Source organism: Lampetra fluviatilis, chromosome 40 (genome assembly GCF_964198595.1).
Source record: "Lampetra fluviatilis chromosome 40, kcLamFluv1.1, whole genome shotgun sequence".
NCBI lineage: Eukaryota > Metazoa > Chordata > Hyperoartia > Petromyzontiformes > Petromyzontidae > Lampetra > Lampetra fluviatilis.
The window spans coordinates 5,662,381-5,806,559 of record NC_136314.1 but is presented as its reverse complement, the minus strand read 5'-3'; the positions used below and the strand labels follow the sequence as shown (position 1 = coordinate 5,806,559).

The 144,179-nt window shown below is 46.3% G+C and overlaps 4 protein-coding genes and 1 long non-coding RNA gene across 6 annotated transcripts; 3 read left to right on the top strand and 2 right to left on the bottom strand.

The window, feature by feature from the left end:
- Positions 1-3,234: 3,234 nt before the first annotated feature.
- On the bottom strand, positions 3,235-47,961 carry LOC144946255 (protein bicaudal D homolog 2-like). Its single transcript, XM_078875148.1, has 7 exons — positions 47,635-47,961; positions 14,126-14,338; positions 11,671-11,823; positions 9,988-10,428; positions 6,793-7,680; positions 5,503-5,654; positions 3,235-3,475 (listed from the first exon to the last, which is right to left on the bottom strand). The coding sequence occupies exons 1-7, from the start codon at positions 47,959-47,961 to the stop codon at positions 3,235-3,237; spliced, it is 2,415 nt and encodes an 804-aa protein (XP_078731274.1).
- Positions 47,962-74,194: 26,233 nt separating this feature from the next.
- Positions 74,195-80,378, top strand: LOC144946287 (uncharacterized). The gene is made up of 3 exons (XR_013639797.1): positions 74,195-74,303; positions 77,250-77,348; positions 80,248-80,378. It is a non-coding gene; the product is annotated as an uncharacterized LOC144946287 (long non-coding RNA).
- A 4,682-nt stretch (positions 80,379-85,060) lies between these two features.
- LOC144946254 (uncharacterized) lies at positions 85,061-91,029 on the top strand. Its single transcript, XM_078875147.1, has 3 exons — positions 85,061-85,177; positions 88,168-88,533; positions 90,274-91,029. Exons 1-3 carry the CDS (start codon positions 85,061-85,063, stop codon positions 90,583-90,585), a joined length of 795 nt encoding a protein of 264 aa, XP_078731273.1. The 3' UTR covers positions 90,586-91,029.
- Positions 91,030-95,074: 4,045 nt separating this feature from the next.
- Positions 95,075-111,845, bottom strand: LOC144946175 (phosphoglycolate phosphatase-like). Of its 2 annotated transcripts, none has more exons than XM_078874986.1 (5): positions 111,652-111,845; positions 111,412-111,471; positions 103,146-103,434; positions 100,421-100,706; positions 95,075-99,311 (listed from the first exon to the last, which is right to left on the bottom strand). In XM_078874986.1, exons 1-5 carry the CDS (start codon positions 111,653-111,655, stop codon positions 98,859-98,861), a joined length of 1,092 nt encoding a protein of 363 aa, XP_078731112.1. In that variant the 5' UTR covers positions 111,656-111,845; the 3' UTR covers positions 95,075-98,858. The 2 variants fall into 2 exon arrangements, with proteins under 2 accessions (XP_078731112.1, XP_078731115.1); XM_078874989.1 differs by having other exon boundaries at positions 111,412-111,468.
- A 6,036-nt stretch (positions 111,846-117,881) lies between these two features.
- LOC144946253 (interleukin-17 receptor A-like) lies at positions 117,882-139,444 on the top strand. Its single transcript, XM_078875146.1, is given in 13 exon segments — positions 117,882-117,971; positions 118,650-118,670; positions 118,672-118,818; positions 119,298-119,319; positions 122,025-122,189; positions 123,474-123,574; positions 124,727-124,856; positions 130,561-130,608; positions 131,600-131,739; positions 134,334-134,408; positions 135,352-135,418; positions 136,830-136,949; positions 137,997-139,444. Coding segments are annotated over 13 exon segments (2,574 nt in total).
- The last annotated feature ends 4,735 nt before the right edge of the window (positions 139,445-144,179 follow it).

Here is a 144,179-nt window from a genome sequence, read left to right as displayed (position 1 = left end):
AAACTCAGTCATATTGCTGGGTTTAACGAAGCATAACGAACGCGCAACCGCGCCACCTGATTCAAACATACTCTGTGGGAGGCACGTTGTACAGGGCGGCTCAAATGTCTGGTGACCCCCCATGTAATTCTCTTAATAAGTAAGGTTTGTTTAAAACAGACATGACTATTCAAAAGGGGGGGGGGAAATGATAGGGGTCAGTTAATTGGTGGGGGGGGGGGCGGTCACAAGACATGTGGACCATCCTGTTGACGTAACTTTACTGTAGAATAGTTGTACATGCCGTGGGCAATTTCACCAACTCACCTGCCAACTGGCATGCATGCACTCACATCTAAAGTACAAAACAACACGCAACCTTCTTTAAGCCGAGAGAGCAGCAGGTAAATCCATCGCACGGAATTCCACGCGAAAAACAACAACAGTAGTTGTTGTTGAGCCACTTGAGGTTTCTCAGATTTCTTTGGCCCTGGAAGTGTCACGGCTTTTCGCGGTCCCGAAGTCACGCGGTCGATCCCTGTTTTGTGCAAATCCATCGCCTCTTGAGCGGTGAGTTTGGGCTTTTCAGTGTTGTCGATTTAAAACAATCACAACCCTTCTTCTTGGTTCTTTCGGTAAAGTCACGTAGAAGGGAAATAATAATAAAATTATAAAAATAAAACATAATAAAATACAATTCTCACGACGTTTCGGCCACAACGCAAGCAGCCGTCCTCAGGTGAAGAACAGGTCTGTCGGAAAGACAGCGTCTGAATCCGACAGACCTGTTCTTCACCTGAGGACGGCTGCTTGCGTTGTGGCCGAAACGTCGTGAGAATTATTTTACTATGTTTTATTTTTATTATTTTATTATTTCCCTTCTACGTGACTTTACCGAAATAACCAAGAAGATGAATCCCTGCAGTCACGGAAGCTTTAAATCGAAAAATCACAACCCCTGCAAATTCGCTGGGTTGCGTTGCGAGGTCCCTGATCGCCGCCTCGTGGTTAACACCGGAGTTGGTTCGCACGTTTAGATTCCAATGAGGGCACCCCCCCCCCCCCCCCCACGTATGTTGAACTTCTTTCACGCCGTACGTAGCCATCAGAGGTGCGGTTGAACGACGACATGCTAAACGCATAAAAATCAGTTCTAAATAAATGAGTTTTCAGTCCAGATTTAAAATCGTATGGCTCCAGTGGCTTCCTTATATCGGAAGGAAGAGCGTTCCTGCGGCCACCGTCTTTGATCGATGGCCAACCAAGAGCCGCTACCGCCGCCGCTGCTGCTGTTGCGAGGAGGCCCCGAGTTGGCATGGTGGTTTACGCTCCTCGGTGAGGTCGGGGAGGCGTTGCGCTCCATCTGTAGCGAGCACTTTGTGTGCAAAAATGTAGGGCCAAGGCAGCTAAGACCCCCCAAACCATCAGTTCAGTCCATTTATTAGGTGTAGCCCTGTGAGCCATTCGGCTCTTGAATCAGGGTGCAACCGCAACAAAAAAAACACGAGCAAGACACATCTTAAAGTGACTACGCGCAACAGAAAAATCCAGGGAAAAACAGCAAAGTCTTCCAGAAAAAGCACCGCGTATCAATGCTGAGCTCAAACACCTGTTGCCCCGTATTCTTTGGTTCTTTCGGTAAAGTCACTTAGAAAAAATGATAAAAGTAATAAAACAGTGAGCGTATTGGCAGTCTATAATATGGACTGTAGCCTGGTAGGCTGTAGCTTGGTTTTTAAGCTGGTGAGCGTACTGGCAGTCTATAATGTAGACTGTAGCAATGGTTATTAAACTGAACCCGAGTGAGCGTACTTGCAGTCTATAATGTAGACTGTAACAATGGTTATTAAACTGAACCTGAGTGAGCGTACTGGCAGTCTATAATGTAGACTATAATGTAGACTCCTTATGTGGGGGGGGGCGGGGGGTGAGGAGGGGGAGCGGGGTGGAGGGGGGGGGGCGGGGGTGGGGGGGAGGGCGGCGGAGGGGGCGGGTGGGGAGGGGGGCGGGGCGTTGAATATTTTGTGTATCTCACCACGTGACAGTCAGCTCAGGTCGAAATTTAGCCCTGGGAAAGACTCAGCACTTTGGATTACATTTCGGGTCGTTAAATAGTTAAAATCATAATTGCCGTACAATATTGGAACAAGTGTGCAAAATTTACTTTCAAATGTGCTTTGAAGTCACGAAATTAATTTCAATAAATACCACACAATCGTTAATGCTAACTTGTGGATGTATACATTAATGCCTTTTAATTTTAACATACACATATACTCTAGGAGTACCTTCAATGGCTTTATAAAAATGTGGGGTTTGATTAGCGGGTGTCAACAATTGTTTTATATATATCTTAAACGTATTCAAAACAATATCGAGATCTATGCAGGAAAAGCAGTAGCCCTTCGTCTTTGGTATATTCTGATAATTGTTCGTGATTAATTTTGCACGAATAATGACACACTTAGTCAACTCTGGGATGCTTCATCGAGTCTCAACACTCTTCAGCGTCCCCGGTGGGTGGGGGGGCAGCGTCACTGCTGCCGTGTCTCCCGACGGAGTCATTTGCGGGTAATTCTTCTCATTTGGCTAATTTGGGCCGTGACGCCGGCACTAGAGGCCCGCCCTTTGTAAAATAATCTCACGGGGGGGGGGGGGCGGCGGTCTTTCAACGTCCTCTGCAACCGAGGCAACGAACCGGCGGAGCAAGAAGGTCGTGACCTGAGCACAAAGGTCGTGACCTTTGTGTTGTTAAGTCTGAGAGCCCTCGCACCTCGTCCAAAGCGCGGAGGTCAAACGCGATCGATGGCAAGCTGGCCGTCAGTAGGAGGCCACTCAGCACTGTCGAAGACACAAGCAACAGTTAGTTGTCTGCGTTCATTTCTCTCACCTCGTGAAAAAAAAACGATTGACATGACTCTGCTGTATATACACTGTGCATATTCTTGCTATATAACTATATGTATTCTAGAACAAATGTTGGTTAAAACATTTTATCGTGCAAACAACAACTAAAAACGTGGTCACTTTTTTTTCGTAGGCCCTTGAGTTTTCGTAGGCGCGAGGCACAAGAAATTTATAGCAGACAAATACTCGAAACGCATGTCGACTTGAAACGTGCAGGGATAAACCGGAGGACCCGGAGAAAAAATCCACGTGACCACGGGGAGAGAGAGAGAGAGTGCAATCTCCAAATATACAGCAAAGCGTCAGGGTTGGGATGAAATCAATCACCGAGGAGGAGGATGAGGATGATCACCAATGCTCGGGTGGGAGAGGGGAGGAAGGCGGCCCGGGGCGCACCTTGGTGTGGCCGGGGTGGTGAGCGTGCCGGACGTGCTCCGGCCGTCCCATCTCCAGGTCCTCGAGACGCTGCGTCAGCGCCAGCTTCTGCTGGATCGCCATGCGCAGCAGCGAGTTGAGCGTCTTCTTCTCGTCCTCCGCCGCCAGCAGCTGGCGCTGCATGTCGTCCAGCTGCGACGCGTACTCGTCGCACCTGGAGGGGGGATGGGGGGCGGGTGTGCCAGGTGGGGGGCACACAGGAGCGCGGCCGGCCCTGTAGCGAACGCCACCTCGTTTAACGCGGGTGTGCGGGCCGGGTGGTGACTCACGGCGACGCACGTGTCACGGTTGACGACGAGAGATGGTGAACGCTGAACGGGACGAGTGACGGTGAGATGCACGTTTGCCTGTCGTGCGCTCTGCTCTGGCTCTGCGTGTACGTACATTGAACTTTTTTTTCACACCGTGCGGAGGCAACCGCGCTAATCGGAGGTGCCGGGGGAAGGACAATACACTAAACACAAAAAGCAGTTCTAAAGGAACGAGTTTTAGCTCCAGTGGCTTCCTAATATCGGAAGGAGGAACGCTCCAGAAGGCCGTCACAAGGGGCTGTCACGTGACCCCTTTGTGCGTTTGAAGAAAGGCTTTGAGTCAAACCCCCTTATTTCATTACCGCCTTCGTTATCATCACGATCATCACTATCATTATTAACGCCGTTATTACCGTCCTCATCATCATCACTACCATCATGATTACCATCATTACCACTGTCATCATCATCACCATTATCACTATCATTATTACCGCCGTTATTACCGTCCTCATCATCATCACTACTATCATGATTACCATCATTACCGCCATCATCATCATCACCATTATCACTATCATTATTCCCACCACGATCGTCATCACTAATACTATTTTGTGACTTGACTTGAAGACTTTAGTCGATGACATTGATGACTATTAATCGTGTTTAGTCAGGAAAGCCTCACCGAATCTCATTGGTCACGTGGGCACCTTGCAAATTATATTCCTGGGTTTTTCGGTAAAGTCACGTCGATGGGTAAAAAAATATATAACAAAAAATAACAAAACCAAATAAGTTATTTTTTTTTATTTTCTTTGAACCAATCTACGTGACTTTACCGAAAAACCCAATAATATGAATTCCTGCAGTCACGAAAGCTTTAAGTCAAGATTTAACCTTCCAAGTTAGTTTAACACGTAGGCTTTCACGACCAATATCATCCATAATAGAGGTTTTTTGGGATAGATCGCATAAATATATAAATGTGTCGTTAAAACCCTCCACCACCCGACACAGCCAACTAGTAAGGGTTGTCACGTAAACATAACATGCCAACCGGTGTGTTGGAGAACCAAGCCACGACATTTACGAACTGAATACGACGTTTCACCAATAATTACAACTAGCTTCATCAGGCGACAGCCAGATTTGTGACGAAGTCCAACTGTGCCTTATACACATCTACGCCTCTATATAAGGAACGAAACAGTTAGACTTCTCCACAAATCTGTCTGTCGCCTGATGAAGCTAGTTGTTGGGCGGTGGCGGGTTTAACGACACATTTATATATTTAAGCGATCTAACCCAAAAAAACCTCTATTATGAATCTTCCAAGTTGTTGCAGGAGGGGGCGACAGCTGCTCTGTTTATTATTAAAATTGAGCGATTGAATAAATGGATGATCAAGGGGTTAAACGAATTAATGTTGCGCCGTGGTGGCGAGATGTTAACTGCTTCGCCTGGTATACAGGAGGTCGTGGGTTTCATCCCAACCCTGACGCTTGCTGTATATTTGGAGATTGCACTCTCTCTCTCTCCCCGTGGTCACGTGGATTTTTCTCCGGGTCCTCCGGTTTATCCCTGCACGTTTCAAGTCGACACGCATTTCGAGTATTTGTCTGCTATAAATTTCCACGTGCAAAGCCACTTTGCTGGGCTATCATTTGTGGCTGGGTCGCTTCTGACAAAGACCTACGCAGCTTTCATTGTAGCTTAAAAACTCATTCCTTTAGAACAGCCTTCCGTGTTTTTAGTTTGTTCTCCTTTCCCCGCACCTCTGACGAGCTCGGTTGGCTACGTGCGGTGCGAAAGACGTTCAACGTACGTACACACGTGCCTGGCTTTACGTACGTTCCATCGTTTAGTTTCTAATGAACGAACGGACGAGTGGACGGACGAGCGAGAGGTGCCATCGTGCTTTCCTCACCGGGTGGTGAACATGTTGCGCAGCGAGGAGAAGGTGATCGCGTCCTCCTTGAGGGCCTTCAGCTCGTTACGCATCTTGAGCACCGTCTCCATCACGAGGCACTTCTCGTTCTCGTATCGGCTCTTCAGGTTGGAGAGCGCAACCTCCGCGGTCTGCGGCGACGGACAACGACACATCCGTTCGCTTCGCCGGCTCGTCGGACGCGTGCCGCCCCGCTGATGGATAACGGCGGCCTCCCCCGAAGCCGTCGCCGTAGCTCACGATCTCGCGACGTGTGACAATCCGCACGAAAGTCGGTTTTCATCGCAACGTCTCCCCCCCCCCCCCCTCCTCCGATGGGCTTCCTCGCGGACGCGTTTCCATTTCTCGGCTGCCAGCCGGTAAACATTCTCGCCCGTTCACCTCTGACCCTTCCGGCGACGCGTCCTGCGCAAGCCCACCTACTGACCGCGAAGCTAGGGGAAGTCTGTTCATCTTTTGATTTAAAGCTTTCGTGACTGCAGGGATTCATATTCTTGATTCTTTCGGTAAAGTCACGTAGAAGGGAAATAATAAAATAATAAAAATATTAAACAATTAAAATTCTCACGAAGTTTCGACTGCAACACAAGCAATCATCATCAGGTATCAAATCTTGCTGTGGATTTCACACCTGATGATGATTGCTTGTGTTGCAGTCGAAACGTCGTGAGAATTTTTATTGTTTTATATTTTTATTATTTTATTATTTCCCTTCTACGTGACTTTACCGAAAAAAACAAGAATATATATCTGTTCATCTTGTTTTATCAAGTTAGGGTTAACAGTAAAGCACTTATTCAAGGCAGCACCGACGACCCCTGCATTGTCCACACCGCACCCGCCAAGGTTTGCGTACGATTGCCCCACCCCCTCCTCCCCCCCCCCCGCCCAGCTGCATTAGTTTAATTTAATTGAACAAGTTTTCGAGGAAACTGGCCAGCATTGAGCAAAACGCCGATCGCTTTTTTGCCCAGGCAACTGGAGAGCCCAGACGAAGTGAGTGTTTCTGACCTCACGTTAAAACGAACAATAACGTGTTTAAGAAATGCAGTTAAGAGACAAACAACATATACGCTACTTAAAGGGAGAATTACAATAAAATTTTTATGTTTTACTTAAACTCTCACCAATGGTCCCCAAACTATCCACAGCACCGTTTTGCTGCCCAACCAGGCTGCTCCCATTATTGAATTCAAAACACCACGTGACACCAACGGGCGAGGGGTGGGGGCGGTAGGCGCTAGGGGGGTAGGCGGGACATGAACCGACCTGCTTGTTGGCCTTGAGCACGATGCGCAGCGTCTGAATCTGCTCGCGCTTGGTGTTGAGCAGCGACTTGAGCTTGAGCACCTCCTGCGCCAGCGTCCCATTGTCCTTGCCGGCGGAGAGCGCCTCCTCGTCACGCGCCGCCGACCGCTGGCACGACACCTCGAGGGCGCGCTCCACGGCGCCCTGCAGGCGGCTCACCTGCGAGCGGACGACGGCCGTCAGGCTGCCGACGCCCATGGGCTCAGCCCGGACCGACGACAGCGGAGACGGCGGCACCGAGTCGGGGACGCCGGGAGGATCGGCGATCGCGGCCGGGCGGCGAGGACCGGGCGGCCCGTCGTCCGACGAGTGGAGGGCGACGCCGCCGGCGTCGGGGGCTTCTCCGCTGCCGTTCTTGTAGTAGTCCAGCATGATGCGCTCGGGCATTTCATTGTTGTGCATGCACACGCGGTTGTAGATGTTGGCAAGCTCCTCGCTGAACAGCACCAATTCCTCTTGGGCCGCGTTGAGCTCCTGCCGCGTCACCTCCACCAGATCCCGCAGTTTCCTCTCCCGCTCTTCCATCGATGACAGCTTCTCCACGACGTTGCCCTCTCGCGACTCAAAGTCCAGGAGCTTTTCTTGCAGAGAAGCGATCTCCTCGTCGGAGCAGTCTCTCCGCGCCGCGTTGCCTTTAACGCCGTCCGTCCCGTGGTTTCCCACGGAATGTTCCGTCGTGGCCGGGTAAATTCCATGGTTTCCGTTCTCCACGTTTCCATTGCTGTCACCCTTGAAATCAGTCGCTTGGTTGAGAAGTTCTCGCTGATTGCTGAGAGTCTCTTCCGTCTGTGCAAGGGCCTTCTGACATTCCTGCAGTTTTGCTTGAAGACCGTTGTTTTCCTTTTCAACCTGTGAAGGAGCAAAGGCAGAACATCACCCACTGCGATGCGTCGAAGGCAACCAAAAAAAAAGAGAAGCCATTTTTTTCGATTATGGTAAGAAACTCAGTATTTCAATGCATGTGAATACATTACGTCATGAAGCAGTCTGTATAGAGCCGCATTCCGCTACGGAGCCGCAGGTTGTCAACCCCTAGTCTAAGCCAGCGGTCCCCAACCTTTTTGGCACCAGGGACCGGTTTCGTGGAAGACAATTTGTTCACGGACTGGGAGGGGGGGGTCATCATTGGGTCTTTCCCCCTCTTTAAAGAAGCTCGCTAGCGACGTTTGTTTTTTACTCATTTTGGCTACTAGGGGTTAGAGCTTGTGGGCTTAGCAAAACTGTGACTGAGACAAGTGCGCAGTGCGGGAAAGAGGCTCGGACGGAAGTGGTAAATAAAATAATGGGCGGGCCACGCGCGGACTAAAATAAGTGTCGGATTCTGACTTCTCATAAGGAGCGCGCAACCTGGATCCATCGCGTGCGCAGTTTACAGTCAGGTTCGCGCGCCTATGAGAATCTAATGCCGCCGCTGATCTGACAGGAGGCGGAGCTCAGACGGCAAGGCGAGCGATGGGGAGCGGCTGTCAATACAGATGATGAAGCTTCACTCGCTCGCCCACCGCTCACCTCCTCCTGCTGTGCGGCCCGGTTCCTAACAGGCCATGGACCGGTCCGTGGCCCGGGGGTTGGGGACCCCTGGTCTATGTGATCACAGAGTTAAATTCTACTTTTCATATAAAACTATTAACTATTTTTATTTAACCAGGTAAGAACCACTGTGCTATATAGCTCTTTTTCAGAAGCTACCTGGCCACAAATCATAGCTCAATGAATTGGCTTATCATGTGAAAATTTATAGCAGCCAAATACTCTAAACGAGGGTTTCTAAATGTGGAGGGAAAAACCGGAGGACCAGGAGACAAATCCACGCGACCACGGGGAAAAAACGCACACTCCAAATATACAGCAGGCGTCAGGGTCGGGATCGGACCCACGACCTCCTGTACACCAGGCGAGGGAGTTAACATCTCGTCACCGTGACGCCCCTGTACGCCGGTTTCTACCCATTCGTCGATGGAATTTGCCACGCAACCCCCAAATGCAGGAACCTCCTGAAAAGGAGGCTTGAGACTCCATGCAGCTTTCTTAGAAAAAATAAACGACAACGTTACGAATTGTTTCATCAAGATGCGCTAATTTATGATGAAACTGAATTTGGCCAAATGTTTATAGTTTAATTGAGAATAAACGTGATTAGGTTAATGGAGGTTTTGATTTGTTTTATGTTGTCTTACGTAGGGCACACGACTCACTTACAAGTCAGTAAGTGTCGCTGCTCCCACGGGACCATCTGTTTAGGCAATACTTACTCAGTGCTGGTTGCTAACAGATATTTTCATCAGGGGCGGTTTCTTCATTAGGGCGATTGGGCGACGCACCACCAATGTCATTCAACCACAGAGTCACGCTAGCCGTCACTGTGCCTCTGGATATAGTCCAATCAGCGTCATGCTACGTTCTGTGGAGTACCGCCTCTTTTTGGGCGATTTCCCTCCAGCTGAGAATCGCCCCGAGTGGTCCCATAGACTTACATTCAAAGATGTTTTTTTTCGAACGGGGCGCTGCAATGCATTCTCTATGGCTTCCGGGAGGGCTCGCCCTAACGTGCTTACGTCATCATACGTGCTTATGTCATCATACATAAGCACGTTTCATCCAACAATATAATTTGTCGCCACCTAGTGCAATCTTTAATAAAATAAACTTGAGTGGTTTGTTTTAATAGTGAGTATAGAAACAAACAAGATGTATTGTAAGAGTCACTTTATTTTTCATTAATATTAAAAAAGTGAAGTTGCCTTTGCATGCTTAAGCTGTTAATTTATCCATTGCATGGGTGGACCTTATCCTTATCAATCATCCAGACATTTGCCCCCCCTGAGAGATTTTGCAGGAGCCGCCACTGATTTTCATCACAGATTCCGAATTATGTTTATTCTCAGAAACACAACGCAAAAAAAGTATCTTTGTTCCCCACTCAACTGACCATGGGGGCGGTGATTATCTCACCGATTACAGCTCTGTGCCAGTGCTACACATTCTGCATTCTTATGGCAGGGACGAGCTCATCCGTGGGACAACCGCTACCCTCGACGTCCGCACAACACGGCACCCGTGCTATCGACCGTCAAAGCAACGGCGTGCCCAGGCGACGCCCGACCAGGATAACATTCCTTGAATCTGGCGACGGAATTGGGACGCGGGAGCTCTCACCTGCGCGAGCTGCTGCTGCAGCTTCTGGATCTCGGTGAATCGCAGCTCGCTCAGCAGATCCGAGACGACCCCGGGAGCCGGCGACCTGCCGTCCCAACTCCTGCGATCGCCGGGCGAGCAACGCCCCTTCGTCCGGCTCGCCGCCGGGCCGTGGCCGTTCGCGGTCGTCGCGTCGTCGTCGAGCTCCGCCCGCTCCGGCGAGGAGGAGTCGGCCAGGGTGACGCCGTGGGTGATCGCCCCGTCCCCGAAACCGGAGTAGTGGGCAAACTCCTTGCGCAGGAGGCTCTTCTGCTCGCGCTCAGCGGCGAGCACCTCGAGGCTCTCCTCTAGCTGCTTCTCGGCCATGGACTTGAGGCGGAGGGCCTCCTCCTGCTGGCTGTTGATGAACTCCACCTCCTGCTCCAGCTGACGGATTTTCAGCTTGAGGCCTTCGTACTCCACCTGTCGCCGCAGCCACGCGCGCGGGCGGTGCGCGTGCACGCACGGCGGTCAGAGGGCTCGTTCACACGGCAGCGCGCTCTCAAAAGTGGGGTCCTGGGTTCGACCGGGTGTTGAGCATTTATTGCGGAAGAAAATTATTCCGGGTGAGGCCCACTGAGCTACGTATGTCTTTTTTTAGAAGCGACCTGGCCACAAGTGATAGCTCGACGAAGTGGCTTATCGCGTGGACATTTAAATCGGCCAAATACTTTAAATTAACGTTTCTGAGGGTGAGTTAAGTCTGAACCAGTCCTGCAACCACCATTCCCCCCTCCTCTCTCCTTCATCCCTCCTTTGTTAGCGCACGTTTACCAGCATGGTGAAGTATGGTCAAACATACCCCAAGACCAAAAGGCATAGGGAGGCCTTCATACAGCCATGGATTCACAAAAGCATGAAAAGTATAAATATTGTTTATATTTTACATGAAAATTGTATCTCTCTTTTGTCCACTAAATCACAAAAAAGGTTCTTCCTATGAAATTACTGTAAATCTTTTTTGTTTGTTTTATTTTACACAGTTTTGTTATTTTTACGACCAAATGCTACCTGCATCTGGTGAAATGCACCGAGTGTGCGCATATCGTTACGCCCTAAAACAACTCTTGTTGACATTAAATGCTGCAGTGGAATGAACTTCACATAAACAAGCACCGCCCTATCAAACGCTCGCAAAGAGTTTCACAAACTGTACATTTTACTTGAAAATTCAATTCGCTCGGGACGCTGGGTTGTCAACATATTTATCGAGACCAGAATGAGACTTAGGAAGAAAACAAATAAATTTCACAAATGTAAAAGTCCAATATTTTTCGTAATGCACACATGGTACAGTCTAGAACAGCGTTCTTCGTCGCAAGGCCCACCAGGGGCTACTGGCAGGCCCCTGGTGGCCTTCAATGCGGCCCTGATGTGCGGCCCCCCACAATACACAAAGAGTGGAAACACCCCCCACCATCATCATCATCATCGTGCCAAACCCCCAATGGTTTCAAATGTGCGGCGGCCTTCCTCACACTGATGATTAATTATCTTCGAAAGTGGCCCCCATCTGAAAATTTGTGAAGAACACTGTGATTAGCAGGTCTGGGGGGTGGGGGGTGGGGGATGAGGGGTCAGGGGTCAGGGGGGTTAGAGGTGTGGGGCCCCCATTGCTTAGGGGTCTGGTGTGCGGATGCTTGTGGCTGGGTGCGTTTCTCCCACCTGGTTCTGCTTGAGAATGGAGACCTGCTTCTGCAGGGAGATGTTCTCCTCTTCCAGCTCGCTGAAGTCCTGCAGCAGTCTGGCCTCCTGGAGCTTGTACTGCTTCAGCTCCTCCCGCAGGAGACCCCTCTCCGACTGCAGTTCCTGGACGCTCTGAACCGAGCAGCCGAGCGACGAGAGCCATGTCGCGTGGCGTGTCAAAGTGACGGAGCGCACCAGCGGACGCGCGGGCGGGCGAGCGAGCGAGAGGGTGAATGAGTTGCTCAGTAAGCGAGTAAAGTTAGTGAGTGGGTGGGTGAGCGAATTAACGCGTGGGTGGGTGGGTGGATGAGAGAGAGAAATCTTATTGGAGCTTCAGACGCTGTCTCCCCGACAGACCTGGTATTCACCTGAGGACGGCTGCTTGCATTGTGGCCGAAACGTCGTGAGAATTATTTTATTATGTGTTATTTTTATTATTTTATTACTTCCCTTCTACGTGACTTTACCGAAATAACCAAAAAGATGAATCCCTGCAGTCACGAAAGCTTTAAATCGAAATTTAAGAGAGAGAAAATCAAGCAGCGAGTGTGTTATTAGATTCGTGGGTGGGTGGGTGAATGGGTGGGTGGGTGGGTGCGTAGGTGGGTGCGTGGGTGGGTGCGTGGGTGGGTGCGTGGGTGGGTGCGTGGGTGGGTGCGTGGGTGGGTGCGTGGGTGGGTGCGTGGGTGGGTGCGTGGGTGGGTGCGTGGGTGGGTGCGTGGGTGGGTGCGTGGGTGAGCTAGCAAGGGAGTATTGGGGAAGTCAAAAATGGACATTTACTTATTACTTGATGAAAGCCTCACTGAGCTGCAGAAATCTGCTTCAGGAGGATACATCATTGTGGATTTTATTTTAAGAAAGTTTTCAGCCAATTCATGAGTTATTGTACAAGTAGGGATGAAACAGCAGCACCCAAGAGGAGGCAACGCTCTATCCTCCTTACAGATGGAAACGGATGGCGATCAGACCACTCGCTGCAATGCCTTCTCCTTGCGAGCCAGGGTATGGCACCTCCTAGACACACCATGGGAAAGGAGCTTCACGACATTTGTGTGGTGATCTACCAATTCTGGCTGCCTTCACAGTGCTGGATCACACGCGTGCGCACACGCCAAAGCCTGGGCGAGTGTATTGTTGGCATCTTGCCAGTACCCCTTGAGAATGTAATGGGAATCTGCAGTGTTTACCCTCGGTTATATAATACACATTATTGCGAGTAAAGCGAGCGAGTGGCCGCCGTCAACAGCATTTCCGAGTGTTCCTTCGAAAGCAGTTCCACTGTGAGCTGAGCATGCCTTTTTTTTCGTACTAAAAGTTTTTTTTACTGAATAAACAAACGCTTTAGGTCCACACAGAGGAAATCTCTGCACGCCCGAGCATTGCATCTGTTTCCAATAACCCAACCCGTTCCACGGCTTAAATCGTACCACTCCAAATTCGACAATTTTTCTATATTTGCACAACACTGTTTAGCATATCTGTATATGTTTTTTTGTTTCTAATTGTCAGTAACCGTTGTATTTAAAATTATGAAGATTTATATTTCTTTACACGTGCATTTATGTTCGAGAATCCCACCGTGAAAATAATTGTGTTCTGCCCTGGAGCTTGTTAATTAGCGGTAATTTGTACCAAGCATTTTTTTTATATATATAATTGAAAATGTTGCAAAGCCCACCGCAAGGGAGTCATTCAAATTTGCATCTGCTCATGCTGGCGTGGGACGCAGGCCAAAGGCGATTTAATAATGTATCCCACACCCCAAGAACGTGGAAAGAGAATCTCTCACCGGCCCCGTGTGTGTGTGTGTGTTCAGTCAACTTCCCTCGCTAATTGCAGTCAATTAATTTGTACACACGCACACACGAGCCATTCATTTTCTGGAGAGAGCTAAACTTAATTAATTGATATAGCAGCCCCTAAAAACACCAGCCTCAAAAATCTGACTCTTGCGCTGCGCAACTGCCTGAATGTACGCAACTTTGGTGGCATAGACATACAGGCGTGTGTGGTGTGTATATGGAATGTGATAGTGACCTCTTTATAATATTTTTTACGTAATGATATACATATTTTGGGGTTCCAGTTTTTGTTGATTCAGAGAGGTTCTGAAATAGTTTATTTCGAATGAGAAGACGGCAAAGACATGTGGTAAGAATGATGGGCAGAATAATATAGGCCAGAGAGGGGTTGGCGGTCAAGATGATGTTTAGTAAAAGTGTGATCGAAGACGCATCAGAGAGAGAGAGAGAGAGGCAGAGAGCCATCGGAAGAGAGATGAGGAAAGTCTTCAGCCTGGACTCGAACACGAATGCAGAGAATTCCAAACAATGGGGGGAAGCAGCAGCAGAGAAGGAGCGACGACTCGCACGCACGGCCTCCCCCCCCCCCCCCCCAATGCGATATCCACTTCCAACAAAAAAACGTCGCTCACCTCGCTGAGGCCCAGGGTGAGGCAGTCGAGCCGCTGGGCTTCGGCCTGCGCGTTGCTGAGTGTCGTGCGCGAGTGGCGAACTTCACCCTCCAGGCGCAGGAACTCGGAGAGGTAGAACGCGTCCTTCCCCGCCGACTCGTCCAGGAGGATTTCCTCGCGCGTCGCCCCTTCCACCACCGTCTGCCGCTGACTGCAGTACATCTGGCCCAGGGCCTGCGCGGAGAGCGACGACAGGGGAGAGAGAGGGTCGGTAAAACTAGGGCCACGTTCGTGGAAGGTCAGCGGATGCAGGAGGTCGTGGGTTCGATCCTGACCCTGACCCCTGTCTCTCTCGCCCGTGGTCGCGTGGATTTTTCTCCGCGTCCTCCAGTTTTTCCCCTTCACATTTAGAATCAACGTGCGTTTGGAGTATTTGGCCGCTGTGCATTTCCACGTGATCATAAGCCGCCACTTGGTTGAGCTTTTGTTTGTGGCCAGGTCACTGCTGAAAAAAGGGCGATACAGCTCAGTGGACCTTAACTGGTAAAATCAAAAAGTGTTCAATTTTTTTTTTTATATACTCACCCCCTGCAATCGTAACGAGGAATTTCTACAAATGGCTCGTAGATGGGCACTGCCCCCTCACCTCCTTGGCATCCTTCTGGACCTGCAGCTGAGCTTCCTCCACCCATGTCAGCTCAGTGACCAAAGCCTGTCGCCTTTCTCCACCATGGCTACTATGATGGTGACGGTGCGATTTATCACAAAGGTTGACTGACGGTGGTGATTTTTTTGTGTATTACAGAATTAAGGTCAAGTTCATGGTGTCAGCCCCGTCACCGATATTAGTGGCTGGTGACCGATGATTATGACCTTAATCTATCTGCACTCCCACAGCAACAAGCTTGGTGTCTCTGCATATACCCAAGACGGAGCAGTACAGACCCAGATGGAGATCGGCATACCGTATCTGGCAGTGGCTATGGGGGGCAAGCTTGCCAAGGCTCGTGTCTTAACTTGTTTGGAAAATCAAAATACCTGAAACAAAGATCCCATCATGGAGTCTCGACTTTGTCGTATAGGTTATGCACGTTGCATGCTGCAGTTTATGACCAAGTCTCCCGGATTGCACGCAATGTCGTCATATCTCGGAAACTATCCTGGATTACACTTGGATGGGAGACCACCTTGCATGACAGGTGTTATAGGCTGTGGGGCTACGTAAGCGTGACGCAGCAAATGCCACTCTTGTGCGTTCTATACTCGTACACTCCCAAGTCTAAAAGTGACCAGCACGGTGAAGTATGGTAAAATAATTCTAGATTTGAAGCTTTCGTGACTGCAAGGATTCATACTCTTAGTTTTTTCGGTAAAGTCACGTAGGTAAAAAATAAAATTAAAATGTATTTAATTATTTTACCATACTCTTAGTTCTTTCGGTAAAGTCACGTAGGTAAAAAATGAAATTAAAATTAATTTAAATTTTAATTAATTTTAATTTAATTTTTTACCTACGTGACTTTACCGAAAGAACTAAGAGTATGGTAAAATAAGCCCAATCACCAATTGAGTGCGGGGAGGAACTCATCCAGCAGTGGATTGAGCAAAGACGTTGTACGCGTTCATGTTAATCCGGTGCGAGGATTGGTTGAAAACTGGTGTGATCGAAACCAAGGTTAGTTCCAGTAATGTGTAAAAAGTTTAAAATTGGATCAATCGTGCCGTATCAAACTGAAAAGCACCTGTCTTGACCAACCCGCAATGACCAGCGTGGTGAAGTATGGTCGAGAAGCCCCCCGTGACCCGCACGTCGTGGGGAGCTCCTCACTCGGCAGCGGATTGACAAACGTCGCGCGCATGAGGACGCATTAGCTCCGGCGCGTTCGTGAAACTTCTGAGTGTATTTTTGTCGTTTTTCGGTTGTTGTTCGCACCGATCTTTGCCGATGGCTTTCTCGCAGTCGCACAGAGCGGGCCGCGGCCCTGATAATGCACCGTCTGTCAGGAATGCGGTGGGACCTGTTTCCGACTGATTACAGCAGCAGGCAGTCATAACCGTGCCCTCTGGAAGGAGTTTCCTTCTTGCTTCAACGCATTGCAGTGCCGTTCTCTAGCCTGCATTTAGCGGCGCAAAGCCGAGCACTGTGGCCCATGTCAAACTCCGTTTATCCGCAAACCAATTATCCGGGAATTTCTTGATCCGAGGTCGGCAAAAAGAAACGGTTCCTGGCTTCCAAAATATGTGGGAGGCACGGCCATCCAAATATCTTGGGGCCCAGACCACGGTGTTGAACAGAGTTATTCAGAAACTTCTTCCAATTATCTGGAGTTATCGGTGATCATGCCCCGTGGAGAATTTGACTGTAACCGTTTTTCGATTGAAAGCTTTCGTGACTGCAGGGATTCATCTTCTTGGTTCTTTCGGTAAAGTCACGTAGAAGGGAAGTAATAAAATAATAAAAATAAAACATAATAAAATGAAATAATTCTCACGACGTTTCGGCTACAACGCAAGCAGCCGTCTTCAGCTCATTCTTCACCTGAAGACGGCTGCTTGCGTTGTAGCCGAAACGTCGTGAGAATTATTTCATTTTATTATGTTTTATTTTTATTATTTTATTACTTCCCTTCTACGTGACTTTACCGAAAGAACCAAGAAGATGTAACCGTTTTGTTTATTTATTTATTTATTTCCAGACCTCCAACACAAACCATGAAAGACGACAACAGCTTGGGCAAGCCATGGCTACTAATGATGATGATGGACGCTAATTATCACAAAGCCAACATTGACGAGGACGACAATGTTGCTTTATATTTAAGAGAATTGTGAAATTGATGGTGTCAGTCCCGTCACCGATGACTGCCAACCAACCCGATCCTCAGTGGCCGATGCCCGATGATTTTGACCTGAGTCGATTTGCACTCCCACACGCACAAGCTTGGTGTCACTGCATACCCATGACGGATCAGTACAGACCCAGATGGAGATCGGTATTCTGTATCTGGCAGTGGCTATGAGAGGCAAGTTTTGCCAAATAGTGTAGTCTTAACTTGTTTGTAAAATCAAAATACCTGAAATATAGATTCCATCACGGAGTCTCAATTTTGTTGTGTCGGTCATACGGCCTCAAAATGTGTACCTGGTGCGATGTGTAAACATCCCCACTAGGGAGACAAGGGTGTGGTGGTGCTGGCCACCCACACCTTCATAGGTGCTCGCTAACAACACTTGCCCCAAGTCTGCTAAGGCTATACGCAGGATCTTTGTCTTTGTATTCTGAAATGCCATGTTATTTTCGAAAAAATATAAAATAAATATCTGGTGTCGTCAAGAAACTTTTAACCGAGGTGGACTATCTTCTTTCTTTGCATTATTAAAAGGACATATGACGTTTGCCTGGGGTTGCCAACTGTCCCAGTTTTCGCTCGAATGACCTCTTTTTATGATGGCTGTTCTGGAGAGATTGTACAAAATTACGGGATGGTCCCAGTGTCTTGTGACCCCCAATTATTATTTTTACAGAAATGAATATGCTAAAATGTATATAGGGGTCAGTTAATTGGGGGTCACAAGAGATCTGGACCAACCTCTACACCACTTACGACCATGTAGAAACTTAAATGTAATAATTGTTTTTTTACCCTTCTATCTGGCAACAAAACTGACACCTTTTTACAAGGAGTCATGTTTGCATAGACCGCAATACCTGCAGTCATAATACAAACAAAAGAACATAACTCTGATAATGTGCACTGTCCTTGAAGTTGATTGGTCCACACCCGAGACAGCTTTCCTTAGAGCCTAGTCTCCAATCAACTTCAAGGATAGTGCACATTATCAGAGTTATGTTCTTTTGTTTGTATTATGACTGCAGGTATTGTGGTCTATGCAAACATGACTCCAGATAGAAGGGTAAAAAAACAATTATCATATTTTTACTGGCAAATGAGGTTCCCATAACTTAAATGTAGTTCTGGTGTCGTGGGATATTTATGCTCCCATGATACGTCCGAGTTTTCTTTGTACCTCAGAAGGTAGCAAAGCAGCCTATTGTTTGTGTTTTTACCTGCATAGTATTGTAATTGTGATATGGGCCGTCCATAAATGACGTCACGCTATTTTGGACGATTTTTTACCCACCCCCCCTTCGTCACATGAAGTTACAAAGCTCTGCCCCCCCCCCCAAAATAAAACATGCTTCAAATCGCTTTAAACTATTGTCATTGTAGTGCGTATTTAATGTGGCGCTGCACTCTGATGTTGTAGGAGAGAACATGTATTAAAAAAGTCTATTTAATTAAGTAGAACGTGTTGTCTATATTTATTTAAAGTTGCGCATTTTGATGTGACGTCACATTTCTCAACCCCCCCCCCCCCCTCGTCACACATCGTCACAAATGTCTGACCCCCCCCCCCCCCAGGTGCGTGACGTCATTTATGGACGGCCCCATATCCACGGCGTACAATATATTTTAACCTCCCACCCCCCACCGCACCGCGAAGCTACGCAGGTCACGTCCCAAACTCCGTGTTGTGCCCCACACTGTACGCCGTGGTATTTAAACAACAAAACATTTTGCCCAGGTGAGCGCGGGGGGGAGGGGAGGGGTGGGGTGTTTCCAGGCACCAATGGCAACGCAATAACATCTGAGCTCGAGAAGAAAAAAACTATTTCAAACAAAATCGCGCGTGTGGTCCCTGCGAGAAAAAATTCTGTAACCCGTTGCGGGCTCCTGGTGGGTCGTGACACCGCAGGGTCCGTAAGAGGGGGCAGCAGCGGTCATCCAGCAGTGGATTGATCATGGCGGCCGTCTGGAACGTTCTTCCGTCCGATATTAGGCAGCCACTGGACGCTGTGCACTTTTAAGTGTAGATTGAAAAAGCTCACTTCTTTAGAACTGGGTTGTTGTTGTGTTTGGTTTGTTGTTGTGTTTGGTTTGTTGTTGTTGTGTTTGGGTTGTTGTTGTTGTGTTTGGGTTGTTGTTGTTGTGTTTGGGTTGTTGTTGTCGTGTTTGGTTTGTTGTTGTGTTTGTTTTGATGACGATGAGAACAATGAATTCGACTTCACTTGTTCAAAAGCTCCACTGACCGCTACTCACAGCTTGCCTAAGCTGCTGCTGCTAAATGGCAATATGCTTTGCGCACCATTGTATGATGGACACACTCGTACAGTCGCCTGCAACACAGAGCAACAGAAAATACATTAGACACCGCTTGGGCGTGACTCTACTCACTACGGAGGTCTGAGTGACTGGCAAATGCCAGACCGCCACTGAAACCGGTCAGGATGATGTGATCAGGACACATAAGAGGACTACAGAGCGCTTTTAGGGGGGAAATGTAAGGGGAGCCACAGTGGCGAGATGTTAACTACTTCGCCTGGTATACAGGAGGTCGTAGGTTCGATCCCGAGCCTGACGCCTGCTGTATATTTGGAGCTTGCCTCTCTCTCTCCCCGTGGTCGCGTAGATTTTTCTCCAGGTCCTCTGGTTTTCCCCTCCACATTTAGAATCAATCGTGCGTTCAGAGTATTTGGCTGCGAATAAATGTCCACGTGATAAGCCACTTCGTTGAGCTATCATTTGTGGCCAGGTCGCATCTGAACAAGAGCTGTATTGCTCAGCCGGCCTCACCCATTGGGCTATTTAGCATGCTATTGCGGCTAAACAGGAAAGTTTTGAATCCATTCACATGAGCGAGGGTTGCCACCTTTTCTCACCAAGCACAAACACAGGCGTAGATCTCAATCAGCACCGGGGTCTTTCGAAATTGTGCAGCGCGCTGCAATGACGCACAACGCAACGCCGGTGCCAGATCTTGGTACAAATCAATTCCTCTCGATTCGAAGCTTTCGTGACTGCAGGAATCCATGCCGTGGCCGATCATTGCTACAACTCGGTGGGCTCTCATGAAATTGTCTTTTCCGAGACCAAGGTTCTCTGCAAACCTCCCGGCTACCATCAAAGGTTTGTACACGAAGCCATACAAATATACAAACACAGACATAATTTCAACCGTGATGATGGGTACAAACTTAGTAATCATTGGAAAGATGTTATCAACCACGCAAAAAAGACTTAATCACAAATTTTTTGGACCATCTTATCTGACAGGCACTATTTTACTGCACTTTACCGAGTGTTAACATCCCCAGTTATTTTAACAGTACTCTCTTCATTGTTCAGCCAGCATTGGTATAAACATGGGCATTTTCGTTCTTTTGTCTATCATGTGTATCAGACCCCCCCTCCCCCTCTCTCTCCATTGTGTTGGCGTGTGCAGTAATTGGCCGCTTGCGCACAAGCGCTTCCACGTCCACCCTTTTGGCCTCGCCCCCCCCCCGCCCCCCCCTCCCTCCCGATACGTTCCATTCATTGGCTACCATAGTCTGATGAGCTCCCCCTAAGTTTGTACCCATCATCATTTTCGTTCTTTTGTCTATCATGTGTATTAGACCTCCCCTCCTCCTCTCTGCCCATTGTGTTGGCGGGTGCAGTGGCTGGCCGCTTGCGCACAATCGCTCCATTGTGTTGGCGTGTGCAGTAATTGGCCGCTTGCGCACAAGCGCTTCCACGTCCATCGCCCACCCTTTTGGCCTCGCCCCCCCTCCCTCCCGATACGTTCCTTTCATTGGCTACCATAGTCTGATGAGCTCCCCCCTCCCTCTCCCTCAACTCGCTTTTAAGGGATTACATCTTGAATCATTGCCTCACTTGATACAGCTAATCTGGCTGTGACGGTCCCACCTGATGACGGAGACTTGTGTTGCCTCCGAAACGTCGTGATTTTTGTTTTTATTTTATTTTACTTTCTACGTGACTTTACCGAAAAAACCTAAGAAGATGATTCCTTGCAGTCACGAAAGCTTCAAATCTAGAATCTGTCGGTAAAGTCACGTAGATAGAAAAAATAATAAATCAATTCCTGCCACCCGAACGCAGACAGGTGGGAACCTGAATAATGCCCGTCACGACATATGCGGTGGCGTGGTTGGCATGGACCCTGGCGCGAGGGATAAAAGCCCCCCCCCCCGTGCCGGATTATCCTAGTAGCAAAAGTAGCTACTACATAAGTAGTAGCTACGGGCCCCGCACTTTCAAGGGCCCTGCGCTAATTGCTTTCAAGCTATCAATTCCGGTTAAGTGATTCTGCACTTGCTCTATTATTGTAGGACTATACCGCCTTCAACTTTTATGAACGACTGGGTGTATAAGGTTAGCGATTTGTTGTATTATCTGGCTCTATAGCAAATGAAAAAATACAATAAACTTTACTACGCAAGTTAAAAATGTGTGTTTTAATATTTACGCGTTTTTTTTTTATTTAGGGCCCCTTTGTACCGTACGCTACAGGCCACGGCACTAGCTTCATCCGGCACTGGGACCCCCATTTCCAATGTAGTCCCGTGCCTGGTTACCCTCCACTCCACGGGTACCGGTGCAGCCGCAACGCCCGCACACTCGACAGCTCCACCACTGGCTACATGGCACTGCCCACAAACCGTTCGTGACCAGAAGTAAAATTTCCAGGACTACTCGTAAATGTGTAATCGTAACGATCGGTGGCGCACTTCCACAGTCACCAACACTTTTTTGTTTGTTCCTGTGTACAGTACAGCCATCTGATTTTTGCTGAAACCAAATTAATGTAATTTCCTACTCAGGTCTGCGTTATTTGTCCTCTGAGGGGGCTTAGCGTCTGCCAGATCATCCCCGCCCTGAACAGGTGTGGCTCTCATTTTAATCGTTAAATCGCAGCACCTGGGGTGGATTTTTGCTCCACCTTGCCCAAGAGCGTAGGGCAATACCTGGCATCGCATGAATCGTATGCGTGGAAGAGAATCACGTCAACATGACTGCAGACACGCTGCGTAACCTCGAACATGATTTGGATCGGATAAACAAATTAGTTATTTATTTATTCGAAATTGTATTTCAACTTTGCTGTCGGTATCGTGGCATGAGACAAAGTGCCTATCCATGCAGCACATTGCCCCATCCCTATTTAGGGAATTGCCCACGCAAGCAGATTCCACAGAACTACTTCTGAGATCTCTTCGAGTGACTTTTTTTCTCCACACACTAGAGATGCAGATTTGGTTTCACGCATCATTAATGCACTCATCGGTGACCGGGCTAAGATGATCAACTCGCCTGCACCTGAGAAGCCGATTCAATCACGAGGCAGTGAATGAAACCCGGAGTGAAACCCACAGTGATCTCAGCGGTCGGTGCTGGCTCAGCTGTCCTGACGCTTGAGCCACGGGGTCACCACTTCGGGCACACGCGTTTTAGTAAATGAAGCTGCTGCATCTCCATGCGATGCGAAAAAGTTCCGCACAAGCCAAAGATCCCCCGTATAGCCTTAACAGACTGTTGGGGCAAGTGCTGTTCGCGAGCAACTGTGAAGGTCGGCACGGCACACGAGGGAGTGGGTGGCCAGCACCACGCTCGGCCGACTTTGTCTCCCCAGTGGTGATGTTTACACACCGCACCAGGTATTGTACTAATTTGAGGCTGAGTCAACCTAGGGCAGGCCCAGGACCGGTTCAGATAATCGTCACTGGTGTTGGCCATGAGCGGGAGTCGAACTCGGGTCGCCAGGTTCGTAGCGTCGCGCGCTAACCGCTACACAACCGCTTAAACGCACACACAAAGCATAAACTCGAATGGTGGCACGTATTTGAGCAAAATAAAATGTACAGCCATTGTATTACTCAGGGGAGACATGTTGTAAAGTCTAAAAAAAACACTGCTTATACAGAAGAAAACAACAACGCTGCCTCGAGCAATGGTTGAGTTGAGTACGTGTATTTGAGTTAATTGATGTTATGTTTATTCAGTGAGTGGAACTTGTTTTACTCTGCAGGTGCTTGTTATTGTGCTCTATATATGCAGATAATCTTACATGGGAAACCGCTGTATTTACCGAAAAGCCAGCGAGCACAGCTGTTGAAATTAAATTATCTGGACATTTTATTAGGCCCTGTTTTGTAGAATTTTGGAAAATTTATTGAAAAACATATCACCATCGCAACAACTGCTTAGAAACAAATGCAAGTGCTGAAGTGATAGAAAATAGCCACGTTAGAGGCCTAATATTTAGCAGTTGCACCTAAACCGTGCACAGCATTTGCGCTGCATTAACGCACTCTATCGTGGAGCAAATATTAGAATGCGCAGTCGCAAATCCAGCAAAGACGTTGTAGTAGATGGTTACAGTTAATGGCTTGCAATTAAGTGGGGGTTTTAAGCCATCCATAATTAAAGTTGTGACATCATGCAGATTAGGGCCGCGTTCAGGGAAAGGCTTTGCGCATGAAATATAAATGCGCCCTCTTGGCGAGCAATATTCACCCCTCGGATGGACGCCAGAACGTGGCGAATGTTCCTGCAGGGACGCGTGTGAGACTGAAGCCAAACCCATTAAAAAGAGGGCTTCACTTTCCTTGGCCACCACGATGAATGTTTTTCGGGATGGGTTGTCAGATATTTTCTAGGATTTTTTTTTAGATCTCCATTTCATTTACATGAGATTCAAACAACGCCCAAGCACGTGGAATTATAACAGAGCCTCTCTGCTCATGCGAAAACCACCAGCAGTTGCTGGAAGAAGTGCCTGCCGGTGTTGTTCTGCTGCGATGGGTTCATCTAGTCACTTACAGATTTGATCGTTACGTTGCGTAATAATTGAACGCGTACAATATGCCCCTACGCCACCTTTGGTGGAAAATCACCGAAATGACGCCACTACACGTAATGCAATTTAACGTGATGTCATCCTTTTGGATGAGGCCAACAATTCCAATAAAATTAAGATTATCCGAAATGTTGTTTATAGGCCCAAATTTTTTTTTGTGTGTTTAAGATGAATCCTTCAATTGGGAAATTTATTCAAGGGGGCACCGCCTTCACGTGGCGAGGAAGCTTCAGAGACTGACGAACCTGAGACCTGAGGAGTGCCCGTGCTTGATAGGGGCACCAACACTAGTCAGGCACTCGGTAGGAGGCTGAACAACACAATGTTTGCTTCACCAACCAGCACTAATCTGCAATGATCAGCGTGGTGAAGTATGGTCAAGAAAGCCTCCCCCCCCCCACGTGACCTAGTGAGAAGTAACATAGCAATGTGCCTAAAGAAAAACATTTTTAAAAAATGTAATTAGTTCATGTTTTGCCAGAAATCAGGTGTCCTATTGAGCTACTTGGTTTGCTGATGCCGAGCGCCACCACTGCTTTGTGTGCACGCAGCCACCGCATCGGATCTAAACGGTACGCGTGCGGTATTTTCCATTTGCCCGTGCGCCGCTTTTGATCACCGCCCGTTCCGATCACATGAGCAAACTCCGATGAACAGCACCGAGGCTTTTGGGCATGAACATTCTCTTTAATTTTATTTATTTACGGCACAGCAGGCCGCGTGTCCATAGCTATTGACATCAGGACCTACAGACTTTCAGCCTACAGCAATGTGAGAAAATAAACTGTAACAAAAAAAATCCCAAAGAAATTCCAAAAAAGGCATTTGCCTGAAATAATTGTGAGGGGATCGCTTGCTTGATGCTGCAGAGGACATTATTACGTAATGTTGGTTACAACTTTAATTCGTGCTGTTTGTTGCTAACCGCTTAGCGTTTCGGGCCTTTGGGCCACTGCTTTGCAACCGTGAATTTTTTTTCTGGAGTAATTTCACGACGAATGTATTTATCGCTACATTCGGCGTACGTGATACAGTACCGCGTGCGTGCCAGATACGGTACGTGCGGACACAGGCAGGGACAGAGAAACACGTGGATCGATGCGAACAGAGACATCGCGCTGAACGTTAAGGAAATTAAGTGGGCTTGAGCAGCGCACGTCATTGGAAGGGATGACTGCCAATGGTCGAGACTGGGGATGGAATTGCAGCCTAAGGTCGACTGCCACTGAGATGGAACGATGGGACCAGCTCATGTGCAAGAGCGAGATTTGTTTTTTTTATCACGTGAACCGTACGAGATGTTGATCACATGGGCACGCCTTCATCCAGCAGTGCACAGAACATGGCTTAACATGATGATGCGAGATATAACTGCAATACAGGGTAAACTTTTTTAGGCCTCATTGAAAATATCCACACTATTTTTATAGGCACGATATATAACATAGAGCTATTTAACTGTAGAGTACAGTAAGATGCCATAAATGAAAAGATACAATGTTTACATCCTCCCATGGTGCCTCACGCCTGTGATTGAGCACGTTGGCTTGGTGGATCGCGTGAAGATTTCTGAGATTCCCAAACTGACCGGGCAGTGACGTGGCCAGAAGATGGCAGTGCAACCGGTGGATTGAATCCATCCGTGTGGAGCTCTTTGTGCGAACCCTTATTTGTTTTTGTCTCCCGGTCACGCGGTTTCACCCCAGAGGAAGCCAGAAACTCGACAGGAGAAATTGGCCAAAAACATCCCAATTGCAAGACTCTCATAATACTCTCCAACACACCGATGGGGCTGAAGTAGTAACTAATTGTCGTTTTGTTTACGTGACAAATCCCGTACTAATTGGCTGTGGAGGGTGGTGGAGGGTTACGACGCATTTATACTTATGCGATCGAACCCAAAAAACCTTTATTATGAATAATATTGGTCGCGAAAGCCTGCGTGTTAACGTGTTAAACTGCAAGAGAGAAATATATTGAAATGTAAACTCCTTTGTCAAGGCACTCTGCTCCTCCCACCCAGCTTCAAAATATGCTGCCAAGCTTAGCAGTGTTCATTAGGACGCTGTCTTTCCGACAGCTCTGTTCTTCACCTGAGGACGGCTGCTTGTGTTGTGGCCGAAACGTCGTGAGAATTATATTATGTTTTATTTTTATTATTTCATTATTTCCCTTCTACGTGACTTTACCGAAAGATCCAAGAATATGAAACTCTTTTTCACAGATTTCCAGTCGAGGCACGGGATCAGAAAGTTACAACAACAAACAGTGCAAAAACACGATAAGAGTGCAAAGTATAGAAAAAGAAAGCAAATCACTCAAAATAAAAACGTAAAATAATTTAACATTGCGTAAGTAGACCAATTCCCAAGCTTCGGCAAGGCAGCAAAACAACAGCAAGAACAGTAGCAGACCACACCAAGACAACAGAGTCCCTCAATGCTATTAGTGTGCCCGATGTCTTTACACAGAAGCCTCTAAATCAAAGAGTTGAATGGCCGGAGGTGCTGGTGACGGCTGCTTTGAATGCCTAAACAGGTTCAGTGTTTAATGCACTCAGGGTTTAATATGTGAACGTTACTTAGGTGCAGGCTCGCTCAACATTATTACAGGAAATGCGCGCGCGTGCAGACCAGTATTGCATTACAAATTCTAACTCGAAATAAAGGCGGTCTAAAAGTCCCTTTTAAATATAATCATAAAGAACAGGCTCATAATAATCTCATATATTAAAGGAAATAATACTCATGACAGGAATGTAATTGAATTCTGTACGCGCGTAGGAGCATTTTAAAATTGCTTTTCAGATTTATATTTTTTTAAATCCAACATGATGTTGGTCAAATGTTTCCTCGTGGAAGCTATCAATGTCAGCACGTAAAAAATAAATATCCACAAACATTAGAATGGAGAGTGGCTTGATAACATGTAACGTGGAAGCTGTAATCGTTTAATAAATGTCAGAGCTTTCGTCTCTTACAAGTAAGTTGAAAAGCCATGACAAAATGACTGTCATAAAATTACCTTCTGAATGTACTTCAATACGTCAACGTTTTTTTCTGAAATCCTTAATTTCTGCAGCCAAGAAAATCAAATTGAAGGTAATGATTCACGAAGCATAATGATCCACGATGCCTCATTTGTCCCAACCCCAGCCACATTTGCGGTTTGGGGCTTACTCGCCAGATCCGTGACTTCACTCAAAAAGCATCTCACCACTAACCACAATGTGAAGTACGCACATGCAAAGGGATGAAGCAGTCCGCCCCATTCCTCGTGTCACGAAAAACACAAGTCCCTAATCGTTCAGGAGAAAGCGCAGTTGCTGTAATAGTTTAAGAACAAAAAACGCCCAGCCAGGATATCTTAACTGAGTCTCAACACTCGTTTTCAGGAGGGTATTGCCACATTGGGATGTTTGGCCAATTCCACTCATGAGGAAATCAAAGTTACTGTAACCAGAGAAAACCCACATTTCCACGAGGGGGTAATACACGATGCTCTGCACGGATGGATTCTATCTGGAGCTGTATTGCCGTATGCTGGGCACCTCGCAGTCCAAACCCAAAACTCTTGGTATCCCAGATGGTCTCCCATCAAAGTAATAACCAGGCTCACACCTGGTGAGCTTCTGAGACATGAAGATACACATTTTGGTTGATTTGGTCATAATTATGGGTATTCCATCTTATTGAATGCTTTATATTTAATTAAGTTTCTTTTTTTTCTTAACTGAAATATTTAAAAGAAAATGAAAACATTCAGGATTATGTTGACACTTTTTGAAAAGTAACATTGAATTTTAACACGACACTTATGAGATAGAGTAATGCTTGTTTGCTTGAGCAATGAGAGAGGGCCGTGTTTTGAAAGGCCTAGATAAGCCTTGTGATATGAACCAGCAGTTGAGTATTCCAAGCATTTCACTTCAAGAATGTTCTTACAGAATTCTAAATGTCTGGCCGTGACACCCTTTAAAAAAACACACGCTCACGAATGGCTACAGCACACAAAATGTTCTGCCGATGTAATGCTCAACCCAAGGTACTGGCATGCCACGTTCGATGGGCTGATAACGCCTTCCTGAGCGGTGACGCGGCCCAGCCGTGGTCGCGTTTTGCCGCTCGTTGCAGAGGTTCACGGTTCGAATCCAGGGGCTGCCCCGGTTACCACTACAGGTGTAATAATAAACCATGACAATACTGTGCGCTGTGTCTGCTTCACAGTGGCAGTTGAAGATTCCCTGATGCCTTTTGCGACAGTGGGACGTTGGGTGCCGGCGTTATGTTCCAAAGTCTCCCAAAACAAAATATCTGAAAAAAATACTGAATTGGGCTTCTTGGTTCTTTCGGTAAAGTCACGTAGAAGGGAAGTAATAAAATAATAAAAATAAAACATAATAAAACAATTTTCACGACGTTTCGGCCACAACGCAAGCAGCCGTCCTCAGGCGAAGAATGAAACACCCCAAGCTTGGAGCGTATATTTAAGCTGGGTTAGAGGGGGGGGGAGAGGTGGGAAGAAGAGCGCCTAAACAAAATAATTTGCATATCAAGAGGAATTCAGCATATGGAAAATGCGTAGGAGGTGGGCGGGGGGGGTTCCAAATCAATACTATGCCCGTGCATTATGCAGGATTAGCAGCATCAAAGGGGGGGGGGGGGAGGGGGGGAGCATTAACAAAGGAAAGGAATGTTAATAGTATGTAGCTGTAGTTACTAAACAACCACGTAAAAAACTACAGTATAAACTGCATGACAAACTAAAGTATAAACTACATAGCATCATCAGTAAAATTTACTATACTCTACAATAAGCTGAGTTACTAACAGTAAGTAATACATGAAACATTCTACGTTGTAAAAAATTATATAATATGCTTCCATCTAAACTTTATTCTCTTACATCACACGCGTCTATACCGTACTATATACTTCCATAGGCAAAACCAACATTAAATTACATACTGTATTGCTATAAACCACCCTATACCTTATACATTTTTAATATAACACTATGTATAAGGTATAGGGTGGTTTATAGCAATACAGTATGTAATTTAATGTTGGTTTTGCCTATGGAAGTATATAGTACGGTATAGACGCGTGTGATGTAAGAGAATAAAGTTTAGATGGAAGCATATTATATAATTTTTTACAACGTAGAATTTTTCATGTATTACTTACTGTTAGTAACTCAGCTTATTGTAGAGTATAGTAAATTTTACTGATGATGCTATGTAGTTTATACTTTAGTTTGTCATGCAGTTTATACTGTAGTTTTTTACGTGGTTGTTTAGTAACTACAGCTACATACTATTAACATTCCTTTCCTTTGTTAATGCTCCCCCCCCTCCCCCCCCCCCCCTTTGATGCTGCTAATCCTGCATAATGCACGGGCATAGTATTGATTTGGAACCCCCCCCGCCCACCTCCTACGCATTTTCCATATGCTGAATTCCTCTTGATATGCAAATTATTTTGTTTAGGCGCTCTTCTTCCCACCTCTCCCCCCCCCTCTAACCCAGCTTAAATATACGCTCCAAGCTTGGGGTGTTTCATTCTTCGCCTGAGGACGGCTGCTTGCGTTGTGGCCGAAACGTCGTGAAAATTGTTTTATTATGTTTTATTTTTATTATTTTATTACTTCCCTTCTACGTGACTTTACCGAAAGAACCAAGAAGATGAATCCCTGCAGTCACGAAAGCTTTAAATCGAAATTTATACTGAATTGGGATTATACCCAGCAACCAATGCCCCCTACTGGCAGACTGATGCTCCGGTTCACTCTCGCAAATGAGGCCACCCTGGTTTCTTGATGTATCACCTGGGTTAAACAAGATTAACTTAAAGCTTGATGTGTGCTGCTTTGAGGGTGAGACACATTACTGAACATCCCACGCAGCTGAATCAGGTTGCATCGCATGTTCACACCATGTCAAAAGATCGACATTGTGCGGAAAACGCTGCCTTAATTAAAGGCGCACCGATTAAAACAATAATTACGATAGAAACGGCCAGGTGGCTCACGATGGCTCATGTAATTTTCTAGAAGAATGACCAAGCTATGCTGAGATTCCGGGCTTGCATCCAGACAAGGGACATGTAAATAAACCGGCTTATCAAGTTGATGGTCTCAGCCCAGACACTAATGACTGCACACGAAAACTAATATTAAAATCATCTCACATTTGCTTCTTAGAACTCAGAGAATTAAAAATGTTCAGTTTGATTGACATTTGATGAAGGCTCTTTGAAGGCGACTTCAGAAGAACGCCCTGCAGGGTGGATGAAGAGCCCCAAACTAGTTGTGTGACATCATCTTCCGGTGCTGTTCACTGGACACAAGGTGATGCACTGCTAGCTGCAACAGTTCAGTTTGGAAATGCATTTCCACGAGTGATTGATGCCAATAGCACGATTGGAAAGTTAATGCGTAAAAGAGGGAAATAATTAAAAACAACACAATTCAGTAGTAATGTTCAGAGAAACCTGTATTAAGAAAAGTAAATATTGAACATTGTTTAACATGCTTTAAACAATGTTTTACTCCTGACACGAATTACTTAAATGTGTTTCATCACACCACGGTAGAAAGAAGTTAACTACCTTGCCTGGTATTCAGGAGGTCGTGAGTTCGATTACGAGCCTGATGCCTACTGCTGTATATTTGGAGTTTGCGTGTCTCTCTCTCTCTCTCCCCGTGATCACATGGACTTTTCTCCGGGTCCTCCAGTTTTTCCCTCCACATTTAGAAACATGCGTTCAGAGTATTTGGCTGCTACACATTTCCACACGATGATAAGCCGCTTCGTTGAACTATCATTTGTGGCCAGGTCGCTTCTGAAAAAGAGATGTCTGGTAAAATAAAACTAGTAAAACAGTAACATATACACTGCTGTGAATGGAGCCGTTAGTTCGAATCCAAGCACGGCTAACATCATTGTTGTGCGACGCCTCAATCGGTTTTTGGTTGGCCCCCTACTTCACTGACCTGCTACGACCAGCGTGGTGAAGTATGGTCGAACAACCACCATGACCGGAAGGCCTTTATCAAGCAGTGGCTCCACAAAGTGCTGTAATAACTATTACTCTATGTACGTACTATTCCTACCACTCTACAATGTGTATTACATAATAGTTGTAATTTAAATGCGTAGTGACACATGACCTAGTGCCATCCGTGACATGAATGGAAATGAGTTGATGCCTGTGGCACTGTGTATCGTGACAAAAAAAAATTATCTAAACAAACTTGCATTGCTTGCTGAATGAGTCATGTAATTCACTTTGTGTACGATACACATGGCTCCCAGATGGAAAGGAAATGCCACCTAAAAACAAAAAGAAATCGCTCTCTTTCTTTCTGACCGTACCCAGGCTGTGTGCCAAGCAGTCCAGCACAAGTTTGACATTTCACGAAAGTAAAATAAAGGGTTACGCTGCCATGGTGTGACGGTCAGCACACCGGACTTGCAATCCAGAGGGTTCGATTGAATCTCCTAGAAACAACGGCGTGAATCCTGTGTCTTAAATCCCCCTGAACAGCGCGGTTAATCGATGGCAGGTTGCATGCGGTAGGTTAAAGTGTGGGTACTCTCCCAGCTTTCGGTAACATCTGGACAGCGTAGAAGATTAGGCCAAATACCCTGTACAGAGGCTCTCCGTGTTGGAGGCCCTTCAATCGGCAGTGGCTTTAGCCAGTGATCACAGGTCTGCACTTAGTTAAGTCACTGGCGAGATTTGGAACGGTGCATTGAAAAAGTTTATGACATTCCAACATCGAGGTTTTTAGGTTTGATCGCGGGAATAAAAATGTGTCGTTAAACCTGCCACCACCCGACACAACCAATTAGTGAGGTTTTGTCACGTGAACAAAACATGGCAACTCGTTACTAGTGCAGCACACCGTGTGTTGGAGAGTAAACCCACAGCATTTACAATTCGAGTACCACAACATTTAAACCCCACAACATTTACAATTGTGGGTTAACTCTCCAACACACCGGTGTGCTGTACTAGTAACGAACTGGCATTTTTTGTGCACGTGACAAACCTTACGAATTGGCTTTGTCGGGTGGTGTAACCCAAAACACCTCTATTACGGATAATATCGGTCGCGAAAGCCATACGAAGCATTGCTGTTTCGTACGTGATATAAGTCCCGGGATAAAATCACAAACATAGCAATGTCATGCTCCAATTCATCGCTAGTACAGCACACCGGTGTGTCGGAGAGCCAAGCCACAACATTTACAATCCGAGTACTAAGCGACACATTTATATATTTACGCGATCGAACCCAAAAACAACCTGTATTATGGATGATATTGGTCGCGAAAGCCTACTGCGTGTTAAACTATCGTGCTGTATTTGAAGCTTTCGTGACTGCAGGAATCCATACTCTTTGGTTCTTTCGGTAAAGTCACGTGGGTAGAAACAATAATAACCAAACAGTATCGTACTGCACTTCTATGTGCCGTGTTCTTGTCAGTTCCACTTCCACCAACCAACGCTGATTGGCCCTATCGGCACGCACGGCGTGTGGAGAGCCCTCATCCAGCAGTGGACTGACAAAGGGTTATGCTTTACACGTGTAAGAAAGTAAATATGGAACATCAGTGCCCACGAGAAGGACAGTTGAATTTAACACGAAGGCTTTCGCGACCAATATTATTCATAATCAACGTTTTTGGGTTAGATCGCGTTATTTATAAATGTGTCGTAACCCTCCACCACCCGACACGGCCAATCGCCATTCTGGCGAATTGCCCGATGATGCTGGATGCAATTACCAGCGAAACGTCGTACTCAAAAATAGTAAATGTTGTGGTTTCACGCTAAAGTAGTGAATTATTTGTCTTTTGTCAACGTGACACTTTTTTGCTGATTGGCCGTGTCGGGTGGTGGAGGGTTACGACACATTTATAATAACGCGATCTAACCCAAAAACGTTGATTATGAGTTGAATTTAATTTCACGCATTGTCCAATGATGATCACCGCACCCGTATCATATGATGCCATTTGATTCAACTGACCACTAATGATCACATCACCAGATACCCAGCATCATCGCCATCATAATCATCAGCCATGATCGATCCTCTCCTGGTTGGAGTTCTCACGAAGTCGCTGTCGTCTCTTACAGTCTATAATGCCTGCAGTTAGTCGTTCAATCGTTTTACATCGCTGCAAGGTTATATAATTTTTGGTTACATATGGTCGGTAAAAGGTAAAGGTGCGGCCCTGAAATTTCTAGCTCACGCCACTACTGGCAGAAGGGACCTCCACTCGAGAAGGAAACATGACCCCCTCCTGCAGGCCGGCTCAACGTCTTGGAAGTTACCCACACTTTGCCTCGCCGCGCGGGACCTACCGATCAACACACTGTGGCGTAGTCATTTATTCTGCTGGGCGGAGAGAGGTGCGCAGGGATTTAATGAACTTGCACCGTCGTCTCAGCTGGAGCCTGGCCTCGCCGAGAGACGGCGCTCGTCCGTTCATCGGTATTTTGAGCCAGCTGGCCACGATTGAGAAAAAAGCCTCACCCCAATATTTGACCCAGGCAAACTGCAGAGCACATACTAAGTGGTACTAACCTTCCATTAAAAATGAACAACAACATTTAATTACCACGATTAAGAGACAAACAACATATATGCTATGAAAACATCATTCAAATAGGATATATTTATTCATTAGAATGTCATCAATGGCCCTCAAACCACTTGGGACTGCTGTTCCAGTGCCCAACCAGGCTGTTGTTATTATTAATTGATTTAAAACACAGTGAGCCGCAAACTGAATGCCGCCAGGAGTATGTGGCAATTTCAAAGCAGCACAGGACTTGAATGCCATCGATCTGGGCGACAGTACGGAATGGTAAATTTGCCATTCATGTGCTGACCAATACACCACTGCGGCAACCATTTTTAAGTGCAAGGCGTTAGCAAATGGACAACTCAACCAAACGTTGGTCTGGTTCAACGAGCTGGTGGAGAGATAATCTCTGCTGGCGTTAGGTCATCTGATCATTTGGTCACTTACTAGGCTGACCATCACAGCGTGGCAGCACCCGCACGCACACACAAACACGCTGATACGACAGCAAGAGACGTTCTCGCTTACGCATGTAATTAGGGGCTTCGGCGACCTGACACAATGCGGCACTAAGCAACGTCGTCGCCTTTCGACCGGGGCAATCAAGCAGAGCCCACAAAACCCCCAGAACTACATCAGCACTCAACCTGCAAGCACATCCCCGGCCTTTTTCTATTGCGTTCAACCGTGTGAATGAGTCGCATTCTTTCACCGCTGTCTAATCAGCTTCCCATTGAGAAGGGGGGGGGGGTTGGATACCACCGCTCAGGAGAGACAGGCCCCTGTTTGTACCCCTTGTTAACGGATGCCCCAGCGTGAACAGCGCCACAGGGGGCGAGCAAACATCGCTGTGAATACGAGAACCGGCCACAATTGGAGGTCAGGGCAAGGGTCTCGTGGTTTAAATGTGTGTACAACACACGTGCTAAACGTGCGGCCCTCTTTGTCAATGCACTGCTGGATGGGGGTGCTACCAGTGCCGTGAGGATGGAGGGGGGTTCGTGGAAAAGGTCGAGGTGCAGCCTTGAAATGTTTTGCTCACAACACTGCTGGTGGAAGAGCCTCCCCTGGAGCGAGCTCGACAAAGGCCCTCTCGAGGGGCTGTTGGCGAACCATCGGAAACAAAGGCGGTCACCGCATCGCGCGCTTTCAGATGCGCTTCCGAGGCCGTCTGGAACGCTCTTCCTTCCGATATTGGGAAGCCACTGGATCTCGTTTGAAACCCCTTATTCTTTCGAACGGCTTTTTTTCTGTTTAGTTTGTTGTCCTGCACGCCAGATTTGCACTGTTGGGTGTGTGCGGTGTGAAAGAAGTCCCACATACATCGAGATATACGAGACATTAAGCCTCAGATCCGGCAATAGGTTCCCCGCATCGCCGCGGATAATGGTAACTGCACTTGCACTGAACAGAGAAACCTATCAAAGCAATAAAATAAGTACATGCTATGCGATATTTGGGTTGAATCGTCGCTAAAAACCTGACCCTGCGCATAAACCCTCCTATTAAACCACAATCTTTCATAACATTTGGAAGCCTGTCATGCTTGGCCATTCTCCGAGAGAGATAAAAGCAAAATAAATACTGCAGGCAAGGGCTGACGTGGGCACGCCCACGCGATGAATGTTGCCTCTCTCTGCCGCACTGACGGAGCCTGGATCATCCATCACCTGGCAGAATATCGGGATTTAGTAAAAAATAAAGATTAATAATAATAATGTACTATCGCTCTCCCCGTTGCACTTTTGCCGAATTGTGGAGGATTGCAGTTTGAGCCCAACGGCCACCCTGGTTAATACTGCAGGCTTTGTAAATCGACAAATACCCCCGCTGTAAAGTTATTCGAACATATAAACAGGAGGCCGTGTGTGCCTGCATCCAATTTTTTTATTTTATTTTACTTTCTACGTGACTTTACCGAAAAAAAACCTAAGAAGATGATTCCTTGCAGTCACGAAAGCTTCAAATCTAGAATTGAAAATGTACTGGCATAACCCCCTTGCTTGCGGCGACACTACGAGAGAGTATGTCTGTGACACACGGCTCCTGCGGGATAACCTTACATGACAAGAATGGCCTTAATACGAAGTGCACTTGTGACTTCATTTGAATCGGCAGCTCCCATGTTTTGTCCTTGTTTAGGGGGGACATGCACAGTCAACGTTCGACAATCATTAGACAAACGTCAAACGCCGAGCAAAATGAGTAAACGATACGATCTGCTTCAGCCTATCGTGCATTCTGCTCTGGTTCTCCACCACCTGTGCATACATGGGGGGAAATTGCTACAAAGCCTATGGTTTAATTGTACTGATTTTAGCAATCTGTCCGGCTCCCTCCAACTATTACGGACAGTCTGGATGTAATTATTACCACCACAATCACCATCATCAACGACCAACAATCTTTCGACTTGATTATACGAATTGAGCACAGGGGCTTTCTGAACCTTCACTTGGCAGGGGGGGAGGAGGGGGGAGGGGCTAACCTCTACCCTCACCCCCGCCCCTTGACTCTAGGGGGCTACATCTAAGCCACTGACAAGTGTGACCACGCGGTGTTTTCGTGCCCCCCCCCCCCCCACGTGTAGAAGGCTGCCCGCCGTGGCCCGCGTGCACACCCCACGATGAGCCCAGCAATCGGGAATGACAGTTTGCTGTTCCCTGTGTCAGCCCGCATGCTGTGTGTGTGTGAATGTTCTCGCCCCGGGGATGAACTGTAAAAGGCGGAATGCTGAACACCCTCCCCTCCACCTCTCCTCCCCTACCCCTCCCCTCTCCTCCCCTCCCCTCCCCTCCCTCCCCTCCCCTCCTTGCCACTGCGTCTTCAAGGATTTGTCCAACACAGGAACGCGACTGCTGCTGCTGCTGCCCAACGTACAACAACAACAACAACGAGCCACACGCGAACGCCACGGCGCGCGCCTCTGCACTGCGAGCGAGAAGCGCTGGACGTGTCCTCTATCGCAATTTTTTTTACGATCAGGGGAAACAAGAAGATGCTCCGTGCAGTCGGCACTTTGCTTCGTTCATCATTCCGTTGTTTTAGTTTGTTTCTTCAATGCTTTGCTTTATGTGCCACCCCCACCCCCCCCGGTTTAAATGAAAGATGTCACGAAATATTTCACTCTCAGGGCGCTTTTGTTCTCGTTGCATTGGGCTGTAGGTGCCGATTTGAGACGCGGATATTGTGTCTGCTGCCACAGTCGAAGATTTGAATTCGGAGGCAGTGCTGGCCCCCAACCTCATGGTTAAGTAACATTTGCCAAGGGTGTTGACGTGGCGTGGAGTGACCTTTATCCACCAGTGGATTGATACAATTGATGTTAATGATCATAATTTGTATGCGTATATAGAGGGGGGGGGGGAAACTCACACATTAGTGAATAACGCTGTTCAGGAAAATTGCACCTCTTCGTAATTGTATGAATGAGGGCCATTTTCCTGAAATGTCGCCTGTTATATTTGTTCCTTTCAAGGCAGTGTCATGGACAAAAATGTGTTCCTTTGTTATTTGTGCACCACTGCCAATGCAGTAACACCATACCAATGACATGGTACATACAGTGCTATATATATACACACACGCGTATATGGGCAGTGATCCAAATGTAAATGCAGAAGTCACGAGATAAAAAAAACATGTTCATCCTGCAGCCCATGTTCACTGCTTCTTCCCCCGAAAAAATACGAGAGTTGCATTTACTAAGAGCGTCACCGGTGTAGCCATCGTCCGCATTGGAACATCGACAGGCCGATGAACACATCTCCTTCATCAATGTAAATGTAATGACAAGCCGCACTGGAGCGGTCGTGGCCATGAGACCCAAACTATGGACCGTAGAGATGCACAGCGATCCATCGAGACACGCCGAGACAACACGAAAAGGCAAGCCACAGCAGTGTGACACAAATTACACTGGTCAACACACTTTTTCTGGCATAAGGTATTCCAACGGTTTAAATGTAATTTTGGGGTGCTGATTCCAAATCTGGCATCAGTTTTTGTCTATCACATCAGGTTTTTGAGATATCAACTATTGCATTTTCAATAAAAACTGCAGAAGAAAAATATTAAATAAATGTGGATATCTACATAAAATTATATTATAAACACACTATCCTAAAAATACAGCACCACATTTTAACACTAAAGCAGTCACTGACTCGCAACAACTTGCAGTCATAAGTGACAGAGGTAATTTCGGGTAAAATCAATGAAAATGGGGTATGCCGATAGCATAAAAATGAGATGTGATAGAGCAAATCTGAGATCAGAATTGGAATCAGAACCCTGAAATTAGTCTAAAACAGCTGCAAAAGTCCAGGCCAGAAAGAAAAAAAAAATTGTTGACCAGTGTTATGGACCGGACCACCACAGTACATCCACGGTGGTGTGTGCTCCTTCAACGGAGGATGAGGAACAGCAACACCACACAAACTCTTTCTCTCGTCGCGTGGCTGGCAGACCGGCATTGGCATTCGGCTCCTGAACGCATTGCTGCCATCATTAGCAGGAATAGAAGAGTACAGCATGCCATTGTATACCGACCCATTGAGACCACTTAACTGCATTGGGTGCGTTATAAATTACCTCTCTGTGAATCAATGCAATGAATGATCGCGATTCAGGGTCGCTTTCAATTAAATTCCGCTATTGGTTCTTTTTGAAAGCCTCTTAGTGGCTGCAGAGGTGATGAGTATCAATTACGTACAATATGCGTGGATAATAACGAAAATTCCTCGGCGATTCGATGCGAGTATTGTATGCATAATTCCACACACCCCTAATGCATAGGGTGAACCTACACGCACTTAATCCTCGAATGTATCATTTACATATCGACAATCCTGCGTGAGTGACACACTGATGTCAATTTTTATTGTAACAACGATAATAATAATAATAACGCTCGGGATGGGCCATAGAGTTGAGATTTGAAATATAACTGAGTCTGTGCCTTTTGTCGACGGCGACAAAGTGACCCGCACGTGAGGGCCCTGTAATTGCCTGCTCACGCCACTGCTGTCGGAAGGGCCCCCACTCGAGAGAGCTCGAAAGAGAGATATCATTTGGCCTACTGCACCACGCTGGCCAGACGCCTTGCAACAACTAACCATACTTACTATCAACATGTTTTTTTAGTTTTACCAGATAAGGCCCGCTGAGCTTTACAGCCCTTTTTCGGAAGAGACCTGGCCACAAGTGATATGTCAACCAAGTGGCTTATCGCCACGTGGAAATTTATCGCGGCCAAATATTCGAAACGCACGTTTCTACACGTGGAGGGAGAAACTAGAGGACCCGGAGAAAAATCCCACGTGACCACGGGGAGAAAGAAAGACACACAAACTCCAAATATACAGGCGTCAGGGTCCGGATTGAACTCGCGGCCTCCTGTATGCCAGGCAACGTAGTAAACATCTCGCCGCCACGGAGTGCCCACACCTTACCCCAACGCACGCGACCTGACCATCTACTAACTGTGGTGAACCTATTTATTCTGCCGGGTGAACAGAGGGAGCGGCGGGGGGGAGGGGGTATTTAGGAGACTTGCACCATTGTCCCAACTGCCACGCCTGGAGATTGAACAGGCGACCTCTGGATTGCAAGTTGAGTGTGCTGACCATTAGCCTACCCACGGTAACATTCACCGATGCTAATGACTAGAAAAATGTGAAAGCCAATATCTTGAAATTTGGGCCCTAAAATACGTACAGCTCCCGACCACGATCAGCCTACAGTTACGAATTGCTTCAACTCTCACGCTGAACCCTTACACGGGTACAATCTGCTCGCACGAGTGAACAAAGCGATTCGCCTCCATGCAGTGCGATGCCATGGCCAACAAACATCAGATGAATGTCGCTACCTGCAACTAACATAATATTAAATATTTCGACAAGAACGCAAGCGTGTGGCTAAAGTAACACGCACTGTCGTCATGGTAACAGAAGAGACGCAGTCGAGTGGATGTGAAGCTCATTTTTAACCTCGCCACGAGTTTCCTAATCCATAATTCCTTACGCGCGATTCCCTATCCTGTTCTTAGCGCACTTGACACCACTTGAGGGTCACGTGCCGCCGCGTCAAATGAGCTTTCAAGTCGATTGCCGGCCGATGCCAATTTTTTTTTAGTTTTTAGTCATTGGCCGGACACAGGGCACCGGCCAATGACAATGGGCGGCGGGGGCGTGGCGGTCCAGCGTAACGCGGCTTTGCTGCAGAGGTTCACGCGGTTCGAGCGCGGCGGGCCGCCCTGGTTAACCGGCAAAAAATGCCACGTTCACCGGCGCACATGAAAGATCCCCTGGCGTTGTTGCCAGCAGTGTGCGCCGGAGTCGTGGTCCGGATTCGCCAACAACAAAAAATGTACATTAATTACACAGCCGAATACTCAATTGGAATATAAAGTATATGGAAATCGTCACCCCTTTACTGCGAAAAGAAAACAAGAGTTGTGAGAGTCAAGTGAGGCTCTTTCCTGGACAAGCAAGCATCATGAAATGCTGTGAATTAAATTGTTTATATCTTGTTCAAATGAGCATTAAGGCAGTGAGTGCCCTTCTCCTGTTCACAGCCCAGAGCCAGCGGTAGAAATCCTTACCGATAGAATAAGCACGACAGTTGACTTCCCCACAAAGTGGTACCAATTTTATTTACCCCACAAAGATAATGGGCTAAGTCGACCCCTATCGAAGATTTGAACTCACAACCTTCCAATTGTGAGCCGTTCACTCTACCATTGAACCATATGGCTCCGGGTTTCTGCAATTATAATGTGCCGTTGTTATTCCTTGTGTCCAACAGGCACACTTCAGAGCTCTTAAATGTTTCTCTGAGTGGCAAGTTTTATGACAGCAATGAAAGTGTCCGTGGGGTTTGATCTCTCGCGGTTCTCAAATTAAAAAAAAAGTTGTCCTAAAGCAATATGGTCGTGCTATGTAACGCCAAATCAGTCGCATCGTAAAGGTATTTGTTATTTAATAGCACGACAGGAACAATTTGCATACATAATATGCATGCATAATGTACGTTGATTACCATAGCAATAACCCAACCGGAAATGGATACCCATTATAATGTAAATGCATTCATTAATCTCCCCCCCCTTTCGCACGTGAAGGGCTCACAAGTGACGTCATCACATCTACACCTCAGGAGGATTTCTCCACAAATCTGGCTGTCGCCTGATGAAGCTAGTTGTAATTCCTGGTGAAACGTCGTACTCAGATTGTTAATGTTGTAGATGTTCTCTCCAACACAACAGTTTGCTGTACTAGTAACGAATTGGCATGTTCTGTTTAACGTGACAAACCTTACTAATTGGCTGTGTCGGGTGGTGGCGGGTTTAACCACACACATATCTACGCGATCTAACCCAAACAACCACGAGTATAAAGGAGGTTCTCAGCTCTCCCGCCTGCCTCTCAGCAGCTACTTTAATTTCACTTCTCTCTCGTGTGACATTGCCAACGACTTCTAACGTACACTGGATTGCACATATGCCAAGTACAAATGCATGCAAACAAGCAGACACGTTTATTTTGAAAGTTAAACCAACAGAAATTGTACACAGCCCCCATTACTGTGCTAATATAGGTTTTTTTTCTTCTTCAGAAAATCTCCACATTTCCATATTCACGTTTTTATTCCAATAACTGAAAACTCACACACTTGTGCAACAACACTGCCTAACCATTGCCAACGTTCCGGGCAGTGTCCAAATAATATATTAAAATAGTATTGTGTAAATATTAATTTTTTTTAAGACAGTGTTGTTGACAAATGTTTTTTTTATGTGTTGTTAATTGTGCTTGTCCACCACTGCCAGCGCAGCATCAACAAATAATTCATTCCAATAACGAGCGCTACATTAAAAAAAACATTATAATTTGGGAAAACGACATTATGTTTTTCAAATGTATGTTCTTTTGAAAATGTGTGATTCGTCTCATCCACGCTGCTTTTAACCACCACCCCGCAGGTAAACACGCTTCTCTCTCTATGCGTCATTCCTCGCATTGTTTGACTTTGGAATTCCCTCCCATCACCTCTTTTCCCAAGCTCTTAAAACCTTACAACCTTGCTTATTCACGTGCCCATGCACCAGACCAGTCCCCTGGGTAACTGCGTGGGCTACGTGTGCCTGTCTGCTGATGATGAAGCAACTAACAGCGCATTATAGCTACTCAATGGGTCTCTGTCAGTCTATGGGTTTCGATGTAAGTCTCTGGGTCTCGATATGAATCTGTGGGTTTCTGTGTGAAACTCTGGGTGTCTATTTATGCCTTTGGTTATCTACGTGAGTCTATGGGTCTCTGTGTCAGTTTGTGCATCACTGCAACAAAAGAGTCTGGCCATCGAACACAGATGGTCACGCATCGTGCGCTTACAGATGCGCTTCTTCTGGAACGCTCTTCCTCTCCGATGTTAGGGAGCCACTGGAGCTAAGCACTTTCAAATCGAAGCTGAAAACGCATTTCTTTAGAACGGCTTTTTTTGCGTTCAGTTTGTTGTTCTTCCCCCGCGCCTCCTATTAGCACGGTTGGCTACGTACGGTGCGAACGAAGTTCAACGTACAGACATACATAAATACAGACGTACATACAGACGTACATACAGACATACAGACATACATACAGACGTACAGACGTACAGACAGACATACAGACATACATGCATCCATACAGGCATACATTCAGACATACATGCATACATACATACAGACATACATACAGACATACAGACATACATACAAACATACAGACATACATACAAACATACATACATACAGACATACATACCTACAGACATACATACATACATACAGACATGCATACATACAAATAAGTACGGTGCGAAAGAAGTTCAACGTACACGCGTACGTACGCCGTGGTCACATGACTCAGGGAATGCCACTTGGACGAGCTCGTCGCCTGAGATTGTAAAACCCCGCGGTGGACTACGGCAATGCCCCCTCAACGCTGAGCGTCGCGACTGCAAGCGCACGCTTCCTCCACGTCGCGAGTCGATCCGTCTCACGGCTCGGCACCCTGGCACAACGAGCAGCGAACTCTAACGAATAGAAATCCATTCCCCCGACGAGAGGCGGATGCGACGAAGCGAGCACCGTGAAAATGCCACCTTAGTTTATGGTTTTCCCATGATCGACCTCTTGTCGAGGTAGCCGCTGTCCTGTCATATCTCTGAGTATGAAATTAGTACCTGGGGCGATGTGTAAACATCACCACCGGGGAGACAAAGGCGGCCGGATGTGGAGTACTGCCCCCCCCCGTCCCCCGCGTCGCCCTTCCAAAGGTGCCTACTCGCGAACAGCACTGACCCCCACAAATCTATGAGGGCTGTACCGGGGAAGCGTTGTCTTTGTGTGCTTGGCTACTGGGTGGGCTTCAGCAATAAATGTGGCATCTGTGCAAGTTTGCACACGTGGGTCGAGCAAGAATGCGCGCCCGTTCCGAGTGCGGACGCCTGCGTGGTTTTTTTCTTCGTGAAAATCGCGACGCGGAATTGTTGCGCCCACGCGCGCGCGCTCTGACGACGCTCCGTTCGCACCACCACGTGCGTCAAAGCGAAGAGTTCCAAAGCCGTCGTAGCATTGACCGCCCCCCCATTGCGTCGAGGGCTCAAGAAAAAAAAGTCAACGGGAGAGCAAAAAAAGTGGCTTTCTGCTCGATTGAACGTGAGCAGGCGCTGCTGTCTTGTACACTCTTGCACTCAGCGCCGAGCCAGCGGTGTTAATTCCACATTCCTACGGCAGCGGTAATTCGTAGGAAGCAACTGTGGTACTCGTTTTTTTTTATCAACACCCATTGACAAGTGTGGTGAAATATTGGCACAAAATCCCATGACTGACACAGCCTGGCAAGGCTTTAATGCAGCATTAGGCAGAAGAAGCGTGGGGTAGTGTAGCGCAAACCGCTGTTGCACCGTACTGCTATGCTCCCACGTCTATGCTCCCCGCCTTTACCAACTGAAACTGAGCAGTGTGGAGAAGTACGGTCACATCCCAGCAGCGGATTGACTAAAGGGTTGTAAAGGTGCATTGAATGCAAGGCTGAGTCGAGCCCCAATTCGATTTGAATTCACAACCTTCCAAGTTTCAATTTAAAGCTTTCGTGACTGCAGGGATTCATCTTCTTGGTTCTTTCGGTAAAGTCACGTAGAATGGAAATAATAAAATAATAAAAGTAAAACATAATAAAATAATTCTCACGACGTTTCGGCCACAACGCAAGCAGCCGTCCTCAGGTGAAGAACAGATCTGTCAGACGCTGTTTTTCTGACAGACCTGTTCTTCACCTGAGGACGGCTGCTTGCGTTGTGGCCGAAACGTCGTGAGAATTATTTTATTTTGTTTTATTTTTATTATTTTATTATTTCCATTCTACGTGACTTTACCGAAAGAACCAAGAAGATGAACCTTCCAAGTTTCACGAGTAACACACTCCATCCACGCGCCCACCCGGCAAGTACGTACAGCGGTGTCAGTCAACGTTGCGAATGAAATTCGTGCGACAAAGTTGACCTGTGGTACGGTACGTGTCACATTTTCATTTCGGCAATGATGCCCGAGTGAAGTTCTGTCATCAGGCGTGACGATGACTCTGAACTGCCCGCCAGAGACCAACGAAAGCGCAACTCTGATTTGACGAAGTGAGCGAGTTACAATGCAGACAAAGACGGGTTAATTATTGGCTGCGCTGATCATATCGGTGGCAGGTCTGCGTAAAGCGTGGAACGTTTGGCGAACGTTGGGCTCAATGCTCTCAAACGCGGGCAACGTCGGCTCGACGTTGCATGTGGTACCTGGGCGGTGGAAGATTTCATGCTGCTCCTCACACAAACATTTAATAGATGAAGAGTGAGCTAAGTGACAGCTTTCGTCGGCTAGGCCGAGATAATAACTACATGAAATTCACAGCCTGAGACTTGGACTCGAACTCCACAGATTCGTGTTGATCAGCCGAAGGCTACGACTGATATAAACCATGCTGACGAAACATTTCTGGCCAGATTGCATAGAGGTATAAAATCCAAAACCCAAATGTGTTCGATTATGATATTAATCGATGACAAAATAATCCGCCTTTTGCCGTGCACTCAACGCCAATGCGTGTTGAGGAAACACCGGCATGCGTTTCCTGCTGTGCCCTGTCTGATAAGGGCTGTGGCACAGTTGGAAAGCAAAGCTTGTGCATCCGCCAGTGATCTCAATCAAACCCATGGCACCTGAAGGCTGTCCCGTGACCTCCTGCCAGCAGCGAGCCTTCGACACCCGGACGTAGCCTCGAGGTGCACCTAGCCTGGCACAAGCGCCGTGGTGACGTCACCCCCAACGCAGTGGCTGCTGTTGTTGTGACGAGCGCTTGTGAACGGCTCGCGCTGCTGCGTGGGAAATCTAGCGCGTGGGCTGCTGAATGCCGCCTGCACACACGTGCGCGCGCATTGCCCATGGTGGTGCAGCCGAAACGTAACTTCCTTCTGAGAATCAGCTTGCGATCACGGGCTGGCTCAGGAGTGGCCCCGCTGTGCCGAGCCTGCGGGGAAGGCAAGGAGCCCCCCCGCCCACGCCCAGCCCACCGCCTTCGAAAAGCATTGGTGGTCGAGGGTGCTACTTGGCATGAAGACAAACCAAGAGAAAACGCTTAAGGCCCCAAGCAGCTCAGGAGGCCACGAGTTAATGAGGGCGGGGGGAATAGGGTTCAAACAAATAGTGTCGGCTTTCATTCGGATCGTTGCGAACATAACAAGCTGTTTATTAATGAAAAAGCGAATTCGCGTCTCTCATGCACAGGGGCCTAATACCTCACTAGATTTTCCAAAACGCTGCCAGGCAACGCTTCCAACAGCACAAGGCACTACCACTAGAGTACAATGTAGGACTATTCATAATAGCCCGATATGTATCAGCCTAGCACTGTATCAAATATTCATATGCGCATATGAATATGCTGAATGATTCATCTTATAAATACGTGGACACTAGTTAATGTATGTATGTTGACATTATTTCGCACGGTATGTAACCAACCGAGGCTCTGGACTGTTCCAGCTGAAATGAAGCACCGCTCTCAACTCTCATCTCACGACGCATCTCTACCTCTCGTCTCCATCTCTTCATAGTGGGGGGGGGGGGCAAAAAAATAACTTCTGCTCCGGCGAGCCAACAACCACCACATCCGGAGATTTACCTCTCCACACTGCCCCACCACACGTCAAACGTGATCAAAGCAAAACCTCTTAAGCCACGCAAACCAGGGGCACACATCACCCTCGTCGTCGCGTTACCCTTAACTCTACTCAACTTGCGAGTTTACGTGGCGCGCATTCCCGCGACCAAAGCACGCCAGATGCAGGCCACGAGCTGGGCAAGGTGCAGCCTGCTCGGGCCTCGTTCAAGGACGGCAGCATTGACAGCTCTTCTGAGTTGCTGTCCCCGGACTGGGCTGAGAACATTGCACATCGCAGCGTGGTGGTTGCACGCGACACGCAGCGCAAGGCACGCGGACGGGAGTCGTGCTTGTTGTGACCACTTTGGCTTTTTCGGTAAAGTCACGTAGGTAAAAAAAATCAAATAAAAGAAATGAATATTCTTAGGTTTTTTTCGGTAAAGTCACGTAGGTACTGTGACGGTTCCACCTGAAGACGGAAGCTTGTGTTGCCTCCGAAACGTCTTGATTTTTATTTTATTTTTTATTTTACTTTTATTAATTTAAATTTTACATTTTTACCTACGTGACTTTACCGAAAAAACCTAAGAATATGAATCCGTGCAGTCACGAAAGCTTCAAATTTAAAATAAATGAAAACAACTCAATTAAATCGCGAAAGAGCTTTCGCTACGTTGTCCCTCACCTGAAGAAGGACGCTTGTGTTGCGCCCGAAACGTCTTGATTTTACTTAGTTGTTTTCATTTATTATATTTTATTTTTTACCTACGTGACTTTAGCGAAAAAAAACAAAGAGTATGAATCCTTGCAGTCACGAAAGCTTCAAATCTAGAAACAAACACATCCTGCCTGCGTCGTTAAGTTTTTTACCCCCGACTTGTCGACAATGATACTGATAATGCCTGGCCATGATAACGCAACACAGCAGCGTGGCCTTGTTTAAAAGTGTGGGGGGGGGGCATAATACACGGGGAGGTGGGGGCGCCGCACGAAACTCAGTGTTGGACAATCTTTAAGCAACATCATGGGACCTCCTTTGCCAGTACCAAAATATGAGAAGAGGTTTTCACCTTTTTTCTGGCAACAAAACAGATGTTAAGATGTTAAAACACCAAACTGAAACCTTTACAAAGAATCATGTCTGCATTAACCACAATACTTGTGATCAGAATGCAAACAAACAAACGTACTCTGATAGTATGCATTGTCTTTGAAACTGATTGGTCCAGACCAGAGACAGCTTTCTTTGGAGCCTCGTCTCAAAAGGTGTTAGACTTTTGGCGTCCTCTGGTCTAACACCGTTTTGAGACGAGGCTCAAAAGAAAGCTGTCTCTGGTGCGGACCAATCAGTCTCAAGGACAATGCATATATTATCAGAGTACGTTTTTTTGTATGCATTCTGATCACAAGCATTGTGGTTAATGCAGACGTGATTCCTTGTAAAAAGGTTTCAGTTTGGTGTTCTAACATCTTAAAACCTGTTTTGTTATTCTTGGTTCTTTCGGTAAAGTCACGTAGAAGGGAAATAATAAAAATATAAAACAATAAAAATTCTCACGACGTTTCGACTGCAACACAAGCAATCATCATCAGGTGTGAAATCCACAGCAAGAAAAGTTTTGTTGCCAGAAAAAATGGGAAACCCTATTCTCAAATCTTTAAGCAAACACTAAACGCTACCAGAGAGAGTGAGGATGACGATCTGCTTTGGTGTTAAAACATCATACCGACATTTGTTTGACTCGACGAACAAAGATTAATAATAGAAAGGAGGTCTGACCCATCAGCAGCAGTTGGCTAGAAAGTTCGCAATGATACTGATGACGACAATGGCACTCGTGGTGGTGATGATGATGATGATTCTCAATGATCCTGACCAACGATGATGGCAATGCTTCTGATAACAACGATGTAAGTTGCACTGATTAATGCTGATGACATGAATACCGATCATCATCATCATCACGAATCATCGCCACAATGACCCCCCTCCCCCGCCAATATTGAACGACTACCACGGCCTCCATCATCACCTCCTTGAGCAGGTCCATCTCTGCGCGCATCGCCTCGTACGCCTGTTCGAACGCGTCGCATCTCTCCTGGAGCGCCTGCTTCTCCTCCAGCACGGCGAGGCCGTACTCGGCGGCCTGCACCTTCTCCCGGCTGCTCGCCGCCAGCTCGCGACTCAGCCGCTCCAGCTCAGCCCGGAGCGACCCCTCCGAGGAGGACGAGGAGGAAGACGTCGAGGAGGAGGAGGCGCTGCGTAGTAGCCGGCTCTGCTCCGGCGACTCCGCTGAGGAGTTGCCGCTGCTGCTGTTGTCTCGTTCCTCCGACGCCGAGTTCGGTTCCTCTCCGTCCATGGCTACGCATTTAAGTTCCACGAGCTCTCTGTGCCGTGGTTTTTCTGCCTGTCACCAGGAACCGCTTATGACTAATGACTCCAGCGCAATTGCCACTGGAGGAATAAAGTTGTTTAAAAGTCAAAGTCTCTCTATCTCTCTATAATATCTATTTACTCTGCATGTATAAAATCGACAGGCCCGTCTGTGACCGTGTCTGTTTCTAAGTTAGGTTAAGCCGTCCCGAAACTTGGAGTTATCTTCACGATCATCCCCCCCCCCCTACATGATGATCCAGCGGCGTTCTTCCTCGTGTCCTCGTGTGCACAGGAGTTGCTTTGTAAGGGGAAGCTCACGGCCAAAGTGTGCGCTCGGCGCTCGTGATGGACTGAGCGCGCGTGCGAGTCTGTGATGAAGTGTCAAGCGGCGTGACGCGAACGAGGCGTTGTGCGTCGTGAGCGTGTCACGTGTGACGACTGTGTGACGACTCGGTGTGTGGCTGCGCGTGTCAACGAGTCTACGTTCAAGTTGTGCGTGTCACTGAGTGTTAGCGTGTGTGTGTGTGTCACTGTTAGCTTGTGTGTGTGTGTCACTGAGTCTGAGCTTGTGTGTGTGTGTCACTCTGAGCTTGTGTGTGTGTGTCACTGAGTGTTAGCTTGTGTGTGTCACTCTTAACTTGTGTGTGTGTCACTCTTAGTATGTGTGTGTGTCACTGAGTGTTAGTTTGTGTGTTTGTGTCACTCTTAGTTTGTGTGTCACTCTTAACTTGTGTGTGTGTCACTCTTAGTGTGTGTGTGTGTCACTGAGTGTTAGTTTGTGTGTTTGTGTCACTCTTAGTTTGTGTGTCACTCTTAACTTGTGTGTGTCACCGAGTCTCAGCTTGCGTGCGACTGCGTGAGTCTTTGAACGTTTGTGCGACCTGCATGAATCAACGTCAGCGCTGATGTTGCGCGTCTTCGTCCGCCTGTAACCTGCGCTGAGTGGACGTGAGAGAGTGCTCGTGGTGTCACTTGCGGGAGTCCACGCCCGCGTTCCTGTACGACCGCTAGCGCGCGCGCGTGCGTGCGTGTGCGTCAATTCACTCCTGAGTCACTCTGCGAGTCCCACGTGCTTTGGCTGATTGTGTGCGTGAATCCACGTGGGGCGTGTCACCGAGCCGAATCCGAGACGAGACTCGGAGCGAGTCTGCGTTCATGCCTTGCCGTGTGCCTCTGTGTGTGTGTTTGTGAGCCTACACGGAAGACTGCGGTAAGTTACGCACACACACGCACGTACTCGTGAAGTGAAAGCAGAGAGAGGACAGCCCAAGGAAGTTTGCGACTTGCGTCGTAGAGACGTTGTAGGTAGTAGCGTGCCCTCATTGGCCGTTGTGGAGAACTGCAGGGTGATCGCGACTCGGACTCGCTTTAAAATCATCGTCTGGATTAAAGACTGGGTACTTTAAAACTGATTTTGTGTTGAGTGTGTTGTCGTTTCTCTCCGCCACCTCCGATTAGTGCGGTTGGCTAGGTATGATGCAAAAGAAGTTCAACATACAGACATACATAAATACAGATGTACATACAGACGTACATACAGACATACATGCATACTAACAGACATACATATAGACATACAAACATACAGACATACATACAAACAACATACATACATACAGATATAAATACAGACATAGATACAGACATACCTACAGACATACCTACAGACATACCTACAGACATACAGTACATACCTACATACAGTACCTACAGACAGACATACAAACCACTAGAGTGGTCTGCCGCAGAACGTTGGGCGTAACTCGGTTTCGCATGAGTGGCTTGCAGTTGTAGCCCTGCGGCCGCCCTGGTCAATACGGAGTGCTGCATCTTACTCATTCAGTACGCGCCGCCTGCTTCATGCTGGACTCGTATAGATCACGTGACGTTATTTCGTAAAAAATATATAGTTAACTTGCCGGCATCCCAGGAAAGATATGGAACGTCTAGGCCAGACATGGGCAAAGTACGGCCCGCGGGCCGTACACGGCCCGTTGGGCTTTTTAATCCGGCCCGCCGAACTTGTCCAAATAGAATATTATTCTTAAATTAAATTTTACCTTCCTCCTGCAATGACCCCATTTCCCCATTAGATGGCGCACTTTGTGTAATTCAACAAAACAAACAAAACTTAACTCCGAGTTCTCTCCGAATTTCACGAGTCCGTTCTAGACCCCACAGCTAAATTTCCTTGCAAATAAATGCTTTGCTACCTGTTAAGGGCCAAATCCTTTCATGTAATGATTATTACATGTCATTTATAATAGTTCACACAAACACTCCATCTGTTCCTGGCCCGGCCCCTCTGTCAAATTTTAGAACCCATTGTGGCCCGCGAGTGAAAAAGTTTGCCCACCCCTGGTCTAGGCCAACGCCAACGTTGGCTCGACGTTGGTCCAACGGTTCCCAACCGCATGCCGACGTCGACCGTGACAACTGGAGAATGACTTCGTCGGACCGAAGCCAAAGCTTCGCTCGCCCCCTACCGGCAGACGAATGCCCCCCGCCGCCCCATGCCCTTGCTGCGTGCTTGTTCGCGCTGCACAGAGACAACTGCCACTGGGGGGTCCCCCCTCCCCCCCTGGCTGGACTGTAGCCGAGTGAACACGAGGGAGTGACCCAGGAGTTTAGCGGCAGAGAGTGAGATGGGGGGTTGGGGTGTGGGGGGCGGATTGTAGGAATATTGGATAGGTAAAAGCGGCGAGTGCAGGTGAGTGGCAAGAGATGCGGATGGAGAGTGAGGAGTGGAGGATGATGATGATGAAGACCCCGAAGCTGCGAGCAGAGGACACGGAAGCAGGAGCGAGGGGGGAGGGAGTGAGTGAGATGATAGAAGAGGTTGGAGTGGAGCGGGGAGAGAGGGGATGAAACGGATTTCACTTTTGGAAGGACCGATGGAGAGGTAGTGGCTTGACATCCACGATTGGGCAGTCGTTAAGCAGTCGGCAATGCTGGAGGCAAGGTCACAGCGGTAAAGGAAGAAGTTATAGGGAAAGTTAAATGAAGAAATGGCAGCTTCCATAGGGCAGATAACAGCAAGGGTCTTAGGTCAGACCCTTGGGGCACTCAAACAAAATCTTAAAGCCTCATCACGTTCAAAGCGCAAGTGGCCTCTTAACAGGGATAGGCAGACACCTGTGAAAGCAATCACCCAATATCTTGTACAAGCTGAGATATCGTCACGAGCAAACTTAGAACATAAAGTTGAGATGCACTGCTTTGCATTACGTGTCCGCCCAGAGGGGTTTTAATATGTGTCAAAACATGCATCGTGACAAGTTCGTGCATAACCACGTGACATCATCACTCTCTGCACGACTACACAAGAGATGGGAGCACTGATGCGGCGAGAATCAACAACGATGCAGACGTCGACTCAGCGTGGATTCAGCTGCAATTTAAAGCCGGCCCAATTAGTCGATGAGGCTTTAATTCGTGAAAATGAGCCGATAATGTCTGGTGGCTCATTTCTTCCGCCCATTGGAATATTTCCCAACGTTCCTGCTGCCTACCGAAGGCATGAAACCCCCTACAAGCCACGCCCCCAGTGTCTGTGGCTGATGAAGCCGATGACTTCACCAGGTCGCGACCAGGACCTCCCGTCCAGCGGCACACTACAAATATATCCAAGTTCCACATCGATCCGATTTTTACAACATCTGAATCAGATTGTATAAGCAGATCGACCAGGGATGGATAAGAATGTAACCCAATCGATGGTTATATTCTGAACACCAAACTGTGTAGCATGTACAATTTGTAGTGGCTGCAGAAGAGATACAATTGTTATTAATGGAGCATTTAAGTCTTAGTCTAGCCGATGGGAACCTGTGGAACTTTGGTCAAGTTCACGTGGTTATTAAACTCGAACTATGGCCCATATATACCCTTTCTGGCAATAAAACAGTCGTGTTAAGATGTACAAACACCAAAAAAATATGTTTGCAAGGAATCTTCATTAACCACACACACTTGTGGTGAACATGCAAACAAAAAAATGCATGCTTTGGTAAGATATGGGCATTGTCTATGAAACTGATGGATTAACACCACAGACAGCCTTCTTTAGGGTCTAGCCTCAACAGTGTGAGACCAGAGAACGCCAAAAGGCGACGAGCACAAAGACAACGTCACTATCAGGGAATGCTCGTGGTGAGAAGCTACAACATGGGACCTGTTCACACCTGTCTCATTTTTAAATCCTTCATATTAAGTTCACTTGCTTGCTTGCTTGCACGCTTACGACCGTGCAAATCTTTCGGTCGTTTTTTAACCCACTTCCCGTGATCCAATCGAGCTGACATTTTGCACGCAGACTCGTTGTGCGTGACAATTTATTTTCGTGAAAAAAAAATTTTCCCAAAATTTTCCACTTTTTAGGGAAAAAAAATCATATTTAATTTAAAATACCAATGTGATCAAACTGAAACTCTTACTCAAGAAAAACAGAAATGAATAATAAAATAAAACCAATGCCACGCATATAAAAAAATTATAGTGAACAACTTTGTTTTTACGGGTTAATTTTTTATTCTTGGTTCTTTCGGTAAAGTCACGTAGAAGGGAAATAATACAATAATAATAAATAAAACAATACAATTCTCACGACGTTTCGATTGCAACACAAGCAATCATCACCAGGTGTGCAAACCACCTGATAATGATTGCTTGTGTTGCAACCAAGAATATGAATCCCTGCATTCACGAAAGCTTTAAATCGAAACCTGCTTCATTGCCATAAATGGTAAAACCTGTTCATATACTTTGAGAATGGCAGGAAAGGTTCCATGTTGTGGACCATATCGTAAACCACTCAAGTCTGCTCTCCTTCAACGGAGGAATATCAAAACCATGCCAGCTCGATCTCCCTCTCCTGAAGCCCTCTCGTGGCTAACAGGATTCGACATTGGCATTTGTCTTCTCAACATAATGCCATCATACACAAGGATAGTATTAAAATAAAACGTGCTTACTCCACCGTGTCCAATTTTAATTTCGTCACCATATTTTGTTTTTATATATGTTCACAGCAACATTAAATACACAGACAAACGCCTGTCGTATACCGTCGACGAAGCTAACACTGAAAGTGCTGACCCAGTTAACATGGACACTGGGCCGTAGTGGTCACGATTTAATTGCCCTAAGCATTGCGCCACCGCTCCCCTTAAAATGTACAGTAAAGCATTTTTTTGAAAGCCAACTCCAGGATCTATCTTCTTGGTTCTTTCGGTAAAGTCACGTAGAAGTCAAATAATAAAATAATAAAAAATAATAAAATAATTCTCGACAGACTTGTTCTTCAGACGCTGTCTTTCCGACAGACCTGTTCTTCACCTGAGGACGGCTGCTTGCGTTGTGGCCGAAACGTCGTGAAATTTATTTGATTATGTTTTATTTTTATTATTTTATTATGTCCCTTCTACGTGACTTTACCGAAAGAACCAAGAAGATGAATCCCTGCAGTCACGAAAGCTTTGAAATCGAAATTTTATTATGTTTTATTTTTATTATTTTATTATTTCCCTTCTACGTGACTTTACCGAAAGAACCAAGAAGATGAATCCCTGCAGTCACGAAAGCTTTAAATCAAAATATAACTCCAGGATCGTTATATTTCTCCTTGCGCCCATATATCTCCACGAAGTCAACCCTTGAATCCCAAGCAATGTCGAATGTCAGACCCGGGATTTTGTGTGCCCAATTTTAGTTATTCTATTACTGCACCCCAGAGCCGGCCCAGCCACTAAGCGACCCTTGCAATTGCAAAGGGCCCCTTGGCCAGCAGAGGGCCCCCTAGAGTCACTGCTAGCTAGTGGGTGAAAAAAATCATACATCAAAGGGGCCTCCAACCAAATTTTGCTTAGGGCCCCCAAAGGTCTAGGGCTGGTTCTGCTGCACCCATCACGAGTCGGTTAGTAGTTTTTTTTTACTCGGCTGAAGAATTGCCCCGTCACTACTGACACGTTTTAATATCTCACTCTGGAGAAATATCTCTACAGTCCTGCAGAGGTCACTGTGTTCATTGCTTTGTTGAACACTGTAAAATAACTACGGTACCACATTCTTTTTTTCTTATTCATCCTAACCATGGTAATGCTGTTGGTTAAATTACTTTTTTTTTATATATAATTTGCAGTCCGTAAAATCAAGTATGTTAAATAAACTACGAATTTTTTTTATGAATAGATGTTTGTACCATGCTGCTTTGGAAAAAATACTTACAAATTAGGGATGAATTTCAGATGAAAATAGTTAGGATTTTTCTATATTGTTTTAGGATCATTTCGGATAAATGTTTTAAATATTTTTTTGGGATAATTTATACGACGTGACAATGTCATGTGTCTTCGTGCCAACGAAGGGTGGTGGAGCCGGGGGGGGGCACGATGGCTCTCGCTTCAGTTCGGGGGATACTTCGGCCCCACGACCCTCCTCGTCGTCGTCGATGAGTGAGCTAGAGCGCACCGTCCCGAGCTGGGCTAGCGAGGAGGTGGCGGTGATGTCTCTCGTCACCGTCCCTCTCGATCTTCGGTGTGGGGCTCACGCAGAGACCCGGCTTGATAGAGACATCGATACACGGGGGTCACCCTCGCCGTGTCGTTACCATCACCGCCATCACCACACCATCATCATGACCACCACCAACACCATCACCACACCATCATCACCACCATCATCACCGCCATCATCACGACCACCACCAACACCATCACCACACCATCATCACCACCACCACCATCACGACCACCACCATCGTCACCACCATCACGACCACTACCATCATCACCACTATAACGACCACCACCATCATCGCACCACCATCACGACCACCACCGTCACCATCACCACCATCACTACACCACCACACCACCACTATTAACCATCACACCACCATCACAATCACCACCATCACCGTACCACCACCATCACCACCACACCACCATCAGCACACCATGTACCTCCGATGAGCACGGTCGGCTTCGTACGGTACGAAAGAAGTTCAACATCAATAACTCCCACTCACCCACATGGTGAAATATGGTGAAACAGGCCCCATGAACGACACAGCATGGAGATGACTTAATCTAGCAGTGGCTTGATGGGGAGCTCTAGTTGAGTACGTATCGATACTGCCCGTAACATAGTTCCACATCGACCTCAGCTGCTGGACCCGTCGTTTTGAGCTTTCTGCCGAAGCAACGAAAAATGCCTCTCAAAATTAAAACCTCACAGCTACGCAGTGCTCCCTCTGAGACATCTCAACTTGGTAGCACGTTCATTGCACGTCGATTAATTATTATTATTATTATGACCTTACAAATCTTTCACAGGCGGCGTGGACAGCATGTTTCTTACATATTTTTTTTTATTTTGTTATCATACTAAGTTGATAATAAGCACTTTTTTTTGTTTTGCTGCAGTGCGCGCTCACGAGTCGAGAGATACAACGCGAAGGTGTTACAAAATAAATAAATCATCGTGTGGCCGTTCTCACAATCCATGACTGTGCCACGGCCACCCCTAAATTACGGGAGCGTGTCATTTGATGGCCCATTAGCATGGTAATTATATGTCGGCACATCAAAACGCCGCTCATTGCGGGAGCGAATGGCAGGAGGCTCTGGATATTCACCCATGCTGGGATCTGCCGGAGAAAGAGCCAATCTTGCACATTTAGAGGCGGCAAGATTAAAGCAGCGATGCTGATTGCTTTTAAATCCTTTATATTAAGTTCGCTTGCTTGCTTGCTTGCGTGCTTGCTTGCTTGCTTACGACCGTGCAAATCTTTCGGTCGTTTTTTAAACCACTTCCCGTGATCCAATCGAGCTGACATTTTCCACACAGACTCGTTGTGCGTGACAATTAATTTTCGTGAAAAATAGTCTTTGAAAATTTTACACTGTTTAGGGATTTTTTTTTAAAATATTGAATTACCAATTGCTTAATGCTGGCAGACAATCATCTGACCCATAGGTGGCAGCCATCTCAAGCCAGAGGACGAGAGGACTCTAGCCGCCACGCATATAAAGGATTTATAGTGAAAAACTTTGTTTTTACGGGTTAATTTTTTAAGATTAGGACCGAGGGAGTGTTGGGGGTAACATTTGGCGTTGGCGAATTTCGCTGTGGCAGTTCAAATGTTTTTATTGAATTGCCTCTGTGTCGCAGAATGCACCCCGCGTCTCGCGGGATGTTTTCAGCAGTCGGGAACAGCGGAGTTATTTTTTTTTGCATGAGCAGAAGAAACCAGAGACAACGCTGAGGAGGGAGCGAAATCGTGAACAGTGTTCCCTCGTTATTCACGAACTTGCTATCCGCGATTTTGGTTATCGCGATTAGCATCTGCAGCTCTACTTGAAAGATGGAGAGAAAAACATTGATGAGAGATAAAGTGGCGAGAGAGAATGTGATGCGAGAAAGTGACGAGATAAAGTGATGAGAGATAAACTGATGAGATACTTTAGTATTTGTCTATGACATTTAATACTTTTTTTATTAACCACATTTTTTGGAGTTATTTGCGTATTTATTTAAGGTAAATAAATACAGGCCAATCTCATTATCCGCGAAATTTGCTACGCACGAGCATATCTGGAACGTATCCCTCGCGAATAACGAGGGAATACTGTCGTGCCTTATTTGTTTCACTACTAAATGTCCTGCCATTAAAATTAGTATAGTTTGCCTATATCCATATTTAATGATTACAAAAACTACCCCCTAATTGCCCCGTGCCAGAGAAAGTAAGCAAGTGATTTCATCAACGCTTTATTTAAAACTTCCACTCAGACGAGATACAATATTGCAGTGATTGTTGAGTTATTGGAGTGATTGGTAATTGATTGTGCTGTTGACTGCCCTCTACCTAGTTTATCACAGCCTTTAACCCATACACTGTACAGTTATTTCATAATGTGTGATTACATATTTTGTTCAGGCTTAATTGGATAAACGTGTGCATTCAATATCGGGGACGTGAATCAAAATGTGAAATGTGCTCATGCCACTGCTGGCAGAAGGGCCTCAACTAGAAAAACCTATGAGAGTATCTCTGACCATTACACCATTAAATAGCTCGTATTCTCTGGCGGGTGGGGACATGCAAAAAAACCCAAATTTCTTTCAAAATTTCAGAGTTGAGTCACGAGTGCCAAAAGTACATTTCAGCATCGCACCAACAAAGAAAAGACTCCTACCACACCACCCGTTTTCGCTTTGATTTCAGCTCAAAAGCCCTTATCTCATGGCAAAGCCAGTGGCTTTTAAACCCTGCTTTATAAATTGGGTGGCTGACTTGTCCATCAGACGGGATTAGCAACTCGTCTGTGCCACAACTCTCAAATCCCACGTTTGATATCTACCCCATGGCCCCCTCCACACGCCTCGTAATTCACCAAAGCCTCTTTATCGTTTTCGGCGAGCTGTTTTCAGTGACGGCGGAGTGTCAGCAGCTCTTTTGAAACGGCACTCCACGTTTACTCGCAGACTTAAGAGCGGCCGGATGAAAACGAAACCCATCAGTGTGTGTGTGTGTGTGTGAATATATATTTATGACAATCCTGGTGCTTAAAGAGTGTGAATAGGAATAATAATGAAACGTCTGAATATATTTGGAGGTGTTCGTTGGAGTCTGGAAGGGAACTGTGAGTCTAGGAGGGTTTTTCAAGCGATCCACTGGAAGTACATCCATTTTATGTTGCATGTCTCTGAACCCTCGCACAGTAAGCCAATATCAAGCAAAATGATGCATGTTTTATTTCGATTGAAAGCTTTCGTGACTGCAGGGATTCATCTTCTTGGTTCTTTCGGTAAAGTCACGTAGAAGGGAAGTAATAAAATAATAAAAATAAAACATAATAAAACAATTCTCACGACGTTTCGGCCACAACGCAAGCAGCCGTCCTCAGGTGAAAACCAGGTCTGTCGAGGCGACAGCGTCTGAATGAAACAGCACACGTGCTTGGAGCATATATATAAGCTGGGTTGGAAGGGGGGAAAGGGCGCCTTGACAAAAGAATATGCATATCAAGAGGAATTTAGCAGAAGATGCATGTTTTGTTCAAAATATATTGATTGCGTATCAATTAATACGTTTACATTTTAACAAACGCATGTTAGAATAGAGACGTTACGGCTCACATATGGGCATTGGTGGCGCAGGGGTTAACGTGCTGTCCTGTCAACACGGAAAACATTGAGTTCAATTCCCAGTCAGGGTTAATATCAGTGGCAAATAATATCTGAATCAGTCCTGGACAGAGGTCGCAAACGGGTTTTGCTTCCTTACCCGTACCCGTACCCGGCCGCACCAGGGTCGCAAACGGGTACCCGTACCCAGCCGGGTACGGGTAGCCGGGTATCGAGTAGGGTACGGGTATCGGGTACCCGGTTGCGACCTCTGGTTCTGGATGTCCAGCACCCTTCATGAAACATCACTGACCAGCATTGTAAAATATGGTCAAACAACGCCCATGACAGCTGCAGTGTTGGGATGCCAAGCTGTGGATTTACGATGGACTTAAAATAAAAAAGGAGGAAAAAGTTAAACAAGTGTTGCCCGTTCATCCGCAAGAAATTCGACAAATCCCAGTCGTATCTCGCACACGGCATGCGTGCAAAATGAGACTCGCTGCATGTATCTCCATCGTCAGAAACAGTGCACGCGTTCTGCACTCTGAACATTATCTTTTTTTTCCTGAAGACGACCGCTTGTATTGCGATCGAAACGTCGTAGTTTTTTGTTATTTTTTTGCTATTTTCAACGTGACTTTACCGAAAGACCCAAGAATATGAACCCAATAACGATGTTGGCGGCGTCTAAAATGTGACTCTTTTGACGGAATTACAATTTATGGATGGCTAAAGCATAAGACTCATTACGCAGTCGTTTCCTCCCCCCCCCCAAAATCGTTCCATGTGGGTGGACTAAGCTTAGCTGGAGGGTTTCCACGGCATATGCCATTGAGCATCAGAATTAAAACTGATATTTGAAATCACCCAAAACCAAATATGTTTTCCTCCGCAAAGCTGAAGGCCGGAATTACCATTTCTCTCATTGCATTCGTAAACATTTTATATATATATAAACCATTGTGAGGTTAACCCCCCCTCCGCCCTTTTGTTCGGGCAACGTGAGTGCCATTTTGTAATTACAGTAATTGTTGAAGAAGTGTCATCGCGCTGGGATGCTCTCCTTTGACACCTTTTTTAGAATCGGCGATGACTTCCGACAAAAAGAGCGGGTTGAGTCACGCTTTACGGTCAAAAATCGCTAAAGTCGTTACGTCAAAAGCTGCCGTGGGTTTCCCTGATTTCTATCCGGACATTTTTGTCGTTGTCTTGTTACAAACACAAGAGTTGCATAGTCTTCGTTCTGGCATCAGTGCATACGGCAATTTCCAGCGCGCACGGCATAACACTGCTCTACTGTATCACCAAATAGCGCTTCAATAAATCATCCTCTAATGGTACGACAATATTCCTCGAATTATTTGCAATAGCTATGCGTGCAGCAATTAACCACGTCCATCCGTCATAAACGTGTACACTCTGACAAGCAGATTGGTATGGGTTTTCCAGGATGCGATGGTCAGTGGTGGTGGTGGGGTAATGCACTCTGATTACTGCCCGCACACACACACTCAGCACGTACAGCTCCGCATACAAATACAAGTGCTAGGTGGGGCCCATGTGTGTGTAGACATTACATTCGTGTCGATCCTCTGCTGGATGAGGGTCTCCCCCCACGCTGTTAATTTGACTACACGCTGCTCAGCCCGGGTTGCAGAATGCTTTGTTTTCTTGAACATAAAACGTCTGTACCCGTGGCACGCGACTGGCAGCGAGTAGAGTCAGAGGATGATGATACTGAGTGGAAACAGAGAAAGGGATGAGAGTAGAGAAGGAATGGTAAAGAGGGGCAAAAGTACTGGCGTATGAATGGAGAAACTGGACCCTCAGGGATGAATGCTCCTAAGGCAGACAAAGAGGAGCACGCCACAAGATGAGCAGCAGCAGCAATGGATTAAGAAGAAAAAAAATTAACCCGTAAAAACAAAGTTTTTCACTATAAATCCTTTATATGCGTGGCGGCTAGAGTCCTCTCGTCCTCTGGCTTGAGATGGCTGCCACCTATGGGTCAGATGATTGCCTGCCACCATTAAGCAATTGGTAATTAATTATAAAAAAAAATCCTAAAAAGTGTAACATTTTGGGAAAACAAATTCACGAAAATTAATTGTCACGCACAACGAGTCTGTGTGCAAAATGTCAGCTCGATTGGATCACGGGAAGTGGGTTAAAAAACGACCGAAAGATTTGCACGGTCGTAAGCGTGCAAGCAAGCAAGCAAGTGAACTTAATATAAAGGATTTAATGACTGGGCCTATATGTCGGTGATGGGAGGGCAGAGAGAAGGGAGGATCGAGCAGGAACGAGCTGAAAGGTAGTAGTGGGTAAAGGTGCAGCCCTGCAATGTCTTGTTCACGCCACTGCTAAGGAAAAGGGCCTCCGTGTTCGTTGGTGGTAGTTTGACCACACTTCACCACGTTGATAGTGGTGGGTTGGTGAAAGAGGGGCCCAGGACCGATTCAGAGTTTGCTCAAAACCAATGGCACCTTCTAGAGGGCCGCCACACATTTTAAACTATTGGGGGATTAACATCAGCACGATGATGATGGGGGGGCGGGGTGTCACTCTTTGTGTATTTGCATTTCATCATTGACTTACGTGCGACCTCAAATCTGCGTCTTTGGCGGAACACTACAGATACAGGTGGCTTTCGCAACCACTGCAGGCAGACTAATTTCATGTTTTGTTTACAGATATTACAGAATTGCCAACTTTTACAGTGACTCATCTACTTACGAACACTCGACTTACGAAGTTTCAGAGATACGAACGAACCTGTCCATCTGTCCAGTTTCCTGTTCGGACCGAGAGTCCTAAGTTCAACTGCTGCGCAATAGATGGCGGTGGTGGCATCTGCATCTGCAGGACATGAAGAACCAGTGGCATCTACCTCTACAGGAGATTATACAACTTGTAAAGCCATTCCCCGTGTTTAGTGTACATGACGTACAACGTGTTTGTAATCGACAGGAGTAAAGTTGGACTTACGAACAAATCGACTTATGAACAGACCTCTGGAACCTAACTCGTTTGTAACTCGAGGAGTCCATGTATATCAGATGTTAAATAATTAGCCCAGCAGCTGTTAAAAAAATGACAGCAATATAATAATACGTTGCAAAAGGTTCAATAGTTTCATTCTTCCGAATATATAATCAAAGATTGTGTTGTTTCGGGAAATATTTTTTATCATAATAGAACACATGTGTATGAAAACAACAAAAGTAATGTAACAGCAGTGTCTAATGAGCCATTTAGAAGAACCTACTCATCAATGTTGACAGTGGGATAGTGTCTCCTGGCATGATTGCTGTGAAGCCATCTGTCTGCATGAGCCATGCTGATGTTTTCTGAATGCCCACAGAAAATGATTTATTTACATGGCACATTATTACACGCACTTAAAAAGGACAATCTAAAACCCCCCAAAAAAGATGTGCTTCCCCTGTGGAGCCTCGCTCTGCTCAACGTGACATTACAAAGACAAAGATCCCCCCCAACGTATAGCCTGAACAGACTGTTGGGGCAAGTGCTTTTTGCGAGTTATTTTAACCTTAAATGGATACAGTTTGTAAGATCTCCATGTTGTTCGAATGTCGAGTTACCATGTGCTTTTGTTTGCTGGATACAGTAAAATGCGTCTCTCGTTTTCATGCAATGTTCTTCCCAGGCCAAGTACATTACAGCAGAAACAGGAGCTCAATTATTTTGCAAGAGCTGGCCAAGTGAGCTTTAATGTACACGACAGATGCAATAATACTTTTAAAAATCCCTTTGAGAATAGGCTAAAGGTCACAGAGCACCGATATGGCAAAGCGGAATTGAATTTTAATCCGGTTAATTGCATTTTATGTCATTGCGAAAATTACTAATGATAATACGATAGCAATGCTGCGTTTAAAAAAATAACGTTCACCAAAGGAATAAGATCGTATATTGTCAACGTTTCTTGTGACACTGCATTGACAAGGGTGCACATGCACACATAATAAAAACGCAACACATTCGTCAATAACACATTGGCCCTCGAAGTAAAAAAAAAACATTAGAACGGGTTATGTGTCGAGCAATGATCCTTCTTCATAGCCAAAAGACAGCGACGAGAGAGAGAGTGAGTGAGTGCCTAATACTGAGAGACTGCACTAAACACACCACATATACACCATGGGGCCCTGCTGCAGAAATCCATCGTCGACGACTCCACAATCCTCCCACCAGGATCTGACCAATCGAGGAAGATCATGGGTCCTCCTTGTATATGATCCGGACACTTCGTGGAAGATGTTTGGGACGCTTTCGCGACGAGTGGAACATTAACGAGAATCGAGTTTTGTGACTGTGGGTGGTTGGAGATCTCAGACAGTGCCGGATTATCCTCGTAGCAATAGTAGCTACATCTGTAGTAGCTACATCTGTAGTAGCTACATCTGTAGCAGCTACGGGCCTCGCACTTTCAAGGGCCCCGCGCTAAATGCTTTCAAGCTATCAATTCCAATTCAGTGATTCTGCACTTGCTCTATTACTATAGTACTATACCGCCTTCAACTTTTATGAACGACTGGGTGTTTAAGGTTATCTATTTGTCGTATTATCTGGTTATATAGCGAATGAAAAAATGCAATTACTTTACTATGCAAGTTAAAAAGTTGTCTTTTAATATTTTTTTTTTATTTAGGACCCCTTTATAACATATATGCTACAGGCCCCGCTCTAGCTTAATCCGGCACTGATCTCAGACCGTGCAAAGCATCGCGAACCGACCTCCCCAATCGGTTGATTTGACGGCGATCTGAAACGAATCCACGCGGCGTACTCCTGAAGCGGTCGAATTGGGATATCAAATCTCGACATCGATTTGTAATCTGTTGCAATCCCCCACCCCCCCCCCAAAAAAAATTCCGTACGAAAAAGCAAGAAGAAGTTGGGGCCCTGAGATTAATTTGGCTTTAATAATGTTTCCAGATTATCGGCCTTAATTTGGCATTTGGACAGTTACACATTCGTAGATGTTTAGTAAAATACACACCCTTCAAAAATATAAATGCGTAAACTAATTTTAATGTTTTTCTGTTGTTGTTGTAATTCAATAGTGGGACAGCTGCCTACACAAAATACGTGTTGACGTTTGTGTCTTGCCGCACAAGCGATGCCACCCAGTGAGGTCTTGGGAAGATCGCATTGACGTCGTCCCCACCCTGCAAACTTGGTGTTCACAGTGACACAGCACAGGTCAACAAGAATTGCTCCGAGTACAGGGTAGACTGGGGAAACACTGATATACCCACACGCACGGACGCATATCGGGACACATACGCACACACTCACTCACTGGCACACAAGCAGCCACACACACAACCACACACACACGCAGAGTCACTGGCACACACGGACAGACACACCGCCACTGGCACACACATTGACCCACTGGAACACACATATAGCCACTGGCATAGACACACACACACTCACTGGCACACACATTGATCCACTGGAACACACATATAGCCACTGACACACACTAAAATCCACTGCCACTCAGAATCACGGCACATAGAAAGACAAAGGTCCCCCGTGTAGCCTTAACAGACTGTTGGGGCAAGTGCTGTTAGCGAGCACCTACGAAGGCCGGCACGGCACACGAGGGGGTGGGTGGCCAGCACCACGCCCGGCCGCCTTTGTCTCCCCAGTGGCGATGTTTGCACATCGCACCAGGTACTCATTTGAGGCTGAGTCGACCTAGGGGAGGCCCAGGACCGGTTCAGATAATCGTCACTGGTGTTTGCCATGAGCGGGAATCGAATCCGGGTGGCCAGGTTCGTAACGCAGCATAGCGCTAACCGCTACAACACCGCTCCCCATCCGGGCAGACACCCACACACACTGGCACACACAGAGGCAGGCGCACACACAAACACACACACACGCGGAACCACGGGCACACACGGGAGAGGCGCGTGCGTCGTGCATCATCACGCGTGGCTGCTCGCGCCGTGTGAGCCGTGGTCTCAAGACACTTCCACACAATCGCGAGTGCTCGTGTGCAGCAATCAGCGACAAGCAGCGGCAGCAGCAGCAGCAGCCGAAGTGCCGGAGCTGGGGCAGCTCGCGGAGAAGTGGCAAAGATCGTGAAGCAAAGGCAGCAACCACGCCGCCGGAGCAGAAGACCATGGGTTCTGTTGACAACAACGCGACAGACACGCGCTTGGATTACTACATGTCCTACATACACTGCTACAGCGTGAGTGACCCCCACCCCGCTTCTACCCCCAGCCCTCCGTGCGTTTATATAAGTAAGATATCGTTACAGAATCCCAACACGTTGGTCAATATCTAAACACGTTGGTCAATATCTCAACATATTGCGCGCCATGGTGGCGAGATGTTAACTACCTCGCTCGGTATACCAGGAGGTCATGGGTTCGATCCTGACCCTGGACGCCTACATATTTGGAGTCTGCGTGTTCTCTCTCTCTCTTTCTCCCTGTGGTCATGTAGATTCTTCTCCGGGTCCTCCGGTTTTTCCCTCCACATTTAGAATCGTGCGTTTCGAGTATTTGGCTGCTATCAATTTCCACGTGATTAGCCACTTTGTCGAGCTATAGTTTGTGGCCAGGTCGCCTATGGAAATGAGCTACATAGCTCAATAGACCTTTGCAAAACAAATATATGTTTTAGTTTAATATTACTTTCCCTAAAAGGAAACAGATATATACAGCGATAGAGGATGTGCAGGGCAATGTCCTTTCCTTGTATAATAATTTCGATGTTGTTGTGTGTGTGTGTATGTTGAACTTCTTTCGCACCGTACGTAGCCAGCCGTGCTAATTGTAGGTGGTTGGGAAGGATAACAAAGTAAGATGAGTTGTTGTTGTGCCACAAGCAACTCTTTCACAGACACGTTTGTTTAAATGATATTCACAATTTCAGGCGGTTATTCATGATTTATTAAGTAATGACTGTAATTGTGAATGTAAATTGTATTCTATAGATTGCATGATGTGGATGTATCGTGGATTGTTTATATATACGGCTCTGATGGTAAACAGATCTATACATATACCCAATTATACTGTTGTCTTAAATAACATTAGTCTTTGATAGTGCTAACATGCTATAGTGATAGCAATTACACGTGCAAATGTACAAAACTTACACCGATGTAATCAACTACAGTACGCGTGATTACATTTGCATGAATCAGTCTACGCGAATCATCATATTTCAGCCAAATTCCTCCTAAGTACGATTCATAGCAATTAAAATAAAATGTTAAAGTGGGCAAACGTGCAGAATTGTTGACCCTTCAGCAACGTTGACGAGCGAGCGACACCTTGACAATGGGGTACGACGTTTCGCTGGAGATGACATGGGCCATCATCAGGATGCCAACGACAGCCCAGCTCTCGCGTGCCCAGTGTGTTCCCATCGCGTGCCAACTTCATTCGAATGCCTCCGTCGGGTGGTGGAGGGCGATGAGGTGGACAACAAAAATCGTGCGTGAAACAGACGTGACGATCCAACCCAAATGACACTGCATACGGACACTGGTCGCGATAGCCTAAGTCTCTATGTAAACCTTCTTGGTTCTTTCGGTAAAGTCACGTAGAAGGGAAGTAATAAAATAATACAAATAAAACATAATAAAATAATATAATAAGAACGTTTCGGCCACAACACAATAATAAAAATAAAACATAATAAAAGCATATAATAAGAACGTTTCGGCCACAACACAATAATAAAAATAAAACATAATAAAATAATTCTCACGACGTTTCGGCCACAACACAAGCAGCCGTCCTCAGGTGAAGAAACGTCGTGGGAATTATTTTATTATTTTGATTTTTATTATTTTATTACTTCCCTTCTACGTGACTTTACCGAAAGAACCAAGAAGATGAATCCCTGCAGTCACGAAAGCTTTAAATCGAAATCTCTATGTAAAATGTGGATACAAAATGTATGGATACGTAAATGTCAAATTAAAAGTGGATATACCATTGGTGCACGCGTGCAAGTACAGTATTGGGGGTTTTACAGCTGGTGGGATGTAGCGGTGGCGGCGAGACGGGGGCGCAAACGAGAGAGAGAGAGAAATTCGCGAATATTTGATGCCGCGTTGAGATACATGAATGAGAAGGTAGAGATGTCCTGATATAAACTATGTGTGCACATGTGTGTCTTCTCTGGGTGCACTCACGTGTGGATTTTTACAAGCGCATAAAATAGCTTTGACAGCTGAGAGCCCCATTCACCCCCCCCCCCCCCAAATAAACCAGTGGTAAACACTGAATATGTTATACTGCACGAGATGTATGTATCAAGCAATGCATGGTGTTGCTGTGTGAATACCCCTGGTGCATTAGCGTGCGTGCGTATACTTTTTTGTGCATGTGCACATGAGCGGTGGTGCAGCGGTCAGCGCGCCGCGCTACGAACCTGGCGACCCGGGTTCGATTCCCGCTCACGGCCAAACACCGGTGGCGGTTATCTGAATCTGTCCTGAGCCTCCCCTAGATCGACTCAGCCTCAAACGAGTCCCTGGTGCGATGTGTAAACTGTCGCCACAGGGGGCGTGGTGTGGTGCTGGCTATCGACCCCCTCGTGTGCCGTGCCGGCTTTTCATAGGTGCTCGCTAACAGCACTTGCCCCAGCAGCCTGTTAAGGCTATACGGGGGGGATCTTTGTCTTTGTATACTCTTCGTGCATGAGTGTACAATTTCACGTGTGGTGGGTTCTTCTTTTTTTACAAGCACATAAAACAGTGTTTCTTTGACGGCTTGTGCGGGGGGAGGGCGAGAAAATTGAGAAAATTCCGAATATTTTATGCTGCTGAGAGATATATGGCAGGAACGGGAAGACAGTGGTGGGGTTTTTTTTGTCTGCTGTTGCCTTGCGTGGTACTCGGCGTGATAAACAGCTACGGCGTGGGGCGTCGTCGCTGCATTTAAAAAAAAATCCTCCCCCCCCCCACCACCACCACCGACGGATATGGTGGGGAGATAGAGAGAGATGGGAGCGTTAATGGCTTTGTTTTTTTGTGTGACCCACCCCCCACGGCGCAGGCGGGAGTGGACTCTCTGCACGAGACGCCAACCAAGACGCGCAGCGTGACCCTGGGGGATGAGCGCGATGTCGATGATGATGATGAGTCAGAGAGCTTGCAGGAGAACACGGAGGCAGCTTGCTCCTGGGTGCGTAATCATCCGTGTCGCATGGAGATCCGCGGAAAAAGCCGCGGGGAAAAAACGCACGCACACACACACATTGACTTCAAGCTTTCGTGACTGCAGGAATTCATATTCTTTGGGTCTTTCGGTAAAGTCACGTAGATGGGTTCAAAGATAATAACTAAAAACGACGACGTTTCGATCACAACACAAGCAGTCCGGTTTTCCTGATGACGACCGCTTGTGTTGCGATTGATACGTCGTTTTTTTGTCATCATCATTGAACCTATCTACATTATACTCTTAGGTTTTTTCGGTAAAGTCACGTAGGTAAAAATTTGTAAATTAATTAAAGTAAAATAAAACAAATTTAAAAATTCACGACGTTTCGGAAGCAACACAAGCCTCCGTCTTCAGGTGGAACCGTCACAGCCACGACATCTACGTGACTTGACCGAAAAAACCTAAGAGTATGAATCCTTGCAGTCACGAAAGCTTCAAATCTAGAACTATCTACATTACTTTACCGAAAGACCCAAATAATATTTAAAAAATACACACACACGAGTGCGCGCAACTGCATTTCCATCCCCCCTCCCCCCCATTACCTTATTTTTGTCTGCATGCGAAGAACTGCCGCGTATTTGCGCGTGAGTTATTCGTCCGCACGTGGCTCTGCGGGTAATGTGAAAGCGAGCGCAGTTGCCGTGCGTCGGTTCGCGATGGGCTACAATGGTAGAATATCACCAGCCTGCGTTGTAATTGTCATCAGCTTTATGCGTTCGCCGTGGGAGCTCAAAGGGTTTCGCCAATTTTGTAAATTGCCGTGTCAAGTTGTGCTAATTCGGTGTCGTGCCCGGTGGGCTTAGGCAATATGGCGCACTTTGTAAAGTAAGGATGAAAACTGAAAATGCTTTATTGTCAATATGATACCTAGATGCAAATCAAACATGTGTTAATGTTCTGCTAAATTGGAATCGCGCATGTACGTACGCTCATGACACTTATTTTTAAACTGGAGGGGGAAAAAAGACACATTTCAATTGGAAGCGACTCCCCGATGACTTCTTAAAGATACAAAACATTCCTATGGGGTTTCTGGTGATAATGACATCTCATTATGCACAGATTGTTCTGCTGGTTGGAAAATACAACAGACGCGGTGACGACGACGACAACGACAACAACAAAAACACACACCAGTGTGGCCCTCTTCAGGACTCATACTCGTAGGTTTTTTCGGTAAAGTCACGTCACAGCTAGATTTACTGGCTGTGACGGTCCCACCTGATGACGGAGACTTGTGTTGCCTCCGAAACGTCGTGATTTATTATTTTATTTTATTTCTATTGTTAATTTTATTAATTTTTATTTTATTTTTTACCTACGTGACTTTACCGAAAAAACCTAAGAGTATGAATCCTTGCAGTCACGAAAGCTTCAAACCTCTTCAGGACACCAATCGTGCGAAACGAACGAAACTGGACGAGTTATTGGTTCTTTCGGAAAAGTTACGTAGAACGGAAATGATAAAATAATAAAAATGAAACATAATAAAATAATTCTCACGACGTTTCGGCCACAACGCAAGCAGCCGTCCTCAGGTGAAGAACAGGTCTGTCGTCTCGACAGACCTGTGGCCGAAACGTCGTGAGAATTATTTTATTATATTTCATTTTTATTATTTTATTATTTGCATTCTACATGACTTTACCGAAAGAACCAAGAAGATGAAACTGGACGAGTTGAAGGGAGAACAATTGCAGACAGAGACAGTGGAATACGAGAGGGATGCGTTTCGGACTTCAACATTTCGGATTTAGCTTTTTTTTGTTAAAGGACAAAGTCGCGTATTTGTTTTTGTCGTCACATGTTCTGATCACTTACATTCATTCACATTCATGCGGTGAGTTGAAATGCCTCCGTGCTAGTACAGTGCACATCATCATCAGAGTTGTTTCTTTTTGTTTGCACTTTGACTGCTTGTGTTGTGGTTATTGCAAACATGATCCCTTGTATAAAGGTGTCAGTTTTTGTACCAGTTGAAAGGATTAAAAGCTATTACTATATTTTGCCACTGGTAAAGGAGGTCTCATAGTGTAAATTCTTACCCCGAGCTCTCAATACTCTCATAGTGCGCTGTTTTTGAGTTGTACGCCTTTTGGCGTCATCTGGTCCAACACCAATGGAGACTAGGCTCTAAGAAAAGCTGTCTTGGGTGTGGACCAATCAACTTCAAGGACAGTGCATATCATTATCATTATCAGAGTTGTTTCTTTTTGTTTGCACTTTGACTGCTTGTGTTGTGGTTATTGCAAACATGATCCCTTGTATAAAGGTGTCAGTTTTTGTACCAGTTGAAAGGGTAAAAACCTATTACTATACATGTGACGTCGCCCAATGCCACGTGACACCACTTTCGGTGGGAAAATACGCAGAAGTGACATCGTGCACTTGGCTTCTCCTTTTGATGTCTAATTTTCTGAAACATTCTAGATGATGGGGGGGGGAGGTTCAGATGGTCATAAAATTGTACATCAAGGATCGAACTTTGCATTGTTCAGATTAATCAGAAAATCGGGAACACGTGCCCACAATACAGTGGAAGGTTTTTGGCACGTTGACATTCTGTGTGTGTTCGTTTTTAATGTAGCCTTAGGAGTGTTTTTTTTCGTGTCATCTTTCCATTGATTGTCTGGATGCGCACGACAATAACCGTAATTGCAGTGTCCACATTTTCCAGCAATCGTTAGAAGAAGAAGAAACCCTGATTATTAAAATGCCACTGATAAAAAAAATGCACTTTGTTTAAAACATTAGTTGTTCTATTGAGTAAAAACTTAAGAAAGAAAATTGATGTCATTACATTCAGTCTGAATTTAACAATGATAATAACAATAACAATATTGCAATTAAGGATGCTTATTTTCGAGGCAACAAATGTAATATTTTGCTGTTTGTTCACCTAGTTCACTGTTATGTCTTCAGTTAAACCGAATTACTAAATGTAATGTATTGTTTGGCAGTGGATAACGCGCTGTGCTAAGCAACTGGCGACCTGGACTCATTTTTCTTTTTAAGCATTTTATTTGTGAATCATCTTCATCATCATCAGCCATGTCAATCCACTGCTGGATGAAGGCCTCTCCAAACCACCACCATCTCTCAGAGTACTGCGATTATTAGTTAGCTTATGTTCTTGAAAACAAATGGAATTTTACATTCATAAATCAACTAATTGTATAAACCAACTAACGGTATGTTCATGATAGGTTTGTTACATCTTAGCATATATGAAGAAAGTATAATTTTTTCCAGATTGGAAGCCATTGTAATTAAGTTCAAGCCATCGTCATCGATTTGTAGTGAAACGTTAAACTAGTCAGATAATAAACACATTCTTGCGGAGGGAGCTGGTAGGAACGTTGGGTTTCTCAGTCAATGGCCAGGGTCAACGGCGGCGTGGTGTATTCCGCAAATATGGCCGACTGTGAGGGCGGGCACAAGCCGGCGTGAGTAGGTTAAACATTGAGTTTTATAAGGGCACCACGGGGTGACCAGCCCCTCCCCACCCAGCCCCACCCCTCCCACCCCCCACCCAGCCCCACCCTCCCCACCCAGCCCCTCCCCACCCAGCCCCTCCCCACCCTCCCCACCCAGCCCCTCCCCACCCAGCCCCTCCCCACCCTCCCCACCCAGCCCCTCCCCACCCTCCCCACCCAGCCGCACCCTCCCCACCCAGCCCCTCCTCCCCCCCCTCAGCCCCTCCCTCCCCACCCAGCCCCTCCCTGCACGATGGACACAATGATCCTCTGTGGGCTGGTGTAACCAGGAGGTTCCTACCAGTATAATTGACATCCATTTGCAAGTCCGTTGCTGGAAGAAGTTTCCACGCTCTGTGGCTGTTATGGTGGTTATTTAGTGACGCTGCATTGCCAGTGGTTGCACAAAGAAAAATAACAAAAACAATTCAATCACATTGTGGCCTTAAAATGACATATATAATAGAACATTTCATGTGGTGTGCAGAAGGGTCATTGCCTGAAACGTCACATTATATTATTCCTTTTAAGGCAGTGTTATTAATGAGTGATTGTGTTTTTTGTTTATTATGTCATTTTTTTACCGTACTTCGCCATGCTGATCAGTGCAGGTTAGTGAAGGAGTAATTCTGATATCTAAACTAAAAATATTTATATCTTACCAGATAAGGCCCACTGAGCTATCTTTAAGAAGCGACCTGGCCATAATTAATATCTCAATGAAGTGGCTTATCATGTAGGACATGTATAGCAGCCCAAATACTCGAAACGCATGATTCTAAATGTGGAGGGAAAACCGGATGACCCGGAGAAAAATCCACGTGATCACAGGGAGAGAAACACGCAAACTCCAAATATACTGAAGCAGGCGTCAGGGGTCAGGATCGAACCCACGACCTCCTGTATACCAGGCGAGGTAGTTAACATCTCCTAGCCACCGTGATGATGATGAGACAAACGCAGACTCAACATACACAGCAGGCATCTTCAGGGTCAGGATCGAACCCACGACCTCCTGTATACCAGGCGATGTAGTTAACATCTCGCCACTGTAACGCCCCATATCCCTGGCCACCGATGTAAACCATTGCCATGAATGGAACTTAGATTACTCGATTCACAGCCCAGTGCACTCATGGCAGTGCCACCACTTCCCACCAGTGAAAAAATTCGCCATCATCACTAGTCGTGATTTATTCCCTGCTGGATGAAAACCCCGCCCACGTTCATCATCAAACATCTCCCTTCACGGTTCCGCGCTGCCACAGTATATTTAACTCCTGCCTGATGAGCTCACGTCATCGCTCCGTCAAACGAACAATTAGCCCCAAGGAAATACAAGAATGTCGGGTTCAATAGTTTGGTGTGACAGTTGTCTTCTTGTTGCTCCACCGGAGGTGTTTGAGGACGACAAACTGCATTCGTGCTTTTGTGGCCCTCAAATCTGAAAGCGGGGAACTGCAGAAGCAGTGCGGTTTGTGAGTGGTCAAGTGATCTAGTTTTGTTTGCAAATCCTTGACTTGCCATCGACATCACGCAACTCCTGTCGGCCTGCATCTGTGTTCTACTTAGCGGGCGATTGTGATGAGACGGCTCTGTTTATGGCCGAGCAATCTTCACCCGTGTGTTCGTTTTCTTTGGCCACTTTTGTTTTTTTTCTCACGTGCGGATGTCATACGGAATGTATATTTTATTCAAATCTCATGTTTGCTGGGCCCGAAATGTCAAGCGGCCAACAGCAAACAGCACCATTGAAGGTGGAGTGGATCAGAGTTGATACATTTGAAAGGGAGTCTACGCGTCTTCTTGGTTCTTTCGGTAAAGTCACGTAGAAGAAAAATAATAAAATAATAAAAATAAACATAATAAAATAATTCTCACGACGTTTCGGCTACAACGCAAGCAGCCGTCTTCAGGTGGAGAACAGGTCTGTCAAGTAGACAGAGTCTGTCTAGTAGACAGAGTCTGTCTACTTGACAGACCTGAAGACGGCTGCTTGCGTTGTGGCCGAAACGTCGTGAGAATTATTTTATTATGTTTTATTTTTATTATTTAATTATTTTCCTTCTACGTTACTTTACCGAAAGAACCAAGAAGATGAATCCCCGCAGTCACGAAAGCTTTAAATCGAGAGTCTACGCGTGTCGCCCTGCCAAGGGAACTTTATTCATCCATGCAACTCGGACACCGACACTCACTGGCTGGGCACGAACATCGCTGTTGTTGATGCCCAGCCTCTCCTACCCAAGGGGCCGTCCATAAATGACGTCACGCATCTGGGGAGGGGGTGGGGTCAGACATTTGTGACGATGTGTGACGAGGGGGGGGAGGGTTGAGAAATGTGACGTCACATCAAAATGCGCAACTTTAAATAAATATAGACAACACGTTCTACTTAATTAAATAGACTTTTTAATAAATGTTTTCTCCTACAACATCAGAGTGCAGCGCCACATTAAATACGCACTACAATGACAATAGTTTAAAGCGATTTGAAGCGTGTTTTATTTTCAAAATGGAAATATGGTTTTGGGGGGGTGGGCAGAGCTTTGTGACGTCATATTTGAGGGAGGGTCTGACTTTTTGTGACGCCGTGTGACGAGAGGGGGGGGGGGTCAAAAATCGTCCAAAATCGCGTGACGTCATTTATGGACAGCCCCCAAGAGCCTTTGTCCCACCCGTCTTCATATCCCCTCCCTCTCCTCCCCTCGTCCCACCCGTCTTAATTTCCCTTCTCTCTCCTCCCCTCGTCTCTCACACCAATCTGTTTCTTTTGGGTTTCCCCCCTCCCGCCATTCCCATATCGCCTTTTTGCGCCTTTATTTAATTATTTCTCTGGGCATGGTCCCTTGACCCTTGCATGACCCCGATACGCAATCCTCACCATGTCCGCGCACGTCCTCTACACGTACTTTGAATCCAACAACGTTGCTTTTACATCTAGATAAAACCATAATGCAGGTCTTTTTTTTTGGCACGGGTCGGTTAAGCCAGTGGAAAAAAAACAGAGAAAGGTTTCTGACCCTGACCTTGACTCGACCTTCCTGCGCGCGTTTCCGTCGACGGCGCCAGCCCGAGACGCGCAGGGCGCCCCCGTCGCCGCTGCACGTCCGCCCCTCGGCCCCGTGGAGCCCCCCCTTCTCCGCCGCTCCGACGCTGCTCAGCACCTCGGCGTTCCCCTTCCCGGGCCGGGCGGCCGAGGGTGCCCGTCGCTACCCCACCAACGCGCTGCGGGCGCTGCCGGCGGGGACGACGCGACCGCCGCCGTCAGCCCCCACGCCGGCGCTCGGGCAACTCCTTCGCTCCGTCTCCAACTCGGACTTCAGGAACGGCAACTTGGTGCGCCGGGCTGGGGCGGCCGGGGCGGGCGGCGGCGGCGGCGAGGCGTACGGCGTGACCCTCCGGAAGCCGCGGTCGCTCTCCGCCGACTACCGATACAGCCGGCTCAGCCTTCCCAGCAGCGTGCTCGTCTCCAGCAGGTTGGGGGTCGATTCCTGGGCGACGCGACGGTCGTCAGCGGGGTTCTCGTAGCGCGCGACGCCCGGCGCGATCGCTCCGCGAGTTGGGAGGTTCTGCGGCCGCGGATTGTTCGGGAGTGGAGGGAGCTGAACAATTCGGGCGTATGAAAGTTTACAACGCGGGTTTTTTGGGTTAGATCGTGATCGTGATCTAACCCCCCCAAAAAACTATATTATGGATTAGATGTGTCGCGAAAGCCTACGTGGTAAACCCGTGCCAAAATTATTGACCGGCCTTGTGACCAACACGACATGGGGAGATCTCATCCAGCTTTAACAAGCGGACTGTGAGTCAGTGAGCTCATGCTGTTGCTTGCTCGTCGGGCCCTGATCCATTTGGAATTAAATCAATCAATCAATAAAGTGAATCGCTATATTTCGTCTTCGCTTCTGTTTTAGTGCCATGGCAACGACGAAGGAAGGCGCTATGGTTATGCTTTGTAAGATTTACAGAGCATTTCCGTTTGGAGTCTTAACATACTGCGGAACTAGGCGAGAGTGAGAGACATATTACGGACATTGACGGGCAATGAGTTTCACATAGACGGGGCCCGACACCGCTACTTTGAGCGGAGTGGGTGGGTGGGTGAGTGGGTGAATGAGTGAATGAGTGAATGAGTGAGCAGGTGAGTGGGTGGGTGGGTGGGTGATTGAGCAGGTGAGTGGGTGGGTGGATTAGTGAGTGAGCAGATGAGTTACTATAGAAGTAGATGGACTGGACTGCACTAACATGAGCAAGTGGGTGAGTATGTGAGTAAATGGGTTTGTGCATAGGCAAGTGAGTGGGTGGGTTAACGGGTGAGTGGGTGAGTGAGCGGGTGAGTGAGTGAGTGGGTGGTTGAGTGGGTAAGCGGGTAAGTTGGTGAGTGGGTGGGTGAGCGGGTGAGTGAGTGGGTTAGTACATAAGTGAGTGAGTGGGTGGGTGAGTGAGTAGATGGGCTGGATACTGCAAAACTACAGGGGGCCGTACCTCGATGTCTCGCTGGATGAGATTATGTGCTGCCGACTGATGTCGATGGCGCTCTGTGTTGGTGGAAATTGGTACCGTGCACATATCAACCAGATAGCGCGGTGCTGATTGATGCAATCCTTCCATTTGAGTGCGGGACACCTGGCCAATTTGTAATGATGCAGAAACGCTGAAGTCGCTATGGGCGGACAAAAAAAAGGCATGGAAAAATAGAGAAACACCACAATGGCTGGTGGATGTGTTAAGAGCATCCTCTCTGCCACTGAAACCCGCAAAATATCTCGAACGAAGGTCGTTCAATGTAATGATGACCAATTTTACAATTGCGTTGAGAATGTTCCCCACCCACCGACCCACCTCCACGTGTCACAATACTAATTGCCAAACTGCAGCTGTCACAATCATTATCATCTATGACTCAAAATCGTTGTGTTGCCACTCCTACTCGGTGTTACAGGGCAGCCTCTGACTGTTGTGCAAAACGCGGGTTGCGTGGTGCTGTCACTCAATTAACCATTTCCCGTGGTTTCCCAGTGGCCCCTCTCTGCAGTAGGTGGCCCAGAAGCTCACAGGTCTCAGAACCCTGAGCCGGCGCTGCTGAGATCCTGGATTTAAATTCCGGCCCGTGATCAAACCGTGTTGTAGAGCGTGGCGAGTTGAGTGTCTTGACCCGATCACCAATGGCTTGCCCACACAATAAAAAGGCATCATGTTAAATGTGCGTTTCCACCTCCTTCGGCCAACTGCAGCCGTGCAACTTTGAGTTGTCGGCGTTTTAAATTGACACGCGACGAACGATATTTCGCAGCGGATTGATAGCCGGTCCCCCTGGTTTGATATCGAATTGAGTTAAGGACTTTCGCGGACATCATCTCCCAAGGCTGCTCTCAAACGCACGGTGACGCGCTGCGAGCTTGCAGCGTTCCGAACGGGGTTTGTCGTGAGCGCAACAACAAAGAAACGCACGGCAGCGGTCGTGAGCTTTGAAGGTACTTTGCCTAAAGTCCTGCCCTGCGGCAACTAGGGGCACTTGCCGTTCATCGTAATAAAAAAAAAACTACATTTTTTAGATAAATGAAAAAAAAACGAAATCGTGACAGGTCATCAAATTGCCGGGGGGGCAGGGGTAGAGGGGGGTAGGGGAGGGGGTAGTGGGGGTGACCCGATTCGCCCCGAACGGACAGCAGCTCAGGGAAGCAGCCTCACTCCAACGAGATGTCCCGCCGCGCCCATTGTGTGCCACGCTTCGTGCGAAGTGCGCTGATTGCGGAGCCGTGGATCGACGCGTGGGAGATGACGCGCGACTTCTGATCGTTCGACGTCGCTCAGATGCAGCGAGCGCGATTGCCGCGTGCTCATTTGGGGTGCAAATGAATCAATGCGGACGATTTATTTGCCTTCCTTCTCGGGCCGGCTCTGCCGATCGGAGCGTCAAAGTCCGGGGTGAGGGGGGGCGGGGAGGATCTGGGTCACGGAGCTCCGCTCAGGCTTGAAGCGGTGCAACGAAGCGCCTCTCAAATCCGCGTCTGTTCGGAAGCGCATCTGTCACGCTCGCTCTCGTCGCTGATGTTCGTCGACAGGGGACGACGCTCCGTTGTCTTCGTGCGCAGCAGCGCGGGGAGCGCGGGGAGCGGTCAGCGCTACGCCGCGCTACGAACCCGGCAACCCGGCTTCGATTCCCGCTCGCGGACAACACCGGTGACGGTTGTCTGAACCGGTGCTTGGCCTCCCCAATAGGTCGGCTCAGCCTCAAATGAGTACCTGGTGCGGTGTGTAGTAAACATCGCCACCGGGGAGACAAAGGCGGTCGGGTGTGGTTGCTGGTCACCCACTCGCTCGTGTGCCGTTCCGGCCTTCGTAGGTGCTCGCTAACAGCACTTGCCCCTACAGTCTGTTAAGGCTACACGGGGGATCTTTGTCTTTGTGTGCGCGAAAAGAGAGGCCATTCTGGAAGAGCACATGGAGAGGAGGAGAATGTTGCAGCAAGAGATCTACTACAGAGAGCAAGCGAGAAGCATCCTCTCTCTGAACAAGAGGTTGGTGAGCCGTGCGTGGAATAATGCCCCCCCCCCCCCCCCCGGACGTACGGTTAGCGCCCTACGCTCCTAACCCGGCGAACTGAGGTCGATTCCAGGTCACGACCACGATTATCTGAACCGGTCCTGGGCCTCCCCTAGGTCGACTCAGCCTCAATTGCATACATACCTGTATCTGGTGTGGCGCGTAAATATCTCTACGAGGGAGACAAAGGCGACCGGGCGTGGTGCTGGCCACCCACCCCCTCGTGTGCCGTGCAGGCCTTCATAGGTGCTCGCTAACAGCACTTGCCCCAATAGTCGGTTGAGGCTATACGGGGGATCTTTGTCTTTGTGTGAGTCTAAAGTTGTTCCATCCTAGTAGGAGGGATGCCTGCAGCACTGGGCTGTCTCCACTGTGATTCATCTTTACACATCTAGCGATTGTTCTGACTTACACGCTTAGGAGTCGATGTTTTTACAGTGCTAATTAAATAACTGTCGATCGTAAGGCTGCCTGCCGTATTGCGCCATGAATGTAAAAGGTAAAATAAGATTTTTAAAGGGCTAATTTTTTCTCACGCAATATATTCTGGCTTGGAGTAGGGATTATCGGCATAAGGCACTACTACTCGAGTACAAGACTCCTGACTTCAGCTCTGATGACATCTTCATATTTAATTGTGTCATAATCGTGATGTTAAGCTTTCGTGACTGCAATAATCCATACTCTTTGGTTCTTTCGGTAAAGTCACGTAGGTAGAAATAAAATAAAACAAATCACGACGTTTCGATCGCAACACAAGTGGTCGTCATCAGGCAAAGGAGTCAGCCTCTAAAGGCAAACTGTTTATAAAGGTTTGGGGATGGGCATAGCCCAAGTGTATCAACAACACCAGGAGCATGGGTGGTGCACGAGTGCCAATGCAGCAGCAATGCCAATGCAGCAGAAATGCCAATGCAGCAGCAATGCCAATGCAGCAGCAATGCCAATGCAGCAACAATGCCAATGCAGCAGAAATGCCAATGCAGCAGCAATGCCAATGCAGCAGCAATGCCAATGCAGCAACAATGCCAATGCAGCAGCAATGCCAATGCAGCAGCAATGCCAATGCAGCAGAAATGCCAATGCAGCAGCAATGCCAATGCAGCAGCAATGCCAATGCAGCAGCAATGCCAATGCAGCAGCAATGCCAATGCAGCAGCAATGCCAATGCAGCAGAAATGCCAATGCAGCAGCAATGCCAATGCAGCAGCAATGCCAATGCAGCAGCAATGCCAATGCAGCAGCAATGCCAATGCAGCAGCAATGCCAATGCAGCAACAATGCCAATGTAGCAACAATGCAAATGTAGCAGCAATGCCAATGCAGCAACAATGCCAATGTAACAGCAATGCCAATGTAGCAGCAATGCCTGATGAAGATTGCTTGTGTTGCGATCGAAACGTCGTGATTTTGTTCTATTTTATTTCTAACTACGTGACTTTACCGGAAGAACCAAAGAGTATTGTCGTAATCGTATGAACACATTTCGTTTACACGCAAGAAAGGAACGTGGTGTGACTGCATCATTACGAAAAACTGCGTTCTGGTCTCTTCTGGTAACCTACAGCTGAAATTAAGCACCGGATATGACCAAATTTCCTGTAATCCAGCACTGTGGAGGTTAGGGTTGGTGGTGCCATACCCTGGCTCACCAGGGAAAGCCAGTACAAGAAGTGGACTAATCTCCATCTGTTTCCATCTGTACAAGGGATAGAACGTTGCCCCCTCTCGCGCGCGTGGGGTTTGTTCCCGTTTCCCTTGTATAATAATAATAAACACACAATTGTCTGAAAACATAAAAATCCAGGACCCCTCCTGAAAAATAGTCCAATGGCTCAGTGTGCCTCTCCTGGATAGAGAAGTAACTGCAATGTCGATGTCTGCCTGGATTCAAATCCAGGATCTCAGCAGTGCCAGCTCAGCGTTTCTAACATTGTGTTCGCCTCCAGAGCAAGCCTCATGAGTTTTCTATGAGCGCCAAGTGCTCTGTTCATGCGAACACGGATAGTGACAAGTCACAGAAACAATCTGGTGGCTCAGATGATAAGGCATTAGGACGCATGCCATGTGAAGTCGCACTCATTGCACACGAAGTGATTGCCACAAATGAACCACATTGACCTTACTGATCTCGTTAAGGAGCATAAACCATGACGCAAAACTCCGGTCATTCTCGCAGGGGCTTTTGGCTGGCCATCGAACAAAGACGGGCACTGCATCGCGCACTTTCAGACGCGCTTCTGCGGCCGTCTGGAACGCTCTTCCTTTCGATATTACGAAGCCGCTGGAGCTAAGAACATTTAAATCTCGATTGAAAACTCATTTCTTAAGAACTGCTTTTCATGCTTAGTTTGTTGTCCTTCCCCCGCACCTCCGATTAGCATGGTTGGCTAAGTATGATGTGAAAGAAGTTCTACATAGAAACACACACCGCCGCCGCATAGCTCACATCACCCTGAAAGATCTCAGAAGCTAAGCTGGCTTGAGCCTGGTTATTACATGCATGGGTGGCCAGCAGAGCATGCCAGCAGTCTGAAGATTATTTTTTTTCAGGAGGATGCCACTTTTTTAGATGTTTGGCCAATTCTATTGATGATGATTTATGTGATTCGCTACGCTTTGACCTGTATCCCATCTCGCTATGTCGTAGCCCTGTAATCTGAGCTCACCCCCCCACTCCCCCTCGATTGGCACGCGCTTGGTTGAATAGTTACATCGCAGATTTGTGAGAGGGCACAATGGAGACTTTTATCCAGCGGTGTATTCATCAAAGCGGACGACGAGCCCTTTGATTTGACTCCGCTCGCTTTGATCTGCTACGGTATCTGGCTCCAACTCAGCCCTGTAATCTCGCCCCCCGCCCCCCACTCCTAGTGGCAGCAGCGAGTGCTGCGCGGGGGAGCACTGGCGGTGCCGCGTGTCGCCCGCGATGGACCAGGGTGCCAGCTGGGCCGGTGGCAGCCGGGACAGCGCCGCGGATTTCCCGCACGTGCCGCGGAACAAGCGGCTCCTGCCTGCGACTCCCACCGGTGGGCGATGCGGTGGCGGTGGCGGTGGCGGTGGCGGTGGCGTTGGCGGTGTCATATGCAGCGCCAGATTAAGCGAGTGCGGGTCCTGTAGTGTATGTTATAAAGGGGCCATAAATCAAATTAAGAACACGAAAAATATTGACACCAATGTTTTACTAAGTAAAGTAATTGTATTTCTATCATTTGCTAAACAGCCAGATAATACGACAAATCGCGAACCTTAAACACCCAGTCGTTCGTAAAAGTTGAAGGCGGTATAGTACTATAGTAATAGAGCAAGTGCGGAATCACCGAACCGGAATTGATAGCTTGAAAGCATTTAGCGCGGGTCCCTTGAAAGTGCGGGGCCCATAGCTACTACATATGTAGTAGCTACATGTGTAGTAGCTACTTTTGCTCCGATGATAATCCAGCACTGGCCATATGACGTGATATTTGTCGCCACGGCGGGGTACCACAATGGCGAGATGTTAACCGCCTCGCCTGGTATACAGGAGGTCGTGGGTTCATTCCCAACCCCGACGACGCCTGCTGTGTATTTGGGGTTTGCAGGCCTCTCTAACCGTGGTCGCGTTGACTTTTCTGGTATCCAATCGTTACAATTTTGTACAATGTTAATAAATAGAGTAGTAAATAAAGTAGTTGTGCGTGCCCTTGCTTAAAATTTTGTTTCGATGATTTACCTTCGAGAAAAAATCTGGCCATGTCTCGCACCCTCAGAAAGGGCATCTCGCACTCCCAGGGATTTGTGCACCTCAGGTTAGTATTTGTCTGATAAATATTTGCATGTGCTAAGCCACTGCGTTGTGCTATCATTCGTGGCCAGGTCGCTTCTGAAAAAGAGATACAAAAAAAGTTAAGCTTTTGTTTCATTTGGCTATGTCGGGTGGAGTAGGGTGTACGACACAACCCGGCATTTCACTCGCATGGCGATTTGACCCTAAAATCAATTACAAATCATGACAATGGTCGCGAGAACGCCACGTGCGAACATGAACTCAAGTCTCATTTGCAAGAGTGATCGGGGATTCATCTGCCAGGAGGGTGCAATGACTGCTGTGTATAATCTCAATCGAGCAGTTTGTGGTGTCATCTTCTTGGTTCTTTCGGTAAAGTCACGTAGAAGGGAAATAATAAAATAATAAAAAATCAAACATAATAAAATAATTATCACGACGTTTCGGCCACAACGCAAGCAGCCGTCCACAGGTAAAGAATGAAACACCACCAAGCTTGGAGCGTATATTTAAGCTGGCTCCAAGCTTGGTGGTGTTTCATTCTTCACCTGAGGACGGCTGCTTGCGTTGTGGCCGAAACGTCGTGAGAATTATTTCATTAAGTTTTATTTTTATTATTTTATTATTTCCCTTCTACGTGACTTTACCGAAAGAACCAAGAAGATGAATCCCTGCAGTCACGAACAGCTTTAAATCGAAATTTGTTTTTATTATTTTATTATTTCCCTTCTACGTGACTTTACCGAAAGAACCAAGAAGATGAATCCCTGCAGTCACGAACAGCTTTAAATCGAAATTTGTTTTTATTATTTTATTATTTCCCTTCTACGTGACTTTACCGAAAGAACCAAGAAGATGAATCCCTGCAGTCACGAAAGCTTTAAATCGAAATTTGCGTGATGTCAATTTAGAATCTGGCAAATGTGGACGTATTCCCGTGATGTGACGTCCCGATGTTTTTTTTTTGTTGCACCCCAAGGGGTGGCAACCCCAGCCTCGGTGCCGGGCTACGAACAATGGGCGTAAATATGACACTTGATGCAGCTAATTCGGCTGCGACGGTCCCACCTGATGACGGAGACTTGTGTTGCCTCCGAAACGTCGTGATTTTTGTTTTATTTTATTTTCATTAATTTTGATGTTTTACCTACGTGACTTTACCGAAAAAACCTAAGAATTTGACAAGGGGGGTTCATATCAGCGGGGCCCGGTCCATGCCAACCAGGCCACGCCGCTAACATTGGGCGAATGTGCTTTGGCAGTGGGCAAGGGGAGTGGCTGTACAGATAAACAACAAAGACAAAGATCCCCCGTGTAGCCTTAACAGACTGTTGGGGCAAGTAATTCTTAGCGAGCACCTATGAAGGCCGGCACGGCACACGAGCGGGTGGGTGGCCAGCACCACGCCCGGCCGCCTTTGTCTCCCCAGTGGCGATGTTTAAACATCGCACCAGGTACTCATTTGAGGCTGAGTCGACCGATGGGAGGCCCAGGACCGGTTCGGACAATCGTCACCGGTGTTGGCCGTGAGCGGGAATCGAACTGGGTCCGCCCGGGTTTCGTAGCGCAGCGTAGCGCTGACCGCTACCCCACCGCTACCCCACACTGACGCACACACACACACACATTGGCACACGCAGACAGACACGCAAACGCACCCACACATCTGTTCACACAGCCACTGCAGACATGCGTACGTACACGCACACGCGCGCGTGCGCTTGTCAGAACATTGCTGCGCATAGGCGCGTGGCTGGGCGGCACGTGGTGGTTATTGGGGGTTTTATTTTCGCGCGAGTATTACGTTGCAGGAAATTGCGTCTCGATTTTTACGCGGCGATCATAAAACCGTTGCTCCGAGTGGGTTGCGCGCATCGGTGAGCGCGTGGCACACCGCCACTGCCAGAACAAAACGTTTGCACTTGGTGGGCAGAATTGAGTAAATTGGCGCGGTAAAATGATGCGTTTATTTCCCCCACGGAGACAATGTACCACTCGACCGAGGGGTTTACGTTAAAGCCAGACGGGATCGTGTTCCTTCGTAACCGTTAAAACGCTGCGTAGTTTCCCAAACGTTGAGCGTTAGGGAGAAATTAATCCCCAAATGGGGCACCTCGCGTTTGTAGGTTCACTCTCGCCAAAGGGCCACGCAGTACAGCAAGGCACTTTGCGTGCGTATGTGCGGGCGTGCCAGCCTGTTTGCGTGAATTCGTGCTTTCTCGGTCACGTGGCCGAGAAGCAGCGTGTGTGCTCCTGCTCGGTCATGTTGGACGCAGGGAGGACTTCTTCTCAATTCTGGCAAACCGCCTGATGACGCTGGTCGTTGTAATCACCGGCGAAACGTCACGGTACTTAAAGTGTAAATGTTGTGGGTTTTACCCTCCGACACACCGGTGGGTGCTTAAGTTTCGATTTAAAGCTTTCGTGACTGCAGGTATTCATCTTCTTGGTTCTTTCGGTAAAGTCACGTAGAAGGGAAGTAATAAAATAATACAAATAAAAATAATAAAATAATAAAAATAAAACTAATCAAGTAATTCCCACGACGTTTCGGCCACACGGCTGCTTGCGTTGTGGCCGAAACGTCGTGAGAATTATTTTATTATGTTTTATTTTAATTATTTTATTACTTCCCTTCTACGTGACTTTACCGAAAGAACCAAGAAGGTGCTGAAGTTGTAACTAGTTGGCACGTTTTGTTCACGTGACGGGTGTTGTTGGTGGTGGGTTAACGACACATTTATATTTACGCGATCTAACCCAAAAACCTTTCTTGGTCGCGAAAGCATTTGGCGTGTGTTCCTTGTTGTAGGGGTTTTGCCGTGTGATTCTGTCGGCCGCCCTGGTTAATAGTTAGGGAGCGTTACCATATACTCCAGAATATTTTGCACTTTGGTTTCCCCTTGTAAATTAAAGGAGAAGTTGGGGATGTGTGTCATAATTCGGTAGTTGTTCACGCACGCGTGCGTGTGTGTGTGTGAGACAATACTTTTTATAACTTTATTGACACCGGGCACAAGTTTGGGGGTGTGTCTGACACTCCAGAGCACCTTATAATCTGGAGAAAATGGTAATTGTAAATACGCGGTGACTACTATTTTGAAGTGAATGTTGAAAGATCTCGTGATGTTATTCTAAAATGAGTAGCCCATTCCTGACAGTACCACGGTCCACGTTTGCAGAAGAAGACATTTCCCGCACGTGATTTCATTGGCTAAAAACATCGAAAGCAACATCGCCTTCTGCTGGCACACTATACCCGTCTGCGAAACACACCGCCGTCACTATAGGAACAGCACGAATGCCAAATGTACTCATCATCAATTTCTTAGGTTTTTTCGGTAAAGTCACGTAGGTAAAAAATTAAAATTTAAATTAATAAAAGTTAAATTGAAATAAAATAAAAATCACGACGTTTCGGAGGCAACACAGACGGAAGCTTGTGTTGCTTCCGAAACGTCGTGATTTTTAATTTATTTCAATTTAACTTTTATTAATTTTAATTTTAATTTTTTACCTACGTGACTTCACCGAAAAAACCTAAGAATATGAATCATTGCAGTCACGAAAGCTTCCAATCTAGAATCATCATCAAAATCAGCCGTGGTCAATCTCCTGACGGATGATGCCAAGCCACTGCTATCTCTCATAATCCTGCCATTTAACAATCACTTCCACACGAACTGACTTTCCAAATTGCATCACCGTCATCATCGGCCACGGTCAGTCCACTGCTTGATGGAGCCCTCCTCCCCAAGCCGTCTCCATCTCTCACCGTCCCGCAATGTAAAAATCCCACCCCAGCACCTGCCCGCAAAACCTTGATTCCATCGCTCCGTCTGCTCGCTCGTGAGCCCTCTCTCTCTTGCAACACGTCGGAGAGCAACAGTTGTCGTTATGTTCTCGTCGCAATTAGGGAGGATGCCCTCTCTGACCAGCGAGTGTCTGCGTGGGGACATGAGCCCTGACTGGAACCAGCCCCTGGCTGCCGTTCAGCGGACGGCTTTCCCTTTCCGCCTGCCGCCACTCAACACTCAGGTGGGTGAACATTCGTGGGACATTTCCCAGGGGCAAAAAAAACGACCGCGAGGGGGAGGGGGGGGATGCTCGCTTCGGACCTGCGCCTTGATCCAGAACATAGTCGCGTAGCAAACGATTAAGTGGCCGTTAAATCCGCCTGGCTGCCTTTGTGTTTCCTTTTTTAAAAAACGTGCAGTCAGTGCGCCGCGCTAGACATGAGCATCTTCACTTCACGGCTGATGACGTTTCTGACCACGGCGAGGAAGACGGCGGTCATCATCGGTCTGCGATTCGCCACCGTCGCGATGTGTCCGCTTCGCTCTGCAGAAGCGAGGTTCGGAGAGTGAGGCTGGATGTATACGCAGGGGTGGGCATTCAGTGCATACAGCCCAAGATTAAAAGAAAAAAATCTCAATGTGAAATTCTATGCAGCTGTCTACAGATTAAAGACGTGGCTCTGCATTTCTGCCTGAACTCAACAGTTGTACAACACAGCGCAACCTACATTCTGACAAATCACGTTCTATTTCTCAGTCTACAGATAATCACGCACGGTGTCTGTATATTGAGCTGTATGAATGTGTTCATTTAGCAAATGGTTTTACACGTATATGCATGTTGAACTTCTTTCTCGCCGTACGTAGCCAAACGTGCTAACCGGGAGGTGACTTTCACACAAAGCACCATGTTACGCAACGATAAAACACATTCCTGCGGAGGGAGCTGGTAGGAACGTTGGGTTGCTCGGTCAATGGCCAGGGTCAACGGCGGCGTGGTGTATTCCGCAAATATGCCCGACTGTGAGGTCGGGCACAAGCCGGCGTGAGTAGGTTAAACGTTGAGTTTTTATAAGGCCACCACGGGGTGACCAGCCCCTCCCCACCCAGCACCCACCCCTCCCACCTCACCTCGATGTGTCTACCGAAGCCATTGGCGACGATGGGGCCCTTCCAGACCGACGACGACGACAATAAAACAATCGTCTCGCTCTCGTCAGAACTTCCCGCTCGTTGAGCAAAACGCCTGCTGCGGCCAAACGTGTTATCGCGAGGAGGGTTCACTCCCCACCTCCCTCCCACCCCCCCCCCCGCTGCTGCCACTGCCGCGCTCTGCGGCGTCTGGCCAGAGGCGGGGATCATGGAGAGTGCATCCCACTGGGCCAAATGTCAATTTCTGGAAAAGAAATTCAAGGCAGGCCATGGGTACAGCAGCAGTGTGGTGACCGAGTCGTGATCCACTCCCGCGTTCCGCGACCCCCACCCCTCCCCACCTCCCCCCAGCTCTTGGCCTTGGGCTCGCGATGTCACCTAAGCTTTGACAAGAGGGATTTGCTTTGATTGTGATGCTTCCCAAGAACCGTGGGGCCAAAGGGAGATGCCACGCTGCCGATGCAGGACCAGTTAAGATATCTCTCGCCACTGATATTCACCATAGCCGGGTATCAAACTTAGGTCGCTATATTAATGACGCAGTGCGCTAAGGGGCCGTCCATAAATGACGTCACGCACCTAGGGGGGGGGGGGTCAGACATTTGTGACGATGTGTGACCAGGGGGGGGGTTGAGAAATGTGACGTCACATCAAAATGCGCAACTTTAAATAAATATAGACAACACGTTCTACTTAATTAAATAGTCTTTTTAATAAATGTTTTCTCCTGCAACATCAGGGTGCAGCGCCACATTAAACACGCACTACAATGACAATAGTTTAAAGCGATTTGAAGCATGTTGTTTTTTTTGGGGGGGGGGAGGGCAGAGCTTTGTGACGTCATATTTGAGGGGGGTAGTCTGACTTTTTGTGACGCCGTGTGACGAGGGGGGGGGGTCAAAAATCGTCCAAAATCGTGTGACGTCATTTATGGACGGCCCCTAACCACTGCACCACTGGTCCACTCCTATATACAGTCTGTTCCCCTAAAACACGGTCATTGCGTTCCTAAAGAACACCGCGTTACGGAAACATCGCGTTATAATAAATAATATATAACGTGGGGGGTAAAGCAAAGTCCGCGATACGGCGTGAGATGCGTAACGCAGGGCTGAACAAAGACCGAGGCGCGTGGGTGGCGTCTCGAATCATCCAGCAGCATCCCAGTGCCGTGTGAGATGCTACGCCGAGGGAGCCGTACGACCGCTTCCTCTAACTCGCGCGACGCAGTTACGTTCGCTCGATCGCGTTATATCCAATTCGCATCTGCGTGACAAAAAAATGTGTTCCCTAATACATTTAATCATCGCGTTCTATACAATTAGCGTTATGAAAACCACAGGGGTATAAGAGAACAGACCGTATATCTATCTACATGTAAAAGATAGTAAGGCACACCTTCCCATCGCGCTGTTTTTAACTGCTTTATCAATGCGTTAAATTGTTTGCTTGGCTATATTTGACGGTCATTAACTCAGTTGTGTGACTAAACTGTTTATTTTACCAGGTAAGGCCCCACTGAGCTGTGTAGTTCTTTTTCAGAAGCGACCTGGCCACAAACGACAGCTCAACGAAGTGGCTTATCATCATCACGTGGCAATGTATAGCAGCCAGATACTCTAAATGCATGTTGTCTTTAAATGTGGAGGGAAAAACCGGAGGACCCGGATAAAAATCCACACGACCACGGGGAGAACACGCAAACCCCAAATATCCAGGTGTCAGGATCGAACTCACGCCCTCCTGTGTACGAGGCGAGGTAGTTAACATCTCACCATATTTACATACCCGGTACACCGCATCCAGTATACTATGCATCTCACTGTGGACGTTGCTGCTACTCATCGCGTGCCACCCACTCCAGAAACAGAACATTTCCAAGCCTGCAAAAATATTCCCGCACCCGGCACACTGCGTCCGGTATTCCTCTCGCCATGGTCGCAATCACCACGAGTCACCTACCGCGTCCTCACGTCTACCGACAACGTGGGACGCATCCAGAAACGTGATTGGCCGTGGGCGAGCGAGCGTGGCACGAGAGTTCCACAGCGGCTCCACGGTCGCGTTCTCTTCTCTCAGAATCCAGGAGCTCCGCTGCGCGACCACGCCAGAACGACCTCCACCGCCGCCGCCGCCGCCAGAGGTCATGGCTGGAGCCCCGCGCCGCGCTCCTCCGCGCTCCGGGCCGCGAGGTCCTCCGTCCCGTCGGGCGAAGCCCCTGCCCGGACGCTCACGCGGAGGCCGCAGTCGTCTCCCAGCTTCCAGCTGGACGCCCTGCGGGGCCTGGTGGCGGCGGCGGCGGCGGCGGGGGGCGGTGGCGAGCGGCCGCTCTCCGTCTTCCGTCGGTCGCCCTCCGTGGGGGAGGAAGCGACATCGCAGCGTCTCGCCCGGAGCCGGCAGCGCGAGACGCTGCGGCAGGGCAGCACCGGCAGCCTCGCGCGGACGGTGAGAGGGATTCGCGATTTATTCAGCAATTTTAAGTTCGATCTAGAAACTTGATTATTTTTTTTACTTGCTTTTACTTAAGATACTTTTATAGTGGTTTTTTTCTTCTTCTAAATATGCAATCGCTAGCAATTTATTATATTGCGATTTTGTTTTGGATGGAAATTGCTTTTATTGTTCTTGCGGTTTAATCTTTTAACGATGTTTTATTTTACCTGTACAGCACTTGATTGATTGTTTAGCGCGGTTGGCTACGTACGGTGCGAAAGAAGTGCAACGTACATAAATACTGGATGAATGCGAGAAACTAAACTAAACATTTTTTTTTACCAGTTAAGGCCCACTGAGCTACGTAGATATTTTTTCAGAAGCGACCTGGTGATCACAAACGATCGCTCGACGAATTGGCTCATCATCATCATGATGGGGAAATTCAAGGCAGCAGCCAAATGCCCTGTCAGGTCGGAGGATGTGAGAGGGTCAGGAGGGGGTGACGTTTTAAGAGGTTGCGGGTGGACCAGTGGGCGAGTGTTGTGGAGCAGCTCGTTGGTTCGTACAAAGTCAGGGATGCGTATTCGATGATCATGCCCACGGTCAAACCTCCCGGGATGAGTCCGGACTTGAGAGATCTCAGCGGCTAAGCGGGGTTGGTCCTGGACAGTGCTCGGATGGGCCACCACCAACACGCAGGTCAGACATGTACTGTGCACGCTGCTTTTGGGCAGCACAGGGCAGTGCAACGAATTGCATCGCTCTACTGCACTTGCTACGCTCCAACAACTTTGCTTCCCACCTTCAGCAACCCCATGAAACCCCACCTTCACCAGCGAGGTGAAGTGCGGTGAAATAAGAGTGACGAACTGCACGCCGTGGGGAGACCTTCACCCGGCAGTGGATACACAAAAGGCGTTGCACATGCACGCGTGGGTCAGGCGAAGTGAGTGGATTGGTGTGTTCGTTTGCACAGCAATCTGTGGCGTATATATACAAATAGATAAATATCGAGAGATGAATATATTATCAAGAGAGGGTTGACCAGTTGCTCTATGAAAGTCACTCATTATTGTACTATGCACGTATGCTCATCGGAGGTGTGGGGGAAGGACAACAAACTCCGTACGTATGATGAACTTCTTTCGCACCGTACGTTGGCAACCGTGCTAAGAAGCACATGTTTGGCGACGCCGCTCCTGGTGCAGCCGGCAGCACGCTGGACCCACAATGCAGAGGTTTTCCGCTTCAATCTCAGCAGTTGAAACGTTGGGCTAAATATCTTAAATCCCCCCACCCCATTTCAACCTTCAGCACTCAGCAGTTTAGATGTTGCGGTGCAGCGCAGCGAGCCAATCGGTGGGTCGTGTACGGTGGGGCAACGTGCGGGTCGCTCCCACCCCTTCCAAGACAGCCTGAAAGCTCGGACCAAAAACATCCTCTCCTCTCTCGCGCTTCCTCGACTGGAGGCCCTTCCGGGCAGCGGCAGCGGCACGAGCAATTGCAGTGCCGCGCATTTACCGCACTTCATCCATTGAAAGGGAGCGGTGCGCACCGACGATCCGCATCTTCCGTCTCGTTCTGGAGCCGACGCCAAAGCTTTAGGTCACATGACGAGTGGAGGAACGCGGCGGCGCGAACAAGCGGTCGCGCGTCCGCATTAACACCTCCGACGCGTCGAAATCCCTCTCTTTCTAGCGTTTAACGGAGCCCTCGTTTCCTTCTTTACCTCCCGTGCACGCTCCGCAGGCGGGCGTCTGGAAAGTGCAGCAGCAGCATCAGCAGCAGGGCGCGAGGGACAGCAGCAACGCCGTGGCCACTCCGGTGAACATCCGCCGGACTGTCAACGAGATGACGATGGAGGAGGTGAGCGAGGCGATGAAGGACCTCCTGAACGGGAACATCCGAAACGTCGCCGCCAAGATCGAGCGGCTCCAGCGGCCGCCGCGGCCGCACGACGGGTCGAGCGGCTGTGACGACGGCGAGAACCCGCCGCTGCCGCCGACGTCGCGATACGAGGAGGACCTCTCCGGCGAAATGATCTACGTGGCAACCTTGTGAAGTCACCGGCGTCGCGCGCTTTCACTCCCGTTGCGCGTAAAGCGCTTGCCGCAAAATGGACCACTCCGCACGTTCCTGATCTCGTCAAGGGGCATAAACCGTCACGCGGACTGCGGTCATCTTCGCAGCAGCAGCGGCGTTTAGCTCACCATCGAACAAAGACGGTCACCGCTTCTGTGGCCGTCTGGAACGCTCTTCTTTCCGATATTAGGAAGCCACTGGAGCTATGCATTTTTGAATCTAAATTAAAAACTCATTTCATTAGAACTGCTTTTTGTGTTTGGTTTGTTGTCCTTCCCCTGCACCTCCGATTAGCGCGGCTTTCTACGTACGGCGCGAAAGAAGTTCAACATACACACGTACTGTACCTACGATATCCGCCACTCGCGAGGAGCCTCCGTCACCCTTTTTAAAATTTCATCACGCCCCATGAAATGTGATATTCTCCGAAGCTACCGTGTACGTAAAATATGTATCTATATTCCATTAATACTTGCCGAAATTGAGTATTTAAATGCGATTAACAACCCATGCCACTTTCTGCGATTTGCGACAACCATTGAATTTGGATTGAAGCGGTCTATCTGCAGTTACCGCTCGGTTTTAATTATTGTCTGTTAAGTGCCTCATTACATCGTGAACATAACCCAGCCCCCTCCCATCAGTGTTCTCTCTTACAAACAAACAAACAAACAAAAAAAATCCCGTAGAATATCTAAACGTTCTAGAATATAAAAGCTTAAACTTACATGTCATCGTAATTTCCAACATTGGCGGTGCCGCGCCAATGGCAATGAAGAAAACCTCCGACACATTCGTCAGTAACACATCCCCAAAGAGGACAATCGATCACGGTTTTAGATCTCTTCGCCACGAAGAAGGGCAGTTGGCATCACCTATTTGTATGGCAAGCTTCGGGGCCACTTCCTGGAGTTTCTTCCATTACTACAGTACATTCATGTTTACGATGTCACGATCGATCTACATTTCATAAAAGTATGTTTTTTTTTAAAGTTTTAGTACATTTTTATTTTAGATGCTTTCCTCTTTCGGGCAGTCCTATTGACAACGGTGTTGAGGAGCCGTGACGACTGATACCACCGTGGAGCTATTCCTAAAGGGAATTCTAAATTCATGCAAATCGCATATCAATTTCTAATCAACCCTGTAGACGTTTCACATTTCTACAGGATTTTCATTTTTTTTTATTGAAATCCTACTGGATGTATTCGACTGCATTATATTTCATCGGTGTTTGGTCAATTGAAGGCAGTAACACCCCAAGCGGACCGTCACGTTTGACGTACAGTCGTTATACGGTACTCAGCTTTGTTTATAATTGGATGGTTTTTTTTCTCTGAATACGAACATTCTCAGACTGACGTCTCTTTCTAAATGTGGTGATAGCTGTGTCGACGTGTGCGCGAATAAACACGGGTCTTGAGAATGTTAGTTTCGCCGCTCGGTTTGTGCCTATGTCGAAATATCATCACCTTACGGCTCGAGGTGGCAGACCCCACCTTCTCCTGGGTGAGCACCCCCCCCCCTCCTCTAAATTCTCAACAAATTGGTTGGGTGGGGTCAATGTGATTGGCTGCTCAAATGAGTACAGGCACTTCCTTACTTATGAACGATTTAGGTTCCAGAAGTCTGTTCGTAAGTCGATTTGTCCACAAGTCCAATTTTACTCCTGTCGATTCCAATGACGTTGTACGTCGTCATGTACACTAAACACGGGGAATGGCTTTAAAGGTTGTATCATCTCCTGTAGATGTTGATGCCACTGGTTCTTCACGTTCTGCAGATGTATATGCCACCATCACCGCCATCTATTGCGTGGCGGTTGAACTTACGACTCTCGGTCCAAACATGCCACTGGACATACCCACAGGTTTGTTCGTATCTCTGAAAGTTCGAAAGTGGAATGTTCGTAAGTAGAAGAGTCTCTGGATTGAGACAGTGTTCATCTCCCGGTGGAAATTACAAATTCTAATAAGACAACCACTGCTTGACCCCCCGAGGGGAGGGATGATAGGACCGAGCCATCGGTAGGCTCCTATAAATGGTAAAAAACTAAATTAGCACGATTAATCGATGGGCTTTACCTAAGGCTTCACGATTATATATGTAGTGACATCGCGGATGTCACTGTATGGTGCCGGGCCTAGGGGGGCATGGCGTGCGATATACTCACATCGCGGACATCACGTATTCAGCAACATCATGCATGTCACCGAGTCTTGCCGGCTCTAGCGAGTCACTGCGTGCGGTGCACCGTCATCGCGGACACCCCGTAGGTGGGTGTAGTACCAGCCCTAGTGGGGGCTTGGTGAGTGCTGGGATAGCGCTCAGTGGCACCACGCGTGGCGTGCAGCGCCGTCTCCCACCGGAGGGAGTGGGAGAGCGTCAGCCCAGGGACAGTTTTACCCTGGGCCATGGCACTCTGGTTGACCCCGACGGCACGTGACCGGTAAAGTCTACAGGGGGGCCCCCAGGTGGGGGCTAAGGGGTGGTCACGTGTCCGGGGAAAGTTGTCTCAAGAAGAGTCGAGAGAGAGCCAGAGCCCTCTCTCGACCCCGACACGGGAGCATGTAAGCGGGGTCCCCGCAGGGAGCGGGGTTGGTTGTTGCTGCCGTCATCTGAAGATCTACGTTCTACATCCAGAAGAGTCTCCAACACGTGGTCCTGAACCCGAGCCCCGGTCCGTTGTAGCGAACTCCCAGTGTGTTGGTGTAGTTAGCCGGGTGGTCCACCACCCGAGGCTGTTATCTGGTAAATCGGCAGCTACCCCTTTTGTGTATTCGTGTTGGTGTAATAAATGTGTTGCCTCTAAGAAGTACGTCTGCGACTCGGTTGGGCCCGCGACATATACACAGAGGGTGAGAGTGAACGTCGAGGCAGAATGCATGACAGACAAAAAGCGGATCGTACCGTTACTCTGTGTGGCCTGTAACATTCGCTTAAAGTTCGTTGAACGTTGACTGTCGTGACCACCCACCCTGAGTATTTGTATGCTACCCACCCCCCCGCCCCTCGTCTATACAAGGTCACGCTACAGGTTTTTTTTTTACAGTGTGAAGGGAATTTTAAAAGAGTGCAATTCAACCGAGCCTCCATGCACTCCGCTATTGACCACTAACATATTTGTTCGATGGCCAGCCAATAGCCGCTGCTGCGACGATGACCACCGGAGTTCGCGTGATGCTGGTTTATGTTCCTTGACAAGATCAGCAAGGTATTGTGGTTCATTTGTCGCTAGCACTTTGTGTGTAATGCAACGCCGTAATTATAATATATATTGGGGGGGAACGCATCCCCCCCATAAATTCAAATATGCTGAAAATGTCGCCCCCCCCCCGCAAAATATTGCTATAAGAATAAATAATTGCTATGCTATGTAAATAAAAATAACAATTTGCTAAACCTTGGCCACAATATCTGGACTTGTCTTCATTTTAATCAATGCATAGATTTCTGTTTATATGATTGTGGTTATGGTTGTACTTTATTAATCCCTAATCTCTACCATTCCATACAATGAATCAAGAAATGTAAAAAAAATTAAAAACAGAGCAATGTAATACAATACACTATTAGACATTGTCAAAAATAAAAAGTCCATCCCATGTGTTAGTGCATTTTTAAATCTGTTAGGCAGGAAATTAGTTTTCAAATCTAGATCTTTTTCTGGGTTGGGACCCCCAGACACCTTGGAATATTTGGTCCCTCCCAATGTTGACTCCATGGCTACGGCCATGGTGTAATGAGTGGCCTTATAGCAATGTAATTCGTCGAGCAACAGGAAGCCAATTCAAGCTCGGCAAGCACTGGACGGACACAGGCGGACCTTGCAGTGCCCAGCACGACACGTTCCACTCGTATACAAAAACAAACCATTGTATAGCATCGAGATCTTGGACCGGAGCAAACAAATTAAATGAACTGCAGACACCGCTCGCAAACGTGGTATGCAACTGTATTTAACATAGGCTGCTTCTATTTTCACTTCCTCATATGCAAGGTAAAGGTGCAGCCCTGCAATGACTTGTTCACACCAACGATGGGAGAAGGGCCCTCCACTACAGGGAGCTCCGAAGTCCCCTCTACTGTGGTATTTGGCCTACTCTTCCACTGGTCACACATCAGCGCCCCCATTCGGCGCAGTTTGTGACGTCTAGTGCGAAAGAAATCCAGCATTTATATACACGCATCTTGGAAGAGGTGGGAGTAACCACACCTCACCCCACCACACGCCACCTTCCGATCGGCTCGCTGTGTTGTGCCGGTTTATCCTTCTGGGTGGAGAGAGGCAGAGAGATTTAAGAAACCTGCCCATTGTTTCAATTTCCACGCGAGAAGGTTGAACCTATGGCCTCTGCATCATAAGTTCATTACGCTAACCATGACACCTGGGCAGCAGCATCTGGACGCATTTCAAACAGACAAAACCATTCGTAAAAAAATCATGACACGCTCCAGTGCTCGGCTCACAAACATTTTAATGCGCTCCACGTTAGTAAATCACCTCTACCATCACATACACATTCTCCCCACATAATCAATGCATCGTCACCATTTGTATTAGTCTTATTAGAAATGCTCCAACGGAGCAACAACAAGCAACCTCCGCTTGAGAACCAAGTGTCACACCGGGCTGTGGCGCTGTGAATTCCCTGCAGTCGCCCCACACCCACCAATGCGGCACTTGGCGTTCTGCGACTTCCAACACTGGGACGCGGTGGCACCAATGTAAAAACTTTAGGAGTGCAGAGACACGATGAGAAACAGCACCAAGCCATCGCAGGGTTTTTATCACCTGCCTCTTAAATGAGAACTATCATCACGAGAAGTATCATTTGGGATTTAATACGACACAGACAGACATGTAGATAGACAGAGTTGATACAACAGAGACAGACATGCAGAGAGAGAGCTGATGCATTCGTGTTTTCAACTCGAGTTGGAAAACATTAAAAACAGGTGGAGCGGTGGCCCAGTGGTTGGTGCACTTGTGCTATGAACCCGGCGGCCTGAGTACAATTACCCAGACATCGCTAAAGTTCAGTTGGGAGCAGTATCAGAACCGGTCTCTTGCCCCACACACACAAGTCTTTACCAAGCCATACTGCTCAATGTGGGGAGGGGGGGGGGAGTAAATTCCATCCGACATCAATTGGTGGATTGACAGTGGTTGGTATAATATATTGTTGTATTTTATATCAGATCTAAATTCTGGGGTTTATCGTGGGGGCTTAGGGTGAATGTATAAGCAATTTGGAAAGTGACGGTGGCGGTTGTGCAACAAATAAAATCCGCGAGGTATTGCAGCGACACCGGTGTTCGTGACCTCGCACGGTGACTGGCGAGACAGAGCGAGTGATACGCGGTGGCGTGATGTCCTTAACGAAAAAAATGCGTACTCTTTCGCAACCAACAAAGCGGTAGCGGTAGCCTGCAATGGGAGGGCAGGTACGAGCTAGCTTCAGCCACCCCAGAGTTAACCGTGTAAACTGCAGCGGTGGTCACGCTATCACGCACCTCTGGCAATTGCCAGACACCCAATTGTTGACCGGTTCGAAGCCGACTACGATAACGTTATGTTCTTTGGGTCTTTCGGTAAAGTCACGTAGATGGGTTCAAATGAATGGAAAAAAAACCTCCGTTTCGATCACAACACAAGCTATCGTCTCTTTTTCTTCCTCCTGATGACGATCGCTTTGTGTTGTGATCGAAACGTCGTAGTTTGGTTTATTTTATTTGTATTCATTTGAACCTATCTACCTTACTTTACCGAAAGACCGAAAGAATATTAATTTCTGCAGTCACGGAAGCTTTAAGGTCAAGATTTACGATTACGTTACCCCTTTTTTATTTATTTTTTATCCATTTCCAAGGCTGAGCTCCGTTAAAGATTTCTGCGCACGGGCAAACACATTTGGCGCAACCTCTCGCCGTGGCCATTTGCTCGCCGCCACACGCCACCTACTCCAGCTGGGTCCAGCAACCCCAGAAAATATTCGTGGGTGTAATGGGACAACCCCGCTGGGCATCTTAGTAAGTCGCGTTCCGCGGAATGCCTGTGACAAGATAGAGGCTGCCAGAGGTCAAGGAGGGTGGGGGGGGGTCACGATGCTCCAGCTTGCACATCAAAGCGGGGTTTAATCCGTGCCCTTAACCGTGCCTAATCCGAGCGAGGCCCGCGGTGTATTACTGTACGCACGCGATGCTACTTCGCGTCAATGATACGCGCGCGCGTGCTTCCTTAACGACGGTGAAAAGGCCAACGACAAAGGGGACCCATCTCCCTCGCACTGGGGGCACGCGCGAGATACAGTGAACGCGTTTTACATTCGTTCATGTTTGGCAAGCCAAGCATTTGAGTGGCGGCCAAAATGCTCTGTGAGAAAATCCACTTTAAAAGAAAAGTGAACGCAGGCTTTCACCTCTTGCCGTATGTTTCAGCATACTAACGCCTCACAACCTTACAGTTACTTTATTAAACAAACATAGACATGGAGCCCTGCAATCACTTGCTCACAGCACTGCTGGCGGAAGGATTTCCGTATGTACGTACGTACGGATGTTGAACTTCATTCGCACTGAATGTAGCCAAACGTACTCTCGAGATCCCCTTGCGGAGGACGTTTGGCCTACTCTTTCACGCCGGCTGGGAACATTTTGGAAGAGGTGGGAGCGACCCACACGTTGCCCCACCACACACGACCTGCCTGCCGTGCACCCCATACACACTGCTGGGTGGAGAGAGGTGGGGGCGGGGGGTTGAAGAGATTGAGCCCAATTGAAGCGGCAGCCTCTGGATCGCGAGTCCAGCTTGCTGCCCTCTGCAGCAGGGGCAGCGTCCTCCAAACGTGTACTTCTACAAGTCAATAATGAGGGGGGCTGTCATGGAGTAAGTGGATAACCCTCTCTTTAGATCTATTTATTTAACATATATATAAATCGGACCCACCACAGATGGCTACACAACGAACTTAACAATGCCCTTGCTTCACTTAACCTTTGCGTACATATGCATTCCTTTTGTTTACCTTGAGTAAAAGCCAACTAATAGCCTTGTGTAACTTTTTTTGTCGCCCGAGTGCTTCGGAGTAAAGGGATTTTTTTGGACCACTTCTCGGGGTTAGAGGCAACGGGCACCGATTGGTTTTGGGAAGAGAGATTTTTGAAAAATGCAACAGTAAGATTGCATTTTCAAAAAGGGCCCTCTTCTCACAATGAAGACGAACACTGCCGTTGGTGCAGCCACATAACAGACGTGGTGTATGTCTCGTTAATAAAAAACATTAATAAAGCTGGTAAACTCTTTAAATGAAAACGTCCAACAGAAGATCGCTCAGGAGTTTGATAATGGAGTTATCTTCAAGACGAATGCCATTGTTTAGTTATTTATCAATAAAAGGCTACCAAGAATTCAGACCGTGCGTAATCAACATTCTACTCTCATTATATTGTTTTTATTACAATACGGACGTCAATCAATAATTTAATTATGTTAAAGTGCTTATTTCATAGCTCTTTGGGAACAATGTACGTTAATTATTTGACGGTAATTCAATGTAATTCGTAACACTCAATATGGTATATGCTACACGTTACGAAATCGGTGCGCTAGAGGCCAGCGATTTAATTCTGTAATGGAAGCGTGGATTGCATGAACGTCCGTCATTCATAAAAAGTGTTGTTTATCGAACACTGTTGTCCAAAACGACATTGCTGTGGAAAAAGAACAAAACATCCGGCCACCTTAAATTATTTAGAAAAATGCTTGCACTGCCGTAATGTCCAAGGGTGAAGTTAAACTCATGGCTGTGCCGACACGACAACATTAAACAATCAGGTAAAAGTCTACACAACAGGCAACTCGCAAACAAATATTAACCTGTACAAAGTAATGCTCTTCAGTTTCATATTACCCAATGACTAACTGGTCACCATTTCACCCAAAGGTGAAGAGGCAACTCTCGTCCCGACGAAGGCAAAAGGCGTCGTTTTTCGTGGTCGCGTTTCAACAGCTCTCCCCGACGCGCTTTCGTATCGTGCCACGCGTCGTTTGGCGCGACGTCCGACGTTTGCGCCTAGCGCTCTTTTCGTCGATTTAACTCGGTTCCAGAAAACGTTCCGACGGACGTCGAGAGCCGCAGCAAAAACGTCGGACGTGACGCCGGACAACCCAAAAACGCAACTTAAAAAAAAAACACCGGACAAGCACGCGCGTTCGAAGCCGCCACCGCCACCACGACTCGGCCGCTGGCTTAGCTCGACGGGCGACCGCCTCCGAGGTTGTCGTGCGCGCCGGACAAAAGCCTCGCCACGCCGGAAGGCGTCAGCCGGACAGGCGGCAGGCAGCCGCCCCCACGCGGTGAAAACGCGGCGAGCGCAATCTCCGCGGCGGTCTCCACGTCGGGCACGATGACGTCGGCGGCCAGCAGGTCGCTCTCGACGCCCACGCCGCAGAGCACGCCCACGGTGAGGCCGAGGCGGGCCGCCCGGCCCATGCCCACGTCGGTGGGCGTGTCGCCGACGATGGCCGCACGCGACGGCTCCACGCCCAGCCGCCGGCACATATCGAGGGCGAGGCTTGGCGAGGGTTTGGGGACGATGCCGGCGTCGTCGCCGCACACCACCGAGTCGAGGAGCGGCGTGAGGCCCTGGGCGTCGATGAACTCCTCGGTGCCCGCTCGCGAGTCCGACGTGCAGATGGCGATCTTTTGAGATGCGCGGTCAAACGGGGGCGGGGTGGGGAAGGAATATAATTTGGCGCGCCCGTTGGAATCTGGCGACGCTCCCAACGCATTCAAAACATGCGCTTGTCCACGTAAGTATCTATTGAGTGGCGACAGCAGTAGAGCACGCACCAAGCGAAGGAAGTCGTCTATCTATAGGCCGTGACAAGATAACGGGGCTGGGACAGTGAAGTGGCTCAGCCGGGGAGGGCGCACGCACCACGGCAGGCAGCGCTCGCATGCCGAGGCAAAGGACTTTTAGCACTGGTTTTTTGCTCTCCAAATTTTGCCCAAACCTTTGGCCAATTTGTCCATTTTAATGAAGGTTAATTTCTGAATAGCAACAAACATTTGATGCATATTGGATCAATCTTATGAGAGTGATCGTGAACCTCCCCCCCCCCCCCTGCTACAGACATAACGCAACAATGCTTCCAGCCGGAGTTAAAATGTGTTCATAATGTATACATACACATGCACAAGATGCTTTATGGTTATGGCATGCCCAGGGGCAATCGTCACCGGCAACTGTTACTGCTACGCCATTCTCTATTGCACACATACAGGAACCCACAGTCAATACTCTCCTTACAGGCGCAACTGGGATGGCAACTTCCAATCGGATCCCTGAGGTCATACGGTCATCTGAGGTCGGGTACTCTGACGATAAGGATGATGGTGACGACAATGGCAACAACAGCAATGATGATGGCAATGACGAAGATTACCATAGTGACGATGACAACATCAATCTTAAATTTCGCAACCTGGGCAATTGCGATTTGGATTTGCGTAGCGCCAAAGGCTAAAGGCATTTTAATATTCCGCACAGGAAGTGGGCACAATTATGCCTGACAAAGAAGATTATGATGACAATTACGTTACATGTCTAACTTTTATCGCAATGATGTTTCAAAATCATCCATGCTCTCACCTCAAGTACCACTCCTCTGGTGGTTGTCTCACATATACACCCACTCCTGCCGTAGGAGAATGAGAAATTCCCACGACTGTGGCTCAGGGTCGCAAACAGGAGATGCGCACCACCCAGGAAAATAGATCAATCACCAAGATGACCGACGTCGACTCACCTTAAAGCCCCGCTCCTTGAGCCTCCTGAAGATGGCCACCAAGTCGCCTAGCGGCCTCATACTGCCGACGCTGCAGTCGTCCTTCCAGGCAACTCGCACCACCCGCTCGACTTCAGCGTCCTCCAGGCCGTGCTCACGCTGCAGGGCCTCGCGCAGCATCAGCTGCACCTGCTGCATCGTCTTCTCGGCGATGCTGCCCAGCCGGACAACGCGCCTCTCGCCGTCGTAGCCCAGCGCACGGTAGACGCAGCCCAGCAGCTCGGGGCGCCCAGAGACGGCCAGCACCCTGCGCGCGGCCACACGAAGACCCGGGACTTCGCGACGCGGTTCGCCTCCAGCCGCGGTGGCTATAAAGTTAGGAGGTGAAAAGATGTCGTTAGAGGTTAGGGAGGGTTTTGTATCCAGGCCTAACAGATGGATCGTGGTCAGTGTTGCTGTTAGTGATGGGGGGGAGGGGGGAGGTGGAAATTTCTCTCACACACAAAAAGAAGCCCACACAACGGGCCTGTGTTTTTGTGGTTAATGGATAAGGAGGCCTCACGTGGCATTCTTTCCTGAACCTACCAGACCCTCCGGGTCGCCCTGCTCGTGTTTACTCATCGACTGGAGTTCTGTTGATCTCCTGCAGCTACCCGAGTGTTGCGGATGCAAGGGGGGGTGGGGAATGCAGGGTTGGTGAGCCCTCCAGGGTGCAAAAATACATTTAATCCCTGCTTTCATTCTCCCCTTGAGGGAAAGGGCAGAGACAGCGGAGAGGATGAGCGGAGAGGATGAGCGGAGAGGATGAGCGCGAGTGAGCGAGCGAGCTTCACGCTGCTTGTACCGTCGGTGTCAGCTCTCGTTGACGCGAAGAAAGCCGATGATTAGAAACGCGTTTTCTTGCCGATCGCTGTGCGGCTTTATGGACTATTTGACTGCGTGATGCTTTGTCCTTTCCGTTCACGATTGACCCCGGTGTATTGCCTTTGCTATGCCTCGCCTGCCTAACTGTTTTACCAATAAGTCTTGTACAATCTTCAAGAAATAAAGAAAAAATATTTAGAGGTCAAATTATTCAAAGGTAAAAGGTGCAACCCTATTGGCAGAAGGGGCTTCTCAATGAGCACTTGATGTGGGTACTGGTGTTAATCTTGTACACTGTAAATCTAGTACTCGTGTATTTCACCAACCCGCACTGACCAGCGTAGCAAAGTTTGGCCAAACATCCTCTGTGACTGATAAGTCATTGGGAGGCCCTTAGCCAGGGCTGTGCAATATAGAACATGCAGGGCACGTGCACATTCCTATAGTACACAGATACTCAAAACCTTGTGTACAAAACATGAAATAGGCAGGTGAGAAACATGACCAACAAAGGAAAGAATGCTTCAGTATTGCATTGCTTCAGTGTGTTTTTTACAGTCATCTGAGCCAGCCAACCCACGGCACCTGGGTCTGTCCCGTGACCTCCTGTCAGCGAGCCTTCGTCACTTCACGTGGCCTCAAAGTGCACCTGGCATGGCACAGGCGCCGTGGTGACGTCACTGCCACTTTGGTGGCGAACGGCGGCCGTTGTTGTTGCTGCTATATCGCAGTATTACGAAAGACGGCAAGGACTTGGGGAAGCCTTCATCCAACAGTGGACAGATCATGGCTGCTGACGATGATATTGATGATGTATGCATGTTGAACTTCTTTCGCGCCATATGTAGCAAACGGTGCCAACCGGAGGTGCGGGGGAAGGAAAACAACCTAAACATGAAGAGCAATTGGAGCAAAGTACGAGTAAAAATTGTAAACCTACTGTGTTCTCCGAATTTACGTGAATTTTATCGGAGCAGTATTTGTCATTTTGAAACTTGAAGAGTGTAAATTACGGTGCCAAGTGGGTTTCTGAGGTCAGAGCGCCGAGCCAGATCCTGAGTCCGAATCCAAGCAGCTGCCTGTACAGGAATAAACTGGGCTCTCGTGTCTAGTGAGAGTTGATAGTTTCAGCCTCGGCACTGAATACAGTAACAAAATCCCCTACAATACTAAATTTGGTTCCGTCTTTAACTTGTCCAAAATGTATCTCTGAGAATCAAAAACGTCGCCTTGACGACAATAGGACGGGCCGTCAATCTGCAGCAGGGTGGGCGGCAAAATGCGGCCCGCTACTTTGTGGACCAGAGGTTGCTCGAAAAGACCTCGGAAGTAGTTCTGCGATCTCCTTCCATGGGCTCCTCTCCAGCACGCTTGAATCATTCTCTAATACAAGGGGGAGGGGGGGGAAGGGGGTTGCACAGTTCTATGAGAGTTCCAAATGGAATCTTGGCCTCATGATGAGGCACTGACTTGATAGCACAATCGGTGTCATATTGAAAACTAAAAAAAAAAATATCCATTTGAAAACTCATCTCTTTAGAACTGCTTTCTGTGTTTAGTTTGCCGTCCTTCTCACGCACCTCCGATTGACACGGTTGGCCATGTACGGTGCGAAAGAACTTCAACATGCGTGTACAAATCGTGCAATTGAGATTTTTTTTTTTTTTCCCATGACACGTGCATGGATAGCACAATCGCGACAATATTAACCAATCTATTCTACGGCAACCATCAACGCCGGCGGCAACGCACCCTTCTCTTGACAAACCGCAGCCGCGCACGCCAATTCACGACTACAAGCGGCGCCACACTAAAGGCGAGCAAACTCGAGGACGCTTCCCCCGTGACCCCAGCGACCCCCTCGCCCCCCCGTCAGTAGTACCTCTGGCCGATCTCCTCGCACCAGGGCCCCCACATGGAATGGAAGCACATGAGAGTGCCGTCCTTGTCGAATATCACGAGGGCCGGCTCGTGCTCCGAGGGCGGCATGGGGCAGCCCTCACCGCCCACCACCAGCTCGCCCTCCTCCACCACCGCCGACTTGACCCCGGCTGCCGTGGGTTCCACGTGCCGCCGCTGCTGCTGCGCTTGCCGGTCGTCCCACACCGAATAGGGGCCCTCCCCCGTCGTCTTCAGGGAGCCATTGGCCACGCCCATGAACCTGGGTTCATCTGCAAACACAGCCAGACAAGGTGCAGCGAAGAATGCAGAAGCAGTTGGGAAAAATGTGTTTTCTCACGGCGATATGTATGGACAGTAGTCGCTCGAGGGATACGCTCTGGAGATGCTCGCGAATATCTAATTTCCCGGAAAATGTTATTGAATTATCTTCAACAAATACATAAATAAGCTGTAAAAAAAATGTTATAATAAACAAGTATAAAGTAAATACATTTTTTATATTAAAGTATTAAATTACAGTTGTTGTATATTGAACTTCTTGGAAGCTTCTACAAGTCATCTCATACGTGCAACATCTGCAGATGCTTCTAAAGCTTCGAGAAGTTCTCTCACTCTCATCTCTTTATCTCATCCCTTTCTAGCGCTCCCTCTCTCTCGATGCAGTCGTGCAGAGTTCCAGATGCGATTCGTGGATAGCCAAAATTGCGGAACGCAAGTTTGTGACTAACGACGGAACTGTACATTTGTCATCATGATGCTTGGTATTGTATTGTTTTATATACTCATTGCAAGAATGACGTAACTACAGTGGTGTAAAATATACAGTACTAGTTGTTAAGGGCTCATGTAAAAAAAAAAAATTGTGAATATCACTGTAACAATTGTGCACGTTTCACAACGAACACAGTCTTTAAAAAACCACACATTTTGAAAGTACTCTGAGCTGGCACGAACGCACACCTTTGACGCCGCAAGAAAATTTCACGAGTAAGGTGAAACCCCTTTGAGCACAATCACCTCCTGAGCTCCGACAGAATTCCATCCACATGCATCTAAATCTCACGTCTCGCCTGCTTGCCGATGCGTTCGCACATGGCCGGCAAAAAAGTGACAGCAGCGACAAACAAAAAACGGCACAAGGGGGAGACCTTGTGAGCGCGTGCCTAGAATCGATTCATGCGCAGCGACTATGGTGCACGGAGCCGAGGTACCGCAGCCGGTCATACCGCACACCGACGCAAACTTTACACATCCCGTATCTTTGCCAAGTTGACCCGGTCACCTTTTGTGATTCAGACGGAGCCACGACCTTGCGTACAAGGGAAACCACTGACACGGCGCCCATCAGAGGTGGCTGCTTCCCTCAGGGCCTCTCAATGGCAACCACGAATGGAACTCTCGCTAGTGGAGCACACATCTACGCGTGATCGCGTGCGTAGTGTCTATGTTACTACTCTACGGTGTACCAGTCGCAAGTCAAATGACACGTGCGGCTTTTATGGCATCACCATGCACAGTCAGCACTGGGAGGGAAACAAAGCACTGTAGCTGACATTAAGCCACAAATATGAGGGGATGGCACTTAAACATCTTCACACAGATGCAATCAATACACTTCTCTAATGCTATGCCGTGGCCAACCTGCAGCGCAGAGAGTTGGAGAGTTTCACAATGCTGTGCGATGCAACAGCCCTCGCCTCCAAAGCACCGCATTACAGACGTGCACTGGTAGGCTTTGCTCGATAAAACTTCTAGACTTCAGTTTTTTAATTCATATTTACAGTGGGATGCTGCTGCAGTTGAATGGTTATCACCCTGGAACTACAATCCAAATGGTTCAATCAGATCCCCCGGCACAGCAATTGAAACAATGGTCCAAATTTCTTAAACAACCCCCCCCCCCCCCACTTCTGTTCACCCAGCAGTGTAAATGGGTGCACGACAATTCGTCAGTCGGCAGGCCACATGCGGCGGCGGCAGTGGGGTCAAGTGCGGGTCACTCCCAAAGACGCCTGGTCATTGTGGAAGAGTAGGCCAAAAACATGTTGTCGAGGGGCTCTCCAGAGCTCCCTCTAGCGGAGGCCCCTTTTAATTCCAGGAGTTGGAAAAACATTTTAAGGACTAATAACAATTTCTCATAAGTTAGACTTAGGTACCTACGATTCTAAGGGTTTTCCGTCCAGCCATACTGTGATACATTTATGATTATGAATGTCTGGCGTTAACGGTATTAAATGTCGGAGCCAGAATAAGTTATCTTTAGGATACATAGGGTTTGGTGATAACACACGAGGCAAATGTGTAATTTTGATGCATCGTTGTTAATGACTAAAGGCTCAGAGAGCCAGGCTAAGCCACCACTTGGACTCTTGCAAGGTTCAGTGTTAATACCCGAGGATCAGAAAGATTCCCTAACAGCAAAGACACAGGGAACCACCTATTCCTAATGTTAAAGAGATAACGGACAGCTTCTTGGTCATGCATTTGAGGATAGCATCACAGGCAGGACCACATCAGTCAAGAGAAATGGAGCAAAGCACGAAGGCAGTGTGCCCAAGATCCCTTGGCATTATTCGAAATAGAATGGGTCCCGTGAGCAAGCGTCAGGATCCAAATTTGGCAAATAAATGACCCACAAATCACTCGACTGGGAGAACGCATATCAATAACCGACTCAAAGTAAAACTACTTCAGACTGGCAGTGAACCAGCGCCTCCATGATAGACCTGCCCTCTAAGAATGGCACGAAGACCACATGTGCACTTGTGCCTCAGCAAGAAGGGCCGGGGTTAAATTCAACTCGGGTGCATTGATGTGTGAATATTGTATATGGCTTTCCCCATGTTCCACAATGGGTTTCCTTCCATAGATTAAAAAAACACAATATACCTGGTATTAGCAAAAACAACCCAATAGTGAGAAACTACCTCCAAATTACTCAATTGGGATTACACGGAGCAACACGACTACTTCCTGCAAAAACTTGACAGGACCCTCCTTACCAAGATACATTGAGACTCATTGAAGATTTCCCCCTATAAGCAGCGTATTGATAATAAAAAAACCACACTTTCTCACGCGAACATATTTCGAAAAAACGGACCAAATGTTTGAGCGAGAACTCTGAGGCAAAGTTGAAAGAGCATTGGCTCACTCGTGTAACAAAAGACAAACCGCGAGGGCTGCATGACCACACTGCAGTGTAAATCTATACTCGGTCAACACAAGTTTCCTTTTATGTCCTGTTGTTCTGGCACCGATCTCCAAGGCACTACTAATCTCAACGCAGATGCACAAACAGCAGGTGAGTTTATTATTGCAGATTTTATTTCAATTTTTTAAATAAGCCCGAGGGCCCGTTGCTATTTTTCATGTTTGTTTGTTTGTTTAAAACACATGCTGCGCTCTGCCCTAAACCGTGTTTGGACAACCACTGATCTCATTTCCTTTGTCATTATTATTGGCATGAGTAAAAAAAAACACAACTACAGAGGAACATGGGCATTTGGCTTATTGAGAGTTAAACGGTTAGCGGAACATACAAACTACGTGCTCACAAAATACAATAATTTAATACCGTATTCTCTGGATTAAAAGATTAACGTTTTTTTCTCCTTGTATGTTAAAGCAAAGGTTGTGATAACGTCTTATAAAGGTGTGTGTGCGAGAGAGAAAATATTTATTTCACCTAATTCACAACAGAAATAACTTTGGCGTGCATCTTACTTTTCAGGGTGTCTTATAGTCCCCGCAGGATATTGTAACAGTTGTATTTTTAAGCAATTAGCTATTACCAGATCTATTCAACCCCTTTCATTGAAAAACATTTTGGGGAGGTGAAAAAATCGTTTCCAGAAAATTATGAATCTCTTTTTAAACAGATGTGCAAAGCGTGTACGAAAAAAAAAATCTCAGCCTTATCCAGACCACCTGCTCGAGAGAACTGGATGCATGGCCATTTTGTTTCAGACCACCAACTGAAAGGGTTGAGAAAATGGGGTCAACCAACAAGGCAACAGTGAAAAAAAGTCAACTGTAGACCAGTTTCACCCATACTAGTAGAACTTATCAGTACAGTAGCCATCAATGTTCACCGCTGTCAAATGTCTCTGGTTTCTAATTTTAACTTTACTTAAATAATTTCTGGTGCGATTGGTTTTCTCCTCATTTACGGATTTGAATTATAAATGTATTTTTGGAAAGACAAGCCTTCCTTTGTCTCGCATGTGTTAGTGGAAAGCCAAGCCTAGTCCCAATAGGGCTAATTAAAGACGCGATTATTTCCTTCAGAAGGGACGTGGCCTGGTGAGTTAAGGGAACCCGAGATGGCACTGCTGGGATTCATCGTTTCAAAAACGAGTTTCAGCCACCCCAGGGTACCAACAACCGCACACAAATAGAAACTGCGAATTAACCTAAACCTGAGGATCATAATTTCAGTTTTATTGGCGTGTCATTAATATCGCGATGGCATAGCATGTGGAAATGTGTTGGTGATGCTGCATTGGCAGTGCAGCCCAAAACACGAATGTGTTGCGTTTTTGTTATACTGTACGTGGAAGGTCACCGAAAGAGATCTCAGCAGTAGTTCTGCGACATCTCCTTCCACTGTCCGTTGTCCAACATCGGATGTGGCACTGCTCTGTGAGCATTCAAATTACATTCGTTTCATTCTGTGGCACTGACAGTGCAGTTGGAATAGCACACGGCAACATAAATGTATTTTAAAGTCGTTGCCAGAAGCACAATTTATATGTACAGACAGCTCTGTGTAAAGCACGAATCTTCAGCAGGGAGAGTTTACACAAATATTCTCCACACATTACAGATCTCTCTATGGAGACAAAAGTATACACTAGCCCTTACACCAGAGCTTCAGTTCAAAAGTATACAGCGTTCCATTGGTCAGCTGGTGTGATGTAACCTTAGAGGGTACTTGATAGCGTATGCGTGCGCAACAGCACAAAGGCATGAATGACAAGTGTAAAAGTTACTGGTACGAACAAACGTGAATGTGCAGAGTCATTCTTTACTCAGAAGAGCCATCGTTGCAAAAGGAAAGGCTATTGATCGCAGGATGGGGTTGGGTGGATGTACAGCTGGCCAGGAAATGTGCATTGTGCAGCGTAGCTCGGCTCATTACAATTCAAGTACACTCCACGACGGCTTCACACCGATTGAACGCTTCAAGGGCCTGCGTCGAATGAGTGGAACAGCGAAGTTCATTGAGAGATCCTTCTGCCAACATCATCTTCTATTGCTGACCCCTTCAGTTGCACTTAACCTCCCCCACGACCCCACCCAAGAAACACGGCTCCCTGAAAGTGATGAAACTTTGCGCCTTGGTGTCACCATCGCATCTCGATTCTACGAGCAGAGCACACTCGGCCCACAAATGTTCATACCATTTGTACGCACGTTCCCTCTGTGCGCATGTGTGTGTGTGTGTTTCCATACAATAGAGAGCGGCAACGTACTAAACTTCAACAATGTACACTGCATAAATGATTTTAGGAATACAGCATACGTTTCCCAAATTGTTCATACCAATTTTTACGCACGCTCCTCGGTGTATTTACATATACACACGGTGATGTGTGTATACTGCATACTAGACCAAGTGACTACTTACCACATATTAAACTTCAAAAATGTATATATACTATATACGTGTGTACTGCATACAGGAATTAGTCAAGAGAACATCTTCTGGATAGTAGCCCTCTTCATATTTAATAGTAAAATTACTTCTGGCCACGTGGTTTTTTTAAAATATATAAATGAGGACATCTCTTCAACACACACACATTGGCAATATTGGTTTAGTGAATTCAATTCACCGTTTGACAGTTTAAATTAACGCATTGCGCAAATATACTTTGTATATACGAGTCCTAACACCTGTCCAATTAACACAATTATCTACGCGAAATTGAAGACTGGACTTTGTAATACGATTCCGAAGAGAATGAGCAAAGACATTCGAGAACGCAACACAAGCATGGCTGAGCATGCCAATAGCAAGCAAGGGAAGTATGAAGGTAGCAAAAAAATGAGGTTGATGATCGGTTAACTCACAAATGAAAAAGCCCCAAGAGAGAAATATGAAAGCATAATGTGATTAGAGATTTCATCATACATTTATTGTGATTGTTTTTTATAAATAACTCTATGGCAAAAAAGTATATACAAAGCCCCGAAATGAGGTTCCAGATGTCACACTTGAAGCAGTCAACTGTGCCTTGCACAATATGAAACAGGACTAAAGCTACTTGTGACGAGGATGACATAACTTCTGGACATCATCAAAGCAGCGGGACCAAATGTCTGGAACAACATTTTCAGACTTGTTCACGATATGTTCACGCAGAAATAAACGATATCGATAATGAATTACTACAGATCGATTACTCTTCCATTCAAAGAAGGGAGGTAAAGCCAACGTGAAGAACCGGCCCCATCATTAGACACGCGTATAGAAATTGTTCACCGAAATCATTTGAAAAATTAAACAAGAGTAAAACAAACTGGAGATGAAAAAATTAGCAAGCAGGGTTTAGGAAATGTTTTTCTACCAGACCACATGCATACTATTTACGATAAAGTATTCTGGAAAAGAAAAATGAGCTTTAGTATACTGTAAAAGCATTTGCAGTCTTCCAAGTTTTCACGAAACAAGGCTTGCCTAACAGATGTTCAGAAGTAATAAAAACACGTAAAAACATAACAGCCACCCCTAAAGTTACATGACGAAAGTACAAAAATGCATGTTCAAAGAAGGGTAAGACGTTTCCCACATTTGATTGGAGAACACAATGATAAAAAAGATCAAGGGGAGGGTAGTGGCTTCGCAATGCTTTTGGAAAGCTGACGTTAATCATGAAAGAAACATGCCTGTGTGCCTAATGAAGAAGTGGTTTAATAAAATGTGTACTACTACTCACCCTGCCATATGGTTCAGGAAAAAGATGGCCATTACCACTGTTACATTGCTTTCATAGCTTTATTTTGGTGATTTCGAAAACGTTTTGGTTTAGCCATATTTGTTTGTTGTAGTACAGTTAGACATAACTTTAATGTAAATTGTCTTATGGTTGTTATTGTTTGACTTGCATCCGACTGGGATTTTTGCACACAGCATTGATATACGGTGCTTTTTCTGGAAGACTTTGCCGTTTTTTCCTGGATTTTTCTATTTGCGCGTAGTAACTTTAATATGTTTCTTGATCATGTTTTTGTTTGTTGCGGTTGCACCCGATTCAAGAGCCGAATGACTCAGGGCTATACCAAATAAAATGAAACTGAAACATGAAATAGAACAAAAACTACAGAACACAAACTAGCATAGAGAGATAGATGCACACTTGGAATGACAGTACAGTATATAGAGAAAGGGAAACACGCGGACGAAAATAATTCACTCAAGATTAATTAATGCGGTAATTCAAACGGTTAGGCAAGCGAGGCATGGGCAAGGGACAACGTCTCTCGACTGCTTGATACGGCTGATGATCAAGGCAGGAGGCGAATCCAGTGAATGGAACGCGTGAGAGAAAGCGCATCGGTCACGGAGACTGGAACAATGAAATCAGCTGGTGTGTGGAGCAAGGTAGATCATTATCACATGGTGATGTGGCGATGTATTGGGGAAGAAATCATCAAGCAGCGGAGTAATCATGGCTCATGGTGACGATGATGATTATGTGCTGGACATATGGAATTAACAGGCGTCTAAGATGGGAAGTAATCAAATAATAAAAATAATAAAATAATTCTGACGCTGTCGCCTCGACAGACCTGGTTTCACCTGAGGACGGCTGCTTGCGTTGTGGCCGAAACGTCGTGAGAATTATTTTATTATTTTATTTTTATTAATTTATTACTTCCCTTCTACGTGATGACTTTACCGAAAGAACCAAGAAGATGAATCTCTGCAGTCACGAAAGCTTTAAATCGAAATTTAGGCGTCTAAGACATACGGTACTTTTCATCACGTGCAGTTTGAATGAGGCAATTATCATGTCACCCATCGTAATGTTGCTACGAATACCATTCATGCGGGACCGTAACACGTCAGTAGCCGGTATACTTTGAATAAGAATAAAAACGAGACAACATTCACGTACGACAAACCCCACACACACACAGACGCATGCTGATATTCCTTTATAATGCCGTACGAGTGTGTATCAACCGGACACATTTGACGCGGACTGGCAGTGCGTGTGCGTCGCCGTCTTACTTACAGTGAGCAGAGGGCATGTTGTTGTTACATGACGTCCTTCCCGGTGGCAACAGCACATCTGCTACAAACACCAACGAGAGACGGAACGCAAACAAACGTGAAACAAGACAACCCAAATGTCTAGCGCTCACGCGGCACGAACAGCCGAGAGTCGAACGCCATTAAAGAGCCCTCCAATGAAAACGAAGCCGGCTGCTTTTGTTGTTGTTGTTTAGTTTAAAAATAATTTGTTTGTTTTTACCCATGGCTCAGAAGGTGGTGGTGGTGGTGGTGGTTACGCAGGCCTCGGGGGCTAGGGTATGATCGTGGGGCCTCTCTCTCGGAGCCTGCCACAGTCTGCGAGAGAGCCGGCTGGTCCCACGCAAGCCGGCTCCTGACACCCACCGCAGCTTTATACAACAGCAGCGCAAACAGCTGACACGGCAACACGACCACGCCCACTGCCCACGGATCGCAGCAAAGGGGCGGAAACCGGAGTGGCGGAGGGTGGAACACGGAGCCGGCGCAGTGCCTTGGCAGCAACAACAACCCGGGCCGGATTAAAGATCCGCGATGGCACACGGAGCCAAGCTGAGCTGCGTTTTTTTGGGGTCTTTCGGTAAAGTCACTTTATTTTACTTTTATAAATTTTTTACCTACGTGACTTTACCGAAAAAAACCTAAGAATATGAATCCTTGCAGTCACGAAAGCTTCAAATCTAGAATCACGTAGATAGGTAGAAGGGAAATAATAAAAGAAAACAATACAATTCTCATTATCACACGATGATGATTGCTTGTGTTGCAATCGAAACGTCGTGAGAATTGTATTGTTTTATTTTTATTTTATTGTTTCCCTTCTACGTGACTTTACCGAAAGCACCAAGAATACGAATCCCTGCAGTCACGAAAGCTTTAAATCGAAATTTCACGTAGATATGTTCAAAGATAATAACAAAAAACTACGACGTTTCGATCGCAAAACAAGCGGTCTTTGAACCCATCTACGTGACTTTACCGAAAGACCCAAATAATGTGAATTCCTGCAGTTACGAAAGCTTTAAGTCAAGATTTCATACTCTTTGGTTCTTTCGATGAAGTCACGTAGGTAGAAAAATAAAAACATTAAAAAAAATTCAGAAGTTCCACTGCTCAGCAGGATTATTCAGCATTCAATTATTCCACTGCTCGATCATTATTATAAACAAAATTCCGCCTGAGGACGACCGCTTGTGTTGCGATCGAAACGTCGTGATATATTATTTTTCGTTTTATTTTATTTTATTTTTCTACCTACGTGACTTTACCGAAAGAACCAAAGAGTTATTTCGGTAAATAAAGAACTCTTTGCCTGCAGTCACGAAAGCTTCAAATCAAGATTTAATGTTTATTTTTTAAAGTGCGCTCTAGCCAACGATGTGAACGCGACATCCAACGTTCTGTAACGATCACGTAATTATTTGGTTGTTATATAATTGTATTGTTGTTGTTATGTCGTTATAAATCAAGCCGACTCATTTCACTGCATTATTGCGGATGTATGTGTGGCAGGGCAGAGTTGTTGTTGTGTGTGTGCAGCGATTAACAGCGCTACGCTGCACTACGAACCTGGCGACCCAGTGGCGATTATCTGAACCGGTCCTGCGCCTCCTCCTAGGTCGACTCAGCCTCAAAATGAGTCGCCGGTGCGGTGTGTAGTAAACATCGCCGCGGGGAAGACAAAGGCGGCCGGGCGTGGTGTTGGCCACTCGCTAAACAGCACTTGCCCCTAACACTCTGCTGCAGGCTAATACGATGGGTGGGGGATCTTTGTGTTACACTCGACAAGGAGATGGCGTAGTTGTTAATATTGCGTGTACAGAGGAGAGGCTGTAACAACGCAACGTTTGATTCTGCCGTTGTTGAATGGTTATAACGCAACGGACTTCTTGCACATCGGGGGGTGGTGCGGCACGTGTTCGATCCTCGTGGCCATGAAAGTTGATGAGGATTTGAGAATGGTTGTTGAATCTTGATTTAAAGCTTTCGTGACTGCAGGAATTCATATTATTTGCTTCAAGCTGTTAAAACAGTCTGCCTCAGCAGCTTTCCCCCTCTTTTTTTTCCTCCAGATGACGATCGCTTGTGTTGTGATCGAAACGTTGTGGGTTTTTTTGTTATTTTGTTTGGTGATTTTCTTTGAACCTATCTAGGTGACTTTAACGAAAGATCCAAAGAAAATGGTTGCTGAGTTTCATCATTATCATAATCTTTTATTTTGACTTAAAGCTGTCGTGACTGTAGGAATTAATTAACAAAAAAAGCACGACGTTTCGATCGCTTGTGTTGCGATCGAAACGTCGGGGTTTTTTTTGTTTTTCTTATTTATTTTGAACCTATCTACGTGACTTTACCGAAAGACCCAAAGAATATCATCTTTTTTTTTAATCACCCCTTGTCCAAAAATATTATGATCAGCTGGTGACGGCTGAAAGAAAATTATCTGTTACTTTTTAGTGCACTTTTAAATAAAACCGTTGTCTTTTAAAAATAAAATGTCAAGGAGTTTATTTTTAAATCACCCCTAGCCTCTGCTTTCCCAGCCCGTGCTATAAACGGGTACAATATGCAGGCACCGCGCTAAGTCGATACACCGGGTCGCGTGCGGCGGGGGCAGAATGTGGGTACCGCCACCGCTTTCAGAGGCGTCTTAACCATCGTGGAAGAGTAGGCCAATGTACAGAGTAGGCCAATGTACAGGGTAGTCCAGATGCATGGGCGGAATTTACGAGGGTGGGCTAAGACTCCTCCCCCCCACACTGGGCACCTTTAGTAATTTATTTTCAGTAGTTTACAACTAAGATAATTTTAATAATATTCACCCGTGTTTACTAATGTGAGGGACAAAGCGAACCACTCCTCCCCCCCCAAAAAAAATATAGAAGTCAAACTCCGCCTATGTTCAGATGTCTTGTGACCCCCATTTCTCGACAACTTAATGTATTTTTTTTAGGTGAGATTTATTTAAACAGACGTGGATATGCCAAAGGGGGAGGGCAACTTTTTTATGGGTCAATTAATTTGGGGGGGGTCACAAGACATCTGGACCCACACCATATACTGTACTACTCTTTGGGTCGTCTAGAGATCTATCTGACGGAGGCCTTTCCAAGTGCAGGCCTCTTACACATCGCCACTGTTCGGACTGAAGCGACACCCCCATTCGCTTCTCTAAAAGTTAATGTTTTTTTAAAGTGAGATTTATTTAAACAGACGGAGATATGCAAAAGGGGGACTAATTTTTGTTTATGGGTCAATTAATTGGGGGTCACAATACATCTGGACCCACACCCTGTACGTCTCTTTGGAGGGGGTGGTGGTCGTTTCGAGATCCCATCTCAAAGAGGCCCTTCCAAGTGCAGGCCTCTTACTGTTAGGATTGAAGCGACACGTGCAGATTTTTTAAATTCCTTTTTTTGATTTTCACTCCCCAGGCTGTGATGGAAATGTTATTTTAGCACCTAAGTTAAGCCTCAAACGAGGTTCGTGTGCGAACGTGTTCGCCCAGTCCCCGCTTGCGTAAATACAAATGCTAGATTCTGGATTGCAAGGTGCTTGTGTTTAAAGTGTGAGTAATGTTCGCTTCAGGACAAAATCGTTTTACTTGACAGGAGCATCATCGTGAAACACCCAACCGAGCTATTACACCACCGCCACAACAGTTCCACAAAATAACCGAGAAGTCAAACACATTGTTAAAATGTGTTTTCACATCTTACGCTGGCAAACGTCAGAATCGGAATCTTTATTTCTTTTGTAACTAAGGGGGCCCCCCTTAGTAAAATGTGGCTTTGGGTGGCACAGCAGACGTCAGAGCGTGCAGTTGCTGCGTTTGAATCCAGGTTTTAGCCACATGTGGTTAAACTGCGTTCTCTAGGGTAGAGAGTTGATCGTCTCAGCACACTTGCCAATGACTGCGCTAAGTAAGTCCAAAACAAAAAATCCCCCCTATACCTTTAACAGACTGTTGGGGCAAGTGCTGTTAGCGAGCGCCTATGAAGGCCGGACGCACACACGAAGGGAGTGGGTGGCTAGCACCACACCCGCACGGCCGCCTTTGTCTCCTTTGAAGGGGTCTCACACTCTGTGACACACACGTGACGCGTCATGGGCGGATGGATGGTGGATCGAGTGCTCATGGGTCCCAAGCCATCACTGATCACACACAAAAGTGAGCTCCTTGGAATAAAACACTGTTTTGAGTCCGTTGTACAACTGGCTCGGATTCAATGATGGCTGATACAATTATTTTGGGTTAGATTGCGTAAATATTTAAATGTGTCGTTAAACCCATCACCCGACGGCCAATTAGTAATTATTGGCGTGTTCCGTTTACGTGACAAACCTTACTAATTGGCCGTGTCGGGTGGTGTCGGGTTTAACGACACATGTTTACGCGATCTAACCCAAAAAACCTGTATTATGGATGATATTGGTAGTGAAAGCCTGCTGCGTGTTCAACTCAACGATGGCTCCTGGACATCTGCCAGTAACCGGTTCCAGGTGTTGAGACCCCGAAACTGCACTGGCCGTACCGCATGGATACATTTTAGATGCGAGAATTAAAATTGTCAGTGTGACTGCCATGCGATGGATATCAATCTCGGTGGCAGAGTGGGTTGGGGTAGTGCTGGCCACTACTAATTGGACCAGGTAATTTGGTGCTGCTGCTGCTGTTGGCAGTGATATACAGGGACAATAAAAAAAGCAACACACTTGTCAAAAACACTACCTTCCAAGAAAAACTATAGAATGGGCGACATTTTGGGCAATGCCCCCTCCATTTATGTGGTACTAGGGGGAAGTACCTGGCGTTGCCCGGGCGAAAAAGACAGACACACACATCGACCTGCACACACTTACAGACATTGACCCACACACAGAAAGACATCGACTTACATACACACAGTTCATCTTCTTGGTTCTATCGGTAAAGTCACGTAGAAGGGAAGTAATAAAATAATAAAAATAAAACACAATAAAATAATTCTCACGACGTTTCAGACTCTGTCGCCTCGACGGACCTGGTTTTCACCTGAGGACGGCTGCTTGTGTTGTGGCCGAAACGTCGTGAGAATTATTTTATTGTGTTTTATTTTTATTATTTTATTACTTCCCTTCTACGTGACTTTACCGACAGAACCAAGAAGATGAATCCCTGCAGTCACGAAAGCTTTAAATCGAAATTTATACACGCAGTTATGGACTCACACACACAGACATCGACTTTAGATACACACACATGGAGTTACATGGAGTTACATGGACTAACACACAACACATGCACCTACACACACACACGCAAAGAAATGTGGTATGAAGAAGGATAATTGCCCGAAACCTAACCAGTCACATAGTTTGACCTTTTAAGGCAGTATACTCTTTGGTTCTTTCGGTAAAGTCACGTAGGTAGTAAAAAATAAGAGATCACGCACGACGTTTAGATCGCAAAACAAAAGACCGTCATCAGGTGAGACAATCACAGCCAATCAAATGAGACAATCAACTGCCTGCTTCAGCAGTTTCCCTGCTGTGATTTTCTCACCTGATGACGATCGCTTGTGTTGCAATCATATTCTTAGGTTTTTTCGGTAAAGTCACGTAGGTAATAAATGTAATAAAAGTAATTTTACTTTTATTAATTTAAAATTTTTACCTACGTGACTTTACCGAAAAAACCTAAGAATATGAATCCTTGCAGTCACGAAAGCTTCAAATCTAGAATGTGTTGCAATCGTAACGTCGTGATCTATTTTTTTCTACCTACGTGACTTTACCGAAAGAACCAAAGAGTATGGATTCCTGCAGTTACGAAAGCTCCATATCCAGATTTTAAGGCAGTGTTATTGACGAATGTGTTGAGTTTGATTAGACCAGACAGTCAATGTTATTGAATCTCAGAGGTAGCTCTGTGATGTCCACCTTTGTAGGCCGTTCTCCAACACGAAGGCTCTTGCGAGACATCGTAATGGATACCTGGTCTCATAACATAGCTGGTTGTGATGGTCCATTGGGGCCACGTCGGTGGGAGTACCCACACTTTACCCCACCCCATGCGGAAATTACATTGAAATCGACCAACTGTGGTTGGGAGGGAGGGGAGGGGGTGATTTAACAACGTAAATGGAAACATAAGTTGACTAATATAGATAAATTATTACTTAGCAGTGTAGCTTGTACGCCAGTGGAAGTGCCGAATGCTGATGATCCTTACTCCAAAGCAGCTGAGCAGCGTTCCGGAAAACATCTCGTGGGAAATAAAGCCCTGCATGTGTGTATGGTGAGCTTCTTTCGCACCGTACATATCCAACCGTGCTAATCGGATATGCGGCTTTAGGGCAACAAACTAAACACAAAAAGCAGTTTCAAAGAAAAGAGTCTGTAACCTAGCTTTAAAAGTGCCCACGCACTGCGTAACTCCCAGCGCATGTGTAGAATGTTCTTAGAGTGAACATGCCGGGAGCAGAGAATGCGTATTTCGTGATTAAAGCCGAAGTTGCACCCCCTGGTGACATTCCTGACCACACACGAGGCCTCGGCAAGGTAAAAGGTAAAAACAACGAGCCTACCTTTACCCTACCTTTCACCTTACCACAATACAATCACTCTACCCTTACCTTTTATCTTTTAGCAAGGTAGGGGAAAAGGTCAAAAGCAACGTGTCTCTCTTTACCCTACCTTTTACCCTACCTTTTACCCTTACCCCATACAAATTACCCGATTACATGGTAATTACTGGGGCACTACACATGAGGGTTTATAACAGGTACATGCTAGGTAGAGCGCTTTATTCATATATAATTCTCTCGATGATTCAAATTTTAAATGGAGGCGACGGACTGCGCCACGGAGCTTTTAGCGAGCGGTAAACAATGTATTTACCGGGTAATACTTCACGCTACCTTTACCCTACCCTTTACCCTACCCCTTGGCATGTCGACACCTTTACCCTTTACCCTTCTACCCGGTAAAACGGGTAAATTACCTTACCTTGCAGAGGGCGGCCACACACCTGTCCGTCTGGTTTGACGAGAAAAGGGACAACATTTACGTAAATGCTTCCTGGTTTTCGTGTGCTGCAGAGGGCCTGCGTGTATGGGTGTTTACAGAGTTCGAGCAATACGATCATTTCAGAAGAAACGAAAACGAGCAAACCATTTAGAGGCGGGGGATTTACTCAAAACTGTAACGAGTAAAACGATAAATATGATGTACTGGTAGGTGTCGGGTCTGTTTCATAGTCGAGTCTAAGTTGGTTATCAGCTTCACAGAGCCGGTCATGCTGAATCTGAGTCGGGCCTTCGTGTTTGCCATCAGCGCAATGTGCTTCCACCGCATGTGCGCGGTGACTCTTGATGCAATTCTTGATTCTTACGACTGCTCCAAGCAGGTAAGCTTGAAATGCACTTTTTCTTGGTTCTTTCGGTAAAGTCACGTAGAAGGGAAGTAATAAAATAAAAAAAAATAAAACATAATAAAATAAAATAATTCTCACGACGTTTCGGCTACAACGCAGCAGCCGTCTTCAGGTGAAGAATGAAGACGGCTGCTTGCGTTGTAGCCGAAACGTCGTGAGAATTATTTTATTTTATTATGTTTTATTTTTATTATTATATTACTTCCCTTCTACGTGACTTTACCGAAAGAACCAAGAAGATGAATCCCTGCAGTCACGAAAACTTTAAATCGAAATTAAAATGCACTGTTAACCATCACGCACATCCCTCCCTCCCTACCTCCATATACAAACGTATGTTTATAAATAACGCGTAATATTGATGTGTGCACGGATATGTTTGTGCAAGTGTCTTCAAGTGAATGTGTAACCAACGCTGTTTCTGTCGCCTGTCGTTTGATCGCGGCTGGCAGGATGTCAACTGCACGATACAAAGTAAGTGAATTCGTATTTGCACAAACGCCATGTGTGTTGCGTCGCGAACCTGTGTAAGACGGGATATTGTTATTAGTATACGTCGAGACACATTCAACATGTATACCCAGTCTAAACAACTACGTTCAGCCCGTTTGCCAGTCCACTGCTGGATGAGTGTCCCTCCCCACGTAGTGTAGGCAATGACCATACTTCACCACGCTTGTGACTGCGGGGTGGTGAAGGTCGGGGTAGAGTCGAGTACGTAACATTTTGCTCTACTGCCCTCCACCGTTGACAATGCCTACTGCACCTGCTTTTGGGAATGGTGATCACTCATCCAAGAATGGTACGGACCCCAAACTGCTTGGCATTCTGAGGGTTTGACAGAGTCTGGGATATTCCTGGGCGATTTGGTCATAATTCTTTAACAATTAATAATAGTTTAATTTTATTTCTAGTCCTTTACACTGTACCTCTAGTAATGGAATACTATGCAGCCATTATACTAATGGAAATAAGTGAATTCCGATTGGATGTGTCAGGACAAAAATAGTCATTGTGTCTACAAGTATTTCAAGATAGTTGTGTAACTACTCTCCTGCAAGACCAGTATGGTGACTTAAAGCTTTCGTGACTGCAGGAATACATATTCCATTCTTGGCTGAGTGATCACCAGGTGAGAAGACGATTGTTTGTGTTGCGATCTAAACGTCGTGATATTTGTATTATTTTTCTATCTACGTGGCTTTACCGAAAGACCCATAGAATATGAATACCAGTATGGTGGGTATTGAAAGTACAACCGTCAAAATGTTATACCACACTGCTTTTGAGTGGTACCCTAAACAGCAAGGCCGTAATTATTATAGTATATTAAAATGTCCCCCCGATATATTGCTATAAAATAGATTTCTGTTTATATGATTGTGGTTATGGTTGTACTTTATTAATCAATGATCTCTGCCATTACATACAATGAAATAAGAAAAGGTAAAAAAAGAAAAAACAGAGCAATGTAATACAATACACTATTAGACATCATTGTAAAAAATAAATAAAAAGTCCATCCCGTGTGTTAGTGAATTTTTTTTAATATTTTAGTCAGGAAATTCGTTTTCAAATTTAGATTTTTTTTTTTTCTGGGGGAGACCCCCAGACCCCTGAAAGATTTGGTCCCCCCCACTGTTGACTCCATGGCTACGGCCTTGCCCTAAACAGTATTAACAAAAAAAGAGCACAACTTGCCCAAGTTCGCGGTGCTGATAATGCGAGTGCTGAACACTATCCGAGATGGCCCCATGTCTCCCCTCTCCACTACTTTCATCAAAACCCTCACCGATCAGTGGGGTCCAGATGTCTTGTGACCCCCCCCCCCATTTAACTCTCGAAAACGTAATATATATTTTTTAAGTAAGGTTTCTTTAAAGCATAAATTAATATGTAAAGGAGAGGGAAAACAATTGTTAAATTGTTAAGGGTGTTATTTAATTTGGGGGACTGGTCACAAGATATATGGACCACACTGTAGAGCAGGGGTGGGAAATCTTTTTTCTGCCAAGGGCCATTTGGATATTTATAACATCATTCGCGGGCCATACAAAATGATCAACTTAAAAATTAGCCTGTTATATTTGGTCAAACATTTAATTAACTCACCCCTAATGTGATGGCTGGAACTGCTTCTCTTTGGCGAGGCGTGTGATGATGTTAGCCGGTATTGATGATGTTGCTACTCGCAACTGCTTTTCCAGGTTTGCTCCTAGATTCATTGAATTTCGAGTCCCGCCTGCGGTTGCCTTGGCAGGGCCACACCAAATCATTTTGCGGGCCTCACACGGCCCGCGGGCCGGACGTTGCCCCCCTCTGCTGTAGAGTGTGGTCAAACGACCTCCTTGAAATTATGCGGCCTTCATCCAGCAATGGATTAGCACAGTGCTGTTCTTAATTCTAGATTTGAAGCTTTCGTGACTGCAAGGAATCATCTTCTTAGGTTTTTTTCGGTAAAGTCACGTAGAAAGTAAAATAAAATAAAAACAAAAATCACGACGTTTCGGAGGCAACACAAGTCTCCGTCATCAGGTGGGACCGTCACAGCCAGATTAGCTGTATCACTTGATAGACTTGTGTTGCCTCCGAAACGTCGTGATTTTTGTTTTTATTTTATTTTACTTTCTACGTGACTTTACCGAAAAAACCTAAGAAGAAGTGCTGTTCTTGTTTTGTAATGTTATGTATAAAGTGTTTAATACCATCGAGCTGAAATAATTATATAGCACCGCTAACGTTTCGTCTTAACACATCAGCTATAATAGTAATGTATTGCATTTACAAATTATGAACCCCTTTTTACACGCTTTTTATTAACTTTTTATGCCCGTTGTTGTTGTCGTTGTTGTATCCTCAAATCTTGTTACTCAATTTTTACCCACTTCCCAATGTGGTATCGACTGCAAACTTGGTATACTTATGTCATACTGAGGACAATACTATATTATATGATAAAAAATATATATATTTATTTTAAAACATTCTTTTTTGTATGTTATGTTTCGGCTTGGGTCTAATTGTCCACGCTCAACTGACGTTGGCTGTAAATCAGCATAGTCCCTTACGTTATGGCAAGCTTCGGGGCCACTTCCTGGAGTCGTGAAGTTCTCCCATTACTAGCACGGTACATTTAATTAAAGTTTAAAAAAATATGTTTCCATTTGTTTGCCTTAAAGCTCTTCCACCAAGGGATGACGGTTCTGTCTTGTGGACTCCTGGTCGACCATGGTTAGTGGTCCTTGAGTGGTCCTTGAGTCGTCAAGGGACAAACGCAAGCTTGGATGCCTACCCCACCATGCTGACTCCTGTCTTGAACATCACTTGGTGGCTGCCTTATGATGGTCGGTGCAGATTTATTTGTTCACATATGTATGTGTTGGAATTAATAGTGAATTTGCCACTTTTTAACTGAGAAATGTAGAAAATTACCGTAGTTCGATGCAATTGCATAGTCAAGGGTGAAGTCGAATGATTTAAGGAATGAGTCCTTCCACAGTTGTCAAGGCAATATTTTCTCTTCACCTGAAGACGGCTGCTTGCGTTGTAGCCGAAACGTCGTGAGAATTATTTAATTGTGTTTTGTTTTTCATTGTTTTGTTGCTTCCCTTCTGCGTGACTTTACCGAAAGAACCAAGAAGAAGGCAATATTTGTTTAACACGTCGGCTTTCGTGACCAATGTCATCCATGATAGAGTTTTTTTTGGGTTAGATCGCAGAAATATATAAATAGATGTAACCCCGAATAGTTGGCTGTGTTGGGTGGTGGTGGGTTTTAGCGACACATTTATATATTTACGCGATCTAACCCAAAAAACCTCTTATGGAAGTCAAGATTCGTTTTGATTTACCAATCGGGAACTCAAGCGACTATGATTGTCTCATTTTCCAGAGTTTCCTTGACCTGGGGCATGAATCTGTCAGTAGGAAAATTTTATTACTACGTGTAATCCCAATTGAGTGACGTGCGGGTCATTTTCACATTTGGCAAATATGGACCCTTACAACGGCATGCAATGGTTTATTCTTGCAAATGACGTTGGGGAATTTTTAAGGTTCACTATGAAGCTGCTGGTGTGTAGTGAATGATGGTTATTTCACCCACAGTAATTACCAGGGTGGCCACTGAACCTGAACCACTAAGCCATGTCACCTCCCCAACCACTACAATTTCCATCGAGAATATTTAAGACAATGAGTACGATCTTGAAGTATCTCATGTAAAAACACACATGCCGTGCTGTTGTGGCACATCATTGACAACAGCATACATATATAGCACCTAAGTTGTTTCTGAACGTAAAAATACATGTTGTTATCATTTGTGTGCTGTTGCCAATATCATCTGAAAATCCAGCAGCAGTTGTTTAACAAATCTAACTCGTTTGATGAGACCCAGAAGTTTGAAAATGGTCCAAAGTTTTTTATTTGCTTAAGCAAATGCTGCTGGACATAACATGACTTCAAAGAAGGGTCATGGGCTGATGGACAAAACATTCCTACATTTCCGTATAGTAATGAATGTGATGGCTGGTTGTTGGGACTTCACATGCATTATTTATAGTGGCTTAAAGTGTGTGGAAATGAAGTGATATAATACGGCCGAATGTTTTCTGTGATATTTTCAGACAGCATTGTTGCGCTCCAGGGAACCGAAGTTTGTGTGACAACCGGAAATGAAAATGTAACCAGATGTGTTTGGTTTGTTTATTCCAGCACACCTACAAGGGTAAGATCATTGAGAGCTTCCTTAATGTAATTCACAAAATAGCAACAACATGCACTGAAATAGGATACGACGTGTTTACAAATCAATGTTTTACTTGTGGTGGCTTCATAGACTGGCACATAGTGGACGTGACTATACGATTAGGAATTTAATAAAGGAATAAAATACAATTTGTGGGTAGGCCTTCATCCAGCAGTAAATATGCAATATCTGGGCTGATCATGATTATCACTTTGGATTCATGAACTCTCTACAAATAACCACATCTCAAATTTTTTGTACAAACATGGGACATGTGTACGTGTGAAAGAGTTTGAAATTAGTTTTTCTTTTAGAGCACAGAATTTATTTTTGAATTTCACAGGTCCGAGAGGGAATTGAGTCAACATTTATAGCAGCAGTGTGAATTCAGACACGCCGTGGAGAGAGAGAGAGAGTTATAGGCAGAAGATAAAAGTCTTGAGCTTCGACTTTAACATGTTCTCGGCGAGTACGCGTGGCCAGAAGAAAGGTATCCAAGGGAGGGAATGGAACGGTGAGGGTGATGGTGGTGATGGTAACGTTAACCATTTCCCACAACGCAATGATTTGTAGCGATTTTATTCAAGAAACTCTTTTTTTATATTGTAGATAATTTAGGGGCCCAAGTGCCTGTATGGGACAAGTGAACTCATGACATACTCTTAGGTTTTTTCGGTAAAGTCACGTAGGTAAAAAATAAAATTAAAATTAATAAAAGTTTTTTTTATTTTTATTTTATTTTTTACCTACGTGACTTTACCGAAAAAACCTAGGAGTATGAATCCTTGCAGTCACGAAAGCTCAAATCTAGAATGAACTCATTACATTTCACCTACATGAATCGAAAAACATTAATTCTGACATAAGTGATCCTAATGCATGTGACTCAAGCTCAAAAATCGATACAAATGGATGAATCCATCCATCATTACATTCCAAATATCAAGGCCAAACCTATCTTGCTTCATTCACTTTTTGTCCTCAACAATTGGCAGTTTGTCCTGGAACATCTTGATAATCCCAGAAGTCTTCTCATGGCAATCTCTATAGATATAAATAAAATATAACATACGTGGGTTATTGACTTTTTTCTGGGAAAACCCTTGAAATTCTCCACATTTCTTTTTGCAGTTGGAGAGTTTTTCATTTCACGGGTTTGCAGTGGAACCATACAAGCGTTACCGCGTAGACGTTTGTAACTTTCCCAAACCCGTTCCACTGGAGCCAGAAACCATTGTTCGGAGCTACTTCACCTTGCCAGGTAAAAACAAAACCCACCTGTAATCGCACCTCTTACAGCATGTCTCAGATGTTCATGAGCACTTCATACGCTTGGGGTGCCTGGGTCGATCAGAGGTCGGAGCGCTGAGCTGGCACCACGGAGGTCCTGGGTTTGAATCCAGGCAGCTGCCTGTGCTTAAGCCGGGTCCTCAATGTAGTGAGTTGGTGGTCTCAGCCCAGTCATCAATTGACTGCACACAAACAAAAACCCACCACATTAAATTTTGTTAATCATAATAATGGAATTCATAACGCGCCAGATTTTGCAGACAAGTCAACAACTCAGAGGCGTGGAGCCAAGCTTAGGGCTGCTCGAAAGCCTGACCGAACAGGCCTTTAGATCTACATCATGAGACCTCCTTTTCCAGTACCAAAATATAAGAAGAGGTTTTTCCCCTTTTTTCTGGCAACAAAACTGAACCCTTTTTACAAGGAAGCATGTGTACATTAACCACAATACTTGTGGTCAGAATGCAAACACAAAACACACTCTGATAATATATGCATTGTCTTTGAAACTGATTAGTCCACACCAGAGACAGCTTTCTTTTGAGCCTCGTCTCAAACGGTGTTAGACCAGAGGACGCCAAAAGGCGTACAGCTCAAAGAAAATGCGCTATCAAAGTAATGAGAGCTCGGGATAAGCATTACACCTCCTTTGCCAGTACCAAAATATTTGCATTCTGACCACAAGTTTTGTGGTTAATGCAGTCACATGATTCCTCGTAAAAAGGTTTCAGTTTTGTTGCCAGAAAAAAGGGGACAAACCTATTCTTAGGCCTTTAGATGTTTCTTAAAAGTCAGAGTGCATTTGATGTTGCGGACGTGCAAAGGGATTGAGTTCCACACTGAAGGGGGACAAGAGTTCTGCAGTTAATTTGACAAATTTGCGGCTCTGATAATGATAATATTTTTTGGACTGTCACGTGACAAAGCTCACTACAGAGGTCGCAATCGGGTACCCGATACCAGTACCCTACCCGATACTCGGCTACCCGTACCCGGTCGGGTACGGGTACCCGTTTGCGACCCTGGTGCGGCCGGGTACGGGTACGGGTAGGCCGTGAGTCACTGGTGAGTAACCGTTTGTCACTCATTTCCCAACGTCTTGTCTCTTCTCACAATTCAAGTTCCTAGAATCAACCCACCCGCGCCTGCAACATGGCCTCATCCCAGAGGTCGCAATCGGGTACCCGATACCGGTACCGTACCCGTACCCAGCCGGGTATGGGTACGGGTACAGTTTGCGACCCTGGTGCGGCCGGGTACGGTTACGGGTAAGGAATCAAAACCCGTTTGTGACCTCTGGCTCACTCTCACATGCAGAGTGAGGAAGAAAGTGCTGCCCCTTGTATTGTGTCGCCAGAGATCATTCTCAGAGTTTCCTCTTTGATATCCACTTCCGTGAGCCGTTTTCCAACACGAATGGTTGCACTTCAAGAGACCCGAAAGAATGCCCTGTGTCGTGAACTCACACCGAGAGCACAATCGGGATACCGTTGTAAAAATAAATAAGTAACAAACGTTACACACTAAATAGATGCGGCGGCGCTACGTGGAGTTGGATGGGTGAGAAATGCGGTGCAAATTGTAAAAACAATACAGTTACAGCGCATGGATTTGCAGCAAACATCACTGTGATATCGAAATACTACGTGACATAATTCGCTATACATACCACGATTATCACATCCGTTTTTCTGAACATTGCTATGTTGTGCTCAAATTATTTTCTTAAATATTTTATTTCTTGACGATCTATAAATAACTATAATCGATTAAACGAGTGCTTTGCTTAATGTATTTTTTTCAGAGTGTCCTACAAGGCATTTACGTGGCATTATCACTTGACATTTTTCCTTAAATATGTTCGTGTGGCCTTAACAGCGTGTTCATTATCAGAATTACAGATTGTATTAGCAGACATGTCCCAATGTTGGACCCTCTTGCCACACACACAAAAAAACCTCAGCAAGGTTCCCTTGGATAAATAAAGATTTACTTTCGTTATATTTACATGACCACACAGAGGCCACCAATGATTAATGTTTCACGTGTGAGTGTCTAGCCACTCAGAGCGCCATTGCCGTGCCAAATGCACGGGACTTGACCAAGGCCGAGTTTCAGGAAATCCAGTTCGCCGAATCCGGCTACAATGTAGCACCGTTATCGTGCTGCATTTCTACTTGGCCGCGATGGAATATTCTGTCGAGTTGAAAGGTGACGGTGGTGGTTATTGTCACAGTATCATTTACAGGCCCATCTGATGTTGGGTGGACAAGTCAAGGACAAATGCTCCATACGTCTACGTAAAAACCAACTTAAATGGGGGGAAATTCAGATGACTCGGTGAAACGCTTTCATAATTTTTTCTTGCCAACTCATACATTCTGCACGTGCCCCAATTGTGTGCTCGGCCACATTTTTTTTCTCGTTCCCGGTTATTGCTCAAGCTTGGGCTAGACTATAGATGACTTAAACGAGATAGGAATGCCTATACTTGTGTCGGGTTAACCATGGTTAATTACTGCCAATACAGTGAGGGAAAAAAGTATTTGATCCCCTGCTGATTTGGTACGTTTGCCCACTGACAAAGAAATGATCAGTCTATAATTTTAATGGTAGGTTTATTTGAACAGTGAGAGACAGAATGACAACAAAATCCAGGAAAACGCGTGTCAAAAATGTTATAAATTGATTTGCATTTTAATGACGGAAATAAGTATTTGACCCCTCTGCAAAACTTGGCTTAGCACTTTGTGGTAAAACCCTTGTTGGCAATCACAGAGGTCAGCCGTTTCTTGTAGTTGGCCACCAGGTTTGCACACATCTCAGGAGGGATTTTGTCCCACTCCTCTTTGCAGATCTTCTCCAAGTCATTAAGGTTTCGAGGCTGACGTTTGGCAACTCGAACCTTCAGCTCCCTCCACATATTTTCTATGGGATTAAGGTCTGGAGACTGGCTAGGCCACTCCAGGACCTTAATGTGCTTCTTCTTGAGCCACTCCTTTGTTGCCTTGGCCGTGTGTTTTGGGTCATTGTCATGCTGGAATACCCATCCACGACCCATTTTCAATGCCCTGGCTGAGTGTGCTCCTAATCTCAGCTCGTTACCTGTATAAAAGACACCTGGGAGCCAGAAATCTTTCTGATTGAGAGGGGGTCAAATACTTATTTCCCTCATTAAAATGCAAATCAATTTATAACATTTTTGACATGCCTTTTTCTGGATTTTGTTGTTGTTCGTCTGTCTCTCACTGTTCAAATAAACCTACCATTAAAATTATAGACTGATCATTTCTTTGTAAGTGGGCAAACGTACAAAATCAGCAGGGGATCTAATACTCTTTTTCCTCACTGTAGCTCTCCGACGTGTTTTTTTATGCTTATGTAGTGGATTCAACCGAATCGCAAACGTACTTCTTAGAGGCAACACATTTATTAATACCAACACATAACACAAAGGGGTTACTGCCCCTTCACCAGATAACCTATTGTGGTGGACCACCAGGCTAGCTACGCTCGTCACTGGGAGTAGCTACAACGGACAGGACCCTAGCTGGGGTCCTCGCCCACGTGTTGGTGACTTCTTCTTGGCCGTAGATCGTAGATCTTCAGACGACGGCAGCAACGCTGAACCCCGGTCCCTGTGCGGACCCTGGTTTATACGCTGCCGAGTCGTGGCTGGCCCCGCCCTTGGCCACGACCACCTTCGAGAAACATCTTTCAGTTTCTCGACCCTTCCCGTAGGATCTCACCCTGACACGTGACCACCCCCAAGCCCCCCACCTGGGGCCCTTGTGTAGATCTTTCTGGTCACGTGCCATCCGGGGTCAACCAGAGTGCTATGGCCTAGGGCAGGGGTTCCCAACCCCTGGGCCGCGGACCGGTACCGGTCCGCGGCCTGTTAGGAACCGGGCCGCACAGCAGCAGGAGGTGAGAGCGGTGAGTCCGCGCGTGGCCCGCCCCCATTGTTTTATTATTTACCACTTCCATCCGCGCCACAAGCTCTAACCCCTAGCCACAATGAGTAATAAACAAACGTCGCTGGGGAGCTTCTTTGAAAAGGAGGAATGACTCAATGATGACCCCCCCCCCGGTCCGTGAAAAAATTGTCTTCCACGAAACCGGTCCCTGGTGCCAAGAAGGTTGGGGACCGCTGGCCTAGGGTAACCTCATCCCATGGCTGATACTCCCACACTCCCTCCTGTAGGAGTCGGCACTACACGCCACGCGAGGTGCCACCAGAGGTCGCAACCGGGTACCCGATACCCACACCCTACCCGATACCCGGCTACCCGTGCGGCCAGGTACGGGTAGGCCGTGAGTCACTGGTGAGTAGCCGTTTGTCACTCATTTCGGGTAGGGTACGGGTACGGGTAGGGAACGGCTACCCGTACCCGGCCGGGTACGGGTACGGGTACCCATTTGCGACCCTGGTGCGGCCGGGTACGGGTAAGGAATCAAAACCCGTTTGCGACCTCTGGGTGCTACTGAGCGCTATCCCAGCGCTCACCGAGCCCCGGCTAGGGCTGGTACTACACCCACCTACGGGGTGTCCGTGATGACACGCCGTGCCTCGCTAGGACCGGCATTACACAGCGACATACACGATGTCACTACATCTTCTTGGTTCTTTCGGTAAAGTCACGTAGAATGGAAATAATATAGTAAAAATAATAAAAACATAATAAAATAATATATTATTTTATTTTATTACTTTATTATGTTTTTTAAATAAAATAATAAAAATAAACATAATAAAATAATATATTATAATATATTATATTATTTTATTATGTTTTATTTTTATTATTTTATTATTTCCATTCTACGTGACTTTACCGAAAGAACCAAGAAGATGAATCCCTGCAGTCACGAAAGCTTTAAATCGAGATGTCACTACACTTGGAGTAAAGCGTGGGTCATCACGCTGAACAATACATAGCACGACTATGAGACCGCATTGCAGAGCTATGCAGCACAATCGCGATTCTGACCCAGTGGAGAGACACGTTACTGGAATTATATCAAAGAAGAAAGAAAATTAATTTGGGAGACTGGGAGAGGAACCCATTGATCAAAAACTTTCACAGGCTTTAAGACGTAATTTTAACTACTGCATTCAGAAACGTGAGTGGGTTTGCGCAGAACGTGTAGCAAGAAGAGACAATGTCTGACAGTCAAGACGAACGATGGGGTGGCAGCTAAGGGAAGAAAGCTGCTATAGAGATCGTCCGCAGTGGAAATGGAGCGATGAACACAACTTGTGTGCGGGTGCTGGGTGGATTATGACGTTCAAGGAGCATGGAGGATGGCTACAACTTGGGAAGGCGTTCACCCTGCAATGGCCAACGACGATTTTTTATTTAGTTTTAACGACATTTTTTTCACTCCACTCATTGCATGTTTCGATTTTTCTGAAGAGACGTGAGTTATTTATTTAAGGATACGTGTGTAATGTTTTTTTTCTAATCAAATGCAGTGCCAGAAACATGTTGTTCTGGGAGGTTTCTGATCTGACACAAGTGTTAGCATATCCTTTTGATTTGTTTAAGCTCATGAATTCCACCAAATTCAAGACGGCAACTGCTGATAAATGCACTGTGATAAAGATGTTCAAAACAAATATCTTTAAAGTCGACGATTCACGAATGTCCTTCAATTCTATTAAACATTCACAGGCTGTGAGGATAATGTGATGAAAACTTCAACCCAGTGTATTCTGAACGGTGAGTAAACTGCATTTAAAACTCAGATTTTAAACACACGACAAGGAATTAAAGTATAACACTGTACAGTTTTAAAATTAACAATGAAATAACAGTGGGCTTAATTTGGTCTTTACTCGCTCTAAAACGTATCCAAAATGTAGGTTGTCACATATATAATCTCACATCACCATCATCATCATGGATGATTACATCACAAGATCTTGAGATGGTGGCGAATTGGGATGGCCTTCATGCAGTGGTGGATTGTCAATGGCTAATGCTGGTGAAATATGATGTCATAGTTTAATTCAGTATTCATTAAAACCTCAGATAAAATAAATGAATTGGGCTATCTGAATTTGTTTTATTAGTTTACAATTCCCCCCCCCATCCGCCAAAATTGTGGCCAAAATTGGAACAGTTTATAGGTACAGTAAACCCTTAATATTAGCACATTTTATAATCGCGGAGAATATGGTTTCGAGTATTTGGCTGCTATAAAGTTCCATGTGATGAGCCAATTCGTTGAGCTATCATCTGTAGCCAGGACGCTTCTAAAAATAATAACTAGAGCTCAGTGGGCCCTACCTGGTAAAATTAAAAAAAAAAGTTTAGTTTTGTATATATAGATAAGAAGACTGAGATGGCATGTGGTTCATTCGAAGAGTAAAAACACATGACTGAAATTCATAATCAACGTTTTTGGGTTTAGATCGCGTTATTTATAAATGTGTCGTAACCCTCCACCACCCGACACGGCCAATCAGTAAAAAAGTGTCACGTTTCAAAACACCGGTGGGCTAAAGCAGTGAACTAATTGTCTTTTGTCAACGTGACACTTTTTTACTGATTGGCCGTGTCGGGTGGTGGAGGGTTACGACACATTTATAAATAACGCGATCTAAACCCAAAAACGTTGATTATGAATAATATTGGTCGCGAAAAGCCTACGTGTTAAACTGACATGACTGAAAATCAAATGTTTATGTGTTCCTCGTATCACTACCAGGGAGCATGTGGTCACCAAATATAAGCATCCACCTGAATGACAGTGGGGCATCAGTGAAATTCTCAGCAGTGAACCTATCGAGGAGGTATCACGTCACGCTGGAGAGCTGCGGACAAATCCACAAGGCGTCTGTGATCGGGGTGAGTTTTAAACGATCATGCCCAATTCGATGCGCTCTGTGAGTCTTGTACAGAGTGGCGGCTGGCCAGTTGGAGCCGGAGCCCCAATATTGAAAAAATTAACCCGTAAAAACAAAGTTTTTCACTATAAATCCTTTATATGCGTGGCGGCTAGAGTTCTCTCGTCCTCTGGCTTGAGATGGCTGCCACCTATGGGTCAGATGATTGCCTGCCACCATTAAGCAATTGGTAATTAAATATAATTAATTTTTTCCTAAAAAGTGTAACATTTTGGAAAAAAAATTCACGAAAATTAATTGTCACGCACAACGAGTCTGTGTGGCAAATGTCAGCTCGATTGGATCTCGGGAAGTGGGTTAAAAAACGACCTAAAGATTTGCACGGTCGTAAGCGCGCAAGCAAGTGAACTTAATATAAAGGATTTAAAAAGGATAAAAAGTAAACAATACTTTCACATTTTAAAAGTCAATAAACTGCGCATTGTTGAACTGTTTTCACCAGATGAAGTACGGTATTTACTAAGGTGGCTGATCATAGGTGTACTAGCTAGCCCCTGGTCAACACACGTGACTGATTGTGCTATTATGGGACTTGGCCCCCACCACCTAATAGTGGTGAAATGTTAACTCCCTCACCTAGTATACAGGAGCGCGTAGGTTCGATCCCGACCCTGACGCCCGTAATATTTGGAGTTTGCATGTTCTCTCTGCGGTCGTGTGGATTTTTATCTGGGTCCTCCACATTTAGAAACGTACATTTTAGAGTATTTGGCTGCTATAAATATACACATGATCAGCTACTTTGTTGAGCTATCATTTGTGGCCAGGTCGCTTCTGAAAAAATGAGCTGTCCAGGTCAGTGGGTCTTACCTGGTAAAAATAAAATAAAAAGGGTAAAGTCACGTAGAAGGGAAGTAAATAAATAATAAAAATAAAACATAATTAAATAATTCTCACGACGTTTCGGCCACAACGCAAGCAACCAGGTCTGTCGAGGCTTGCGTTGTGGCCGAAACGTCGTGATAATTATTTTATTATGTTTTATTTTTATTATTTTATTACTTCCCTTCTACGTGACTTTACCGAAAGAACCAAGAAGATGAATCCCTGCAGTCACGAAAGCTTTAAATCGAAAAATAAAAAGTGTAGTTTAGTTTCGTGATGCAGTGATTGCACTGCGCGCACTACACCAATGCGTCAGCCAGAGAGTGCTTGTGCAAGAGCTGTTATCTATCTTGGGTAATAAATGGACAAGCGAGCCCACGGGCCCCTTACCTGCTGTGCACACGTGCCGCACACGTGCCACACACGTGCTTTTCAGTAACAGCACTATCTGTACTTGAAGAAGATACATTCACACCTTCTCTGCCCCCCCCCCCCATTCTCACCTCCACAATCACAGGCTTCTGTGCTCCCCCAATAGGCGACATATATACTCACTGGCCACCACTGTATGTAAATAGCAAAATTCAATGATTGCCATTGGTTATTTTAAATGTCTAATTTATTGTTAACGTTCATGGCAATTAGTAAAACATTTACTGTATATAGCGCAATGTGGTTATGTTCCTTGTAACCAAACACACTTTCTGCTTGATGTTGACTTACAACAAAATAAAAATGCTTTCAAGAAGAAAATTTAAACATCAGCCAATGGGCGTTAGAAGATGCTTCGCACTCAAACAGTTGTCGTTTATGAAACATCGTTAGAAATGTGGTGTAGTTCTCATGTCAAAGCACAAATTATTTTTAGTCTGCTGTATAGCCTTACAATTGACAGCATGAACAAATCCCTTAACCTATCCAGCTGTAAGCAACAAATTAAACATAAATTACATCTGTTCACGGATTAACCCGTTTCAAAAGTGTTGGAATGTAGCATGATTATAATAAAAATGTCAATAACTCAGTGCTTAGCGGTGCGTGGGAATGAATTAAAATGTTGGCTGAAGATTATTTAAATATTGTGAGGGCATTGTACCCATTAATATCAGATTTGTTTACGATGTGACCTCAGATGACAAATCCCATCCGTCCATGCTGCTGACACCCTGCCCCTGTTCAAGTTTAAGTTCAAGACTTTCCCTTCTCCTCTTCCTTGGACTGTTTGTTCTCTGATAATACATTTTTTTAAAATAAAAAAACCCTCCTTTCCCTGACATGTACATGTCCCACTTTGTGTCCAACATCTTAAACTGTGGCTGCATGTAGCAGCGCTATTAAATGAAAAAAAATCGGGTCGCTGGATTGAGAACCGAGTGCCAACCACTTCCCCAATCGCTGAGTTCGATTCCCGACCATGACTAATATCACTGGCGAGTTATACCAGAACTGGCCATGGGCCTCCCCAACTTCATTAACCCGGCGTGGTGAGGCGGAGCCAAACAACCTTTCACCACTGGCAGGGCTTGGAGAGGCCTTCATCCAGCTAATATACGTCCGTCAATCTTCATGCCCTGTCGCAATACGCACTGTTAAAGGGTCACCGTGGGTAATGTCAAGGTGCGGGTGCGTCTTTCTGTTATTAGGCAGTGCTAGTGCTTCGAGTGTTTTTTTTTGTTAGTGTGTGCCTGAATGCAATGTTATATTTAATAGGGGATCGGAAAATATCGACAGGTGACCTTTCCCGGTGTTACACCGACACCAAGCTGTCGCACATTTGAAGCGAAGGTATGCAAATACACAACAGAGTACAGCATTGTCAACACCATACCACAACACTTTCACTTGCATTGTCGATATGTATGGTTGTGACGTTATCATTTTTCGCTATATCAGATTTTACCACGTGACAACTTTTGCAATATCACTTCCCCATAACCTTGTAATTATATTTGTCAACACTATGATGCTATTGTGCATTTCTGTACTTCCAGTATAAATAAAGGGTTTAACATGTAGGCTTTCGCGACCAATATTATTCATAATAAAGGTTTCTGGGTTAGATCGCGTTAGTATAAATGTGTCAACCCCCCTCCACCACTGCAGTTCACGCAATTGAAGCCTGGCAATTTTTTTTTTAAATCATTACAATATTTTATGCTTATTTAGTGCACGCACTTTCTGTTGTACAAATATTGTTAAATACAAGACGAAATTCTAGATTTGAAGCTTTCGTGACTGCAAGGAATCATCTTCTTAGGTTTTTTCGGTAAAGTCACGTAGAAAGTAAAATAAAATAAAAAACAAAAATCACGACGTTTCGGAAGCAACACAAGTCTCCGTCATCAGGTGGGACCGTCACAGCCAGATTAGCTGTATCAAGTGAGGCAATGATTCAAGATGTAATCCCTTAAAAGCGAGTTGAGGGGGGAGGGAGGGGGGAGCTCATCAGACTATGGTAGCCAATGAAAGGAACGTATCGGGAGGGAGGGGGGGCGAGGCCAAAAGGGTGGGCGATGGACGTGGAAGCGCTTGTGCGCAAGCGGCCAATTACTGCACACGCCAACACAATGGAGCGATTGTGCGCAAGCGGCCAGCCACTGCACCCGCTTGCGCACAATCGCTCCATTGTGTTGGCTTTACCGAAAAAACCTAAGAAGATGATTACAAGACGAAATTTATAACAATATGCGAACAATGACTAATTTCTGTTTTAAATCCACACGGACAGATAAAACCTTACTTTGACATATGCAAAGATGACTGCACAGAAAGAACAATGTTGCTGACTCTTACAGGTAAACCCTTTTGCTTATCGTTTGTTCTTTTTGCCTGCTTCACCTGCTATTCGAGAAGTCTTAGTGCATACGCTTCGTTTGGAGGGAGTGACAACCTAATCGGTAAATGGACCAAATCTCAAAGCACCTGATCCTGTGAGATCTCTGAAGCTAAGCTAGATTTGAGCCTGGCTAGTACTGGAATGGGTGTGACCCCCACGACTTGCCAGGCGTTGTAGACATGAGTCTGTGAGGTGTGGTCAGGAGATGGAGAGTGCAGAAAGATCACCTGCCTCGGATGTGCGATGGTTTTACCCCCAAACTTTTTCTTCGGTTTCCTCTCACACGCCATTTCAACATTCATAGAATTGGCCAAACATCCCAATGCAGGACCCCCACCCCCCTCCTCCAGGAATTAGTCTTGAGAATCGGTGATGCTTTCCTGGGTAAACAATTGGACTTATTATAAATATCCACATAAAATCAATTGTCATTTTGCAATTTTTGGCAAATGCTTGATAAAATATAAAGGTGCAGCCTTACAATTGCATGTTCATGCCACTGCTGGGGTAGAACATCCATAATATGGAGCTATAGAGAGCCACACTAGAGGTTATTTTGCCTACTCTTCCCAACTAGCTAGAGTTGGGGGTCCTCTACCTCTGGCTAGAGGTACCCACGCAGTACCTATCGAACAAATCCCTTGTATCTAGTATACCCATTTATACTGCTGGGGCTGAACTCAACGTGACCATATATACAGTATGTCAGTTCATTCTAGATTTGAAGTTTTCGTGACTGCAAGAATCCATACTCTTTGGTTCTTTCGGTAAAGTCACGTAGGTAAAAAAATGAAATAAAAATTTATAAAAAATAAAACAATAAAAATCACGACGTTTCGGAGGCAACACAAGCTTCCGTCTTCAGGTGAAACCGTCACAGCAAAATATCTGTACCTTACATAATTTCATTTTTTGACCTATGTGACTTTACCGAAAGAACTAAGAGTTGAGGATGTAATTAACTCGGTAAAATAGACTAGTAGCCCGGTAAATAAGATGGAACAACTATGAACCGTTAAATTTTACTTTGTTAATAACATCTTTCCAATGATTGATCAATTTGTATCCGTCTTCTCGGTTGAAGTTATGTCTATGTTTGTATATCTGGATGGCTTCATGAACAAATCTTTGATGGTAGCCAGACGGCTTGCAGAGCACCTTGGTCTCGGAAAAAACAATATGATGAGAGCCCACAGCGTTATAGCAATGATCAGCAACGGCGGAGGAATTAGTTATGCCGTGTTTCAGATCTGACTCATGCTCGCGGATCCGGTCAGAGACATCCCCAATGTAGTTTGTTCTATTTTTTGTTCTATTTTTTTTATCAGTATGTCAGTTCACCAATTTTTCTTCTGCCATGCTCTTTTCAGATCAAAACTCCACAACGCCGCCTCCTCCCACAAATAATATCTTTGCAAAAGTAGCCATTGCTGTTACATTATGTCTTGTTATGACATTTGCCATGGGTGTGATACTCTACTGCAAACGTGGTAAGTTATGGTAATCAACATGCTTTACTTTATAGCTGGGATATTTATCTTCACTTGTTATATAGGCGATGTTATCGCTGATGCATTGCTTAGTACACTGAACTGAACTACGAACTTGGCTACCTGAGGTCGATTCCTGGCCATGGCTATCATCGGTAATAAGACATCTAAATCAGTCTTGAGCCCCTACCTTTGTCAAACTGTGGTTATCAACATGGCAAAGTAAAATCAAACAACCCGCATGACTGACGCCGCATGGGGTGGCCTATATACAGCAATGGTTTGACAAAGGGATGTAAATTATTCTTTATATTCGATTATTGTGCCCTTTGAAGATAAATAGTTTTTTATTCAGGGCCTCAATATGTGAAACAATCACTCGATGTGCTTTTATTCACGACTGGCTGATGCGTTTGCAACGTTGCAACTTGTCTTTCTAACCACAAACTCGTTATGCCTTGCTGTGTTGCATTATGGGTAAACGCATATACCGTATTGTCACACGTGAATAACCAACACGGTTGTGCTTATGTATGTTTTTGCCCGTAATGCTCCACAGCAATACATAATGAGTGTGTGTGTGTGTGTAAGTATTGCTTCTTTCATTGAATGGGGCCCCACAGTTTATATGGAGTGCTCTTGCCAATAGCATCTGTTATTCCAGTGACATTAGTTTAACAAGCCTGAATGCTAATGCTGCTTGATAATGTTGGTCTGGAAAGCCAAGAGGCTGATGGACAGTTAAATATGTATAATTATGTTAGGAGATAGAATGGAGTTCTGCTTATATTTGCCTTATTTCCAAACAAAGCAACCCATAAATTTTGATTTAAAGCGTTCGTGACTGCAGGGATTCATATTCTTGGTTCTTTCGGTAAAGTCACGTAGAAGGGAAATAATAAAATAATAAAAATATAAAACTATAAAAATTGTATTAAAGTAATAAAATAAAAAAACACAATTTTTATTTTATTTTATTATTTCCCTTCTACGTGACTTTACCGAAAGCACCAATAATATAAAGCAACCCATCTTCTCTTTTTGCAGATGCCATAAGAAATGGATTTTGCAGACCGACCACAACAGTGGAAGAAGAGAAAACTGAGATCCCTGTTGCACAACTGCCGCCAAAGCTGCAGCCCAGAAAAGTGTTCATCGTCTACTCGAACGACCACAAATTGTTCAGAGACATTGTCCTGCACTTCGCAGCGTTCCTGCAGAGCAAGTGCGGCATGGCGGTATCGCTGGACCTGTGGGAAGAGCAACAGGTAGCCAAGACAGGGAGGATGCAGTGGCTGATGCAGCAGTTGGATCAAAGCAAGGACTCAACGGCCAAAGTCATTGTGCTGTTCTCTCGGGGGTCGCAGATGAAGTGGAGAGCGCTGTGCGACTCCACACAAGTGGAATTTCGGGAAGATCTCAAATCCCTCGTCGGAGACATGTACAGCCCCGCCCTCAGCCTCATCTGCGATGGAATTCTGCGGCCGGCCACGTTCGAAAAGTATATCGTGGCGTACTTTGAGGACGTAAGCAGCGAGAGGGATATCCCCAGTTTCTTCAACATGACGCTCAAGTATAAGCTCATGAAACATTTCAAGGAACTTTTCTTCAGGATCCAGGACAAGGAGCAGTACGAGCCAGGAATCACGTACGGAACGCACGGAATCTCTGCAGAAGACTTTTTTGAAGAGCCGTGCGGGAGACGCCTGCTAGAGGCCATACACGCATTCAAACTATTTCAGAAGTCAAACCCAGACTGGTTTGAGAACAGCAAAGGTGACAAAGAACTGGATAAGGCCACATGGGAAGGAAACAATATGTATTTGAGTGCAGCAGGCATCAAGCAGAACATTCCTCTTTTTGAACCAAATGACGGATGCGATTTGGTTATCCGTAACAGTCCAAATTTAAGTAACGACTCCACTGACATGCTTAAGGCTAGCCTTACACAGTTTTCACATGACTCAGGAGTATCTGGGATAGAGAATACATACCCCAATGAACAGCTGCCATTGCTGTTTGTTTCTCCAGCTGAAAACGATATCCCTGAATGTTCAGCGCGTGTGCATTATTCTAATCAAGTTAACGATATCGCACCGCACACAAGTCAGGACCTGTTGATCAACCCTGATGATCTCGGTGCCAATGGTAGCGACCAGCAGTTTGGGGAAATTTCATCTAATGCCCTCTTTCTTTTGGAAGGTTTTCAGAGAAGCCTTGTCAATGAAAACAGTAACTCTGATCTGGGCGAGTGTGTGGAAAGGCCTGGTTTGTGTGAACCACAGCGTCACATAATCCCCGCATTGCAAACCAGCGATGGACCAATGTACAATTCATTTGACGGAAGCAATGATGTACACATTGACGTTTCCGTACCATCTTACGAATGTCCCGGAGAATTATGCAGTTACCCATATAATACAGAGTCGAACATGATGAAGGAACTGATTCAGCTGCAGCAGCAAGTGCTGCAAAACAGCATTGCCAATATATAACGAACTCCCAAAACTACGTGTCCACACTAGTTTATCCACCAGATTAACAACTGTACCTTCGTGAGCACACAGTAAATGTCTACCTTCTGTCATCTGTATGCATGTATGTTGAAGTTCTTTTGCATCATGCGTAGCCCACGTGCTGATCGGAGGTACTGGGGAAGGACAACAAATTATACACAAAAAGCAGTTCTAAAGAAATTAGTTTTCAATCGAGATTTAAAAGTCCATAGCTCGAGTGGATTCCTAATATCAGAAGGAAGAGCATTCCGGACAGCCGCAGAAACGCATCTGAAAGCGCGCAATGCAGCGACTGTCTTTTTCCCTTGAAATTAGAGTGCCACGGTGGTATACGGGAGGTCGTGGGTTTGATCTCGACCATGACGCCTGTATATTTGGATTTTGCATGTTCTCCCCGTGGTCACGTGTATTTTTCTCCAGGTCCTCCGGTTATTCCATCCACATTTAGAAACATTCGTTTAAAGTATTGGCTGCTATAAATTTCCACATGATCTGCCTCTTCGTTGAGCTATCAGTGGGTCTTTCCTGGTAAAATGTAAATAGTTTAGTTGAGTTCAATGGCTAGCCAAAAGCCACTGCGAGGATGACCGGAGTTTTCGTGATGGGGATGACCGGAGTGTGTGCGATGGCGCATTAATTGTGTCATAGGCAGTGGTGGCCACTCGTCATTCGGAGACGGTGGAGCCAGTCCTTACTGGTGGTTCCAGGCCTTACTCGTGCTGCCAGGCCTAACTGGTGATACCAGGTATTACTGGTGATACCAGGCCTTACTGGTGGTGCCGGGCCTAACTGGTGGTGCCAGGCCTAACTGGTGGTGCCAGGCATAAGCAAAGAAAACAAATCCATAGGGCCTAAAGCAGCCCATGGGCCCCCAGATTAGCATTTATAACAATATTAGTCGTTTACATTTATCTGGCACTTAATTTCCTCAGAAACTCAAAGTGCCTTGCATCACATCTCATCTCAAACATGTTAAGGGCATCCCCAGTGGCAGCTGTCCCTGTGTGGCAGAGAGGGATTCAGCACGGGCCTGCGAGTGGGCATTAGTATGCCAGTAGAGGGCGATGACTGCTGCTATGTGTAATCCCAATTGAGCAATTTGGATTCATAAAAATATTTGTAGTGGTGAATCAAATGTGAGCTTGAATTCAAATCCGAGAAAACAGCGAGCTAATGAATGTAAACGGCTATTAAAATATCTCTCTCCTCTAGTCTGTAGTTCATCTCCCGTCTAACTACATCTTTGTTTCTGTCTACATTTGTCCCCATCTCACTGCATCTCTACCTCTTGTCTATATCTCTTCTATCATCTCACGAGCAGCGTATATGTCAAAAGGACCGCTGCAGCTCACCCCCCCCCCCCCCCAACTATCATTTATTTTTTCAGGTGCTCAATGGGCAAGCGCCACTCGTGTAATATGCTACTTTATTGTCTCTAAGTTGGTGTGTGGTATTTAATATTTATGTGCATGTGAAAGGTTTTACACTTGTTGCTGCTAACCAATAATATTGATCTACATTGTTGTGATAGTTGGCAATACAATGGAATATTGCGGACTGCTCTATTTGAACGCATCACGAATGCATGTCGCTACGTTTTCCAGTTTAAAAGAAATACAGGACTGAATAAATTGGCAATAACATTTGAATAACATATACGTCCGGGTACGCGTGACTTCGCAAGCAAATGTGTGATCAGTAGGCTACTTATTACAAATACAGTACATGTGTAGCGTCGGTGTCAGGCATTGTAGATAGCATTAAGCACACTTACCTATAGTAGCAAACATGTGTCCATAGGGGGCGGTAACCCGGGATGGGCAGGATGAGCCGGGCCGCTGGGACACTCAGCTCTCCCAACCCCAAGAGAGGGGATGGGGAGAGATATTCCAGAGCCCCCTAGAGAGTTCCAGAAGAGGGGCGTGGCCAGGGCCACGAGTATAAAAGCCGGACCTCTGGACGAGTCTGGCAGTCTTCTTCAAGCGGAAGAAAAAAGACCAGCTAGGCTAGGACCCTGGGAACCTCTGGGACCCGCCGTCTTTCTAAGGGCCGGGGCTGTAGTGGGCCAGTGGTCGGGACCCGAGGAACTTGGCTGGGTCGAGTCAGATAGCCTCCCCCTATGTCCCCTTAGCCGGAGGAACGTGAGTGTAGTCCCAGTGATTAGGACACGCTAGCACGGAGGCTGCACCTCCTTGGGTATCGGGTAGAGGGGCCGCTATTCCTCTGTTAGGGACCCGTGTATCCCGCAGTTGTATTGAATAAACGTGTTGCCTCAAGCGCTCTGTCTCCGGTCTCCCTGGAACCCACTACACATGCAACTCAAAAACAATGATCTTTGCATGCTTTGCGCTACAAATATATATGCCAAAAATGACAAAGATGTCGGTGGGTATTTATGATGCAGGTAGTAGGTAGGTATTTATTATGCTAGTACTTGGTAGGTATTTATGATGTAGGTACAAGGTGGGTATTTATGATGTAGGTACTAGGTGGGTATTTATGATGTAGGTACTAGGTAGGTATTTATGTCATACTAACCTGGTAAAGTAACCCGTCTGTGCTGTTGGAGATTGTGAACGGGAATATTGAGGAGGTGTCACAGAATAACTAAATAACCCACTGTTAATAATCACCTTCAATAACCCAACCTAACTTCATTGATATTAGGTGCTGGAAGTAAAGGTGCAGCCCCTGAAATTCCTCGTCTCATTCCACTGCTGGCGGAAGCGTAGAGGTGGATGGATTATAAGAAACTTGCTCCATCGTTTCAGCTACCGAGCCGTGAGGTCGAACCAGCGACCTCTGGATTGCAAGTCCGTGACATAGTGGCACCCGCCCCCCCTATTGAATCACTCTAGAAGTCGCTTATGACAATATTTGATATAGTCTTGTATCATCTTCCCATAGATGGCTGGATAGTGAAGCTAATCATTCACTTGCTTAATCCACCTACTCCCAATGCAAACGTGCTCTTGAGAGGCTAGACCAGGGGTCGGCAACCAAAATAACAAGAAGAGCCATTTCTTTCCAATTCGGTACAAAATTCAGTATTTCAAGAGCCGCAATGCATCTGAGTACATACTGTACATACGTACATATCGTCAAGAAGCAGCCCGCAAAGAGCCGCATGCGGCTCCGGAGCCGTAGGTTGCCGACCCCTGGGCTAGACAATGATATAATGTAGGTTATGACGTTCTTTTCCAGGCTACCACAGTCAACTTTCCTCAGTGATGTCTGCCTGATATAAATAAAACGATTGTATTCCATTTATTACACTGGTGACTGGAATTATTTTCTGTAAATTCATACAAAATAAGGTACAGCACAAATCCATGCATTCCGAATGAATGTTCAGAAGTCATGTCCAAAGAGTTGCCACCTGCCCTGGTTTTCCCTGGATCGTCTTAAAATTTTAGGTCGTGTCCTGGAAAATATGCAAGTCTTCCCGGAACATTAGAGAACAGGGTTTTATCAGTTGTGAAATTATAATAAAACATAATAATACACCACCCAAGACAATGTGATGACAACCATTTGTGTTCCCTCTCATGGTATTGTGAGATATTCTTTCCATGATGTGTCCCAATGTGTTGTGTATAATCTGCCGAGAGGTGGCAACGCGAGATGTCCACCGTGGGGTTGGTTCGGGCTTATTCGTTAAACCTCGGGTGACACCCAAGATGGTTGCAACTCTTACACACTATCCAATACGGGCACTCAATATCTGCCATTTCTAAATGCACGTATGTTGAACCTATTCTGCAACCGTGGTAATCGGAGGTAAAAGGCAATGTAATGCCTCGCTCACACCACCCTGACAGAAGATCCTCCACTCGAAGGAGCTTAAAACAGCCCGTTCTCGCTGGCCAGATGTCTCGGAAGAGATGGGAGTCGGGCATATTTGCGGAATACACCACGCCACCGTTGACCCTGACCAATGACCGAGCAACCCAACGTTCCTACCAGCTCCCTCCGCAGGAATGTGTTACTGCTAGGTGGACGGAGGTGCCGGGTATTTAATTGGACACCTTGGCGAGATGTTAATTACCTCGCCTGGTATTACAGGAGGTCGTGTGTTCGATGCCTGCTGCATATTTGGAGTTTGCGTGTCTCTCTCTCCGTGGGTCGCATGGATTTTTTTCCGGTTCCTCCAGTTTTCCCCTCCACATTTAGAATCCACATCACGCATTTCGATGACTTAGCTGCCATACATTTCCACATGATGGTAAGCCACTTCGTTGAGCTATAATTTGTGGCCAAATCGCATCTGAAATAAATAGCTTAATCTCTCAGTGATCCTTACCTGGTAACATAAAATAAATGTTTATTTCTGGAAAAATCGCCTGATGAACCTGGTTGTCATCACCAGTACTCGAATTGCAAACAGCGTGGGTTTACAATCCATCACACCGGTGTGCTAAAATCGTAACTAATGTCACATTTTGTTGACGTGACAAAACATACTCATCGGCTGTGTCGCGTTTGGTGGTGGGTTAACGACACGTTTATATTTACGCGATCTACCCCAAACACACACACACAAAATAAGTAATATTTAAAAAAACTTTTTTTAAAAACACGCTTTAATGAACTGTACCGTACTAGTAATGGCAGAACTCCAGGAAGTGGCCCCGAAGCTTGCCACAACGTAAGTGACCGTGGCCAATTACAGCCAACGTCAGTTGAGCGTGGACAATTAGACCCAAGCCGAAAC

Excerpts from the sequence above, each read along its gene's own strand:
- LOC144946175 (XM_078874986.1), bottom strand. Across the intron at positions 103,435-111,411 it reads CAACATGCCCTCTGCTCACT|ATGAACCCAGGTTCATGGGC; the intron begins GTAAGTAAGACG and ends CTGTGTTTGCAG. Across the intron at positions 100,707-103,145 it reads TGCGAGGAGATCGGCCAGAG|GGTGCTGGCCGTCTCTGGGC; the intron begins GTACTACTGACG and ends GGCCGCGCGCAG.
- LOC144946254 (XM_078875147.1), top strand. The coding sequence starts at position 85,061 with ATGCCCTCTCTGACCAGCGAGTGTCTGCGTGGGGACATGAGCCCTGAC. Across the intron at positions 85,178-88,167 it reads TGCCGCCACTCAACACTCAG|AATCCAGGAGCTCCGCTGCG; the intron begins GTGGGTGAACAT and ends CTCTTCTCTCAG. Across the intron at positions 88,534-90,273 it reads CCGGCAGCCTCGCGCGGACG|GCGGGCGTCTGGAAAGTGCA; the intron begins GTGAGAGGGATT and ends CACGCTCCGCAG.
- LOC144946255 (XM_078875148.1), bottom strand. The coding sequence starts at position 47,961 with ATGGACGGAGAGGAACCGAACTCGGCGTCGGAGGAACGAGACAACAGC. Across the intron at positions 14,339-47,634 it reads AGATGGACCTGCTCAAGGAG|GCCCTGGGCCAGATGTACTG; the intron begins GTGATGATGGAG and ends CTCTCCGCGCAG. Across the intron at positions 11,824-14,125 it reads TCACCCTGGGCCTCAGCGAG|AGCGTCCAGGAACTGCAGTC; the intron begins GTGAGCGACGTT and ends TGCTCGGTTCAG.